Here is a 101,171-nt window from a genome sequence, read left to right as displayed (position 1 = left end):
GACGTTAGAAAGATGAGGAGAGACAAGAAGCGGTCTGACGAGAAGCCTCTCAAACAGTGTAATGCTGTATTCAGGCATATCATCTCAGATTTCCATCCCAAAATGGTTGTGTCCAGCAAACGCTATCCACTGCCATTTCTAAGGAGTAAAATGCATGTACCTTGAGCCCAAACATAAGCATAAAAATATATGGTCATGCCATTATGGCTTTGTAATAAAATGACCCCCTTACCTTGTTTGTTCATATTCATCTTCAGAAATATCTCTATACCTTTAGGACTGAACCACATGGCTCACGTTCTTCAGATCTGATGTGATGAGAGAAAGCGCAAGTGGCACGTTGGATGCGCCAAATACAATGTAAGTAATACAAACTGTGTGCATCTGTAATGACATGACTGTCGGATGCGAACGCTGCATGTATCAGATGCACGTAGTTTGTAGATGCGACATTTGTTTTACTTACATTGTATTCGAGGGTCACCTGCGCTTTGTCTCATCGCGTCGGATCTGAAGAACGCGCACCGTGTGGTTCAGCCCTAAGTCTACTAAAAGAGATTTTAAACGTTACCCAGTAGGATTGTTTTGCCTCCAATAAGGATTAATTATATCTTCATGTGGATCAAGTAAAGGTTCTGTTTTATTATTACAGAGAAAAAGGAAATCATTTTTAAAAACTGGAACTTTTTAATAAAACTTGAGTCAATGGAAGATGCCCTTTCCATAATTCAGAACTTTCTTGATAAAAGGTTTCCCAATATCGGTTCCCATACCCATGCCAACAAAAGCCAGTCATTATTGTAATAGATTAAAATAGATAGTAAATAAATCAAAGCTGTTTGGTTGTTATGGGCTTGCCAGTATAGGGACTAATTGTCCAAGGGGGTTATTTACTAAAAAACGAATTTATTAAACCCCGAGGATGGAAAAGTCCGAATCAGAAAATCGAGCATCTCAGACCTGTCGAGGTTGCATATAAGAAGTCCCAATAAGAAGTCCCAATGATTTTTTGATGTGCGCTGGATTTCGTGCAAAATCCTGGAGTTTGGGTAAAAAAAGCATAAGAAATCTGAGTTTTTGGGTCAAAAATCTGGAAAAAAACCCCCAGAAAAATCTGATTTTATTTTCCCGCAAAGCTAATTTTTGGGAAATTGTAATAATAAACATACGTAAAAAAACGTAGCAGAAAATGTAGAGATAAAATCAGACTTTGATAAATAAAGCGTTGGTAAATGAGCTCCACTGAGTTAAATATCCCAACACAGATAAAACCCATACCTATCCAAATAATCATTGTAGAGATGCTAAATAACCCCATGCCATTAGGATGAGAATGATCTCAATTTACGCGACTTTACTTCCTATTTTTCTTCATTGTTCTTCTTCCTATAATCAGCATAAAGGTGAGAATTTCATGCAGAAACCTTTATGCCAAATCCTTTCACAATACAACCTTCTGGGTCTGTATCGCTATTCATTTCTACTTTCTGTCTCTTTTCAGCACAACTTGAATTTTAGCTCTTTTCTTCCTCTCAATAATATTGACTTCACATGTAACAAATGCTCGCAGAGAGGTTCATATATAATTTGATTCCTTTATGTATTTCTAAAATTACCGTACAGTACCGTTGCGGCTTTCTGTTAATTCCCTCCGCCCCCCCCCCCCCCTTCGATCCTTTCCAGGCCTTTAGGAAAAGTCGTTGAAGAGCAGTGTTCTAAGCAAAGAATAATCACACACACGCTGGGATGCATTAATAGAGTCACTAGGTACAGCGGCACCCAATAGGCTGCTGCAACACAAGGACTCGCAGAAACAGAAAAGAATAAGAAGAAATCTAAAAGTGGGAGTTGAACGCTGAATAGAAAAATGCTGATTTTTTTTTTTTGGGCTGGAGCTACTGTAAGGCTTTCACAAGGATGTTTATTTCATGGATATATTTGTGATACCATTCCCATATGGAAGCATCAGAACTTTGCTACGGAGGATTAAAACCCATCATTCTGCCCTAAAAATACCTGCAGTCTCCAGCTGTAGTTCAACAAGGCATCCCAATCCATGGGAAATGAGAATAAGAGAATGTTCTTTACATTTTACAGAACTTAAAAGCTTTGGCTAATGTACAGTATTCATTATTCTAGGGGCTATAGGTTGTACTGCCAATGGATTCTGTATTTCTTAAAGGTCTATTACCGATTCAATAAGTACAAGTTTGGGTTATCACTATGGGGTAAATTTACTAAGCTGCTTTTGGCTTTGCAGCCATCGCAACACTTCGCCAGGTGGAAATTCGCTCAGACAACGATAATTTACTAAAATGCGAAGTTGTGTCCAGGGCGCCGAATGCTGGTGAATTTTCACTTGCATTATTTCAGCAATCAAATCGAAGATGCACTAGTGTTCAATTATACCTAGCGCAACTTCGTTAGCGATCTTCGCTCAGGCTAATTTGCATACGGCGGGAAATTATAAAGTTGAACGGATGTATATGTTGCAGCAAATATATCACATTAGTCCAGGGAACCTTAATAAATGAAATAAAGTTGTTATAATGCCCTACACATGAGCCCAGTGTATAGTTTATGTTCCATATGTTAGGAAATGTATGAGGGAAACCGGTTACCCAAAGACATTTTAAAAGGGATACTGTCATGGGAAAAAACATTTTTTCAAAATTAATCAGTTAATAGTGCTGCTCCAGCAGAATTCTGCACTGAAATCCATTTCTCAAAAGAGCAAACAGATTTTTTTTATATTCAATTTTGAAATCTGACATGGGGCTAGACATTTTGTCAATTTCCCAGCTGCCCCAAGTAATGTGACTTGTGCTCTGATAAACTTCAATCACTCTTTACTGCTGTACTGCAAGTTGGAGTGATATCACCCCCCTCCCTTTCCCCCCCCAGCAGCCAAACAAAAGAACAATGGGAATGTAACCAGATAGCAGCTCCCTAACACAAGATAACAGCTGCCTGGTAGATCTAAGAACAACACTCAATAGTAAAAACCCATGTCCCACTGAGACACATTCAGTTACATTGAGAAGGAAAAACAGCAGCCTGCCAGAAAGCATTTCTCTCCTAAAGTGCAGGCACAAGTCACATGACCAGGGGCAGCTGGGAAATTGACAAAATGTCTAGCCTCATGTCAGATTTCAAAATTGAATATAAAAAAATCTGTTTGCTCTTTTGAGAAATGGATTCCAGTGCAGAATTCTGCTGGAGTAGCACTATTAACTGATGCGTTTTGAAAAAAACCTGTTTTCCGATGACAGGATCCCTTTAAGGACTTCTGGAGCCTATCGCTCTGAAAAAACGAAGATGCCAGTGTTTTTTGGGACTTTCCACTAAAAATATAATGTAAGTAACAGAGGAATGAGGAAGATTTATGCACTCCAATGCACTTCGCTGGTCTGAGCTGGCGAAGACAAGTCTGGCGAAAGTGATAACATTCAGTAAAATCCGCATCTTAGGGAATTTGAGGAGTAACGTTCATTCGCCAGAGCGAAAATTTGCCTGGCAATAGAGTCGAATGACTGATAGCGTCTGTCTCTTTCGCTAGCGAAGTTACCCCTGCGCCCTTTAGTAAATCGGTGACATGCCTGAAAGCGGTAATGCTGGTAAATCATTGCCATCGTTACTCGCTTCGCCCTTTAGTAAATCTGCCCCTTTCAAATATTAAACATTAAATTAACCCAATAGGATTGGTACTGCTGATTTGGCAAGTATTTGGCTAAAAGGAATCGTACTGATTTTATAAGTATTCGGTTCAAAGGTGCATTAAACAAGAATTAGGGTCAAAGATGTGTGTGGTACTATTTTTGGGGATGGTTCACCTTTAAGTTAATTTTTAGTATAATATAGAATGGCCAATTCTAAGCAACTTGCCAAGTTTTTGAATTATTTGCCTTCTGAAAAGAAAATCTACAAATGTATTATTGCTACTTTTTATTATTCCTCTCCTATTCATAGTCCAGTGTCGTATTCAAATCAATGCATAGTTGCATTGAAATTGCAATCTGGAGAGCTGCTGAATAAAAGGTTAAATAACTCAAAAACTACAAATATTAAAAAATGAATGCGAATAGCAAATTGTTTCCGAATATCACTCTCTACAACATGGGGTCTGAGGTTCAGTTCCAGCCAGGATACAGGCAGATTTATTGGATCCTGATACAATTTCCCCTTTGAGAATGTGATAGTGACCTTAGATTGTAAGCTCTACTGGGTAGGGAATGATCTATAATCTCTGTAAATTTGCTTCAGAATATGTAGGGGCTATATAAATAATCAATGAGAAGAATAATATAGCAAAGGGCTGTCGGGTCAATCAGTTACATCCAATAACTCTCTGTAGTTGGTTGTTTGAAACCATTGAGAATAAAATCTGGTGAAAGGGGAAACTGTGTGATAAAGGATACCAGTAACAGTGGGGTATAATGCCTTAAACTGACACCGGGAGAATTCAGCAGGCTGTTGAGAAATGATGGGATTACAAAGTGCCAATAAAAAAGCTGTTTGTGAGTGCCACATTACAATATAAGAGACATAAGAATCTGCCGAGTGGAGCAGCAGACCTTGGCCATGTAAAACTCATACATATGGTCCAGTGATATAGGATGGCATAGATAAATATATATATATATGGATATATGGATATATTCTCATAGTATCTGCATTCTGCTCATAGCATGCATATCCATAGGAACCCTTCCTTTGCATTCTGTGTGCATTAATATCCTTTGGGTGTCTCTGCACACACTATACATTTATATTCTTTGCATTGCTGGCTGCATAATGTCTGCATGTTCTGACTGCATTGTGCTTTCCATGTCCTTTGCACACCGTGCACATTTATCCTTTGTTTCAGGAAATTTGCATTTGAACGAATAGAAACATCTGTCTGCCACATATATCTGGGTCTCATTAAGAGGGCTTGGTTGGTGTTAGTGGCCATGACTAGCCCATAGATTTCAATACATTTCAGAAAGTTTTCACCACTTCGAAGGGAAATGGGTCAAATTCGCCCATCACTATCCAGAACTATAGATGAGTCTGCCACCTGTATCATCAGAGACAGATTGCCCTATAGTATGGGTACCCTGAAGCTGCTTTTACTGCTGGTCTGTCCAGGTGCTAGGTAGCAAATTCTACAGCTTCCCTGTCATTGTCCCTCTTTTTAGACAGTGTCCCAATGCCAGTGCAGTTGGCCAGTAAGTTAAAGTCTTGTTTGTACTGTAAAGAGAGTCATACACCGGGCAGCTTTTTAGGTATCCAACCAGTAAGCTAGAGAGCCCAGTGGATAGATATTGGGCATCTTGACTATGCATGTGAACAGCCAAATAGCATTTTTTGGATATGACCAAAGGACTTTCACTTCCTCATCTGCCAATGCCCCAGCCCAGTTAAGAGTACAGGTATAGGACCTGTTATCCAGAATTCCCGGGACCTGGGGGGTTCCGGATAATGAGTCTTTGCTTAATTTGGATCTTCATACCTTAAGTCTACTAGAAAATCATTTAAACATCAAATAAGCACAATAGATTGGTTTTGCCTCCAACAAGGATTAATTATATCTTAGTCTGGTACAAGTACAAGGTAATGTTTTATTATTACAGCGAAAAAGGAAATCATTTTTTAAAATTTTTATTATTATTATTTGGATAAAAAGCAGGTGTGTATGTGAGATGGCCTTCCCATAATTCATGCTTTATGGATAACTGGTTTCCGGATAACGGATACCATACCTGTATCATGCATTTTTATATTGCCTCATCTTTTTAATATAATCCAGCACACAAACATGTGGGGCTCCTTTTACTATTAACAGGCACAGGTGTAGGCGCTGGCTCACTTGCACAAGTAACAAAAAAAAACAGAATGCAATTGTGATCCATTTAAAGCTATTTCAATGGTTGAGAAAAAATACATAAAATACAGGCCCTTTTTATGGTGTACTCAAAATTCAGCTCAATGGAAGCTTTAGTAGAGACATGACTGCCTCTGTGATGCAAATGCAACTTGTGCATCATTTACTAAAAGGTGCAAGTTTAGCCTCCGTGACACAGAATAGCACAACTTAGTGGGCATATTTATATCACAATTGTGAAGAAAAACATTCGGTAGTCTGGAAATACAATTTTTTTTGGCGGATTTTTCGCCAGCGAATTTTCGGCGTAGTTACATGAATGTATTAGTTGGCGGCAAAACGTGGAAATTCCCCGCAAATTTGTGTCTGGCGAATTTATTCGCCCATCACTATTGCTAGATCTGGACCCTAGCAACCAGGTTGCTGAAATTGCAAATTGTAAAACTGCTGAATTAAAAGCTAAGTAACTCAAAAACCACAATTAATAAATTTAAATCTGGGAAAACCAGTATCACATTGTCTCAGAATATCACTCTCTACATCAGGGGTCTCCAACCTTTTTCACCCGTGAACAACAATGAGATGTAAAAAGATTTGGGGAGCAACACAAGCATGAAAAAATGTTCCTGGGTGGTGGCAAATAAGGCTGTGATTGGCTATTAGTAGCCCCTGTGAAGACTGGATTTTTACACAACCAAAACTTGCCTCCAAGCCTGGAATTCAGAAATAAGCACCTTCTTTGAGGCCACTGAGAGCAACATCCAAGGGGTTGGGGAGCAACATGTTGCTCACAAGCTACTGGTTGGGGATCCCTGCTCTACATCATCCTAAATTTTAATTTAAAGGTGAACAACCCCTTTAATATTTCTACCGATGTCCCATCTTAGCATTGATGGTTGGTTTGACCGATACAGAAGCAAGAGGAGCCTCTCCTCATCTACTCATTTTTGGGTCATAAACACAAACAAATGGAACAATCCAATTGCTAAATCCCACAATTCCCACACGGTTATCCCAAGGGCAAAATCTTGCATAAAGCTCAAGATTGACATTGCCACTTTAATAGAATTCCACCACATGTGCTTGAAGCTTATTCCCTATACCTGTCACCCTCTTTGTACAGCAGTGCTTCATTTTATTGATGCAAATATTTATAGTCCTACTTCATACCACCCAGACTACATGGTACATACTGTAAATGTGTGATTACCAAAAACCCATGTTGCATATAGAACTGAACAAGGGGTCCCCTTTAATATCTGTTTAAGTTAAAGTATTGTCCCACTTTACATTTTTTACACAGGAGCAAATCCTTCTGACGCAGAACAAGTCATTTATTTAAAATGCATGTGGAAATGGGTAATCATTTCTAAAGCATGAGCTGAAATACCGGGCTTAATTATAACTTTTTTGCATGCGGCTGCGACGAGGGGGCTAAGTTTCTTTTTAATCCTGTGCTCCCTGCATCTAGTGTGGGGGCTGACAGATTGTGCAGCTCACTCCTTTCTCTTGTTCTCCTGTGCTGCGGATTTCATGCTGGCAGCATGCGTTTATGGATCGGTGCCAATACAGGGGTTTTTTTTTTGGGATGGGGGGAGGTTAAGTGCTTGCAGACAGTGGAGGTGGATTCAGAGGGGGATTTAGGGGGGAGTAAGTTTAATTCAGCATTAACCTATTTCTCTTTTTTTTTTTAATGAATCTCCCCTACACAGAGAGATGACTGTTCCTATATGACCTCTCTTTTCTTATCAACAATGTTTCACATTCTGTTTTCTAAAAATACAGTCAATAACCTCTATTGTAGCTTTTTTTATTCAAGTTATTATTAGCTTCCCCTCTTATTCATCCGTACCGTACCCATCTGTTTTATCAGCTTTTTTTCCTTAGTTGGTGTCGATAACTAATTCTGATACGCGTTCTTTGAGGCTGGACCCTTGTTACGGTATGGTTTGGAGGAGATTTTCTCAATTCAGAGGTAGACATGCCCCATGGGTGGGCTGCAAATGCCTACAGGTTAAGCCATGACAGGGGGTACTTTTTTATGGTATGTAATTCATGGTAAGATGTGCTACCCCCTTTGGACTACACTTATGGATGAGGATGGATGTTTCTGGGAGCCTTAGGCAAAGGAGGTGTCAGGTAAGCGAGGATGCTGTATTAATAGCCCATCTCTGGGGGAATCAGTGAGGAGAGGGACCCTGAAAAGGACTAGCTAGTGATAGCATAGATCTTTGACATATGTATCACCCTAGAAATAGTAGATAGAGAAGGATAGTTAGAAGAGCGGTCAGAAATACCACCAAGGATGGCAGAAGTGCAGGAACCCTAGGTGTAATCCTCCATTGTAGGTAGATAAGGGGGTAGGCTTGGGGTATAGAAGAATACCCTGGTGCACACTTGGAGGGATTTGTTAATTAAATCTTGAAAAACGTAAACCGCACATCCAATAAACACATGACATTTAGATCCAATCAAAAACAGCTTGGTCTCAAAAACCAAGCTGTTTTTGATTGGATCTAATGTCATGTGATTTTATCGTTTGTTGTGACACTATGAAGCCTATGATTAAGGACTAGTGTAGTCTGAAACGCGTCAGTGAAAGGTTGCGGTCTTTGATCTTAATAATTTGATATCCAAACAATAAAAGACACATTTTTATTGGATGTGCGGTTTACGTTTTTCAAGATTTGACCCATGCAACTTTATTTGTAATCAGCACTCCGACAAGGATGCATCAAATCCGACTGAAACGAAACGGCGCGGTTGGAGCAGTCTTTTTTTCGGCTGCAGGATTTGTGAATTAAGAATAAGAGTAAGTTAGACTTTTGGTTTTAACCTATGCCCTACCTGGCACTTGTCATCTTGAAGGAATTAACTGTGTACTATCTGTGTTATCAGCAGGCCCTGATTTGTGGAAAGGCCACCAAGGCCCGGGCCTAAGGCAGCAGGATTTTAGGGTAGCATGAAGTCCAACCACACCCTCTTTGGTTCAGAAGTTCTGGGGCTGATCATGAGATACAATAGTTTTTTTAAGTTTCCCATACACCAATCACAGTGCTCCGTACTTGAATGAATGAATGTGCACAGATGAAGGGGAGGAGACAGGAGTGATGAGCGGCAGTGGGCCTAGGGGTGCCCGCTATGTAAATATGGTTATCAGTGAGTATGTACAGTCATTTTCCAGCCAATAAATGATTAAATATTTGTTTTAAGACCACAAACATTTCTGCCTTATATTTGTTAGAAGTTCAGAGATGTAAGCGCTAGTTGAGCTGCAGTCGCTGTCACCCTCTAGCTGTAGGGTTCCACTCAGTCTTAAATATCTAACAGTCCTGTTCAGAAAACATTCAGGGATGTCCAACTTGGAGCTTCCCACCCACAGCTGGAGCTGGAGAGCCATGGAATGGATATCTGTGATATATAACTGGCAGATATTGTGGTGCAGTCATAAAAAATCTGTTTGACATCTACCACTGATGATGGCATCAGCCTGTCTTCAACCTTTAAGAGGTCACTGAATAATATCGGAGCACATTTTGTAATACTCTTCTCTAGCTCCAGCTTTGGGCAACTAACAGGGAGGGGCTGAGGCCCACTCAGGTACATCCCCATGTCCATCACTAGATATAACTACATTTGCTCTATGCATGTGTAATCATATTCATAATTCCAGTCCTAGTTTTGATGGATATTATTCTGATTATAAAATGCAAAGTATATTATTATGCTGACAGAGGAAGCTTTTTGCTGCTGTAAAGCTATGCTTCCCAGAATCCCTGTACCATCTAAGCTGGGAGACTATCTGCAACATCTGGATTGCCTAGGGTCTCCTATCCCTGGAGTAAATTAATTTAGTGCCAAAGAGAATACAGTTGTATTGGCATATCAAGATAAAGACACAAGTTATTCGTAATATAAAGTGACATGAAAAAGAAATATGTTGCCTTTATGCCCATTTCATCTGGAAATGTTATTTTAGTTTTGTTCCTTGAGTCTCATTTTCATCTTTAAGTCCTCCAAACACTGAAAGAAAGTAGTAAACCATAAAGTGATACAGGTATGGGATCTGTGATCTGGAAACCTGTTATCCAGAAAGCTCAGAATTACGGGAAGGCCATCTCTCATAGACTCATTATAATCAAATAATTTTAATTTCTAAAATGATTTTCTTTTTCTCTGTAATAATAAAACAGTACCTTGTACTTAATCCAAACTGAGATATAATTAATCCTTATTGGAGGCAAAACAATCCTATTGTTTTTTTTTTTTTTAATGTTTAAATAATTTTTTAGCAGACTTAAGGTATGGAGATTCAAAATATGGAAAGATCCCTTATCGGGAAAACCCAAGGTTCCGAGCATTCTTGATAACGGGTCCCATACCTGTAATGTATCATTTTTCAGCATCAACTATTGTGAACCATGATGTTATATATAGGGACAGGGGTGAACCACAAGGCTGAGGTCTTGCCATGGGGTTAAGGATTGGACTTGCATTTTTTCAGTTTGGATCATTGTCCTGTTGAAAAATAAACTTTGGCCCAAGATAGCATGTTTTTGTCCAGGATCCCAAACAAAATTAGCTACGATTTACCGCTACTGGTGAAAAGCATCCCGATAACATAATACTACATAAACTACACATTTTTATCTTGCGGTTGGTGTTAAAGGAGAAGCAAAGTCATCCTGCACTTGGGGGCGCCAAATGTTAGGCACCCCCAAGTGATTGTATTGACTTACATGAAATCCAGGGCCGGTGCTCCTATCGGCAGAAAACTGCAGCGGCCCGAGGTTATTATACTGGTTTCAGCTTTCTTTGCGCGGCTGCGCATGTGCGTTAGAATGAAAACTGAACTTTAACTAAAAAGTCTGCTATTTCGTTCAACTGCGCATGCATTTGCCCGGGGAAATTTGAAGAAGGAAGAAGATCTCTCTGTGTTGCTCTCTGGTATAACCCCGGGCTGGTGCAGTTTATGCTGATAGGAGCACTGGCCTGGGGTTTCAGGTAAGTCAATACAATCACTTGGGGGTGCCTAACATTTGGCACCCCCAAGTGCACCAAGCCTTTCCTTCTCCTTTAATGGGCTGATTTCTTCCTTACTGGAAATAAGTTGACCAGTGTGAATTGTTTGTACTCTATTGCAGTGAAAAACTTTTGTAGTTCCTCCAGCAGGGTCGGACTAGCCGAACAGAATACTAGGAGATCTACTCAAAGACAATTTCCTTCAGTGCCTTTATATTTCCACCATGGGTCTATATGACACCTTTTTCATTTAGCACTGTCTACATATAATTCTTGTGAGAGTTGACACTTGATGAGTCCTAGTAGGTCTAATCCTACACTGTCCTTCAGTGGAAGTGGTGGCCTGATCTAGACAATCTGACTGTTATTTATTAAGCCCCTCCAAACCTGCTTGGCACCTGACTTGCACTACACTGGTACATTTATCATCGCAAAATGCTTCTTGCCTCCCTGTAAGCTCCGGATCTTGTGCAATCGCCTGCACTCTGATTGGATCTTTTTACATGTGGCTTCTCCAATCAGAGTACAGCTCTCTAGACATACAGTAACATTATCCAATCAAGCCACAGATAGGCAGGGCTGGGGAGATATTACAACTACAAACTTAAAGGGCACCTGTTGGGTAAAAATGTTATCTCCAACCAAAGGTGCGGGCTAATAGAGCCTGCATTCCGGTTGGGGAAACAGTAGTTTTTTTTTTTTTTTAAAAAAGTGCCCCCGCCATCGCTAGGCTACTTGCACTGGGAGGGAGCTCCCGGGGCAAGCAGCCATGTCCAATCACTCTCATGTGCATAATGAAAAGCTGCTCCCAATTGCTCATTATCCGCATGCACGTGATTTCACATACGTGTTAACCTTTGGTTGGGGATAACATTTTTACCCAACAGGTGCCCTTTAAGGCAATCCAAAATGAGGACTGACCAAGAAACATCTGTAGCCTGTAACCTTTACCTAAGATCCTCACTCTGAGCATTTCCTGCAGATTTCATCCCACTCCCACAGGTAAAACTCCATATAACTTCCAACGGCTGACTCACTAGCTGGAATTAAATAGTTTTTGTCACCTGACTTCTATAATATACCTATCAACCTTGCTCCAGTCCTGAATTCTCTTTCACCTTGAGAATGCTAATTATCCTTTTTTTTGTATTTTTTTATTACTTTTGTTATTGTTTTGTTAATTTTTAGTTGTTTTTTCTTAGTTAAAATCCCACCACTCTTCTCTTTTAAATTGACGCGCTTGTGCACCTTTGCGAGCATGCGGTGGAGGAGGGGTGTGCCACCACCAAAACGGGAGAAATAATGCACATCTGGCCCCTCCAAATTGTTTCACCACTGACCCACTGCATCACACTGCTTAAAATGTGTTTTGCAAATATAGACTGCATTTAACTACATACAGTATAGGATGGCCACTAGTGATGTGTGAGCCGGCCTGAAACCCGCTGGACCAGCCCGGCTCATGCACAATATCTTCGTGTCGCAGGTGGGTGCCTCAATGGGAACCCACGGAGTGCATGTGTAAATACATTTTAGGGTAAAAAAGCACTCCCACCTGCACTTTTCGACAGTTTCCTGGAACTCAGTGGGAACCACTCCAGGTAGTTGGACGGGGTTCATTTTTATGCCAGCCATGAATCTGTTAAATCTCACATTAGATTTAGGTCAATCTATGCATGGCCCATCTTTAGCCTTCCCAAACAAAAAAATTCACCCTCCGCCTATGCTGGGGTGTTTTATACCTTTCATGATCTTCTACCTACCAGCCTTTATGAATTAAGTTCATCAAAGAAATGTAGTAACTTTTCAGATCACAAGGGCATAGCATCTCCAAGTATACAACTGTTGTTAATTTTTAAATCTTTTTCCGTTTTTCATTTAATGTAATAATGTCATGGTTTTTACAGATGGAGACTAATGACTTGCCCTGTCACACCACATCTCTTCATTTAAATAGATCATTATCACACCCCTTGCTATTGAAACGAATGCTATCCTATGCTGACCCATGAGGTGTGGCGAGTGCTGTATGATCTCGAAACAATGTTTGCTCCATCTGTGTTTCCATTGATTAGACATGATACCCAACACACTGTAGACATGTGCCAAAAATCCTGCTTCAGTTTATTTGCAAATTCAGAATTATTTAGAAAATCATAAAATGTTTTGATGACCCTGTAAATTAGACCCTGAAGATGGTGGAATTAATATTTACCTTGGAATATTCATCTTTGTTTGGCCATATAAATCATGTTTACTTTATATAATGTAAAAATGTTGCTCTGCTTGTAAACTGCATAATACTCCTGATTTTTTTATGGTCCTCAGATGGACTACTTATATCTGATAAACCCTGAGAAAAGCGTTTTTATGTTTAAAAGCTGGCCAAGGCACTCTCTTTCAAACTATATCCAAAACATAGGGTTGTCCTAAATGTCCTCTCTTCTTGCTGTGCTGCAGAAGTTGATAGTATCCAGCTTAATAAATAAGATTAGATCAGCCATGATATGCTGTGAGCACAGTGTGGTATCAACCTTTGTTTCGATATAATACTGAATACATGGTCAAAGTGTGCCAAAAATATTTTCTTTTAGTCTATTTAGAATATCTGTGATGTGCACCCTGAAGAAGAACACTGACTGAAGATGACCCCCATGGGGCCGTGAACTGATATTTTTCTTTTTTACCCTATACATCATATTTATTCTATGTAATGGAAAAATTACTTTCCCTGTAAGCAATGCTTTCTAAGGCTCATAAGCCAAGGTGACCCTCAAGCAATCTTCAAGCGCATAATACTGTTGGTTATTTGAGATCTTCAGAGGAACCACTCATGGTTTGATTTACCCCAAGGAAAATCTTGTGATCTGGGTACATGTTTCATTTAAAAAAAAAAAAAATGGTGGTCGGGGGCATCACCTTTCAAACTATACCCAAACCACAATATTGTCCCTAGATGGCCTCTCTCCTTGCTGTGCTGCAGAAGTAGATAGTATCAAGCGTAGCAAGCATTACATCATTGCAAAGCGTCCGTTGGATTCCGTAGCACTGAGACCCAATGATCTCATTTCAATAGCTGAAACAGAACACTGTGCCTTTACTCCTGACATTCCCAACTTGTCATTTTTTTATTTCAATGCTTTCAAACGTTAACTGCATTTCAACAGCTCAAAAACCAAAGTCAGGAAAAAAAACATATTGTAATTCTGCCCCATATATAGGTAAACGTCTTCTCCTAGGCTTGTCCTGATGTGGTTGTACCTACCACTAATATTGCTAGAGCATTATGTGTTTTTTTTAATGGTAATGGATTTTTTTTTTGCTAAAAAGAACTGTTTTTCAGATACAAGCACACATTTATACCAGCCATACAAATGCCAGTTAGAGTGGACGACAGGTAACTGCGTCTGTGCCTAAAGACTGCAGGTGCCAGTAATGGGCTGAGAAAGAGAGCAGCTTTTAATTACACTCTCCATTGCTCTTGCATGAAATCTATTGATGACAGTAATCCGTGGACCTGCTTTTCCTTACCCCGTAGAAGTAAAGGCGGTTTTTTAACCTTGTCAGTTCCAAATTAGCCCAGCAATACTTTGCATAGCAAGGTGTTACCATTTTCCTTTAGACAAGGCAAACACGATAAAACCAGACGATGTGTATCCAAATGAAACACACTTGGAGACAACCCATGATTTCAAATTCATCATTAAGTGCTGTCCGGAGTCCAATTAGATGGCTGAAGGGCTGGACACTGTATCACAGTGGCTTTCCTTGAGGAGTTACACTGGGTTATAAGAAAGAAAAGACTCTGGGAATAGCTGTCAGATTAAGTTAGACTGATAGACTACCTGGACTGTGCTAGTCATTTTCACTCAATTATACTGACAACAGATACAAAGAAATAGTAACTCTCACACATGCGGCTGCTTTATGCCACTGTCCCCGGCGTGTTTGCATTCGTGTTTCACTTCTCTTGCCTTATATTCATTTAGAATGTTTTTGGTGTGTCTCACAGATTAAATACTGGGTATGGTGTCTTCAGTAGCAGCTTCTCAAAGCAAATCAGCTTATGACTTTGCCATTACTATAGGATTGATGGCCATGCATACAGAGTCCAGGGAGTGGACCCTTTCTGGGTTCGATTCCAATATCAGCTGCTTGCAACCTTGAGCAAGTCACTTAATGTGTCTATGACTAATCGTCAAACCAAAGATGGTAAGTTTTATGGGTGACTTAAGAATTAAGATAATGGGTATGCTCAACCTGGCTCCATAAATGTATTCAGCTGTAACTGCTCACATTGCCTTACATCTTCTGCTACACTGAACCTCTCAGCGGTGCTCCAGTCAGCCATGGGGCGAATGCAATTCACTGGTCTTAATTTATATTAATTTTATAGCCGCAGCAACGAAAGAACGTTATAGTATATCTGATGACATTGCAAAATACAAACTGACATATTAGTATGCCAATTAATGTTCTTATGTTTGTCCATTCAAGTTTCAAATCAGTACATGTATAGTGGAAAAGGGTGTATGATAGTAGGTAGGCTAGGTAGATAGTAGTAGGCTTGGGCTGGGAACAGATCTTTAGAAAGGAAGTTGGGTGTGGCTGGAAGACTGCAGGGTATTAAGGAAAAGGGAAAGGAAGTAAAAGCCTCTTTCCATGTGAAGGCAGGGTACATTTAGCATCCCTCCATACCACCCCATATTTAAGGACATTTAAGGTAAGGAGATATGTTTGAGGCTAAGTAATATCAATCTGTCACTGCTGGGGAGGAATTCTAGCCAGGGGTGGTGGACTATCCCCCAGTTTTGAAGCATGAGTGTGCAAAGGTTGGTAGGTCTCCTCGGACTAGGGTTGCCACGTTTTTTGGAATAAAATACCTGTATATTTAGATTTTTCTCTATTAATAACTTTGGGGTCAAGCATCATTTGTACCGGGCAGGCCGGTAAAATGCTGGCCAGGTGGCAACCCTACGTCGGACAAAGGGTCCCACGGAAAGTAATTTGGTTGCCTGCTCGCATTTGCCTGTCAAGCAGGAGGTGACTAGTATGGCAGGTAGACCTCTCTTTGGTGGTTTTTCTGTGGCCAAGCATTCCATCATGTAACTATGTTATAGATATTGTTTAAATTAATCCTTGATACTTTTGTTTATTAATAGTTAATAATGTAGTGGCCTCTTACAGTATATACCAACCTGGATGCCCTTATTGTGTACAAGGTGTGTGAGTAAAAAGAGGGCGATGCTTGGGAAGTTTATAGGTCAGCCTGCTAGCTTGATGCTACACAGTCATGGCCAACCAATATTGCAGATATCTCTAAATCCAGAGTCCCCAACCTTTTTTACTCATGAGCCACATTTAAATGTAAAAAGAGTTGAAGAGCAACACAAGCATGAGAAAGTCCATGGAGATGTCAAATAAGGACTGTGATTGGCTGTTTGGTAGCCCCTATATGGACTGATAGTCTACATAGTCTACATGAGGCTCTGTTTGGCAGTACACCAGCTTTGAGGCCACTTAGAGCAACATCCAATGGATTGGTGAGCAGCATGTTGCTCACAAGCTACTGGTTGGGGACCACTGCTCTAAATGTTTAGTATGACTAGGGGGGTTGAGTTTATTGGGGGGGTTGCATCACTTTCTTTTGGCCTTGAAACATGTCTCCGAGCCTTCTGCTAATTATTTTATGAGATTAGAGTGACATTTTGATAAATGATCAGTTTCTTTGGGGTAGAGACCACATTCCAACTGTATATTGAAACCCCCACCGTTAATGAATTTATTCTCATTCTTTAATTTATAGTCACTGAAACTTTGCACCCTTAGGGTACTGTATAAATTAATAAATCCAATACATTACAACACAGTACAGTTTTATTCTCATCATTTTCATGATTGCCCCAAAAGGGCACTCTTACTCCCTGCTGACCCATGAGGAGCTACAGTGTAATAAAACCAAGGGGAAGACATGACCTGGCATAGTTTTAATGGTAGTTAATGGGTTGTTGTTGATAATGTGGAAAGCCTAAACTAAGCTTGTTTAGCTGGTTACTCTCCAATCAATATTAGACCAAAGACATTAGACCACAATGTTCATACAATACAATAGATTGGCTGTAAGATTGGGCCAACCTCTTGTGTTAGAGATAACTGATTCTAAATAAGGTCATAGTTCTTTAAAAATATCCTGGTAGAGCCACATGCTGTGTATACCTGAATGATATACTAACACCTCCCTATGGGTCCTCCACTATGACTGCAATGACAGGAACGCCTCTTTCTCTTTTTTTTTTTCTTGATAAATGTTCATGATTTATTGCATATATATGGTTGCTCCCACTCAATGTAAATATACAAGGTATCAAAGACGGTTGGTTCTTTGCACAAAAGGAATTATGGCAGATAGGTTTATGGTATATGTTTTAAAAGTGCAATTAAATGTATTCCTGGTGCATAGGGATGCTGTGAATTTACCCACAACTAGCAGCCCTATGCTGGTTGTAACCCCTGCTGTGAGCTGTGTGAGTTTCACTTCTTATTCAATCTAAAGCGCATGTCCAAGGTGACCCCTAAAGCTTTTAGGCCCCATGTCTCTGCACTATGGTCCACTTACCATGAAGGTTGCCCCAATGCAGCCTTAGTAACAAACAGGAGGTGTGAATGGGGCATGGAAGGTTTTGTGTCAGTTTATCTAAGGGTAATCCCAGGGCAAACACGGACACAGTATTTACTGTTAGCCCTATTGACCCCAGACAATATGATTATGGCACCTTTAAAGTATCAGTGGTCAGACTTTCAGGGATCATCATACATATCTTGTTTAGAGTACCCATTTATTATCGTAAGAGTTAACTTTTCGTTCTAATAAAACATATCTTGTTTATGGCCAGTCAAGGGCCAAGGCCTATAAACAACCCCCCTTACCACTAGGTATTAAAGGGATCTAAACTAGGGATGCACCGAATCCACTTTTTTGGATTCGGCCGAACCCCCGAATCCTTCGCGAAAGATTCGGACGAATACCGAACTGAATCCGAACCCTAATTTGCATATGCAAATTAGGGGAGGGAAGGGGAAAACATTTTCTACTTCCTTGTTTTTTGACAAAAAGTCACGCAATTTCCTTCCCCGCCCCTAATTTGCATATGCAAATTCGGATTTGGTTCGGCCAGGCAGAAGGATTCGGCCGAATCCAAATCCTGGCCGAATCCCGAACCGAATCCTGGATTCGGTGCATCCCTAATTAAAACACTAAGAATGAAAGAGTAATAAAAAAAGTAGGAAAATATTGTTAGTCATGTACAAAGACCTTGGATGGAAGAGCACTAAAAGGTTCAAGAGCACACCCCATGGAGCTAGGGTTGCTACCTGGCCGGTATTTTACCGACCTGGCCAGTAAAAATGATGGTTGATCCCAATGTTATTAATATGGAAAAAAGATAAATATATTTTTTTTTTCCAGAAAAGGTGGCAACGCTACATAGAGCGCATGCAAAGAGTCCCCTGAGTCTGGCTGCCCTCTGCTCCTTATGTCGGATTTCTATAAGAAATAAAGTAGATCTATAGCTAAGATAGGGGCTGCATTATGAATCCAATATTTAGTACCAGACGCCATTGTTGACGGTCAGAAATTGACTCCCATAGATTTACTGGCTGTGTTTTCTTATTATGAGAGTGAGAATGAGGCAGGGAGCACTGACCTTCAGGGGAAGAAAGGACAGCACAGTGTGATAAGGGCTCCTGGAGTTAAAAGCCTTATTCAAGGGCAGTCATGTGACATCCATGGGAGTCACTTTGAGGTCACTGGGGGGCTTCCCAGTCCGGCCCTAATTTAATCACTAGGGGTCTTAAGCATCAGCATGAATATGTGCTGAGATCACTAGATAATAATGTAGTAGGCGTCCTACTCACCTAAAGCTTTCTGTTGTAATAAATACAAATAAATAAAGGAGAGACAATTGTATGCATTTATTAAAGGGGGACCTAGAACCATAAATTATTTGCATAACTAAATAAAACACATATTACTCACATTTCCAGTGGTTTTAAAGTTACGTGTCAATAACATTGCTATTGAAAGCAGCAGCTTGTTTGTTTATCCCACTCTGTTCTCTTGATCTGACTCTTGAACCAGGGTAGCCGTGAAGTCAGTTCCCCTACTGTTCTGTTAATCAGCCCGGCTTCTGTTTCATTTGTTTCAGAGGTAATGACCAGCAGTGCAGAAAACAAAAAAAAAAGGGGGGGGCAGGGAGACATTGCTTTTCATGGCCATATGTTTACCATATAACAGGCAGTTGCTGAGAATGACACTTTGCACCCCAAGGGTACTGTATAAATTAATAAATCCAATACATTACAATACAGTACAGCTTAATTCTAGGGATGCACCGAATCCAGGATTCGGTTCGGGATTCAGCCAGGATTCGGATTCGGCCGAATCCTTCTGCCCAACCGAACCCTAATTTGCATATGCAAATTAGGGGCTGGGAGGAAAATCGCGTGACTTTTTGTCAGAAAACAAGGAAGTAAAAAATGTTTTCCCCTTCCCACCCCTAATTTCATATGAAAATTAGGGTTCAGATTCGGTTCGGCATTCGGCCGAATCTTTCACAAAGGATTCGGGAGTTTGGCCGAATCCAAAATAGTGGATTCGGTGCATCCCTACTTAATTCTCTTTTTCATTATTACCCCAAAACTGCACTCTTACTCTCTGCTTACCCACGAGGAGCTACAATGCCATAACACCAAGGGGTATTACCTAACCTGCCATAGTTTTAAGGGGTAGTTAATGAGTTCTGCAATGACCAGCATTGCAGGAAAAGAAAGGGGGCTTTCCATGGCCATATGTTTACCATATAATAGGCAGTTGCTGAGAATGACATTTTATTTCATTATGCAAAAAAAAAACAGTTATTGGGAGGAGATAACTTCTAAATGTCAATTCTTATGGGGGTATTGGCAAACGGTGCTATTGAGAGAGGGTCAATATCCTGCTGTAGAATTGTTCCGGAGCCTGGGAGGGTGTAGCTAATAAATAAAGCATGTTGTTGCTGTAGTGGGAGAAGAATAAGGGTTAAGAAGCTGGGGCTGTTCTATTAGTAAGAGGGAGCCTGCTGTGTTTCAGCACCACGATCAGCTCCCTTTACTTGCTGCCTTTCTAGTTTGCACAGTCTGCCAATGAGTACACTCTCAGGCACAGCAGCCACACGGAGGAAATGATGTGAGTATTGTACAGTGGGTCTTGGCTGGGCTCGGGTACAGACGGCTGTGCTGCTGCTATACCATCACAAGCGCACTGCCCCTCTCTCTCTCTCTCTTCCTCCTCTCTCTCTCTCTCTCTCTCTCCCTCTCTCTCTCTCTCTCTCTCTCTCTTCCTCCTCTCTCTCTGTCTTTCTATATCAGCGAGGTATTTTAGAATGAGGCTGAGCTCTGCTGTAATTCTGAGGTTGGGAGCAGAATCATGGCTTTGTCTGATGGCAGGATGCAATCCTCCCTCTCCTCTAGCTGGCCTGCCTTGGGGCCCCGAAGGAGAAGTGTCTGGTATATTTACAGGTAAAGGAGAGAGTCTCTCTCTGTTTCTAACTGGCACTGTCACCCTTCTTCTCTCCTCCTTTCACAGCACTGTTTTACATGCATTATTGGTGGGTGTGTGTGTGTGTGTGTGTGTAAGGGGGGCTTCAAACCCCCTCCCTTTCCCTAGACACACACTCTGACGATGCTGCCTCTTCCGCGGAGGGCCTAAAATTGGCTTTAACTGTCTTCCATTCATTTCTTATTCATTCACACAATTCATTCATCTTTCTTTCTCTGTGCTGCTGCTACACACATTCCGCCCCCTCGTCCCCACCCCCATTTACCCATGTGTGTGTGTGTGTATATATGTGTGTGTGTGTCTTGCTCCATTCGTCTGTTTATTGATGCTGCTATGGCTTTCGTCTCTCTCTCTATTCAGGAGGGAATGAGGTAGGGGGAGGGGGCTTGGTTAATATGCTGGTGCCTGCGTAATTAACCCCAATCTCACATTTACCCTTAACGGCACAGCAGGGAGGAGGTTGGCATAGAATGGGGGGGGGGTCCTTAAATTCATATATTTGTTGTGCAAGGCTTGTATGTGCTGTTGGTGTTGTCTCTGCTATGTGAATACGTGCCTGGGGCTTCTGTTAACTCTTCCTGTCCTGGAGAGTCGAGCACTCAATGGTTCTGCAGTATTGGGTTTTGTAGCAGCCCATGTGTTTGTGACAGGCATTCTCTCTGGGAGAAAATGGAGTAGGCATTGTTGCTTAAAGCAGAGGTGAAATCCTGGCCGAGCAGTCAGTGTTGTGTGTCCCACCATCATTACAGCCTGTACTATGCTTTACTTTACACACATCTGCACAGGATTTCCATGCCTGGTGCCGGCATAGGTCAAAGCTGCAGTGCTTAGCATTGTACAAAGCCTGATACTGTATATGCTGGTGAATCATAGCTGAGCTGTCTCTGGGGTGGGGTTCAAGCAGGAGCATGTTATACGCATGATGTGACCCCACAGAGTGGCACTTGTAGGCAGTGGGGTGAAAGAGAAATGATGCCTCTGGGAAGGGAGTGTGACTGTGGGATAGCAGGTATAGTAGGGAGAGATGGTGCCTATAGTAACAGTGGGATAATAGTCTCTGGGAAGGGAGTGTGACTGTGGGATAGCAGGTATAGTAGGGAGAGATGGTGCCTATAGTAGCAGTGGGATAATAGTCTCTGGGAAGGGACTGTGACTGTGGGATAGCAGGTATAGTAGGGAGAGATGGTGCCTATAGTAACAGTGGGATAATAGTCTCTGGGAAGGGAGTGTGACTGTGGGATAGCAGGTATAGTAGGGAGAGATGGTGTCTAAAGTAACAGTGGGATAATAGACTCTGGGAAGGGAGTGTGACTGTGGGATAGCAGGTATAGTAAGGAGAGATGGTGCCTATAGTAGCAGTGGGATAATAGTCTCTGGGAAGGGACTGTGACTGTGGGATAGCAGGTATAGTAGGGAGAGATGGTGCCTATAGTAACAGTGGATAATAATCTCTGGGAAGGGAGTGTGACTGTGGGATAGCAGGTATAGTAGGGAGAGATGGTGCCTATAGTAACAGTGGATAATAGTCTCTGGGAAGGGACTGTGACTGTGGGATAGCAGGTATAGTAGGGAGAGATGGTGTCTATAGTAACAGTGGGATAATAGTCTCTGGGAAGGGAGTGTGACTGTGACATAGCAGGTATATTAGGGGAAGGTGGTGCCTATAATAGAAACACTGCTACCTGAGTGTAGGAATTTTCTATGACTGTGTATAATAGGGCATGATGATGACAGTCACAATTTCCATCAGTGATGTCAAACCTGCTTCCCTTAATTTGTTGCTAAAGAAGAGCTCCTTGAGCCTGTGGTTGATTAGCGTTGTAGTTCTACTTTAGCTGACAGACCATACTATAGCTTTATTATATAAATGACAGGGCTTGCCAACTCATTTGTAAGGTTGATTAGGTAAAGTATACTATGATATTTTTCTTCCTGTATCTGTTGTATTATATAGACCAAAATATCTTCCCCATGTTAACTCTACCGTATTCAGTGGCAGAAGCCACTCTGGGGTTAATGTAGTATTTGTAATCTAGTCAACAACAACACATTTATTCTCTTTTATACCAATGAGTGTTATCAAAGCGTATTATCCTTTATCCTTGCGCATGTTTAGTACAGAACTGCATTTAAGACATGCTTAAATAGGCATGCTAGCTTTCTCGGTGAGATAAAAATATTATCATTCCGTTCATAGGAGAGTACAAAAATACTATTAAAAAAATACTACTGTACATACAATATGCTGTAAACAGGCATGCATCCATTCTGCGTCTTATTTGTGGATGTATATACTTACAGTAGTCAGTATCTGGTGTAATTATAGTTCCTATAGTATATACATTATGCAAATAATTTTGGTACCCATTATATTGCAATCCACATTACCCAGTATGATAAAGCCTGTATCCAGTACTGAGTGTGCTGCCATCCAAGTATGTTCTATGCAGGTGGTATTAAGAATGTTAGAAATCGGATGCGTTCCTGCAGCATTCCTTATGACTTGCACTTATAGTATCCGCTACCTGTACAGGGCCCGGCTATAGAAAACACAGTGTTGCACAGTTACAGTAATAAATATGCAGGAGACCTGGAGAGCTACATTAACTGCACGCTGGAGACCTATGGTGCCTATTATTTTACAGAGTTACAGTAACAGGGCTACCAATGTTCTGCCTGCAATCCAAATACAATAACAGAACAATACTGTATATTGTTTAAACAGCATCTTGTAAGTTAAACACTTTCAGTACCCAGGATGCCCAGTATACACTGTACTGTACGGTTCACTGCATCCGGCACACCTACAGTATTCTTTGCACCTGTGTTACCCAGTATTCTGTACACTTGCCTCGGCTCCATATGCCCCATATCTGCAGCATGTTTTTGTTTATGGTACAGGTATGGGACCCGTTAACCAGAAAGCTCCAAATTACAGGAATGTTGTCTCCCATAGGCTCCATTTTATTCAAATAATGCAATTTTTAAAAAATGATTTCCTTTTTCTCTGTAATAATAAAAAAGTACCTTGTACTTCATCCAAACTAAGATATAGTATGTCCTTACTGGAAGCAAAACCAAACTATTGGGTGTATTTAATGTTTAAATGACTTAAGGTGTGATGATCCAAATTACGAAAGGACACCTTATCCGGAAAACCCCAGGTCCCGAGCATTCTGGATACAGGTCCCATACCTGTACTTATCATGTTATATGGACCCTGCTGTTCTAGATACCCACTATGTATGCTGTGTAAAGCCCAGCCCATTGCAAGAAAACCATCTTATTGCATCCAGTAAGCAGCTGTACTCCAGTTGCACGTGGATATGATGTTTATATAACTGTGGTGCCCCGAGTACAGGGTGCTGTGCATACATATCATAACCAGTGCCAATATAATGCATGCTGGTAAATAGGGATGTACCAAATCCACTATTTTGGATTCAGCCGAACCCCTGATTCCTTCGGGAAAGATTCACCGAATACCGAACCAAATCCTAGTTTGCATATGCAAATTAGGAATGGGAAGTGGAAAACATTTTTTACTTCCTTGTTTTGTGACAAAAAGTCACGTGATTTACATTCCTGCCCCTAATTTGCATATGCAAATTCAGATTTGGTTCAGCGGGCAGAAGGATTCTGCCAAATCCGAATCCCGCTGAAAGAGGCTGAATCCCGAATCCTGGATTCGGTGCATCCCTACTGATAAACTATAGTAGAGTACTGCAGCGGGTCGGGTACCCGTGGGTATACCCACGGGTCGGCGGTTCTGCGGGGTTGCGGGTCGGGCCGCGGGTCTTCTCAATATCGATATTCACTCCTTTCTTCTGATCACGTCTACTTCCGATGACGTCACTTCTGGTTTACAATAACAGCACTTCCTGTTTTACTCCTTTTTTTCTCATCACGTCTACTTCCGATGATGTCACTTCCGGTTTACAATGACAATGGGTCCCAAAAAATGGACCCGCGCAGGACTCTAAACTGTAGTATCATACTGTATATGCTTATAATGGCCCATATATATTATACATTGCTGCTCCTAATGCTATTTAACTGAGCTATCCAATGTGCTGATAATACAAAAAAAACACACACCATTGAGCACTTACATACAGTAGTCAGGACTTGATCTCAATGACAGGGGAGCCCAGGACCCAACAGTTAATGATGGGCGCAATATTTAGAGCAGCCCTCCTATGCCCTTCAAATCATGGGAAACACATCTGATATTAGGTGGTAGGAGTTGCACTTTAAAGCCAGCTGAAGGGCTTCAAGGTTTGGCAACAATGATCTAGACCTGTTGTCCGGTCTATTCTTTCAGTATATTATCACTAAAATGTCTATTGTTTTAGGCCCCTTAAAGGAATAGTAACACCAAAAAAAAAACAAGTGTTCCAAAGTAATTCAAATAGAACGTACTGTACTGTTCTGTTTTCTTCAGAAGCACTACTATAGTTTATCTAAACTGCTGCATAGCGATTGAGCCAATTGAAATAGGTTTATATGGCTCTGTAGAGCAGCATTATATTCTACAGAGCTACATTTGCTATCTGCTATGTAACCTGAGCCTTTTTACCTTTTTGCCTTTAAATGGCAAATTTATATTGATTTATATGAACTATAGTAGGGTTTTTGCAGCAAGCACACCGATTTTAACAGTGCAGGGCAATGCTAAATGATATTTGAATTACTTTAGAACGCTTTTCATTTTTGGGTGTTACTGTTCCTTTAACAGCAGGAGAAGGACCTAGGAATTGCCTGCATGGATCTGTCACTTGAGATAACCTCATGGCTTCCGCACACTGTCAGAAGGTCAAAGCATGACTTTGGGATTGTCTTTCTAACCTTTCCACATCAGCATCTTATATATCGACTATTTACTATTTATATTCCTTTCCCTCACTTCATGATATCATGCTGAATACCTAGACTGTACATTACTTTATCACAGAGCTTGCGCCTTTTTTATTTCAACCATTTTATTTATAATCAAAAATTTGGCAAATTCAGATGGTGGTGGTGGTATTGTGAAACTGCTTGCAACTAGTATATATATATATATATATATATATATATATATATATATATATATATATATATATATATATATATATATATCTTATTAATATTTTGCAATGATTTATTTTTTTTTATACATTCAGTTTTTGGGATCTGCCGTTTGACACTGAAACTGATTTCTGGGTGCTGGAATCAATTTTGCACTGATACAACCACATATATATTTCAGATTGTATAAAGAGGAGAAAATTAGAAAGAAAGGATAAACAATAATACTGAATATACACTGTAGCCTTTTTTTCTGTCTACTTCTCGCTTAAATGTATACATGGAGAAATGATCAAATAGGTATTGGGTTTAAGTTTAAAGGGGTTCTTCAATTTTAAATTATTGTCTAGTATGAAGTAGAGAGTGATATTCTGAGACAATTGTGGATCTTGAGTATTTTATCTTTTTGTTCAGCAGCTCTCCAGTTTGCAATTTCTGGTTTCTAGTGTTCAAATAACCCTAACAACCATGCACTGATTTGAATAAGCGACTGGAATATGAAGAGGAGTGGCCTGAATAGAAAGATGTGTTATAGAAAGTAGCAATAATAATACAGGTGTAACCTTTTTTGTTTTTTAAATGGGGTCAGAGACCCCCATTTGAAAGCTGAAAAGAATCAGAAGAAAAGGCAAATAATTCAAAAACTATAAAAAAAAAATTTAAACGAAAAAGCTGCTTAGAATCATCCAGTCTATAATTTACTAAAGTTAACTTATAGACGAACCACCCCTATCAATAATAAGAATAATGATCAATGCTCATTATGCATTCTTGTATCATCGAGTTTTGTGAATGTTGAATTAATTCTAGAAAGAGTCATTTTTTATTTTTAAGGGCACTTGTGGAATTAGTGGAATGTGTAATAAAGCTTCTCCGGAAACATTGGCTTAGATACAGAGTAAATGGGAAGAAGGGGATGGTGGTTGTGTATGCAGAATGTTTGATTATATGTTGCATGTAGGGGTGCAACGAAACTATTTTAGGTTTGAGGACGAATCCAGAATCCTTTGTAAAATATTTTGCCGAATACTGGACTGAAATACAAATACAAATTAGGGAAGGAAGGATCAAAGAGAAACATTTTTTACTTCCTTGTTTGTATTACAAAAAGTCATGTGATTTTAAGGATTCAGAGTCAGTTCGGCCAGGCACTTGGATTCGGCCAAATCCGAATCCTGCTTATAAAGGCTGAATCCTGTCCGAATCCCCAAACAAATCCTGTATTCGGTGCATCCCTAGTTGCAAGCAAACAAATACAATTACATTTAGGGAAATGGGCACCAACAATAGTGGAAGGAGTAAGTGATAAGCCAATGCATACGAATTATTTTATTGTGGAACAGTTTCTGGGCAGTAAATAACAAGGGCCCGCTTGTTTTGCACTTGAGGTGTAACTCTTTGCAGTCTAAACACTTATTACTAGTGACGGGCAAATCTATTTGCCTGGCGCGAATTTGTGGTGAATCTCTGCGTTTCACAGGCGGCTAAAATTCACGAAATTGCAGCAAAAATGCGCCGACATCAAAGTTTTTTTGACGCCGACGACAGTTCCTTCACCGGGCGACATTCCCGATGCCGGTGACAAGTAAACAGATGTCCATTGACTAATGCGCATCAAATGTCGCTGATGTATGAATTATTGCCATCAATTTTGATACCTGCGAATTGACGCCGGCGTCAACATTCGCGTTTCTGCTAATTTTTTGCTTGTTTCAAAAATTTCACGTGGAATTCATGAATTTTGCGGCGAATCGAAACGGGACAAATTCACCCATCACTATTATGACTAGGGGGTTATTTATTAGACCTCAAATTTTTCTGGTCTGGCTTTTTGGGACAGAACTCAAATTTTTAGAGGGAAATTTTTTTTTAGATTTTTTATACCCTGATGCTGAAAAAAGCCCAATCTGAAAATCCACCATGAAAGACCTGTCGAGGTTCTGTATAAGTCAATGGGAGAGGCACATATCTCTAATTGAAGTTATTGTGGTCTTTGGTGCGTTTAGTCTGATAATCGGTGGGTTTAGCTCGATTTTTTCTAGTTTATCACCAATCTGATTAAAATCGAATCAATTTATTAATAAAAAAGACAAAATTTGGCATCGGAGTTTGGTCAAGCTTTTTTTATTGGGACAATGAGATAAATAACCCCCCTTATGTCTGCAGTGCCGCTGAATGCACATGGGGACAGATAGGTGGGCAGCACAACGGCATCCCATGAAATTGCTTATTATTGCATACTAGACATTAAGCCCGTTAAACTAACGGGCGCTAGAACATAGGCCGCCAGAGACGGTCCGTGGGGCATATGCGCAGTAGCGCAATCCCACAGACACAGGGACTGTACGCAGAGACACTTCAACTTTATTATATAGGATTATTTGGATGTACAGCTAGGGAGTACCAGTGGATGCAAAGAAGGGCTCTATATTTACTGATTCCTTATAGGAGACATTATGTATCTGTCTGCTCTGCTTTCTGCTGCAATAGACAATAATAGTCATAAAGGTGATATAAGCATGGCAAAATGAATTATAAACTAGTTCTTTACTTGGAAAGCTGACTCCCAGGACTCCATGATACAAAGGTTTAAACCTTGTCCCAGACAGTGGCTGGTTGAAGGTTGTGAAAGGTTGTATAACATTCCTGTGGTCACCTTTTTTCCTGACTCGTGATATCGATTTTTCCATCTTAGCAGTCACAAACCATGAATCAAATTTTACTGTACTTGAAGTTTATTACTGATGGAGTCATTGCTAGAAGGCTGCCTATAGGACTGAACTGGGTGAGGGCAGAACAACATATGCTCAAATGCTGTCAAGACTCCAAAGGCTTCTTTGTAGAATTCCATTGTTTTTATTGGGTGATCATCAGCTCACTTCAGAGAAGATGGGCAACTGTTATAGAGGTAGCCTCCTAGAAAAATGATTATATCCCCCTTTTAGCAGGGGCGTAACTACCAGGGGAGCAGGGGGTGCAAATGGACCAGGGCCCGCACCACCGCAGGGCCCCCCCGGAAGATCGTGCGCGCTGCAGCCGGCTGGAGTCGGCTGCAGGCGCAGAGATACATTGCGCACACGAGGGTGGGGGCGGGCCCGTCTGCACGGCCCGCACCAGGGCCCGCCCCCACCAAGTTACGTTACTGCCTTTTAGAGATACTTCTGTATGTTAGAGCCATTGAACAGTTATTGCTGCTGTTATGTAATGGAATGTTCTGCCATTTTCCTGCATATACCATTATTGGTTGAAATAAGTAAGTTTGCTGTCCAGGCTATAAGTAGGGTTGGCGGCTGCTGGTGGTGCTGACTGTACCATTGACATCAGTGGGAAGACATCCATGACAGATAGCAGGCATTGGACAAATAGAGGTCCCTGTCTAAACTGACTCTAAAGACTATAAGGGTAATTTAAGAAGACCCCAGGCAAAAGTTCTAGAGAACTAAGGGGTGAATAATAATGCTCATTCAAACCGCACTTGTTTCTAGGGTCCATTGAATGATGTGCAAGTTAGGGGATGAGAATGTGAGTTGGGAGACCTATGTCTTCTCTTCATGAATACAGTGGTGCAGAATGCAGGCAGCACTGTATTCATGGGGAAGCAAATGTCCATGCACACTTGCAGCTGCTGATGGTGGAACTGGTTGCAAAGTACTAAAAACACAGCAGCTTGGCTGCTTTTTCAACTTTAAACCCTGCCCCGCCATCAGTAAATGAGCTCTTATGTATGTTCCCAGACAGTGAGTGGGTGAAACAGGCTAAATTCTAAAGTGTAACTAGAAGTCTACGTGCTAAGTTGAAGTGCCCATTATTAGTCATATGCTTTCCTAGCAGTATGAAACACTTAAGAAGAAAATAACCTGGTATTTTATGGTTCAGTTTACTTTACCTAAAAAAGTTTAAAGGAGTTGTTGACCTTAAAACAACTAATTCTTTCCAGAAATAAGACTTTTTCCAATTACTTTCTATTTTCACCTTCTAAAGCAGCTCGGCGGGGGGGGGGGTCACCGACCCTGTAAACTGTTCTAAATGGATACATTTAGTTGATACATTTCATATCTTTGTCCCTGCTGAGCAGAATCTCTGGATTTCATTACAGGCAGCTGTTAGAATTGATACAATAGTTGCTAATACTCCAGAGATGCTGCTGAGACATGTATCAACTAAATGTATCAACTAAATATTGCAAATTTCAACAGTTCAGAATGTTCCTGGATCACTGAGCTGCCAGACTGAAACACCAGACACTAAGGGGCAGATGTATGAAGGGTCGAATATCGAGGGTTAATTAACCCTCGATATTCGACTAGGAACTAAAATCGTTCGACTTCGAATATCGAAGTCGAATGATTTAGCGCAAATCCTGCGATCGAACATTTAAATCCTTCGAATCGAAGGATTCGAAGGATTTTAATCCAACGATCGAAGGAATATCCTTCGATCAAAAAATCTCAGGCAAGCCTATGGGGACCTTCCCCATAGGCTAACATTGACTTCGGTAGCTTTTAGCTGCCGAAGTAGGGGGTCGAAGTTTTTCTTAAAGAGACAGTACTTCGACTATCGAATGGTCGAATAGTCGAACGATTTTTAGTTTGAATCGTTCGATTCGTAGTCGTAGTCGAAGGTCGAAGTAGCCCATTCGATGGTCGAAGTAGCCCAAAAAACACTTCGAAATTCGAAGTTTTTTTAATTCGAATCCTTCACTCGAGCTTCATGAATCGGCCCCTAACATTCAACTTTAAACTTAGATTTTGGAAAAACTGTAAAAATTAATAATAGAAAGCAATTGAAATAAAGCCTTTATTTCTTGGGAACAATCTGAACACAACTGAACTGAAAAAAGTGTTTGGAAGGTGAACATCCCCTTTAATACAACCCGTGGGCATAAGTTGTTTTGCACAGAGAGACGTATTTCTTTGCCTGTCTGTATTATCTTAAATACTGTACATTTTGAAAAACGATCATCTCAGTGGTCCTATTATTATGAATATGAATACTACTGTGTAGTGGCATTGTGTAGAATGGAACCACATAAAGGCACAAGACATCAGAAAACTTTAGGATAACTGTATATTTTGTAGGAATGGGACATAAGATTTCTGGTCTAGAGATGCACTGTGTGAGGATGCATGGGGAGCTTGGAGGATTAGGAGTGAGTGGGGGCCATGTATGAAATAAGCTCACTAGTCACTACCCTTGTAGTTGTATGCTCCATAGAAGCACATGTCATTAGCTGAACTGAAGATCTCTTACTGATGCATGGGAATGCAATGTGCTTTCTTCAGCACTGAGAAAGGTTTCTCCAACCGGGGGTGCACCGGGGGTGCAGGGGGTGCAACTGCACCAGGCACCATTGGCGGTTTGTGCGATTGCAATCTCTGCTTCTGGATGGGGGTTCTAGCTGCATAGCCTGCACACGGGCCCTGCAACTCCTAGTTCCATCTAGAACCTCTTTCAGATTGCAAGCTCTTTTGGGCAGGGCTCCCTTTACTTCTCATATTATTATTTTTTTTTGTATGTAAATCTGAATATTCAATGTACACACCCATTTATTGTACAGCGTTGTAAAATATGTTGGTGCTTTATAAATATGTAATAATAATTACAATAAAAAAGTAAAAATGTGCTCTGGGCAGTGTCAAACTGTGTGTATGTGGCCCACCAGGGCTGTTGCCCCAGGGGCCCCCACACCATCTCGGGGGCTCTCTCACCCCAATACCAGTCCCACAGCACCTAGACTTTGCCGCGATTTTGGGAGGGAAGGAAGCAGGAGAGAGACAAGGCCAGGGCCCCAGGACTCTGTTTGGTAACATTTGCAGGATAGACTCTTTCATCTGCAGATAAGAAGCATATGTGCTACATTATCAGTGGGAGAATTGACTTAAAGCTCCCCATAGACGCCACGATTCTTCTTGCTGAACGACCGATTTTAGGGAAGTCCGACCAATCCTTTGAAATTATTGTCTTACGATTTTTTGCCGACATCTGTCAGGAAATTGATCGGCCAGGTCAAAAAATCTTTGTCGGTCCCAGTGCAATCTATCTATGTTTGCAGGGCCAAGCAGGCAGCTCCCCTTTGTTTTCCTGGCAAATTGGTCTTTTTAGTTGATGGTCAATTCGTACGATCGTTCTGAGAAAATCAGGGTCTCACGATGATCGGATCTTTTAAAAATCTCAACATCTATGGCCAGCTTTAAAAGGGTGGTTCACCTTTAAATAAACTTCTAGTATGTTAGGAAATGGCTAATTCTAACCTACTTTTCAATTGGTCTTCATTAATTATTTTTTTTATTGTTTTTGAATTATTTGAATTCTTCTTCTGACTCTCTCGAACTTTTAAATGGGAGTCACTGGCTCCATCGATAAAATAACTCTGTAAGTCTACAAATGTATTGTTATTGCCGCTTTTTATTACTCCTCTTTTTATTTAGACCCTCTCCTATTCATAGTCCAATCTCTTATGCAAATCAGTGCATGGTTGCTAGGGTAATTTGGACCCTAGCAGCCAGATTGCTGAAACTGAAAACTGGAGAGCTGCTGTATAAAAAGGTAAATAACTCAAAAACCACAAATAAATAAAGAATGAAAACCAATTGCAGAATATCCCTCTCTACAACATATTACAAGTTAATTTAAAGGTGAACGACCCCTTTAAGGGGTATTTCTCCTAAAGGACAAGTAAAATAGTTTTAGTGTGGCTCTGGATTTCACACATTTAACATCCATTAATCTAAATGATCATGCATCTATTGAATTCTTTGATTGTATGGCAAATAGATATCTCCATCCCTCTGTCCATTGTATCATCTACTCCACTCACTGCTGAAAAAGCTGATTTAGGTCAAAGCTCCATTCCCGTAGCATCCAGCTCCCTACAGGAGACTTAATAACGCTCCTCATCCTCATCACTATCCGGCAAGTGCAATTCATGTTGGCGGCTTTACATGCCATCTGTTCTTCATAATGTGTCCTTATATCGGCACTGATCCCCAGACTGCATGCTTTTGTATACAATATATATATACATACAAATCAGCAGCCAGGGATTTATTGATATTTATTGCATCGCCAGTTTAGCTCCATGCTTGTAGCAAGCCTTAGAGATAACTGATTTTGTATGTACAGAAAAGACTATTAAGGGGAATAGAAACGTCGGTTATTGGGTATTTTTTTTGTGTGTGCAGGATCTGGTATCCAGCTTCATCCAGATTTTATAAATTTGGTGTATCCTGGATTCTCATTGATGATCTGGTGAATTATGTTGATATTTGACAGCCAGGTTTGCTACCTAAAACTTAAATATGCAGTCAAGGAATCTCATGGCATGGCATGCATGTACTTTCATAGTTCACTGCCCATACCTGCATTCACCGCTTTATTATTAAATAGAAAAGGAAGTTACCCTTTCATACAATACAGGTATGGGACCTGTTATCCAGAATGCTCGGGACCTGGGGGTTTCCGGATAATGGATATTTCTGTAATTTGGATCTTCATACCTTAAGTCTACTAGAAAATCATGTAAACATTAAATAAACCCAATAGGCTGCCTTTGCTTCCAATAAGGACTAATTATATCTTAGTTTGGATCAAGTACAAGCTACTGTTTTATTATTACACAGAAAAAGGAAATCATTAAAAAAAATGGGAGACAGCCTTTCCGTAATTTGGAGCTTTCCGAATAACTGGTTTCTGGATAACAGATCCCATAAGTGTATAATGTACACAGGGTTACTGTAAGGCAGCATTCCCAGTGGAAAGCAATGCAGCTTATTCATAGATGAATACAAGTAGCAGCTTGTGGGACATGCAGTAGAACATGTAGTCAAGAGATGCCGTACAGAGAAAATAAAGGGGCAGATGCTGCTTTAAATTAAATGTCATTATGCAAACATTTCTTTTCACATATTTCAGTGGAGTTTCCCTTTTAATATTCTATGCTGAACATGCTGTACTAGCAATAGAACTATTGTACTGCTGTTCCCTGGAGGCACCCAGAAGGTCTTTGGAGTAATCATGGGCGAATAAATTCACTTGGCACAAATTTGCCGCGAATTTCTGTGTTTCGACGCTGGCGAATAAATTTGTGTATCTCCTGCAGAAATTCGCCCGCGTCAAACGTTTTTGGATGCGCATCCGATAAGCCGATTGCGTCAAAATTGATGCGCATCAACACTACTCAGATGCCCATTGACTTTAACTCCAGCGTTAGCTTGGACGCAGGCGTCAATTTCCGATTTTCAAGATTTTTTGGAAAAATGACAGATTTTCTAAATTTTTACCTGAAAATGTCAGATTTTCACAATATATTCGTGAAAATGTCCGATTTCACGTATTTCCAGCAAATTTTTCGTCATTTAGCAAATTTTCCAGGAAATTCACGAATTTTTCTGTGAACCGAAATGGGAGAAATTCGCCTGCAACTACTTTGGAGCGATCTAGAGGGACATTTTTGGACACACAAAGTTTTGTGTGACACCAGATTAAATAACTTAAAGGGGATGTTTACCCTTTAAGTTAACTTTTAGTATGATGTGGAGAGTGATATTCTGAGGCAATTTGCAATTGGATTTAATTTTTGATTATTTGTGTTTTTTTTTAGTTATTTAGCTTTTTTATTCAGCAGCTCTCCAGTTCGCAATTTCAGAAATCTGATTGCTAGGGTCCAAATTACCCTAGCAACCATGCACTGATTTGAGACTGAATTATGAGTAATAAAATGTAGCAATAACAATACATTTGTAGCCTTAGAGAGTATTTATTTTTAGATGGGGCCATTTGAAAACTGGAGTGAGAAGAAGAAGGAACATCATTTAAAAACTACAAAAAAAATAAAAATGAAGGTCAATTGAAAATTTGCTTAGAATTAGCCATTCTATTACAGACTGAGGTTAAGGTAAAGGTGAACCACCCTTTAAATAACAGGCTGACTGTGACAATTCAAACAGGGAGGTTCAGCATCAGAAACAGAGCTTTCTACCTCTAGGTCAACTTATCAATATTCTGTTGCGCTTTTTTTAAGAGATGTAGAGCCATTTTGGCGTCACGTTGCTGCTCTAGAGCTTTTAGACTTTGGTCAAGGATGAGGACAAGGTTGTTGGTATAATTAGCCTCTTCCATAAATGCTGCATTCTGCAAAATGTGACAAAATGATATGTTACAAATTGTTTAGTCAGTTTGTTCCTTTCTGTTAATTAATTAGTGAAAGATATTTAGCATAAAACATATACAGGTATGGGACCTAAGATCCAGAATGCTTGGCACCTGGAATTTTTAAGGTATGGGGTCTTTCCATGATTTAGAAGTTCATACCGTCCGATAAAAATCAAAAAGGGGAACTCCACAAAAACATAACTTGAGCTTTTTGAAAAGTAAACATAATTTCAAGCAACTTTGCAATATACATCAAATAAAAAATATGCAGACTTTTCATTATTTTTAATGGTTTATGACAGTCCCCTAAGCCTAGCCCCCTGCTCTCCTGCTGATCGGTCTGATCACTTTGCTGAGCTGGCTGACTACTGTTATTTTGTATCAACAGCCATCGGTCCTCAGCCTTCATCCTCCAAACCCCACAATTCCCTGCACACGTGATTTCAATAAGGAAAGGAACATCCCAGTGCAATGCATTGTGGGTTATGTAGTTCCTGCATGCTGTCTGTAAGCTGTGGAGAAGTTCTTACAATTTGTAACATCAGTGTTTAGTCCCTCCTTCCCTGCCAGGATTTCAAATGATGCAGAAAGAGAAGAACTGTTAAACAGCTGGATTTCAGCATAGAAATGGCATTTATTTAGACTTTTTGAAAAAGCAGATAACTGTGATGGGTATATTAGGGATTTCTGTGTTATGTGGGCCTCTTTATCAAATTTTGGTTTAGAGTTCCCCTTTAAACATTAAATAGGATTGTATTCCCACCAATAAGAATTAATTATATATGAGTTGGGATCAAGTACAAGGTACTGTTTTATTATTTACAAAGAAAAAATAAATATGTTTTAAAATTTGGAATGAATTCATTAAAATGGGAGATGGCCTTCCAGTAATTCGGAGCTTTCTGGATAACGGGTTTCTGGATAACAGTTCCTATATCTGTATGTGTTATAAATACATTTATAGTATATTCGTCGAGAGAAACTTCATGCAGACCGTGGAATCATTTCTGGCGAGATGAATTGTGACATGACATAACTGGCATCCTCATTCAACATAAATTGCCATCTTCTTAAAAGCAACCTCGATGCTGATGATTTTATAGGATGGGCTAAGACTCGCCTCTCCTCTCCAGCTGAATGTATCCTGACTAACTTCCTTCTCATTTCAGTGCAATGTCATCAATCAGAACTTTAGGAAGGGAAATAGCATATCTTTTTTTTTTTTTTTTACTGCTCTGCAGGGATGTCTGCAGTAAATGCCTACTGTACATCACAAAAATATGATTCCTACCCTTATAGCTGATGATACTATAATTAAAACAGTAACACACATTTGGAGGAACTGAATAAAAATGTTAGTAAAATTAAAATTTGATGCTCTTGGAGCTTCTTAGAGAAGCAAATGGGCATCCAATGAGCTGCCTGTTGCCGACTAGAAACCGGCATTTTATTGTGTCTGCTAGTGGTGTCGGTCAATGATTCAGTGGCGTAACTATAGACGATGCAGTCGCCGGGGGGCTCAGGGAAGAGTGACCTGGTCTGCTTCAACTATAACTAATAAAAAAACTCCAGCTGCTCACTTCATGGCAGAAGCAAGTGGGGCGGGATTGGGTGGAGTGGTGGCGGGACAGAGGCGGGACAGGAAGTGGGCGGGAGGATGGGGATCAGAGTGCGCTGGGCCAGGTGCACTCCAGTTATGCCCCTGCAATGATTACTTAGAGGGTATAAAGGATACTAAGAGGCGTTGTCAGGGCCGGATTTATATAGCGGGCGCCCCTAGACCCTGTCCCCTCCCTTTTATTTGTGTAAATTTTCATCATCTGGACTGGAGCAATGGGTATTGGCTTACGGGAAATTAAAAAAAATGATTGTATCTCCTGCTCATCCCCAGTATTTCTGAACCAATGTGGTCGGACAGCATGCTGCCCCCCTAAAATCCTGCCGCCCTAGGCTTGGGCCTTGGTGGCCTTTCACAAATCCGGGCCTGGGCATTGTTATACTGAGTTACAATTAAGAAACTAATACTGTAAGTAAAATTTACGGAGTTTAGGTTTCTTTGGAGCACCACCATAATGGCAGAAATGTAAGACCAAGTGAATGTACAGGTATAGGATCTGTTATACAGATTAGGGATGCACCGAATCCACTTTTTTGGATTTGGCCGAACCCCCGAATCTTTCACGAGAGATTCGGGCGAATACCGAATCCGAACCCTAATTTGCATATGCAAAATAGGGGTGGGAAGGGTAAAACATTTTTTACTTCCTTGTTTTCTGACAAAAAGTCACTCAATTTCCCTCCTGCCCCTAATTTGCATATGCAAATTAGGATTCGGATTCATTTTCGGCCGGCAGAAGGATTCAGCCGAATCCAAATCCTACTGAAAAAGGCCGAATCCTGGGCGATTCCCGAACCGAATCCTGGATTCGGTGCATCCCTAATACAGATAGCTCCAAATTACAGAAAGGCCATATGCCATAGACTCCATTTTAATCAAGGGATGCACTGAACCCAGGATTCGGTTTGGAATTCGGCCAGCAATCGGCCTTTTTCAGCAGGATTCGGATTCAGTCAAATCCTTATGCCTGGCCGAACCAAATCCGAATTCTAATTTGCAAATTATGTGCAGGAAGGGAAGTCGCATGACGTTTTGGCACAAAACAAGGAAGTAAAAAATGTTTGTCCTACTTTTTCCTTTCCCGCTCCTCATTTGCAAATGCAAATTAGGATTCAGTTCAGTATTCAAATGAATCTTTCATAAAGGATTTGATCCCAAATCCCAAATAGTGGATTCAGTGCACCCCTAAATTAATCATATAATCCTTTTTGTCTATAATAATAAAACAGTACCTTGTACTTGATCCAAACTAATATATAGTTAATCCTATTGTAGAAAAAACAATCCTATTGGGTTTATTTAATGTTTAAATTATTTTTTAGTAGACACAAATAATGCTGATTATGAAAAGATCCGGAAAAACCCCCCAGGTCCCCGAGCATTCTGGATAACAGGTCCCCTACCTGTAGTAATATGGTTAATCTCTTCTAAGGCAGTGGTTGCCATGTTTTTTTGATGCAGGTTTGAAGGGAAAATAGCAGGTTAAACCAGTGTGTAGACAATTGGGAAATAAGTATATTCTCAGTTCTACTGGGGACAGCAGACTCTGCCTTTGCGTTTGTTTTTGCCCTTTGCACTCACATTCATAAATAAATGCAAGTCCAGTTTTACTTTGGGGAACTTTCCTGCACTTTGAAAGCTACTAGCCCGGGCAGTGAGGTTCATTTACAGTCATGGCGAGGCTCTTACTGGTTCTTACCTATTTAAAGGGTCTTTTTGCTCATCTAGTTGTGCATTTCTGTCATCAAATAGTATGTGGTTGTTCCATTAGTTAAGGCAATGGAAATATTTTCATTGTGATGATTCAAATGGGATCTTAAAATGGGTAGAGAAAACCTGGACAAAAAAAAATATAATAGACACCGAAACTGTAAGATATTCAGTATACACATACTCTTTAATTGTCTCTGTATTTGATTGCAATGGCAGTGTTGTGACTCCTTTTTTGCATCATGTAATAGTTGTGATGATATTTTTTAATATAAAAAAGTGCCCCATAAAAAAAAAAGATTCCATAAAAAATACCAGTTTTTTTCAACACTCCATATTAAAAATGTAATATACATACTTTTTTTTTTTTTATAATCCTCCTTATGTGTTTCATACCTTTTGGCTTTTTTCTTATGGCGACTTTTTTGTCCAAATGCATTAAAGTCAGTGGGCATGTTTTCTTATGGCTGGCCATGCTCTCTCCAAACAAGTGGATCTCTACCTGATCTGGTCACCCACTTGCTGGGCCAAATCTGGTTTATCCAGTGGTTCGATCTAGGCGACGTCAATGTGCTCTTTGGCTAATGGTATTTTATAACCAGGCCAATAGATATCTGGCAGCTTTTTAGATGAGCCTAACGCATGGCAAGAAGTTGCCAACTCAGCCTGTAGGGGCCAACTTGGCAGCTTTTATTGGTCTGAATTTGGCCTCTTACTTGTCTTCACCCACGTTCTAATCATATTACCCTAAGAAACCACAATATCATTATGCTCATGGGTCAAGCAAAACCAAGGCTGAGCTACACACACACCACCAAAGCTAAATTATATTACAGCTGCACAAAGTCTCTTTGCTATGTTGTTATAAAGTTATGAAGTTAAAGAAACAGAGGGGCAAATTCACTAAGGCGCGAAGTGCCGAATGCTAGCGTTAATTCGCTAGCGTTTGGCATTTTCGCTACTGCGCAAATTCACTAACCTACGCTGGCGTAGTTTCGCTAGTGTTACTTCGCAACCTTACGCCAGGCGAATCTTCGCTAGCAACGAAACTACGCAAATTCACTAACTTGCGCAGTGTACTGAACGCTACCTTTTACGCTAGACTTCCTTCGCCACCTCAGACCTGGCGAAGCGCAATAGAGTAGATAGGGATTGTTTAAAAAAAAGTCAATTTTTTTTCTAAGTCCCAAAAAACGCTGGCGTGTTTTCTACATGATGGCTGATAGGTTGAAAAAGATTGAAAATTTTTTGGGGCTCCCCTTCCTCCCCCCTACATTTCCTGACTCATGGCAACTTACCTAGACAGTGGGCACATGTGTAGGGCAAAATAAAATTTTTATTTGCTGATTTGAAGGTTTTCTAGGCATTTGTAGTGCAGATACGTGTTCCTCCATTGAAATTTGAATTTCGCGCCGTATGCAAATTAGCCTTCGCTAGCGCAACTTCGCTTTATATAGCGAATCAACGCTAGCGCAACTTCGCAACCTTACGCTACCCCTGTGCGCAACTTCGGATTTTAGTGAATTTGCGGAGCCCTGGCGAAACTACGCCTGGCGAAGTGTGGCGAAGTGCGGCGAAGTTGCTCCTGGCGCAACTTCGCATCTTAGTGAATTTGCCCCAGAATCTCTTAGGGGCTGATTCATCAATAGTCGAATATCGAGGGTTAATTAACCCTCGATATTCGACTGGGAACTAAAATCGTTCGACTTCGAATATCGAAGTCGAACGATTTTGCGCAAATCCTGCGATCGATCGATCGAACGATTAAATCCTTTGAATCGAACGATTCGAAGGATTTGAATCCAACGATCGAAGGAAAATCCTTCGATCAAAAAATCACAGGCAAGCCTATGGGGACCTTCCCCATAGGCTAACATTGACTTCGGTAGGTTTTATCTACCGAAGTAGGTGGTCGAAGTATTTTTTAAAGAGACAGTACTTCGATTATCGTATGGTCGAATAGTCGAACGATTTTTACTTCGAATCGTTCGAATCGTTCGAATTCGAACTAATTTAACCAATTCGATGGTCGAAGTACCCAAAAAATACTTCGAAATTCGAAGTTTTTTACATTCGAATTCTTCACTCGAATTTTGTAAATCTGCCCCTTAGTGTGCTAAAATGGGTAATTGCACTAATGAAGACTGAGGGGGTTATTTATCAAAGTCCGAATTTATCTCAATATTATCTCAATATGTTCTGCTAAATGTATTATTACATTTTCCTGAAAATTTGCTTTGTGGGGGAAAAAAAATCAAATTTTCATGATTTTTTCAGATTTTTCACCCGAAAGCTCCAAAACGAAACCCAGCACACATCAAAAAATCATTGGGACTTCTCCCATTGACTTATATGCAATCTCAAGGTCTGAGATGGCGGATTTTCTGATTTCGGCCTTATCCGTCCTCGGGGTTTAATAAATCCCAAAACATTTTGTGATTTTTTTAAAAGTCTGATTTTATAAAAAAAAAAATCAAGATTTTTGTTGTGATTTTTCCATTCGGAGTTTAATAAATAACCCCGTAAGAGAGGATTTATGTCCTATGACATGTGCTTTAGAGCACTTCAAGTTGATTAAAATCATGGGATTTATGTTCAGTTCTGCATCCAAATTTATGCTTTGCGCTTGCATTCATAAAAGATGTCCTGTGCGGTTTAAGTAGAGCTGGGGGGAGCTGTTGAGTGACAGGGATGATACTTGTGTGAGGGAGGTTAAGGTAGTACTTCTAAAGTACAGAGTTGGGACTGCAGCATCTTGCCTGTAGGGTTCCCAACTTCCCATATTTCAGTGATCCCCAACCAGTGGCTCACAAGTAACATGTTGCTCATCAATCCCTTGGATGCTGCTCCCAGTGGCCTCAGAGCAGGTGCTTATTTTTCATTTCCAGGCTTGGACCCAAGTTTTAGTGCATAAAAAACACATGTACTGCCAAACAGAGTCTCCTGTAGGCTGCCAGTCCACATAGGGGCTACCAATAGCCAATCACAACTCTTATTTGGCACCTCAGCACCTTGTGTTGCTCCCCAACTCTTTTTACATTGGCATGCAGCTCACGGGTATTAAAGGTTGAGGATCCCTGCTACAGTTGTTTTTTTGTGCCCTATCAACAACAGTGGGACCGAACATCATTTTACCAGGTTGCTAAAATACCTGCTAAGTGGCAATTCTATCTGCCATCTTGTCTATTGGTGTGAATGAATGAGCGGCCACAGTAGTTCTGCTGCGGGAGACAATGTATGTAATTAATAAATGGTTGTCAGTTTATTGCAAGCAGAAGCAGCATCTATGCTTTCCATACTTGCCCTGAAGAATATATGCATAAGTGCAGTTTATTCCGGTTATTCAGTTACTTACTAACTACAATTCTCCATTGCCTCTACCCATTGAAGTCTTTCTATTTATTGCTGTAGGTGCAACAGGTTCATACACAACAACTGTGTCACATCTCTTCTCTTCAGGGACACATTCTATACAGTCACGGTCTATATTCAGAGAATTACATTTGATACTGATACTGAGTCTAATTTTCTACCAACCTCCCTGCAGATTTAGGATTCTGTTATGGGCCATGAGAGTAATAATTTAACTACAGTGCACTGCCAGGAACTCTATGTTGTTTGGTCTAAATATACACTACTCAGTCCATAAGCCACAAGTAATAATGTAACTACACTGCACTGCCAGGAACTCTATGTTGTTTGGTCTAAATGTACACAACTCATTCTATAAGCTACGTTTAAAATGAAAAGCACTTGAGAGTATGATCTGATTGAGCGTGGCCAGTTCTTTGCTCTTTTGATCTACTGTTAAACAGTTTGTAATCTTTTTGTACAGTGATTGGCAACCAGAGGCTCGTGAGCAACATGTTACTCACTAACCCCTTGGATGTTGCTCCCAGTGGCCTCAAAGCAGGGGCTTATTTTTGAAATCTAGACTTGGAGGCAAGTTTTGGTTGTATATAAACCAGCTGTACTGTCAAACAGAGTCTCCTTTAGGCTGCCAGTCCTAGTAGTACCAAATATCCAATCACAGCCCTAATTTGGCACCCCAGGGACATTTTGCATGCTTGTGTTGCTTCCCAACTAACATCTGAATGTTGCTCAAGGGTATAAAGGGTTGTGGACCTCCATTCTTGTTCATGATCTTCCTTTTGGGCATATATATTACTATTTTTACCTCTACAACAATATTGGTATGTTGATTTGGCCTGTTTTTCAGGCCAATCTGCTAGTTATAATGAAGTACCGTTATGTCTCTTTCCCGTATCATCCTTATTTTTTCCTTCTCCCATTTAAACTTTTTAGCCAAATGGCTTTCCTCCAACTTGTGTCCTCCTCTTACATCTGTTATTGCCACTAAGCATGCACCAAATTATTTATTTTTTTTGAATTTGAATTAATTTTTTATGTCCTTGTATGGCTAAATCCAGAAAAATTGGTTCAATTCAACCAAAAAAAAATGTAAACGCAAATGTAAACGCATATTCAGATTTGAGAAAAATTTAAAAATTCCTTCATTCGTTTGACTGAACTTTTTTTTGCCAAATATTTTAAAAAAATGTTGAGATTGGGACAAAACCTGAAACGGATCTCAGATTTGGTGCCTTATTACATATGCCTACTTTTGTCAAGCTTTGAAACGTTTCACTGCTGGGTTGTTTTTAAATTTGAAATTTACCACATTCTGTAGGGGTCCAAAAAAAACAGACGCCGGCATCCATTTTTTTACGCTGGCGAATTTTCACTGCGGTTTAGCAAATTTAGGCGGAAATTCAGCGAATTCGCGCCTGCCAAAATAAATTCGCCCATCACTAGTGCAGACTCTAAACTGTTACAATTTTGCAACATTTAGTTGATCCATTTCTCAGCAGCATCTCTGGAGTATTAGTAACTATTGTATCAATTCTAACAGCTGCCTGTAATGAAACACAGTGATTCTGCTCAGCAGGGACAAAGATAAGAAATGTATCAATGAAAAGTATCCATTTAGAACAGTTTACAGGGTCGGCGACCCCCCCTTCCAGGGCTGCTTCAGAAGGTGAAAAAGGACCCTTTACACTTCAATATTAGAAAAACGGTCACACATAGAAAGTAGAAAGTCATTGGAAAAAGACGTTATTTCTGGTGATCTATCTGAAACCAACTAGTTGTTTGAAGGTGAACCAGGGTTTTACTTTCTATCCTTTTTTCTAGATTTATTCTGTAAAGCATATTGGCATAGCTGCTGGAGCTATAGGCATGTGCATATCATTTTTATTCATATCAGTCTAAGCTGCCATCCTGTTTCTCACACAATTACTTACTTAAATCTCAGCTATACAGTAGATAGCAGTCATCTTTCATTTTCAAGAAATGGAATGAAAACGGTATCATGCTTGCTTGAGTTCACAGGTATGGCATCTGTTATACAGAATGCTTAGCCTGTGGTTTTCTGAAAAAAGGATCTTTCTGTAATATGGAGTACCATCAAGTTTTAGGCTACTAAGAAAACATTCAGAAATATAGCAACAAAAAAAAAACGAATTGTTTTGCTGTTAACATGGATTTATGCAGCTTAGTTGATATCACAGACAAGATATTGTTTTATTATTAACAGTCCACAGTCAGCGTCGGACCAGGGGGAGGTGTCTGGGCCCATAGGGGCTGCCACATCGGGGGCCCGTTCTCCGGCCCCTGAACCTCCCTCTGCCACCCGCATGGGCCCCTGCCACAAATCCCCCGGAGCGATGAGCCCCCTGAGCGATGTCCTGCCTAGTCTGACCCTGTCCTCAGTGAATAACAGTTTATAAATAGAGCACATTGGGGATTGGCATTCCTGTATTTTGGTGTTTTCTGGATAATTGAATTTCATATAATGAATTTAATAACTGTCTAGCAAATCTATCTATCGTGATTAAAGTCCCCCCTACCCTGCTGTGATTTGTACAGATATTAATAGTCAAAGACGAGTTTTGTGACCCTATAAAAAGTACAAGGCGGCAGGTCGGGTGGGGTGTCAGGCAGTTTGGGGGGTTCAAGTGTACAGGGAAGGGTAGTGGCTGCAATGGTTTTGACAGATAGCAAAAAGAGGTGCAGGGGGAGGGTGGGAATGTGTTGAGAGACATACTTCAAATTACGGAAGGGCCATCTCCCATAGACTCCATTTTTAGTGATGGGCGAATAAATTCGGCAGGTTCGAATTCGCAGCGAATTTCTGCATTTCACCCCCGACAAATACATTCCCAAAACTGCTGCGGAAATTTGCCAGCGTCTAAAAACTTTGGACGTGTGTCGGAATAGACACTTGCGTCAAAACTATCATGCGGGCGTCAAAATCGCTGCTGGCGTCAAAATTTGCGTTTCGCTAATTTTTCGCCCATCACTGTCCATTTTATCCAAGTAATTGAAATGTTTAAAAATTATTTCCATTTATAATAAAACAGTGCCTTGTACTTGATCCCAACTAAGATCCTTATTGGAAGCAAACCCAGCCTATTGGGTTTATTTAATGTGTACATGATTTTCTTGTAGACTTGGGGGCCGATTCATGAAGCTCGAGTGAAGGATTCGAATGAAAAAAATTCGAATTTCGAAGTATTTTTTTGGTACTTCGACCATCGAATTGGTTAAATTCGTTCGAACGAAATCGAACGAATCGAACGAAAAATCGTTCGACTATTCGACCATTCGATAGTCGAAGTACTTCCCCTTTAAAAAAAACTTCGACCCTCTACTTCGGCAGGTAAAACCTACCGAAGTCAATGTTAGCCTATGGGGAAGGTCCCCATAGGCTTGCCTGTGATTTTTTGATCGAAGGATTTTCCTTCGATCGTTGGATTTAAAATCCTTCGAATCGAACGATTCGAAGGATTTAATCGTTCGATCGAACGAAAAATCCTTCGATCGATCGATCGCAGGATTAGCGCTAAATCCTTCGACTTCAATATTCGAAGTCGAAGGATTTCAATTCGAGGGTCGAATTTCGAAGTATTTTTAACTTCGAAATTCGACCCTTAATGAATCTGCCCCTATAGGTATGAAGATCCAAATTATGGAAAGATCTGTCATTTGGAAATCCCCAGGGCTCGAGCTTTCTGGATAATAGATCCCATACTTGCACAGTATTCATTATCTAGAAACCCATTATCCAGAAAGCTCCAATTTTGGAAAGATGGTCTCCCATACACTCCATTAAAATCAAATAATTCAAATTTTTAACAATGATTTCCTTTTTCCTTGTAGTAATGAAACAGTAGCTTGTACTTGATCCCAACTAAGATAAAATGAAACCTTATTGGATCCATACCTTAAGTCTACTCAAAAATCATTTCAACATTAGGGGGCACATTTACTATTGGTCGAATATCGAGGGTTTTGTAAAACGGATTTTAATCCATCGATTGAACAATTTTCCTTCGATCAAAAAAAGCAAGGAAAGCTTATGGGGACCTTCCCCACAGGCTAGCATTGGTGCTCGGTAAGTTTTAGGTGGCGAAGTAGGTGGTCGAAGTTTTTTTTAAAGAGACAGTACTTCGACTATCGAATGGTCGAATAGTCGAACGATTTTTAGTTCGAATTGTTCGATTCAAAGTCGTAGTCGAAGGTCGAAGTAGCCAATTCGATGGGCAAAGTAGCCAAAAAAAAACTTCAAAATTCAAAGTATTTTTTAACTAATCCTTCACTCGAGCTTAGTAAATGTGCCCCTAAATAAACCCAACAGGATTGTTTTGCTTCCAATGAAGATTAATTCTATGTTGGCCGGGATCAAGCTACTGTTTTATTATTACAGAGAAAAAGGAAATCATTTTTAGAAAGGATTTGATTAAAATGGAGTTTATGAGAGATAGTGTTTCTGTAATTCTGTAGTATAGACATATATGCTGTATATAATTCACACAACTTCAAATTTCATAATTGTTGGGGTGTTTCCTAAACTTTGATATAATTATTATTATTATTATCAACATTTAATCCCAAATATGAAAATTGATCAGGATCACTGTATGTAAGGTGAAATATATGTTTGTCACCTTGTCTCTTGTTTCTTTCCCGACCATTGCTGTACTTGGCTTCCCATCTTTATTCTTGTTTTATGTGACAATAACAAGCAGCTCAGCATTCATTTTGTCATAGATTTATGTTCCTCCACTCCTCTCTCTTAAGAAATTGGCATTATCAGCCAATTTCTTTCCTCTTTTATTAAAATACTGCCTCACAGGACAAGGCATTCTTTTATAGCATGTGTTATCATTATGAAATGACACACTGGAAGGAAGAATAAAGTATTCAGATTTTTGCCAAGGCTCAAAGGCAACATTACTGACTATTTTTCTCTGTTGTGTTTGACTTTTTTTCTTTAAAGCTGCAGTGAGAATGTTGGATATTCTTAGCTGCCCATTTACATTTATTATGTCCTCAATGACAAAGTCTCTTTCCCATAACAAATCATTTCTAGTGATGGGTGAATCTGTCCCGTTTCGCTTCGCCAAAAATTGAGCAAAACCCTGAAAAAAGTCAATGGGCGGCAAAATAATTTTGACGCACAACAATTTTGACACGAGCGATATGCGCGACTCTTTAGTCCAAATGCATTAAAGTCAATGGGTGTTCGAATAATTTTGAGGTGCGACAATTTTTATGTGCGAGACAATTTTTTTGTTGCAGTGAATTTTCCAGTGCAAATTTTTCGCCACAGTTTCGCAAAAACATTTGCTGGCGGCAAAATGTGGATATTTGCTGTGAATCCATGTCTGCCGAATAAATTCGTCCATCACTAATCATTTCATTTTAGCTTACTTGCTTCTATGTATTTAAAAAATTCTTTTAGACATATTTTTACATAGACAGGCACTATAATAAAAAATTTCCCTAAGCAGAATTTTAGCTAAAATTTAGACAAAAATGAAAAAAAAAATTCTTTAGAAAATTAAAAGAACTTACACTCATGTGAACAAAATCTGTTTCATACTTAAAAAAGATTTGTTTTGCAAAAGTAAAATATTTTTACAGGTATGGGACCTGTTATCCAGAATGCTCAAGACCTGGGGTTTTCCAGTAAATGGATCTTTTCAGAATTTGGATCTTTGTACCTTAAAGTGGACCTGTCACCTACACATAAAAAAACTGCATAATGAAAGTCCTTTCCAAATTAAATATGGAACCCCAAAAATGTTTTTCATTAAAACATCCATACCTGTTATAAAGGTGTTTAAATATCTAAACTGTCAATCAAATATTACCTGCCCCGCCTCTATGCCCGTGGCATAGAGGCGGGGCAGTCAATTACTTTCACTTTCCATTCAGCACTTCCTACATGTCACTGCTCTCCTCGCATCCCCCCTTCCCTCCTCAGGCTCTATAATTGTGTACGGCACTGCACATGGACATTAGGTCCCTCATTCTGGTTCATACACAAGATTTTGGGGTGATACACAATTTTCCTTAATAACCGTGTCCACAAAATGGCAGCTGCCTGCTTTCTGTGATTGTATAATTCCAAAACAGAAGGAAACAAAATTTAAATAATAAATACAGTGTAAGTAAAGTTTATTTTGCTCAACTAACATGATAGAAAAGAATTTGAAATTATTTCTTAGGGTGACAGGTCCCCTTTAAGTCTATTAGAAAATCATGTAAACATTAAATAAACCCAATAGGCTGGTTTTGCTTCCATTAAAGATTAATTATATCTTAGTTTGAATCAAGTACAAGCTACTGTTTTATTATTGAAGAGAGAAACTAAATCATTTTTAGAAATTTGGATTATTTGGATACGGGAGAGGGCCTTTCCGTTATTTAGAGCTTTTGTTGTATTTGAATGTTGAGGGTTTTGCTTTAATTCAAAAGCCTGTAGTCGGGAAGGCATTCCACTGGGAGGGGTGTTTGGATGTAGTGAACTCTTCAGAGCAATCAGGGTGACTTCCTCTCCTTCATAAAAATATGCAAATAGATGAGGCTCAGTCCATAGAATAACTTACACCAAGATATTCTTATTTATGCAATGAATTTCACTCTGTTTAGTAGAATTAGGGCACATTTAGATTCTGGTCACTGTAGATTTCTGGCACTTTGTAAAACTGGGGAATGTGTCATTTAATTCCTATACCATGGGTTACCTTTTAAGTAATGCTACTTTGCCGATAGAAACTGTTTCTTACCCTTGTCAACTGCTGACGTATGCCGAGGTCTTACTGATTTTTTTTGTTAAATAGTAAAAATCGTGTAGCAGTGTAAAGTTCCATATTCTGTGACCCTCAAGCTGTTGTCTAATGTCCAGTCCATATATAGGGATGTAGCGAACCGCCGATAATGTGTTCGCGAACGCCGTTCTCGAACACCGGCAAAAATTGCGAACAGTTCGCGAACAGTTCGCGAACTTCGAACATCCGAAAATCGTTCGATTCGAATGATCAAAGGATTTTAATCGTTCGATCGAACGATTTTCGTTCGAATCGAACGATCGAAGCCATTCGATCGAATGATTTCATTCAATCCAATGGCTTCGATCGTTCGATTCGAACGAAAATCCTTCGATTTTAGCGATCGAATGGTCGAATGGTCGAACGATTTTGACGCGAACGCCTATTGGCGAACGTCGCGCGACGTTCGCGAACTTGCGGCGGACGCGAACAGTCCGCGACATCCCTATCCATATATCCCTTGCTAGTTTTAGCTGTGATGCTGTAGATCAGTGATCCCCAACCAGTAGCTCGTGAGCGACATGTTGCTCCCCAAACCCTTGGATGTGGCTCTCAGTGGCCTCAAAGTAGGTGCTTATTTTTTAGTCCCTTTGGAGGCAAGTTTTGGTTGGATAAAAAACAGATGTACTGCCAAACAGAGTCTCCTATAGGCTGCCAGTCCACATAGGGGCTACCAATAGCCAATCACAACCCTTATTTGGCTCCATCCAGGAACATTTTTCATGCTTGTGTTGCTCCCCAACTCTTTCCACGTTAAACAAGCAGGAATTTCAACAAAAGATCAAAGCAGAACAATGAGGCACACCAATACAACTTGTAGCAAAAATGCCTAATAGGAAAATGAGAGTAAATATGATTGGTAAAGTCATCTAAGTTGTTCCACAGATTAAAATAAGTAAATTAAAATCTAATTATATAACCAAGCAACCAAACCACCAAACAACGCTCAGCCAATGTTACTAAATTTTAAAATTGTACCAGCATAAAGCCTCCCCAACTCATTTTACAACTGAATGTTGCTCACGGATGAAAAAGGTTGGGGATCCCTGCTTTAGATTAAAGGGGTGGTTCATCTTTAAATTATCTTTTAGTAGGTTATAGAATGGCTAATTCTAAACAACTATTCATTTGGCCTTCATTTTTTCTTTTTTAAAATTATTGAATTATTTGCCTCCTTCTTCTGACTCTCCCCACCTTTCAAATCAGGGGTCAATGACCCATCTAAAAAACAAATGCTCTGTAAGGCTACAAATGTATTGTTATTGCTACTTTTTATTACTCATCTTTCAGTTCAGGCCTCTCCTATTCATATTGCAGTCTCTTAATGAATGTGTGGTTGCTAGGATAATTTGAACCTTAGCAACCAGTTTGCTGAAATTGTAAACTGGAGAGCTGCTGAAAAAAAAGCGAAATAACTCGAAAAGCACTAATAATAGTTATAAAATTTAAACCAATTGCAAGTTGTCTCAGAATATCACTCTACATCATATGAAATATTAATTTAAAGGTGAACAACCCCTTTAGCATAATTGAAAGACTACAAGATGAGTAGCCCAAACAAAGTTATTTCCATTTTCCATTTCCACAAACCCTGTTTAGAAGTCTCCATATTTGTACTGGATGCATTAGTAAGTCTTCCTGCAGAAGACAAAGACAGTGATGTCCTCAACTCAATTCCCTCCTTTGTTGGGGATTAATATATCTACTACATACCCCCTGTTTGGTAGAGCAACTTAAAAACTCCATTGCAAGGTTACCACCCTTTCTGGATAAAACATACTGGACTTCCCTGTCCAGTGTAGAATTTAGACTGCAGCCAGCAATTTAGCATTTGTAGGAATTTCAAAATGAAGGAGGAATAGCAGAGGGCCCAGAATTCTATTCTCACAATCAGTTTATTGCTGGTCTGCAACTCTTCAAAAAGATATTTTGAGTTTCGTTTTGGAGAGACATTGAACATAAGGTAAACAATGCGTCTCCCCTTTATCAATCTGAATAAAAACCATCTAATAAGTCTAGACCTTTGTTGAAACCAACAGACTAGTGTTGGCATCATTTCTCGTGGAAAATTCATGAATTTCCAGTGAAATTCGTGAAACGGCGAAAAAATTGTGAAACTTGAACATTGATGCCCCGTTAAAGTCAATAGGAGTCCGCAGCGTTTTATGACGCAATCGAGTTTTCGGACGCACGTCCAAAATTTTTTGATGCGGGTGAATTTTTGGCGACAAATTTCCGTGGGATTTTTTCGATTTTAAAACGTGGAAATTCACCGCAAATTCACGCCAGGCGAATTTATTCGCCCATCACTAACAAAGACCAAATTGGGGCATTTCATTTTCATGTTAGTCCAGTAATCTCTGGCCTGCATTTCTAGCAATGGCTGCAAGTGAAACCAAACACATAAGATAAATAGTCAGTGTAAAGTTCCAGACTAAACACAGGGCCCCAGTGGGACGAACGTTTTTCTTTACACTTAACAAGCCAGCAGGGAGCCTCTGGATACTCTGAAGTCTCTGCTTATAATATAAACCACAGTGTGTGTGCTGACCCACTTACACACATTTAAAAAAGAAATATTACACAAGTTTCAAATGGATTTCACTGAACAGCATAAAGTTCAATGAGTAGGAAATTACATTTTTACCTTTTTTTTTTTTTGGATACAGTGACCTAAATGGATGCAATGACTTGCAGAAAAAATGCAAAAAGAAAGAAAAAAAAGCAAGGATACATGATCCCTGTATAAATAATAAGACCTGCTTCTTAACTGGGATTTTGAATATTTATGTATTTAGTTATTTTTTTAAATAATCATGACCATAACCCAACAACTGGACTGAGAAGAAATAATATTACAGCATCATAGGCCTGTACAAGCATGGTGATACAGTATCCCTCTTTGAAGGACCATGCCTACAAATACATCTCCAGATACTTATACTAGTAGTCTTTGGGGCAAATTCACTAAGCGCTGAAGCGCCGAACGCTAGCGTTACTTCGCTAGCGTTTGGCATTTTCGTTACTGCGCAAATTCACTAACGAACTAGTTTCGCTAGTGTTACTTCGCACCCTTACGCCTGGCGAAGTTTCGCTAGTGACGTAACTACGCAAACTCACTAATGCGCACAGTGTACTGAACGCTACCTTTTACGCTAGACTTCCTTCGCCACCTCAGACCAGGCGAAGCGCAATAGAGTAGATAGGGATTGCTTCAAAAAAAGGCAAAATTTTTTCTAAGTCCCAAAAAACGCTGGCGTGTTTTCTACATTATGGCTGATAGGCTGAAAAAGATCGAAAAATTTTTTGGGGCTCCTCTCCTTCCCCCCTACATTTCCTGACTCGTGGCAACTTACCTAGACAGTGGGCACATGTGTAGGGCAAAATAAAAATTTTATTTGATGTTTTCAAGCTTTTCTAGCCATTTGTAGTGCTGATACGTATTCCTCCATTGAAATTTGAATTTGGCGCCGTATGCAAATTAGCCTTCGCTAGCGTAACTTCGCTTTACTTAGTGAATCAACGCTAGCGCAACTTCGCAACCTTACGCTACCCCTGAGCGCAACTTCGGATTTTAGTGAATTTGCGAAGCGCTGGCGAAACTACGCCTGACGAAGTGTGGCGTAGTGCGGCGAAGTTACGCCTGGCGCAACTACGAATCTTAGTGAATTTGCCCCTTTGTCTCCTGAAGAATATTTCAACCAGGAATGCCACCACTTGAGGTTGCATGTTGTTAGAGGGCCAAGAACAGAGTATATAAAGCTGAGAGAGAAAACTGAATACCTTCCCTTTGCCCCTACTTAAGCAGCACAGTCTTGTTTCATAGCTGGCAAAATAAATGAGGGATCCAGGTATTGGAGCTGTTATCCAGAATACTTGGGACCTGGGGTATTTTGGATCTTACTGAAACTAAGAATGCCCTGCCAGGTGATGTTGTGAAGGCAGATCCTATTAATGTCTTTTAAGAGTGGCTTGGATAAGTGATGGGCGAATAAATTCGGCAGGCCCAAATTTGCGGCTAACTTCCACATTTCGCCGCCGGCGAATAAATTCACGAAACCGCTGAAAATTCGCGGCGAATCAAAAAATTTTGGACACGTGTTAGATCGCCGCTCGCTTGAAAACCATCACGCGTCAACATTATTCGGACGTCCATTGACTTTAATACCGGTGTCAAAATTGACGCGAGCAGCAGAATTGACATGGGCATCAAAAGTTGTTTGACCGTTTCAGAAAATTCGCTTATTTTTTGGCGAGACGGGACAAATTCGCCCATCACTATCTTGGATGCTTTCTTGAACAACCACAATATCGAGGCTACTGGGATCTACATCTAATTAGCATGTTTTATGGTTTATATGCGCATTGGAGTTTTTTTTTTGAAAGGATTGAACTTGATAGACTTTCAACTGCCTTTTTTTAACCCAACCTAAATATGTAACTACCTAACTCTCCGGTACATGTATGAGATCCGTTATCCTGAGACCCGTTAGCCAGAAAGCTCTGAATTACAGAAAGGCTGTCTCACATTAACTTAATTTCATCCAAATAATCAGTTTTCTCTATAATAATAAAACAGCTGCTTGTACTTGATCCCAACTAAGACATAATTAATCCTTACTGGGGGCAAAACCAGGCTATTGGGTTTATTTAAAGGGATACTGTCATGGGAAAACATGTTTTTTTCAAAACGCATCAGTTAATAGTGCTACTCCAGCAGAATTCTGCACTGAAATCCATTTCTCAAAAGAGCAAACAGAATTTTTTTATATTCAATTTTGAAATCTGACATGGGGCTAGACATTTTGACAATTTCCCAGCTGCCCCTGGTCATGTGACTTGTGCCTGCACTTTAGGAGAGAAATGCTTTCTGGCAGGCTGCTGTTTTTCCTTCTCAATGTAACTGAAGGAGTCTCAGTGGGACCTGGATTTTACTATTGAGTGCTGTTCTTAGATCTACCAGGCAGCTGTTATCTTGTGTTAGGGAGCTGCTATCTGGTTACCTTCCCATTGTTCTTTTGTTTGGCTGCTGGGGGGAAAAAGGGAGGGGGTGATATCACTCCAACTTGCAGTACAGCAGTAAAGAGTGATTGAAGTTTAGCAGAGCACAAGTCACATGCCTTGGGGCAGCTGGGAAATTGACAATATGTCTAGCCCCATGTCAGATTTCAAAATTGAATATAAAAAAAATCTGTTTGCTCTTTTGAGAAATGGATTTCATCACAGAATTCTGCTGAAGCAGCACTATTAACTGATGCATTTTGAAATTTAGATTTTTTTTTCCCATGACAGTATCCCTTTAATGTTTACATGATTTTCTAGTAGACTTAAGGTATGAAGATCCAAATTATGGAATGATCCATTATCTGGAAAACCCCAGGTCCTGAGCATTCTGGATAACAGATCCCACGTCTGCACTCTATCAGATGTTGGCTTATGTGAGTTGACATTGAATTTTGAAAATTACATTTTTTCTTAAAAGTCAATACTGTGGCATTTGTTATTTTCCCTATAGATGGGGGAAAAATCTGCTCTCGTCCTTTATAACTTCAGCTGTTCATTTACCATCCTGTGCAAGGTTAGGTTCGATCCCTCCAAGATCTCAGAAAAATACTGGCTTCGTCACTTATTCCAAATCACAGCGTTTCTGACATTAAACGCATCTACCTTGGAACTGTGCCTGCCCAAAGAGATCTGAAGCTGGCGGTCTAATTCCTGCTTGACAATTGGGCTCGATTTCTGTCGGAGAATACTGTATAGCATAAGCGTTGAATTACATCCGCTCAGGCAGACCTTGCAGATGGCATCTTTCATAGAATCCCATTTCTAAACTCAGCAGTTATGTAACATGCAAGGGCCCACATGAGTGACCTTTTGTGCACTATCTCTTGTTATAGAATTTCCTTGACTCCTTTGTTATCGTTGCTCGTTTTATGGTCTTGCGTAGTTAGTCATAAGTAATAGATTCATTTTTATTTTTATTCCGGTTCTCTGCTAAATTTGCAGCTCTTATTCCTGTATTCACTGATAGTAAAGGGTTTGGTATTTTTGGAGTTGGTGATCAATGACCCACTAGCAGAAATACATGCGCATTTGAAATATTACAGGGGTTTTGTAAATCCAGGGAAGCGGCCATTGCCCTGTCTCAGTCTGTGGAGTTTTAGGAACAGAAATCGGAAATAAATGCCTAGACCCCCTGCCCTAGACATAACATTTTTCAGACCCCTTCCAAATCCCAGTTGTCATCCCTTATAGTGGACCTGCCTTTGTGTCCCAAAACGGAAAATATGAATATTGATATTTACATTCATTTTGTGTTAAACATTGCAAGCATGGACACAACCTGTCAACAATGGTTGTCTAAACTAGAGCCCCAAACATATTCCTTCGGTGTGGCCTTGTTCTGCCCCTGGTTGCAGTAGACTCATCTCTTTACTGAAGGTGACTTTGTACAGTATTAGAGTATACAGAATTTATAATAAGGGTTTATCTTAAATGCAATACACAATAAAAAGATGATTGCATGATTGATGAGCTCTCCAGAGTGAAATTTGTTATTGATTTATAAAGTCTGGACAGCTTGATGAAGCCCCAACTGGAATAACATGGAGGACATCTCCATTTTTTTTATCTTAAATGGACATTTACAGTTGGGGCACAGAAAATAATATCTGGCCATATTTGCATTTATGCATACTTTATAAATGGAGGCTACTTAGGCTTGAACTCTGATTCTGAGTTCTCGGTTTGATTCCAGGCAAATACAAATGCTTGCCTTGATATAGGGGTACATTTATCAAAGAGTGAAGTTCCGCCACTAGAGTGAAATTCCGCAGCTCTCAATTAATTTCTATGGGATTTTGAAAGGCGTATTTATCAATGGGTGAAAGTGAAAGTTCACCCTTTGATAAATACGCCTATAAAAATCCCATAGAAATGAATGGAGAGTGGCGGACTTTCACTCTAGTGGCGGAACTTCAGTATTAACTTCACTCTTTGATAAATATACCCCATAGACTCTAAAATCCAGTTCAATGATGTGTGCTAGCCATTAGTTGCCATTAATCACACGATACAGTTTTTGGCGAACTCTAGGACCCTATAGAAATTGGCATTCCCTTATTTTGGAAAGTAAGTTCCCAGATAATAAATCCAATCCTTGTGATTCAAAGAATTAGAGCCTAGAAGTTAATATTAGCGATAGGCGAATTTCTCCCGTTTTGCTTTGTGGAAAAATTTGCGAAACGGTGAAAAATTAGCAAAGTTCGAAAATTGACACCCACGTTGAATTCTCGAAAAGTGGAAATTCGCCACAAATTCACGCAAGGTGAATTTATTTGCCCATCACTAGTGAATATGCCAAAAAGGTATTACAGTTATGGGATCCGTCATCCAGAAACATATTTCCAGGAAGCTCTGAATTACAGGAATGCCATCTCCCATCGACTTAATTTTATCCATATAATCCAAATTTTTAAAAAAAAGTATTTCCTTTTTCTCTGCAATAATAAAATAGTACCATGGCTTGATCCAAACTAAGCTATAATTAATCCTTAGTGGAAGCAAACCCATGTTAAATGATGCTTAAATCATTTTCTAGCAGACTTAAAGGGGTTAATCACCCTTGAGTTAACTTTTAGTATGACGTAGAGAGTTATATTGTGAGACAATTTGCAATTGGTTTTCAATTTTTAATATTTGTGGTTTTTGAGTTATTTAGCTTTTTATTCATCAGCTCTCCACTTTGCAATTTCAGCAATCTGGTTACTAGGGTCCATACCCTAGCAACCATGTATTGATTTGAATGAGAGACTGGAACATGAATAGGAGAGGCCTGAATAAAAAGATGAGTAATAAAATGTAGCAATAACAATAATTAGGGGCCGATTCATGAAGCTCGAGTGAAGGATTCGAATTAAAAAAACTTTGAATTTCTAAGTGTTTTTTGGGCTACTTCGACCATCGAATGGGCTACTTCGACCTTCGACTACGACTACGAATCGAACGATTCGAACTAAAAATCGTTCGACTATTCGACCATTCGATAGTCGAAGTACTGCCTCTTTAAAAAAAACTTCGACCCCCTACTTCGGCAGCTAAAAGCTACCGAAGTCAATGTTAGCCTATGGGGAAGGTCCCCATAGGCTTGCCTATGTTTTTTTGATCGAAGGATATTCCTTCGATCGTTGGATTAAAATCCTTCGAATCGTTCGATTCGAAGGATTTAATCGTTCGATCGAAGGAATAATCCTTCGATCGTTCAATCGTAGGATTTGCGCTAAATCCTTCAACTTCGATATTCGAAGTCGAAGGATTTTAGTTCCTAGTCGAATATCGAGGGTTAATTAACCCTCGATATTCGACCCTTCATACATCTGCCCCTAAATGTGTAGTCTTACAGAAAATTAGATTTTTAGATGGGGTCGATGACTCCTATGTGAAAGCTGGCAAGAGTCAGTAGAAGAAGGCAAATAATTAAAAAAAAAAACTATATAAAATAAATAATGAAGACCAATTGAAAAGTTGCTTAGAATTGGCTATTCTATAAAATATGAAAAGTTAACTTTAACGTAAACCACCCCCTTTAAGGTATGGAGATCCAGGTTACGGAAAGATCCATTATCTGGAAAACCCCAGGTCCCGAGCATTCTGGATAACTAGCGATGGGCGAATTTCTCCCTTTTCGTCGAAAAATTTGCGAATTTCCAGCAAAACTTGCAAAACGTTTAAAGCCAGTGGCGGTCCGAATAGTGTTGTCGAAATACGGTTTTGACGCGAGCGACTTTTCCGACGCATGTTCAAAAAATTTTTGCGGTGCCGAAAAGTGAAAATTCGCCCATCACTATGGGTAACAGGTCCCAGACCTGTACTTGGCTTATAAGCAAATAATTTAGGAAGAACGTTACTGTGCACTCGTTTTTTCATTGGATTTGCCAGAAACTGATACGAGGCACAAATTCAACATTGATTTTTTTTCTTATGTGTTTCAGTGACTACATCATCAAAGAAAAGACTGTGCTGTTGCAGAAGAAAGACAGTGAAGGATTTGGCTTTGTGTTGAGAGGAGCAAAGGGTGAGGACTCTCTTATAATTATGATGGGTAACAAATGTCTCTATGCACTGATGGGCCTACACTGAGTACTGGTGCTTCCCACCATGCAACGGGAAGGCACTCTCTGCTCTAACAAGTACAAATGACCAAGATTAAGCCGATTTAATAGAAGATGTGAAAGATCACATCTGTATTGCACCTCGGAGGATGGGAGCCATACGTAGACCTGCAAACTGCCTAGATTGTGATTGAGGAGGCCTCGTCTTTAAATCAATCATATAGCAGTATGTGCAGCCATGTGGGATGACGATAGTGATTCTTCACCTGGCAGTGATTAGAGGGAGGCAGCCTTCTTTCCCCTTCCCCACAGTCACTTCATTGAGCCCAAGAACTGCAGAAGACTTCATCAATGACGAGTGACAAAACTGAAGACATACTACAAAGTCAAAATGTAGTTGTTGTATTGTGTTTTGTTAAGGTTTAGGTAATAAACTTAGATAAGATGAATTAAAAAAACATTGTGAATAATATTTTTCCTCACACTTGCTCTTAAATTCATCTACAACGGGTGAGTGTCCTAGTCTAGCCCGTAGCTTCAATAAAAACCTCATTGTCCTTCTCCAAGTATGTTGCTCCGTGAACGGTCTATCCCACCAACCCCAATATTGTCTAGCTTCATTGGACCTTATGTACACTGCAACCTAAATGAGATTAACGTGTGTGCCCATGCCCATGTTCCCTAGTCCAGTGGTAGCCCACTGATGGGCCCTGCTCAAGGAGCCTGGAGAACTGGATAGTTTGTAGACCAGTTGGGGTAAGATTTTTTGTCCTGGAAGCATAGAATAAAAGTCAAATAGAGGTTTGGGAGTGAACACTTTTTTGTTGTGCTATGCATTATTAACCTGAAAGTTCTAACGAGCAGGGCCTTTTTACAAACAGATCCCTCAACTAAAGTCCAAGGATCATTGAGATAAGGGATTTAATTTACTATTAGAAGGTAGGCCAAACACATGCACAAATCGTGACCGCCAAAGTGCAACCTTAGTACATAAACAATTTGCAACCTTAGCACAAGGCATTGTGTTCACAAAAGCCACACAATTGAACAGCATGCAATTCAACACCCATGCCCATAATGATGAACATGTAACTTGCCCTCCATTTAGGAAAGAGACCACTGAGGAGCTTAATAGATATAATTGATTGTTCCTTCCTCTGCTGCTTAAGGTTACGAAATTGCTACCTAACTGTGAGATATATATATATATACCTACTTTCCCATCTACAATGTCTTACCCTACAACTCCCTCTATTGGTCAGGTGGGAAAATGACATGAACATTCCATAATTCTTACATAGACAAGTTATACCTGAAGGGCCCCTTACGTTGCATGCACAGTTTAAACATATTAATGTTCATTGTAAAGATGTTTTATCACATGGTCCAAGTCAACAATCACGACTTCTCTCGTATTTCCAGGCAGGGTTGCTAAAACTGATTTGTGCGGTTTTTTTTAACTAAAGGAAAAATATACCCTTTTGCAATGCTTATACTGTTTCTTTATTTACCTACACTATTCTTGGGGTGCAGAGAAATAGCATAATTGTATATATATATTAGGGATGCACCGAATCCGGGATTCGTCCAGGATTCTTCTGCCAGGCTGAACTAAATCTAAATCTCAAGGGGCAGGAGAGAAATCGGATGACTTTTTTTCACGAAACAAGGAAGTTAAAAATAACGTTCCCCTTCCCACCCCTAATTTGCATATGCAAATTAGGATTCCGATTTGGTTCGGTATTTGGCTGAATCTTTTGCAAGAATTCGGGGGTTCGGCAAGTGGATTTGGTGCATCCCTAATATATATATATATATATATATATATATATATCTATCCCAATGGGGGGCATGCAGTATAATGAGGTGAAACGTAACAGCTCCCATAGGCAGTTTGCAGTGAGGACCAAGTATAGTATGTTATCATCCATTTCGAAAAATAATGTTTTTGATTCTTTTACAGCGCAAACCCCCATTGAAGAGTTCACTCCGACACCGGCGTTTCCAGCCCTGCAGTACTTGGAAAGTGTGGATGAAGGAGGCGTGGCCTGGAGGGCAGGTCTTAGAATGGGAGACTTTTTAATCGAGGTAACACAGACTGATTAGGTTACAGTCATGGTTCCAATATATATAGATAGATAGATAGATAGATAGATAGATGATAGATAGATAGATAGATAGATAGATAGATAGATAGATAGATAGACCAGGAGGAGGCTCGCACTCACAGGTCTTCTATTATTTATTAGTCGAAAATAAGAACTAACGTTTCAGCTAGCACTCTAGCCTTTCTCAAAGCTAGCTGAAACATTAGTTCTTATTTTTGACTAACAAACACCGTTATTTCTTTGTAAGATCTGTGAGTGCGAGCCTCATTCTGGTATATACTTATCTTTTTGGGCTTTATTTGCACCCAGGCAACTTACACCTATACACGAGTTGTTCCGGCATCCAGACAGCTATATATATATATATATATATATATATATATATATATATATATATATATATATATATATATATATATATAGCGAATTAATGGCATGTATGCAGGATCCCTTGCAAAAAAAAATTAATTGTTTGATACAAAGTAAGGAAAACACAGTCTCCTAAAAGGCAACATATAGAAATACTTTTAAGAAAACTGCTCATCGGTTTGGGCTTCTCTTGGCCGTCCAGGTCTCTTATTGTTACATCCCCGGTTATAAGATATTGTCCATTTGTTTAGATTTAAAATCTATGGATAGTGATAGGCGGATCTCTCCAGTTTTCCGAAAAATTTGAGAATTTCCTGTAAAATTTGCGAAACGGTGAAAAATTTGCGAAAAATCTTGAAAAATTTCTGTAATTCGAAGTTTTCACAAATTTTTTTGAAATTTGAACGTTTTCACGGAAAAATAGAGCAATTTGAATATTTTCACAAAAAAATTGAGAAATTCAAACGTTTTCATGGAAAATGGAGCAATTCGAACCTTTTCACGAAAAAAATCGAGCATTCCGAACGTTTTCACGGAAAAAACGCCGGCGAATTTTCACAAATTTATTCACCTGTGGCATAACGCGGGAATCCGCCGCTAATTCGTGCCAGGCGAATTTATTCGGCCATCACTATCTATGGATTATATTTCCAGAGAATAAAAACGGCAAGCTTTGCCTAGAGATAAAGGAAATTTTGCAACTATGTACTGCTTATAAATAAAATAATCTTCCCTGATAAGCGCATTTAGAAATGTACCACCACCGAGACAATACATCACAAAAAGAAGCCTAATGTTTTAATCCATGCCGGGATCTGTGTCATGATGTTTGCAGGGATCGAACTTCTTTTGGCGATACAGTTATGGGATCCATAATCAGGAAACTCATAAACCAGAAAGCTCTGAATTACGGAAAGGTCATCTCCCATTGACTCCATTTTATCCAAATAATCCTAAAAATTTTAAAAATGATTTCCTTTTTCTCAGAGGAACATAGGCCAGTTAAGACCAGGTACTACATACCCTAAATGTTGCCCTCTTTTTATTGAATTCTCCCAACAAATCCAACATCTACTTACCATACCCCTACTACAATAAATGTTAGATTTTATCAGAGTTGGCATCTGACTTTTAAACCTCATCTTTTGACTGTGACACTGTGTGACTTCCCCAATCCAAAGTGGTCATCCACCACCTTCTCACTCATACTACATCTCTGTTGGCAGGGGATACTGCAATATTTAATGGCAGTAGTATTGGCTGGTTTATAGGGGTTTCTCCAGATAACTTAAAAGTAGTGTGATCATTCTTACTTATCATAAATATATAATCCTTAATTTCTTTCAGCATTAGCGTCTGTATGTGTACCATGAATCCTGTGTAAATGTTGCATTTTCTCTTCTTAGGTGAATGGTCAGAATGTGGTGAAAGTGGGGCATCGTCAGGTTGTTAACATGATTAGGCAAGGAGGAAACAATCTAATGGTCAAAGTGGTCATGGTAACCAGGAACCCTGAAATGGAAGATGCTATGAGAAAGAAAGGTAAGAGGAAAATTAAAAATGTCATAATACATTTTTGGGCAGGATATAAATGGCCTTTGGCCAGAGAATGACCTTAATGTCACAGGGGCTGTTAAAGGGGAAGTAAAGTGTAAAATAGAATAAGGCTAGAAATGCTGTATTTTGTATACTAAACATAAACATGAACTTACTGCACCACAAGCCTAATCAAACAAATGATTTATGCTTTCAAAGTTGGCTACAGGGGGTCACCACCTTGTAACTTTGCAAGACTAAGACTGTGCACATGCTCAGTGTGATCTGGGCTGCTTAGGGATCGTCATAAATTATCAAAACAGCACAAGTCAAATAATATCTGCCAGAAGCCGATACAGCAAGACTGATTAATAATCAGAATATACAGACTGCACTAGGTCCTCTGTTGTCATGTATTCTAATGTGGATTTTATAGTTTTTGTATTGTTTAATACAAACTTTCTCCAACTCTGCAGAACCAGTGGCTGCAGCAAAATAATCCTCCAAATAGAATCCCAGTTTATCTGTTTAAATCTGGCTCCATGATCTTTGTCCCTGCAGCTGGAGTTGGAAACAGTAAAGGGGATGTAAAGGCAAAAATAAAATACAAATCTCTACAGTAAGGCAGAGGCTCCCCCTGCTGTTCATAAGTATGAAAGTATTTTTTCCCTGCAGAGCAGTTAGGGACCATCTGACAATTCCTATCCACAGCAGTAAATGAAGGGAGAATTTCACTGCATACAGTTGGGTTTCTTATAAAAATGGTACACATTTTTTGCCTTTACATGCCCTTTAATTGTAGTAGATATATATATATATATATATATATATATATATATATATATATATATATATATATTATATATAAATATATATACGTATATAATATATATAATCTTGTAAGCAAGGTTAAAAAGAAAGAATAACAAACTGATGTGAAGTGGAAGTCAAAGAAATATTTTATCTGGGAATTTTATCTCAAAGACACACAAAAAAAATCCTCCTGACCATACAATAGCAATTAGGATGCAGTTTAAAACTATAAACAGCTTGTTTTTGTTCTTAGATCTCAAATGAATTATTACTACTTTCCATAAACCAACCTGATAGTTCTGAAAACTTTTTCAAGCTAATTGAGAAACCTCCCTTCTTCCAGTCTCAATGGCTATCCTCTTGCCACCTGCACCAGCCTATTAAATCATTCATTGCTTAAAGCAGTGATCCCCAACCAGTGGCTCATGAGCACCATGTGGCTCACACACCCCTTGGATGTTGCCCTCAGAGGCCTCAAAGCAAGTGCTTATTTTTGAATTCCTGGCTTGGAGGCAAGTTTTGGTTGCATAATAAACAGTTGTACTGCGGAACAGAACCTCCTAAAGGCTACTAGCCCTGTAGGGGCTATCAAACAGCTAATATAGCCCTTATTTGGAATCTACAGAAACTTTTTTCATGCTTCTGTTGCTCTCTAAAAGGTTGAGGACCCCTAAAACTTTTGCAGGTATCCTATACCATTTTTCACATGTAAGTTCAAAGCTGTACCCCCTATAGCCAGGTTCCCAAATTAAGGGAGTCCTGATCAGGGGCTTTGCTGGTTAAAGACTAATTAAGGGGGTATTTGAGGAGAATGCCTATTTGCTGTGCTAGATCCTTAAAGAAGTGTTACCCTGGGCAAATGACCCTAACGTTTTACTTACCCCTCAGTGCAGATTCAGGCATCAGAGTTCACAGGCACCATCTTCTTCTCTTCAGAAAACTTCATAATGAGACCGGCGTGGCGGCGCATGCTCAGTTGAAGCAATTTTCTGTTTCGCGACAACTGCACATGTGCCGAAACTCACAAAAATTGCCAAAGCGCCGGTCTCATTTAGAAGATTACCGAATCAGCTGAATATGGCGCCCGTGAACTCCGATGCCTGAATCTGCACCAAGGGGCAGGTAAAAAGTTAGTGGCATTTGCCCGGGGTAACACTTAGGCTGGGGGGAGGATGTAGGGTAGGGTTTTTTAACGTTAGGGTTGAATTCTACTTTAAAAGCTAATTGGGGTGATATATGGAGTGAATATCTGTTGTTTATTTTTCTATTTGGGGCCTGCTATTTCATAAATATCTAACTGCTGCCTGGTTTCTATTCTAGTTAAGCTTTACCAACCAGATGGTAATTAAGATTTCAAGCCTGGGACCTGTCAGGAAAAAAAACGTAAAAAAAGAAACTCTGAGGGCCAATGCCAAATTTCCTTAAAATATTGTTGCCTACATCCTACTAAAAGTTCACTCCTATTTGAACTATCCTTTTACCCCGTAATATATGCAGTGGCTTCATCCCTAGAATTAACTGCTCATGTTTAGCAGGTCATTCTTCTAATATGTTTCTAACACATATGGCTGAAGATCAAACATTTTATGCAATAGGCTTTAAACGTGTCCAAGTTGCTCTACACTAAGTAATTGTCCACAGCTCATCATAACTTTATATACACCTCAGTGAAACACCAGGGAGATCCCTTATCATGCCTTTGGAATCAAAGCATAGACATCCCTTCTGGACAGCAATAGGTCTGATGAAATGTAGGCTAAGCAGTCTCTATGTATGAATCCTTACAGTGCCGCAGCAGACAAAAAGAGTTACACCACCTGCGATTTCACTTCGGTCAAAATCCATGACTTCAGAGCTAGAAGAAATGGGTAAGTGTTCCAAGGATTTAAGCAATGCGTCATTGACTCTGCACAGAATGCCGTGGCATGAATGCTTACCATAACAGCCACATTTCCTACCAATTCATCCCTCTTTGCCTGGCCCATAGTCTTGCCATGCACTCTATACATTAACATTGCTGTAGGGTTTATGCCAGTTGCAGAAGAATACAGAAATGTCTTTGTCCTTTTTTTAAAACCAGTAGATGCTAACCCTTTAAAGCAAAATTCAGCCTGTAGACGGGATCTGTAATATTGCTTGAGCTTTATTATTCTCTTGGTGGTGGTCTTAAAGCAAAAGTCATTATTAGTTTCCCCTTTGTATTTAATCAATAAAGTATTGATACAGATATACTTGAAGATATATCTTCAATTGTTTCTGCGCTAATGTTACTGGCTCAGCATACAGTTTCAGCCTTGCCTAAAATGCAATTGTTTTGTGCTGACTGTACTTAACCTCCTGGAGCCCTCCTATTTTGTTACAACCCCTATACAAGAAACTGCCAGGGTATATAGACATTGCAGAGAGGAGAGCCAAAGCACTATGTCATCTAACAACGGTATATTGAATAACTGAATAACAGCAGGAGCAGTATAGCAGGAATAATTCCATGAATTTATTTTACAAAGAGACACCATAAATATATGCAAATATTATATCATACTGAGCACAGTTCAACAGGCAACATTAAGGGTTACTTATTCATGTCACACAATATGGACTTCCCACTCATATGCATAACTAGCGTGATCTAGACATGCCCTAATTTTTAATGTAGGAGAAAAGTCTTCTAGATATCCTTGTATCGTTCAGTTCAGTGCAGTGGCACATTCAATTAATAGTAGGAGTCCTACTTAGGGTGATTAGGAATTGCTTGTCTTAGTTTAAAAAAAAATATATTGATTTCTGTTCCATGGCTGTTGTGTACTACATTTGCTAACACTGTTATATGATTTTTCCGTGTGCTATAACTATGTACTAGTACAATGACATTATTGGCTGTGCATGTATGATAGAATGTCCCAGAGTCGCCATTTTGGCTTGAATTTGCATTTACTTCCATTGCTCTAGACCAGGGCTAAAGCATGGGAAAAGTGGAAGACAAAGGACATAGTTGGCCCAGGTCTGGTAACTCAGTACAGGTATGGGCTTTGTTAACCAGAAAACCTGATTCAGAAAGACTTACGGGAGGACCATCTCCCATAGAGACCATTTGAATCAAATAATTCACATTTTTAAACATAATTTACCTTTTCTCTGTAATAATAATAATAAAATAGATCCTTGTACTCAATCCCAGCTAAGATATAATTAATCTTTATTGGAGCAAAAATAATTCCACTGGGTTCATTTAATATTTAAATCATTTTTTAGCAGGCTTTAGGAACTGGGATCCAAATTATGGAAATCCCCAGGTCCCAAACATTTTTGATAACGGGTCCCATACCTGTATTATGTAATCAGATGCTTGCTTTGAGTATTCTGACAACCATAGACCAGGAACACTAGATGTTGATTGGTTTCCCTGGGCTACTAGACCTGAAGAATTGTTGCCTCTGTCATTCACACTGATGTTATTAAATCATGCTTGGCCCAGTTACCAGCTCATAATAATGTCTATTATTGGCTTGCCAAAAAAAGATAATGTGTTAGAGAGCTGATGTGTTAATGACCAGCTACTTTCTTCTCCTTCTCTTTCCTTCCATAACCTATATATACTTCGCACCTCCCAATGCTCATCTCCATGTATTCTTTCTTCATTTCCTATATTATATTTAATTATTTTACCATTTGCTCTTTTATTACATAAATATTAAGTCGAAAAAGGTAAATTTTTAACATGCACAAAAAATACAAGTTCATGGATCTTTGCATTGGGTTTTTACAAGCCTTATCTAATACATGTATTTCCCAAAGAACATACAGTATTGGCAGCTTTTATTGACATTTTATTCATCTGGCAAAGTACATAGATTACATAGCCTTGCTATTTCAGCCAATGATATTATGTTTAATTCACGGATAGATTATAGTACTGGTTCTTCAACTTTGTAATTACACCGGTTACTGAATAAGCCAAGTTTTCAAAAATGGATCAGTTCAGACCCAAGAAATTAAATCAATACAAAGAGTAACAAGTTGTCTAATGTATATCTCAGATGTCCCCATGACTTTTGAATAGACTCTAGACCAAACTTATAGACTCAATGTATACATAGTTCAGCAGTCATAGGACAGCCTTTCCAGCTTTCAGTACAAATCCGTAACAGCCACAAGCACAGATGGCTCCATGTTCTACACAATTACACATCCACAAGTCTCAACTGTTGCTGCTTATAACAGTTATAGTACATGCAATGAACAGTCATCTGCTCAAGTGAACAGAGCCTTCTTTGTTCAATGCATACTTTCTACACTCCCTTATCCTCATTCTGCCCAATGTTCCACACTCTTACTTATTACCTATGCAATCACAGACTTCCATTATCTATGTAATTTCAATGACTTTTTCCTGTAACCTTCAAACTTACACAGCCAATTGTTGCACACCTACTCCCCCTATTACCCAAGCATGGATGCCTCCCCTCTCTTTGCACTTGCACTGACTTTCCCCTATAGCCTATGAACTCACACACTTTTATTATCTGACCACTCTATTAGATTGTTTTCTGTTCCAGCACACACTCACACAATCCCATTATTCCCACAATGGCACAGATTCTTTTTCTTACCTATACACTCACATTGCAACTGCTCCTGCTGCAAATGCACCCCTTAACCTTACAGTACTTGCAGCAGAGGTCATTGTTAATGACCCCTTAAGATTCTAAACAGTGGATTTCAGACAGGCTTTGAACTACTATTATATGGTTGGTTGCTATGTGTAACTGCACCGGTTGCAGCAAATACAAACCTTATTATTATTTTTGTTTTTTTTACTAATGTTCCATTAATCTGTTGGTGAGGACTTAAAAATGGGTACTGTTTAGGTTGGGTTACCCAGAGGCATAACAAAATGTAAAGCAAAACTACTGCCATCTGAAAGACCTTACTCCCTAAAAATATCTTTCTGTGTGGCAGCCAGCAGCCTCATGGTAACCCCTCTTGGATTCCCTTTAAAAACTGTAAAATTTGACCTTTAACATTTGCATCTGTTAAATTTATAGACAACAGTAATCTGGGTCAGGTCATTAAAGATTACGAAATTCTGCCCTAAATATCCACACAGCCATGGACACAAGCCCATGTCTGCACAGTTACCCAACAATGATAATGAGTTCTTCTTCTTATTACCAAACAGCTTGACATTTTTATAGGACTCAGACATGGATAAATCTATTTGTGCATAACACACAAAAAAGATCATGAGTCCTTTTAAATCAGCTCTTCAAAGGGCTAAAATATGACAGAATTTATGGTCAAAAGTCCATATATGATATAAATCTGCATTTTCAAATTTGCCATAAAATTTACAGCTGAACATAAGTCACACAAACTGCTCCTTCCTGGAAATAAAAGATTGCAACAGTCATTTGTGCAGCAGTATAGAATTCTACTATTCGTGCACTTAGTTCACGCTTAATTTCCTTTATCTCCGGTATGTTGTTATGCAGAATTCATACTTTATATGCTGATTGCAAGACCCAGTACCCTGTACCCATTTTAGGTGATTAGGTAAATCCAGAGGCCATACATTACTCTACCCAAACCACCAGCCACATCCACCCCCACATTTTGATGGTAAGGTAGTTCTCAGCAGCAAGGATCCATTACTGAGGAAATGGAGACTGGCATGCGGTGGAGCCTCAAGTGTAAGTTAATGTTCACTATAATTTTGCTGCTGAGGGTGGGAGGGATGAATACGATTGCTCAAGGGCTTATTCAAAATGTTAAAAATGTGCTTAACTGACTGACTCTTTGCTGCTTTTCCTAGTTTCACCCTGGAAAAAGAAAAATGGTGAGTATATTCGATGTTGGCGGCCAAGATGTATGTGTGCGTCTCATATAAATTCCAGGGTTTTGCGTCAATGGTACATTGATGTATAATTTACTTATATATTTTATAATATATAATTTACAGATATATTCAAAAAATTTTGCAGTTGCAATGTGCTTTCAAGGTCTGGTATAGTCAGACTTTACTTGTGTTTAACTCTACATGGAGCTTTTAACTCATGGGATGGGAACCATAAATAGGTAAAAATAAACGTTTGGTGCGGTTCATCAAGTTTTTGACAAGCCACATTCCAAAAAGTTCTCTAGTTGCTGTATGTGTTTATGTGTAACCAATGTTGGGAGGGATGAGACCAAAACATAGTTTACTTGAGAATAATTGGGGTAATGCAATAAAAGCAGTAAAGTTTTTCCTGGTCCAGTAACCCATAGCAGCTAATAGCTGACCGATAAATGATTCCTGCTGATTGGTTGCTTGTTTTTAATTTCGTGCTTCAAAAAGTTGATTAGCTGTTTCATGCTCTGATCCACTTAAACTTGTCAAGTGCCTGTTATGGTTAATCCATTGTTTTAATGAGTCTGTTGAATCCTGTATAAGGTTCCTTCTCATCTCTGACGCCTAGAGCCTCAATCAAAGACATTTTGCAGGTGGGCCCTGCAACATAATATAATTACAATTAATGACATTTCTCAGTTTAATTGTACTCTCTATAACCCCATGATGGCAGCTTTGTGCAGCTTGCACATTGCTATATCTTTCGGTTTTATGAAGCAAATTTCATTTGTTATTCATTAAAAAGGTTTTTTATACCCCCTACCTTAATGACATAGGGGTATCAACCCACCTGGATTCTCCAAGTGCCTCCTGGATTTACAAACTATACTGGAAAGAGCTGGGTCATGGCTGGGATGTAAAGAGCATGATTGAGATGTTCCAGGGTGTGGCCATATCTGTCTACAGCAGGTACCAGTTACTAGCTATGGGTTATTACACCATCAAAACCCATAACAATGTCATAACAATATTCATATTAATTAGAAAATCTTACAGTTAATTAAGATATTAACTGCTGAGTTGTCTAACTAACCAAAGACATTGGTTGTTCCCAAAATCTAGAAATGTAGACGTTAACAGATCCATGTATCTAGCTACAAATAGAAAACATGTTACTGCGTTACCTTTTGCTCACAGTGCATAAGGCCCACCATGTGGTCATGCATGCTTGTTGCTTTAATCAATCCTACACCATCTTTTGGTCAATTATATAGGCCATCCAACCACCTACATAATGCAGCCTTCCTACAGTGAACTCCTCAGACTCTCCTCAATGGCCCAAGGTGAGGGTGGTGTTGTTTCTTGAAGAAACATGGGATTGGTTCAAATATAAGTAAATAAGTAGCTTTATATGGTATAAAGAAACTGGGTTCCTGAAAAGTGCACATAAGTTATATTGATATATAATATCTACTGTCACCTCCAGTGGTGTTTCTGGAGGTAAGGAGCTCACGTTGCCTAATGAATGATATCACCCCCCTTAAATAAGTTTTGGATAAATTATTGATTGGCCTCACTGGTAGCTTCCCTTGGTAAATGCATCAAAATGTCCCCAGTACCCAGGTAGAGAACTTTGACTTTCTATATTACCTACGCCTGGGCTGTCCATACTTTCTCGGCCAGAAGATGGGAATTGGCTTAACTGAGAGTTGGCTTTCATACTGAACAAATTTCTTTGGGTTGTATAAAGTAAATTGAAGGATCTTCAGCCAATTTGGGATTTTTTTGCTCCATGAATGTAGTTTTCAGTTCCGCTAAGATTAATGCAGCCTTCTGCTCTTTCAGTTGACTCTAACCCTCATCTCCAGTCTTGTACTGGAAAAGTATGTAGTTCATTAGCATGTAATATAGAGATTCACATCTCTGTACCTGTTAGTATTGGCTGCATATTGGATTCACAAAGGCGATAAGGTAAAGCAAATGACACCATGATTTATCCGAAGTTGCCTTACATTGTAGAGTCCTGCAAAAATGGAATGGAGTCTACAATTAGTAGAAATTAGTGGTTTAGCAGTCTTTAGTTTTTAGTGGAAGACTCAGATGACATCGATCTCCTGGAAAAAACTGTCCCGGACAGTTCACACCCAGGATAGAACACCCCAACCATGACTCATTCTCATGTTTCCGGCCTGGGGTACCAATATGGGACTATAATGAAGAGAAGAAGCCACCAGTATTAGATTGTCAGGCTGATTTATCTTCAGATGTTTATCTTGATTATCATGTGCCATGAAAAATTATAAACCATGAAAATATTAGTTTGCTGTTTGGAATTAAAGAAAGAAAGCTATTAGAAGTGTTATTAATATAACTGAGAAAGAGTTAATGCTTTTGAATAATTGGGTTCCAAGAGATTCTGTGTCATACAATGAACTCTGCCAGTACTCACTCCCACAGCCACTGGGAATGTTTCATGTTAGGTCCATATTGTCCCTTTTAATGATTTTTTTTTTTTTTTTTGCAGTGTTCAAGCTAATTTGCTCAGCTTTTTCCCCAGAAAAATAGACTTATGCAACGGAATGCATTGCTTTCATTCTGCTGTTCAATCCAACACATTTTGAATATCAAAAACAATTCCAAGGTTCCACTTCAAAAATAGAATATAACAGAACTGGGAAAAATATAACACAAAAAATAATAATCAAAAAAATTAATGGTGGATAAGAAGAGTTGAGCTTCTTTGAGCAAGGGGTAAAGAGGGTCGGTCATGTGAATATTTAATGCTAAAGCCATTTGTATACAAGTCATGACAGGAACTTTCATAGGATACATTTAAGTGTGGTGCATAAAATTATAGGGTGAGATAAACTTGGATTTATTTGCAAGCTTGCATCCATCAAAATGCTCTCCAAATCCATCCATTCAAATGCTCTAAAATGCCAGTTAGTGTATTAGGTGCAAAATACAAGGCACGAGGATTCTAGGGAGCCCTGAAATTAATGACTGCCTTTAGGAGGAGGGATTTCCATGGTTCCATTTACAGAGGCACCCAATGAATGTCATGCTAACATTCCTTAGAACCTCATTGTCCCAATAATATGTAGCTCTCAAGTTGCGGCTCACGTGGCTTGATGGTGCCTGGAATTCTAGGAAATAATGTGCATTTTGGGAGGGAGAACAATTGTTTGAGGGACAACAAACTTTTATATATGTCACCTAAAACCCCTTTGAAGTGATGTCTTTAACTGGGCAGTTTTAATTAACTAAAAATGTGTATTTTTTTTGCTCCTGCAGCGGGTTGCAATGTAACTTGCTCTGATGCACCAATTTCTCCCCAACCTGTTTAATATTGACATGTTCTTTCTTTCAGATTATGAACCAGCCCAGAATACAGAGAAGAAAAGAACGGTGTACCAAATGGCCCTAAGTAAGAAAACAAAAAGATTTCACTTTACAGTCTGTTGGATTGTTTCAGCAGTAACATTCTAATGAAACTGGTCTCACATCGTCAACTGATTTCTCCATTCACAGATAAACTGGATGAAATCTTGGCTGCAGCCCAGCAGACAATTAGTGTCAATGAGAGCTCTAGTCCAGGAACTTCAATGGGAGTGTCCAGGGCTCCTGGAAAGGGATATTTCTCCTCAGAGGTATCATGTCATTTGAGATGAAGCTCTTGGTCTTTTCCAGTGTTAACCAATTGAAACTGAACAGGATGAGAGATCCTTATTTTACTTAAAGTACATTCATGCCCAAATTGCAAAACGTAATGTTGGTCTCATAAAATGCTGTCTCCAAATTAGAGTCCTTCAGATCCCATTAGTCTCAAGTGTTACGGTTTTAGATGTTGGACTGTCCCACTGATCCCTACATACGGTCCTCCAGTTAGTATTTACCACCAATGACCAAGTTTTAGTTTAACTCTCTGCTTAAGGATTCTAAAATTTTTTTGCTTCGTACATAAACTAACATGAACCATACACAGATGCTTATTGAACACCAGGATATACTGTACTTCCATATTGTCTTGTACAACTGACCTGCTCATCAGACGTAGAACACAACTAGATTATAACCACTAAATTGGCAACTGACAAGACATTCTTTATCTCTGTTTTAGTGTATAGAATAAGTATTAGAACTGTTTCTGATCTATGCACTTTGTTATCACTGACCTGTTTTTGTTTTCAGTCAAATTTTGGGCAGCACAGAGTACCAAGCGCCCAGTCTATGTACGAGAGGCCATCTTTCCTCGCCTCTTCTCCCTCACAGGCCATGATGCTACGACAAAAGTCCATTGGTAAGAACAGCTGGGGTACAATTGTTGGTTTGTCTGTTGTGGCTCTACTTTTTTAACCATGCGTTAAACTTTTTGAAAAACTTTTTTTTTAATGGGTGGATTTGAAAAGATCTTCCTTCCAGATTAGTGACAGATATTTTAGCAGCAAGACCTTTTAATATAAATACATGTTGTATGAAACCATGGCAGCAATTAGTTTAAAGGGGGTTTTACAGCCATGGCTTTGTCCAAGAGACACATCTAGAATTATCCCCAGGAAAAGACTATGGCAAATTCGCTGGCAAATTACAAAGTATTCTTTGACAAATTCTTAAACTTTTACCAAGAAAGTTCTTTGTTTGAAAGATAAATTCTTAAGATTAATTTTTAAGAAATTAATTTGTTTGCAAAGAAAAAAGTCTTTTAATAGGAGGAAATTTAGATTTCCCAGACTTGACTGAAGAAAAGGACTATCTCTAATATCTATGTATATTATTATGATGGGGGTTTCTTTGCCTGTTATGGCTTAGTGATGTTGCCATCACAGCAATTGTCATCCAGCAATTAACTGGATCCATTAATTTTTTTATGAGTTTTTATTTTTGCCAGCTCAAATTATTTAGTAGAAATTTGTGCTTCAGGCTTACTCTTACTTTATTCTTCTTGAAAAAAAATATATATAAAGTACGACAAACTTGACATAGACGGCACTTCTGGACAGGATTTATTGTAGCAGGTTGCTGGACAGAAGAGGCCTAATGCTTTCGGTATAAGATCCCTTAATCATAGGCTCATAATGAATAAAGTACCCCCTTTTGTAAAATATAAGGCCGAGTGTTTTTATACAGGTCATGGAACTCAGAGGTGACTTCTAATATCCTCATATTTTGCAACTGGGGGTATTTTATTTATTATAATACACAGGTTTCAGTGAGTCATGTGACAGAAATGACATCAGAACTCACCATTTATAACTGATGACATCAGAACTCACCGTTTATATGTAATTTACAAGATATTCATGGCTTTTGTGTACTAGACAATGTATTTTCTTACTAATGTTATATGGTGTGGATTTAAAAGAAGAAAAAAACATCCAGTCTTTAGATAAAATTTTCTGATGTAAACAGGCCATGTAATACATATGAAAATTATGCATATACAGTAGATAAACCTGAAGAACAAGAACAACTTATTTTTTGACACAACCACAGATTCTAAAAAACGTATATTAATGTAAATGGTTGTAGGAGACAAATGATTCACTATGTACAAAATCAGGTGGCCTAGTCTTAGTTTACTAATGCTTCCGGTTTGAAATGATCATTTATGGTGTTTGTCAATCATAGATGCAAAAGTGCAAATTTGACATATTTTGACCATACTATTCAACCATCTGGGCAAGCGTGGTCATTCGAAGGGGGCTAGGGGGGGCATTTGAACAGTCCAACCAGAAATTCAGATCAGCAGATGAGGTTTTAATTAATTGCCTTCCTATTTCCAGCCCCAGGTCACTGACCTTAGCAACCATAAAACATAGATAGTGATACTTCAGTTTTATTGTTATTTATTCTACATTTTATTGTTAATAATCTATTAATAGAATTACATAAGCCTTAGCAACCGGAAAAAAATGTTGAGAAACCTGAGAGCTGCAGATGTGCAAAAATGTAAATATTTGAGACACCATAAACTAAAGTGGCTAAAAATTCTAAATTGTCTTAGAATACTTCTGACTATGTCATATTAAAAGATAATGTAAGGTGAGCCACCCCTTTAAATTAAAGGATTATAGTGAAGAAAAAGAATCGTTGGTTTGACAGATGGTGCCATATATAATTAATTTGTGAGTATGGATTGCCACTAAACTAAACCAAACAAAAGTGAACCTATGGTTTAAATCACTCCTAAATGATATGTTTGTAATAAAATAAAAATTATTTAAATTTGCCAGTGTATGCACACAGAACTAAAAGCAATATGTTTTGTATAGGAGCTGCCGAAGACGATAAGCCATTCTTATCTACACCATCAATGAAGTTCAACCGCAGTCTCTCTGTTCCTAGTTCTGAAGACATTCCTCCACCTCCTACAACTTCTGCCCCTGATCCTCCATATAACACAGCCCCCTCACCTTCGCCAAGAGTAAGCCCAGTAATAAGATCAAACTTTAATCAGAGCGGAGATGTAAGAGATATAAAGATGTACTCCCCATCTATGCGCCAGGATAGTCTGTTTGACCAGCAAATGATGGAGGCATCACAGAGACGAGAGAAAATGCAGCTTTACCACCAAGACTCTGACCAAGGAAATGAAGAACAGATTCGCATGGGCATGGCCTCACCAGCAAATATGAGAAGCTGGAGGTCACAGGCACAAGAAATCCGTTACTTTAATCTTCCTGCCAGAGCAGCCAGTACAGCAATGTATGTTCCAGCAAAAGCAATGCGTCAGAAAGGACAACTAGTGAAACAGGTTAAAGTGGAAAATGAGCAATTGGAACAGCAGCAGCAACAAATGCAACAGAAATTGCAACAGCAGCAATACCAGTCACATCACCAGCAGCAGCAGCAGGCCACAAAGTCCCATGAAAAAAGCTCTATTCCTATCCCCACCATTATTATTAAAGCTCCCTCAACTAGTAGCAGTGGGCGGAGCAGTCAAGGTAGTAGCATGGAGGCAGAAAACCAACCAGATCCAGTCCCTATCCCAACTCTACCCCCAAGTGATAATATGGATTTTACTAGTCGCTTTGGAGCAGCAATTGTTGGTGCAGCACGGCGGGACCGTGAATGGTTTAATGAAGCACGACGAAAGTCAGCTCTTTTTCTTTCCACAGATGAAGATACAGAACCCACACCTGCTCCACGGCTAAAGCATTCCAAATCTATTGATGAGGGCATGTTTTCTAGTGAACCATATATGAACTTAAACATCTCTGCAAATTTTGGACATCCTGTTAACAGAGACATTAATAGTGGATACTCGTACCAGCCTAAAACGGGCAAGTCATATGGTTCTAGCACAACCAGCGCTTTTAGCACAGTATGTTCTACTTTTATACCACAGCTGCAGTCTAGTTCCAGTCCACTAACAATGTCAAGTGTGAATCCAGCAGGGGGAGTAGTAACCCCACTAATTCATCCCTTAACTGGAAAAATTCTAGATCCTAGCTCTCCACTTGGTCTTGCTTTGGCAGCAAGAGAAAGAGCTTTGAAAGAGTCTCAGCAGCACAGTAGAAATGAAGTAGAAGAGAGAAAGTCTCGTCCATGCTCGCCTAGGTTTGTGGAGCAGCAGAAGTCACCAATTGACTCTCATAACAGCCCCACACACCGACATTGGGATTCAGGATCTGTTCGAAAAAAGGAGATTGATTACAAGTCTTGCATGATGAATCCTGGAGGGGAGAGAAAGTCAGATGAGAGCTCTGGACACCGGTCTCCTGCTCTTTTGTTACTGCAAGGTGTTGAGCAAGGTAAAGCTTGGGAGAAAAGGACTGACGGGCAAGAAAAGATAGAGCTTCATGTGCGTTTCATGGAGAACTCCACTCACAAAGATGAAGAACAACATAAGATAGCCATGGTCAAAGAAGTAAAAAGCCCCACAGTTAACCACCCTGCAGTATCCAGCACAAACTGTGTGACAAATGAATCCAATTCCAAAGAAAATGGCCTTCCCTTGTTAGTTTTGCCGCCACCAGCTCCATCTATTGATGTCGATGATGATTTTCTGTTTACAGAACCCCTCCCGCCACCCTTAGAATTTTCAAACAGCTTTGACAAACCTGACTCCCCTCCAGGACCATCTAGTGGAGTGAACACACTCCCACCACCTCTGCCTCCACCCCCACCTGAGTCCGGCAATACTCCTGCATTAGACTCTACAACTTCTAGCCTCACTTCTTATGATAGCGAAGTAGCGAACTTAACCCAGGGGACACCAGAACTCAAAGAACCTCATGTTAATTTTTCATCCGTTGTTTCATCCATTCAAATACCAGCTTCAGACACCATGGAAACTGTGACTGACTCTGGCATTGAAGAGATTGACAGTCGAAGTAGCAGTGACCACCATCTTGAAACTATTAGTAGTGTATCTACATTGTCAAGCATGTCAGGTCTGTCAACAGAAGGAACTGAACTTTTGGACACATACATAACTTATCTAGATGGGCAAGCATTTGGTGCTGAAAAAGCTGTCCTTCAAAACAAGATCCGGTCCCGGACATTCCCAAGCAGAACCCCTGGGCTACTCAGGGATCCCATTACTGCCACAAGTACCACCATATCAATTGCCCCCTGCACAGAGAATGTCTTTACTCTTACTCCCTCACATGGGCCATCACTCATTGCCCCTTCAGACTCCACCAAGGACACCCAACGTAAATCTCCCACTCTTCCATGGGAGGACTTCTCTCAGGAGAAAACATCTCCTGTCTCAACTGGTAAACCTACCATGATCACAGAACTAAGCTCAAAACTCCAGCATATGAGTGGGGTTTCATGGTCCAGGTCTCCAGAATCTGCCGTGGCTTTTACACCAGAGAGACCATCTTCTTTGCAAAGGCACAGGTACTTCTATTTATACAATCTTGTTTTAACTTTTATTATCTTATTGTTTATAATCTTATACAGTATGTTTGGTCAGTGGGTTTAATTTTATGAAATAACCATTTTTGTACTGACTTGGCTTAGAACCAAACTGGCCATATAAATAAACCAGGTTTCCCAATATGTTTATCTAAATTACGTGTACTGGTTGCCACTAATTAAATTAGCATATTCCAAGCAACCAAGTGGGGGGGGGGGTTACAGGGGATGCAAAATAATATGCACAAATAATCTATGTATCCTTCGAGTAATGAGATATGGATCAATTAATGAAATATGCATTGTGGATCAATATTCCTTTGCATGCCCTAATGCAAGCAAAGTGTTTAAACCACTAACCTGAATTATTGACCCTTTATATTTACTTTCCTGTGTAATAAGATCTGGAACTGCATATCAGGCAACTAAGTTTTTGTGACTTTCCTACAACAAATGTTCTTGGTGCAATAACAGTATGTTTGTAGTAAGACATAGAAACATAGATTTATGGTTGTTTATTTTACAATGAGCTAAAGCTGTACAGCCCAGTGCCAAGCCAATTGTTGAACTTGTTAGCTAATGTGGGATCTTGCATTCTGGGGGGTAATCTAATTAAAATCGTTAAGAGTAACCAGTTTTTCCATTATGAGTTTTTAATATAGCTTTTGAACCTATAATAAACCCATAATAATAATAATAATTACAAAATATATTTGGAAAAATTTATTATTTTTACACCTTTTATATATGCCATTTTCCAGGTCCTAAAAAAAGGTTCAAGTGAATGTCCAGTGAAGAATACTGCATTACAATATTTCTATCATTTTAACCATAAACTACTGTATATACAGGTATGGGATCTGTTCTGTCCGGAAACCCGTTGCCCAAAAAGCTTTCAAATTACAGAAAGGCTGTCTCCCATAGACTCCATTTTATCAATATAATCCAATTTTTTTAAAAATGATTTTCTTTTTCTCTGTAATAATAAAACAGTACCTTGTACTTAATCTCAACTAAAACATTATTAAAAACCAAAAAAGGACGGCACTCCGGAAAAAGCAGGTTTATTGCAGTGTCCTGCAGATATCCATCACCTTACGCTTTTCGGGAGTCAATCCCTTAATCATTACAGAAAGGCTGTCTCCCATAGTCTCCATTTTATCCAAATAATCCAATTTTTTAAAAATGATTTCCTTTTTCTCTGTAATAATAAAGCAGTACCTTGTACTTAATCCCAGCTAAAATATTATTAATCCTTATTAACAGCAAAACCAGCCTATTGGGTTTAGTTAATGTTTACATGATTTTCTCATAGACTTAAGGTATGAAGATACAAATTACAGAAAGATCCCTTATCAGGAAAAACCCAGGTCCCAACATTCTGGATAACAGGTCTCATACTTGTATATATATTTGCCATTTAAAAACTGCGTATATTATGAAAATAATGGAAAAATTATGTAGACTGTGAAAGTGTTCACCAGAGTACTCTGAACAATTTTACATTAAAGGTTTAAAGGTTTAAATTTCCTTTATGAAGCAAATGATCTGGTCAGCCTGATGTCTCTAGAAGATTTCATATGAACAATAAAAAAGTGCATATGAAACAACGAATAGCACAAGAATTCCAATCTTTCCAATGTTTCATATTTCACCAGGTTGGCCATGAAAGCCAACTCAATCACTTGTAAAAAGTATAGACAGAATAGACTGTTATACGTGGCAGGACCTGCTTAGTTATAAGCTATAATAATTATTTGGCCTTCAAATTTTATACCTGATATCTACGTCTTGATTTATATGTCTAAAAACTGGAAGGACCACATTAAACATTATTTCTATGTTGTCATTTTTCAATAGGATAGTTGATGATTCTTCGGTGTCCTTGATTTCTTCGAAACCAGTAAGCAGTATGTATCACAACTGGCCCAAGTCTCCCCAACCGCCTTCAAAGCATCCCAAAAGTGTGGACTTTGACATTCGCCCTTCACTGAGACGAGCACCAAGCCCTTCAGCTTTACCCTCGGAACACAAAATAAACCCAGCACCCCGCCCATCTTCTCTCCCAATTCTGCCTTCAGCCCCTGTTTATACAGGGGTTTTTGACCTGAGAAGCTCCCCAACAGCTGGAGGTGAGTCCTTTCCCAGCTTCCAAACAGGCAGTCGGTCTCTCTCCCCCACACATTTTATTCTTCCCCCTACAGAGAAGCCCTTTGCTTCCAAGCCTGTTCACTTCTGGACAAAATTTGATGTAGCCGATTGGTTGGACTATTTAAACCTTGGTGAACACCGAGAACATTTCCTAGACAATGAAATTGATGGTAGCCACTTACCTTCTTTAACCAAGGAGGACTACATTGACCTGGGGGTGACCAGGGTTGGTCATCGAATGAACATTGAACGTGCTCTAAAATTCTTCATAGAGAGGTGATCTGAAAAAAGAATCTTTTGATTCATAGTGCTTACATTTCCGCATTCATCTATTTTCCCTATCCTAAAGCGATTCAACATGGTGTCCAAAGGGAAGCATATCTGAATGTAATATGAGAGTAAATGAAAAGCAAAAACTAACAAAAAAAAATCAAAGACTATATAAATTATTATTATATATACATATATATATTATATATACTTTAACAATGATGCACAGAATTTTCATGAAATGATTGATTCACCAGCTGCTTCTTTTACACTATGGGGCAGAGAGCCTTCATTGTGATCTGTGACATATTCTTGGTTTTTGGGGGCACTGATGAGAATAGAATAGTAATGCTCTCATTTCATCTGCCGTGGCATTTCTGTTTCTGAACAACGTAGAAGGGACAACATGAAATATAGCAGACAGGGAGAAAAAGAAAAATCATGGAACATATGAGTGGATTGAGAATCATACGCCAAGTCTTCCCCCGAAATGTATTCCTATATTGAGCAAGTGGAAAAAATCATAGCACGGTATTACAACATGCAACATCAGGTTGCATTTGAGAATTAATCAGTATTATATATTTCCTTGGCTGGAGTGAATCCCATCCTACTATTGAAGTAAAAAATGAAACGTACAGTATATTTATTTTACTTTTACTTGGGGGTCATCTTGCACTGGGAGATCATGGTGATCCATAAATGGGCCTTCTTATTGTCACTGGGGTCACTCATTTGCATATTCAGCGCCACTTTCCCAAAATGAGCCACTAAGATTGAAGAAACCTCTGTAATTTAGAAAGGAGAACATAATATAATTAATATTAAAGCAAAAAAAAACCCCCCTCTCTCTCTCTCTAGATACAAAATATGTATATGAATTGCAGCCAAGTGATTGCTTGTGTCAAAACAATTTCAAAATAGCGAACGTAGCTCAGGATGTTATTACTTTTTTTTTCTATAAGAATGGACAAGAGCCAAGGGGTTCTGTCTATGTGAAAGTGGATATAAAGGTCTCAAGCTGGAAGGCCAATGACACATTGCCAATAATGAGTGAGGATTTTCTGTTTTTGTAGATAACAGGGATGATTAACCTTCTTCCTCTTTCAAAGACAGCATTGATGGTTGTCTCATTACATGTTCTATGGACTGAGTTCTCTCTTTCTCTTTAGCCAAAGCCGAATGACCACTGTGCTGTTGTGCCTGAGATCTCGCATTCCTTTTAAACTCAGACACAGCATTGTCATTGTTTTATTTCTCTCCCCCCACCTACATTGATTTATTTCTAGGACTGTAGTTAGGCACCACGTGCACACGTAGGACCTTCTGCTGTTCCATGGGGAATATCTGTGAGGTATTCCATTGTTGGGTTGATGTTAGAGATATATAGCCTTACTTTTGTTGTTGTTTTATCAATTGCTTATGTATTTTAATAACCGTGGACATGTTTGACTATGATGATACTGCAAAGCTGAAAACTTCTTGAGCGACAAGAGAAAAGTGCAAAAATGAGATCTAGCACCTGGGTATATTAGATGTAAATTTCCATAGAATAGGGGTTTGCACCTTGTGATTCTATAGATCTACAACATCTGTAAGACTGCATGTTTGCCAGCCCTGTCATAGACACTATAGCACCTAGGAAGGTCCAACCTGGGGCTTTCTTGCTTTTAATTTACAGCTCCTGTCTTGGACATCCCTAGATTCAGTGTCGGACTGGCCCACAGGGATACCAGGAAAACTCCTGGTGGGCCCAGGTGTCAGTGGGCCCTCCTGCTTTAAAACATTTGGCCTATTTCATGGCCATTACCTATTTCTATGAGAACAAAGAGACTAAATAGATTGAATAATAGATTATAGCATGTAAAGAAAAGAGCTTGTGGAAGGAGAGGAATTATAATAGTACTGAGAGTGGGCCCCTGATCTAAGGACCTTTGGTGGGCCCCTGGTCTAAGGTTTTCGGATGGGCCCCTTGTGTTCCAGTCCGACACTGCCTAGATTATATTACATTCAATAGCATGCCCTCATATTCAACTATGGTTACAGCATTAATGGAAGTTAAACTTACTTTTGGATATGTTGTTTCTTCTCTTTAATTGGAGTGAACGGTGGCATAACTACCAGGGGTGTGGGGGATGTGATTGCACCAGCACCCACACCCCTGCCAGAGCCGTAAAAAAGGTAAAAAGGGATGGCAGGGACCTTTTTAAGTGTGTGTCTTCACAGTGTAATCGGCACAAATCTGGTGCACAGGGCGATGTACGTGGGTGCAAATCCTGCACCTGGCCCTGGCTACATTAGTTATGTCCCTGGAAGTGAAGCAATAAAGCCCAATATGATACAGACAGACTTGTGCATAATTATGAGCCATGGTGGTAACCCATAGGAATCAATACATAGTTAGCATTTATTGGTAACATTACCAGCAAAAATCTGATAGGTTGTGATGAGTTGAATGGCTTGGGTACAATTCCCAAATTGACCATAACCATAATAGTGGTATCTAAATGTTTATATATTGGCTATAGATAGAGCAGAGTATCTTAGTTGGACCAAGAAGTAGCACATGTGTTTGTGCCAGATAGTGCAGGGTCCTTCTCAGTGGCATTGTCTACCAGCATAGTCTTTCATCAAAAACATCACAGTTGGGGATTTTATATATTTTATAACCCAAAGCCTTTCTGGGGTCATGCTTTTGTTTTTCTTGTGGTTCAGGCACTCATTAGCAACATGTAGACTTATATAGAAATATAACTGTGAATCCAAAACTACATATAACCATTCATGTCGTTTAACTTGACTTCCCCATTCACTGACTTTGGAACCCTTGGACAGCGGTTAACTGAAACTACAAGTCTGGCAAACTGTTCTGAAGCTCAAATAACTTACATTTACATACTGACTAGTCCTATGATCTGGGCATTCTTTTTTGGGAGTATTAAGAAAGGAGTTATTTGGCTGTTATATTAGAAGAAATTTAGCTGTGTTGGGTTTTTTTCTTGAAAACTTTTAATGAGACATTGTTGCAATATCTTATACCATGGATGGACTTCAAAGGAAAAACATGTTTAATTGGTTAAAATACCTAATGATTAAGGCCAAAATGCTGCATTAAAATGGCCAAAGCAACCCCCTATAGACTTCCATTGTGGTCACCACTAAGAAGCTGCAATGACCTTCTGTGGTGAGCTGTTTCAAGTGCTTTAACACCTTAATTTTAGGCTACTTAAAGGGCAATAAAGGTTATTTTGCCCTTTGAGTTTAATTGCTACATTGTTTACTCCGCTTCTTTTGGGAAAATAAGGCACCAACCCCAGGATCTTTCTCTAGAAGCACTGTGCCACCATCTTACTTGTATTTCCCAAGGATACCCTGTGTAAACTTATTCTTGAGCACAGGCAGTATACTAAAATAATAAGCCAGGCCCTAAATCGACTTATATCCCACGTACTTCAATTGTCAAACTGAATTAACTTCACCCCACCTACAATTTATAACTATATCTAGCTGTGATCCTAAACTCATAGCCTCGTAGAATCAGCCTTTATATATTTAGGGGAAAAATAGTACCCAACAAATAATAATCTAGTTATTAGATTATTCTAGTTAAAAAAAGAATACAAAATGAAAAAATAAAGTGTAAAAAAAAAACTGTCTTCCAAATGATAAAAGGTATAGAAACTATTGTTTGTATGTTTGTTAGGTGGTTTGACAGAGGTGGAAGAACCTACATAGCTACCTACTTTGTGTCCAAGTGCTCAGGGCTAGAATAAACTAAAACCAATCAGAACATTTCAATATCCACATGGCTAGAGCAAGTAGCCTATCAGAACATTACAATATTCCAGATGTTTAGGTTAGCTGAGACAAATACCAGTTATCATGTCCAATGTTTTTGTGAATTTACAAGCCCATTAATATCAGGTCTTCTCAATTTCATGTCCACAATATTTTTATTTATATTTGTATATAAAAACCCAAATCCTCCACCAGCTATGAATAAGGTTAGAAATTGTTGGGATATAGTTGAACATAAACAGTTGGCACTGGCTGTGCCAGATTTATTATGTATATATAGATAGATTTATTTATTTTTAACAAAGAGGTTTACCTACTTATTATTTAACTATTTTATTTTTTATTTCGGTGGTTTGGTGGTAGGACATTTATTTGGAATGGCAATGAATAATGACTGAGACTTGAATGATACATAAATGTATTTATTAAGTGTTATTAAGTATTTATAAAGTGTTTTAATATCTGTTCAAAAGAAGGACTGAGGAGTGGGGGTGAAATTAGTCTCTATATTATCTTATATGACAATAAGTAAGATCTGAAGTTATGGAATAATAATGTAGGATTAGACATGTTGTCTCTCTACTGAACCAATGATCCATCCCTGTATTGTTAGAGACCTTTGTTTAGAATGAATGGAGGAATGTAATGAATAGTGGGAAAGGTAAAAAAAATATGTGCAATAGGAATTTTTCATTTGCACACTTAGGGGCACATTTACTAAGCTCGAGTGAAGGATTCAAATGAAAAAAACTTCGAAGTATTTTTTTGGGTACTTCGACCATCGAATAGGCTACTACGACCTTCGACTTCGATTCGAACGTTTTGAACTAAAAACCGCTCGACTATTCGACCATTCGATAGTCGAAGTACTGTCTCTTTAAAAAATCCTTCGACTACATACTTCAGCAGTTTAAACCTACCGAGGTTCCCCAGCACTTTTCTAACCTTTTTTTGATCAAAGAAAAATCCTTCGAGCGATCACTTAAAATCATTCGATTTTTACTTCGATCGATCGATGGATTTGCGCTAAATCCTTCGAATATGAAGGATTTAAATTAGAGGGTCGTATTCGAGGTTTATTAACCCTCGATATTCAACCCTTGATAAATGTGCCCCATAGTGACTCAACCACCAATGTAAAAGATGTTTGCAGTAGTAAAAAGATTTCAATTCAATCAAGTCTAAATTAAATATCAAAACCAAAAGTCAAAATGAAATAAACTGTCAACAGCATTTCATTGAAAAATGTCATTTTGGTTAATATTTTTTGCAAATATGTATTCCATTGATGCCTTTTATTATCACACCATCCTATGAATGGAATCAACATACTAAGGACCAGAAAGCAGAGTTTCAGGGGCAAATTTATTAATATCTGAATTTGAGTTTTCCCTAATTCGAATTTTTTAGTTCTGCCAATTGAAGAAATGTCTTTAAAACTTTAAGGGGCAGATTTATCAAGGGTCGAATTTTGATGGTTAAAAAACCCTCAAAGTAAAATCCTTCGAATTCAAACATCGAATTCGAAGGATTTTAGTGCAAAAGCTTTGAATAAAGATCCTTCGAATCGAACGATTTTAAGTGATCAAACAAATGGTTTTTATTCGATCAAAAAAAAGATGTAGAAAAGTGTTCTGGAAGGTCCCCATAGGCTAACACTTCGGTAGGTTTAAAGTGGCGAAGTATGAAGTCGAAGGTTTTTTTAAAGAGACAGTACTTTGATTATCGAATGGTCGAACGATTTTTACTTCTACTTACTTCGATTCGATCAAATTCAATCTAATTTGAACAATTCGATGGTCGAAGTAACCAAAAAATTACTTCAAAATTCGGATATTTTTTTATTCAAATTATTCACTCGAGCTTAGTAAATCTGCCCCTAAATGTATCAAAATTTGTCTACTAAACCTTGGTAAACTTATATTGAAATCTATGGGAAGTGCACATAGCACTGTATTCATAAACGACCCTTCTCATTTGCTTGCATGGAGCTTGCTCAACCTTTGCTGAGGATTAACAAGTTGCATTGGCTACAACTCGACATATAGAGGAATATTAACCAATAATTCAAGTGTTTCCAAATTTAAAAAAAAAACTCAAAAATAAACAAAAAAACGATAAAATCTAAAATTTATTTAAAAACTTTAAAAACTTCTCGAAAACTTGATCATACAGAAGCATTAAAAAACAACATGAACACTGTGATATCACATTCTACCCTTCATTTTCAATGAGTCTAATTAGAAAATGAATGAATTAATTGCAGTAATCTCTCTGACGGGTCAGATTTATTAGCAGTTGTAAAATAACAATATATATAGCTAATGAATCTGAGATTGATGATGATGAAAATAATACATCATTTTTGTTTTACTAAAATTCTGTGCCTCACTTGAGTGGGTGTTGCTCTCTTTAACATACTATTATTACTCTTTTCAAGAGTGAAAAATAGCTTGAATTTTGAAATTATAACTCTAGTTGACTTTTACATGAGCTCATCAATTGTTATTTGAGTTTTCAAGTTTTTTTGAGCTTGAAAATTTGAGTTTCAGGAACTCAATTTTGAATTTGCAGTTTTTGCCTAAAAAAACATTTAATTGCAGTAAAAATTAAATTCGGATGTTTGATAAATTTGCTCCGTATACCGTCACACTATCCAGAGAAATAATTTTTAAGCTGTTGGTCAAAAACACAATGAGGCTCATTTACTACAAGATACCCAAAATCATTAACCCATAGAAACCAATTACCTGTCTACTGCAGGAAGAATAATGAAAGCAAACCTTCAGTTGGTTGATACAGGTTACTGCCCTGGGGTCAATATGCCCAATGCTAGTAAATGAGAACTACAATAATTCTCTGTCCTGAGTTATGCCAATATGTGAATACTTTCACTTCGACCATCGAATTGGCTACTTCGACCTTCGACTACGACTTAGAATCGAACGATTCAAACTAAAAATCATTGGACTATTCGACCATTCGATAGTCGAAGTACTGTCTCTTTAAAATAAACTTCGACCACCTACTTCGCCACCTAAAACCTACTGAACCTCAATGTTAGGAAGGTCCCCATAGGCTTTCTAACCAATTTGTGATTGAAGGAAAATCGTTCGATCGATGGATTAAAATCCTTCGAATCGTTCAATTCGAAGGATTTAATCGTTCAATTGAACGATTATTCCTTCGATCGTTCGATCAAACGAATAACTCTAAATCCTTCGACTTTGATATTCGAAGTCGAAGGATTTAACTTTGACGGTCGAATATCGAGGGCAGAAGGATTCCTGGATTCCTGCTGAAAAAGGCCGAATCCCGAACCGAATCCTGGATTCGGTGCATCCCTACTCTACAATATAAAATTGAATTCCTGAACCAGCAAGTGTATATTTTTTTAGTTGTAATATTGATGTGTAGGTGCATCTCAGGTCATTTTGCCTGGTGCTTTCAGAATGAGCCAGCACTTTAGGATAGAACTGCTTACTGTCAGGCTGTTGTTTCTCCTACTCAATGTAACTAAATGTGTTGCAGTGGGACCTGGATTTTACTATTGAGTTCTGTTCTTAGATCTACCAGGCAACTGTTATCTTGTGTTAGAGAACTGCTATCTTGTTACCTTCCATTTGTTCTGTTGTTAGCCTGCTTGGGAAAAGTAAGAAAAGGAAGGGGATGATTTCATGCCAACTTACAGTACAGCAGTAAAGAGTAACTGAAATTTATCAGAGCACAACATGACTTGGGGAAGCTGGGAAACTGACAATACTGTATGTCTATCCCCATGTCAGATTATTATATATAAAAAAATCTGTTTGCTCTTTTGAGAAAAGGATTTGAAAAAAAAAAACATTTTTCCCATGACAGTATCCCTTTAAACTATACCTTAAACTATATATGTTTTCAAATTTAAACAAAGGTTTAAAGAGTGTTTTCCTGTTGATCCTGCCAGCGGACATGAAGGCATAACTTGACATTATAAGAAAGGAAAGTCCATTTGAAGGTGCCGTTAAGTTGGTACATTTGATTCATAAAGAGGTAGTGCTTGCTTGGCTGATATATTCGCTAGGTGCATATTTAATAAATCATGAATCATTCATTGCAATTTACAATGGGGACGAGTAATTAAGAGGGTTGTTAGAGCTCAGTGACGATGTTGGGCAATGCATGGTAATACTGGCAGATAAGGGGGTTATGAGGAACCACAGCTCCTCTACTCTTCCTGCTTTTCTGATGTCTGTTGTCCAGAGCAATAGAAAGGTAAAGACCTTACTTCTGGTATCCATCTATTTGGCAGTATCAACCTGTTTAGGGTTGGAGGGAACTGTACCTCCCACGCAACTGATAATTACCCATTGCTTAGCATAAGAGGAATCAGATCTCAGGTGAGCAAATAGTTGGGATTGAGTAAATGATAAATCTTAAAATTGGGGATGCACCGAATCCAGGATTCGGTTCGGGATTCGGCCTTTTCAGCAGGATTCGGCCGAATCCTTCTGCCTGGCCAATCCGAATCCTAATTTGCATATGCAAATTAGGGGTGGGGAGGGAAATCACGTGACTTTTTGTCACAAAACAAGGAAGTAAAAAATGTTTTCCCCTTCCAACCCCTAATTTGCATATGCAAATTAGGATTCGGTTCGGTATTCGGCCGAATCTTTCACAAAGGATTCGGGGGTTCGGCCGAATCAAAAATAGTGGATTCGGTGCATCCCTACTTAAAATATCAAGTGTTTTTAGGTATTTTGCATTTATGGTTTCTGCTGCAGTACTCGCAGTATGAATGTTAGTTGCACTGGAGATTTGTAGCCTAAGAACACTAGCAAAAGTGATTCATTTATTTCGCTGAACTGAGAATATTTCCAGGAAAAAGAGCTTTTCTGCACTCACCAAAACAATAGAGGGAGTAAGGTACGTTCAGTTTGCATTGTATAAGGACGTTGCCTAGATACAGTGTATGCTATCCTTTGTCCTTCTAATTAGAGGCTGCTTTTTTATATCTTACACAGAAAAACATAGGCATCATTAAGGCAACAACAGGCTACAAATCAATCGTATCATAACAAGGCAACACTGAGCTGAATATAGAAATGAAAACAGAACAATCATGGGAATTCTGGGGCTACTGGAAATCAACGTTTGTACCAATTCCAGTAACCCATAGCCACCAGCTAACTTCACAAAGGTTGCTAAACGCTTCCTGCTGATTGGTTGCCGTAGGTTACTAGATCTAGTTTAAACTTTACATTACACAGGTCGTTGCTGGCTTTAAAGGAGAACTAAACAATACAAATGAATATGGCTAAAAATGCCAATATTTTATATAGTGAACTTATTGCACCAGCCTAAAGTTTCAGCTTGTCAATAGCAGCAATGATCCAGGACTTCAAACTTGTCACAGGGGGTCACCATCTTGGAAAGTGTCTGTGACACTCACATGCTCAGTGGGCTCTGAGCAGCTGTTGAGAAGCTAAGCTTAGGGCTCGTCACTAATTATCCAGCAGAAAATGAGGTTGGTCTGTAATATAAGCTGATGCTACAGGACTGATTATTAAATTCTGATGCTAATTGCACTGGTTTCTGTGCTGCCATGTAGTAATTATCTGTATTAATTACTAATCAGCCTTATATTGTGACATTTCTATTCTATGTGTACTGTATATTGTGAGTGGGTCCCTAAGCTCAGTAAGTGACAGCAGCACAGAGCATGTGCAGTGAATCAGCAGAAAAGAAGATGGGGAGCTACTGGGGCATCTTTGGAGACACAGAACTTTACTGCTAAAGGGCTGTGGTTGCCTTGGGCTGGTACAGAAGCTCAAAACATGATGTACAACATTTCATTACCTACTTCTTTAGTTAAGCTTTAGTTCTCCTTTAATTCAGTGTAAAAATGAAAACTGGGTAAATAGATAGACTGTGCAAAATAAAAATTGTTTCTAATATAATTAGTTAGCCAAAAATGTAATCTATAAAGTCTGGATGTCTAACATAATAGCCAGAACACTGCTTTTCAGCTCTCTAACTCTGAGTTAGTCAGCGACTTTAATGTAAGACCGTCTGATCATAGTCTGAACAATGTTTATGGTGTGGGAATTTAATTTGTTCCCAAAAATAATAGAGACTGTAGTGTAATATGGAAGTGCATCTGTGATTCCACATGGTTTGCTGGCCGGCAAGTTTGGAAATCAGCCTCCGCATTGCTGTACCTTAAGGCGGCCTTTCAAAGTTCAGTGTTTGCACTTCTACAAGATGACTATTTGGAAAGATCTAGTCCTTGAGCTAGCTTACAATTACAATGTGTCCTATTGATTATATACCGTCTTTTTTGGCAGATCTATGTCAGCTGTGCAATAGAAGGTTAAATATTATTTTAATACTAAGAATATAAGAGATTATAATATGAAGAAATATTGATATCATTATAATACTTTAGGATACCTTAACTGGGTACTTAAAGGGTGGTTCACTTTTAAGTTCATTTTTAGTATGTTATAAAATGGCCACTTCTAAGCTAAACTTTTCAATTGATTGCCATTAGCTATTTTTTATAGTTTTTAAATTATTTGCCTATATTTTCTTCCGACTCTTCCAGCTTTCAAAATGGAGGTCACTGACCCCATCTAAAAACAAATGCTCTTCAAGGCTACACATTTATAGGTACTGCTACTTTCTATTACTCGTCATCCAATTCAGGCCCTCTCCTAGTCTCTTATTCAAATCAATGCATGGTTGCTAGGATCATTTAGACCCTAGCAACCAGATTGTTCAAATGGGAGAGCTGCTGAATAAAAAGCTAAATGACTCAAAAACCACAAATAATAAAAAATGTAAACTAATTGCAAAATGTCTTAGGATATCACTACATCATACTAAAAGTTAACTCATGGGTGAAAAACCCTATGGTCCATTGTTCTGCTTAATTGTCAACAGAAGGTGGCCACTGAACAGAACAATGCTTGAAGGAGAACCAAACCCTTCCTAATAGACACCCCTACCCTACATATACCCCACTCCCTCCCCCCCAGCCTAGGTGGCACCGTTGGTAAATGCCCCTAACTCTTTAATTACCCCTTGGTGCAGATTCAGGGCATCGGAGTTCACAGGCACCATCTTCTTCTCTTCAGTAATCTTTGGGTCTTCTTCTGGCACTTTGCCAATTTCTGTGACTTTCAGCGCATTCCACTCTCTTCCTGAAGATTAGCGAAGAGAAGAAGATAGCGTCCGTGAACTCCGATGCCCTGAATCTGTAACGAGGAGTAAGTAAATAAATAAGGGGATTATACAAAGGTACCACCTAGGCTGGGGGGGAGCAGGAAGGGAGGTCTATGTAGGGTAGGGGAGTAGGAGTTTTTATTAGCAAGGGTTTGGTTCTCCTTTAATGGCCTCCAATTAACCAGTGTTCAGTTCCATGGATAGGCAACTTCTCGCATGCAGCTGTTCTAGGGCTACATGTTCAAACATAAGTTGAGTATTTCAGTTCTACAACAGCTCAGTTGTCTATCCCTACCCTATAGGCCTGGGTAGTGATCTTTATTACATTACAAGTACTGTTTATTTATGATGCAGCAACACTTTCTGTAAAGCTATACAAAAATGATCTCTCTCTCTCTCTCTCTCTCTCTTTCTGAAAGTGCCTCTGTCTGCTTCTGACATCATTTATTTCAAGCAAAAATAAAATAGAATGCGGTATTTCAGTTATGTTTCTACAGCAACCAGGATTGTAGCTTGAAGCAAAGCAATGTTTAGCATCGCAGCAGTGTAACTCACTGTCTAATTGTTCTTTCACTGTGCCTGGATGCACTGCTACAGTACAGAGGAGAGGTTTGCTGCCTGCTTAATTATCTAAGTGTTCTTCAGGCTGTTCCACTTATTCCAAAAACTTAAACCTGACTAAGGCAGAGGCATTTCACCAGTAGCCAAAGGTGCATTTTGTTATGTTAAGGGAGCTAATGAGAATGACCATTGATATTATTTCTTTGATGTTGACCCTTCAAAAAAGACTTTTATCTGGTCAAATCTGTCACATAGGGGGTTATTTATCAAAGTCCGAATTTATCTCAATATTTTCTGAAATAAACTCTGCACAGGTTTTTTCGGCTTATTTATCAATACACTTTTCCAAAAACTTTGCGGGAATAAATTGTGAAAAATGTGAATTTGACAAGTTTTTGGGAATTTCCAGCCAAAAAAATTTTTTTGGCGGAAAATATTGGATCATTGCACGCAACCCAGTGCAGATTAAAAAATCTTCGGGACTTCTCCCATTGATTTATATGCAACCTCAGCAGGTCTGAGATGCCGGATTTTCAGATTAGGACTTTTTCCATCCTCGAGGTATAATAAATTCTGAAAAGTTTTTTACTACTTAAAATTCAGATCTTATACAAAAAAACACAATTTTTTTTGGGTTTTTGGCATTCAGAGTTTAGTAAATAACCCCCATAGTGATGTGCGACTGTATCCTGTTTCTCTTTGATGAAAAATTTGAAAAAAAAGGGATAATTAGTAAACCCCTAAAATTCACACAGCCCATTGAAGTCAACAGGTTTTTTTCCACTGAGTATTTTCAGTGTAAAATGCATTGAAGTCAATGGTCATTGTATGCAGTGACTTTTTTTGTGCAAAATACATTGGAGTCAATGAGCCCGATTCAATTCAGGGAGAAAAAGTTGTCTCGTGGTTTATCATGTGAAAACTCATGGATGGACGAGATTCAATTTGAAGAGAAAAAACTTTTCTCCTACTTCAGTTCCAGTTTTTTCATTGTAGACTTCAATAGAGTTGTCACATGATAAACTGTGAGTTAAGGTTTTCTAAATTCAATTGAAATTGTCTCAAATTGAATCTCATCCATCAGTTTTCATGGGGTGAACCTTCTTCTCACTGAATTGTATTAGGCCCAATGGGTGATTTTTTTTCCACTAAAAAAATGGAGTTAATGGGTGCCATTTTTTTTTTTAGCAAAATACATTGAAGAAAGCACACTTTGCTTTCACTTACCACTAAAAAGAACACTTATGGGGTTATTTATTAAAGTCCAAATAAACTATAAAATCTGAAAATGAGAAAATTTGGCATCTTAGACCTACCAAGGTTGTATATAAGTCAATGGGAAAGGTCCCTATCCTATTTGGAAGATTATTTTGTCTGCATTGGAATTACCCCAAAAATCTGACTCTTTTGGACAAAAATCTGAGAAATTTTAGCTTTTCGATCCCCGGTCCAATTAAATCGTACTTTTCGTGTTATTCCTCCATGTTCATGCAATAAGATGCTAATCTTCCTTTGGCCTAGATGTTTCAATGGCACCACCACTGAGCAGCTCTTCTTCCCTTCATTTTCTGTCCCACCGTGTGGCCCAAGATATTACATATGAACCATAACGTTTTTCCAAAAAAAGACTCATACGCGAAACCAGGCCTATGTCATAAGTATCTTTTCATCATTCTCACTACCTCTGTATGAAACTGATTTCAGCCTAATACCTGCCGCCATGACCGTTTTATGACATCCTTAAATCCAAAAAAAATCTTTTAACTGTAATGCTATTTTAAAGTTTCACAGACCCAGCTTATACTATAATATTAAAATGTGAATACCAATTTCCAGAGCTAAAAGGTTGCTGCTGACTTTTTGAAAACCTCCTTATTATCCCACCATTTTTACAGCAAAGGGAAGAGATAATGTGATAAGTAGAAATAGGTTGGATTATTCTTGTAATATTTTTTATTATTTAAGAAAGAACATCACTGCTTTCCTGTGAATATAAAATATGGAGACCCCTTAAAATCCCCATGGTAATGCTGAAACCTTTATTGTCAATCAGGAAGTCTCCCTAACTTCTTAGGCTAATGGCAGGCAAGGTATTTTCTTTGCCCACTTATTATCTTGCCAGTGGTGACCACATTAGATTTAATGAAGAGCAGCATGGACAACTTTGGGTGTTTCAGTGATGTTTCACTGATTTTAGGTAATTTATTGCATGCCTCTGGAAAACAATATGAATATTATACCTCAAATTCAGTTAGCTTATAAATTCTTTATCGTTAAGGTCACCAACTTTAGAGTGACCCCTAGAGGGGAAAATTGTAAAATGTAATGTTTTGGAAATGCCCCACTCCAACTACAGATCCCCCTGATTTACCATGACCTTTCTTCAACTTGTATATATGACCAAAGGACATCATCTTGTATCTTTAGACGAAACACCCCTCTGCCACCCATATAATGAATTCTATTCGGTGAGCATTTGCTGAATAGCCAGGGTGCAAAACCTTGTCAGAAGAAAACCATGACAGCTTGGATCCCCTGTGATCTATTTTTTGTCCCAAAGCCCAAGGGAGCAAATCCCCCTGGCATAGACCCCAAGATATTTGGCCCAATCAAGTACAGATCTGCTTGTTGGTTGGGCATAAAAAGTAAATTTAGGTGTGGGGCCATCTTCAGTCATAGTAATGACATTCAATGGGAATTTTACTGGGACACACTTATATACTTTAATCTATACTACACTTGAATGCAATGGAAATATTTATTTTATCTATCTATCTGCCAATCAATCAATTAATCTATCATCTATCTATCTATATATCTATCTATCATCTCTTCTAGATCTCTTTTTTACACATGAGGAATTTTGAAGAGCAACAAAAGAGAAAATGTATGTTCTCAGTAGGTTTGAGTACTCAAGGATTCTCACGGGTAACCTTCCAGACTGATGTTTACTGTATGTCAAAGGCACGAGGCACCTTACTATTCTTGGTTAAAAAGAAAGATGTACCCTATAGCTGTGTTCCTTTTATGTTATTTTAGAGAGAAAGCAATGTTGGAGGACATAACTTATTGTGTGCCAGAACTTTTCCTCTTTATGTATTTGTAGTTATAAATGAGAAATTATATATAAAAGCTGCCATAGTGCTTGCCTCAGATTAAGGAGTCTTCTTAGATTGCGTCAGAACCATGCCATCAACTGGTCATGTCAGTCTTTAGAAGTGGCCAGCCTGGGATAATATAGGCTTTCCAGGGCCCAATTATTTATTAAATTATTTATTTATTTATTTTCAAGTTATGCTGCGTCGGCTATTTTTGATGTGTTAGGAGTTATATTTAAACAATAACTAAAAGTCAGCATGTTGTGCAACATCGATCTTAAAGGGATTCTGTCATGATCTTAATGGTATATTTTTTATTACTAAATTACACTGTGTACATTGCATGTAATTCATTCTACCATTTAAAATGTTATTTCTTTGTAGTTGTAATATTGGTGTGTAGGCAGCCATCTCAGGTAATTCTCCTGGTCATGTGCCAGAACTTCACAAAGGAACTGTTGAAGATAGGCTTTTGTTTCTCTCAAGTCAAGACTTAGCCAGACTTGGATTTTTATTATTGAGTGCTGTTTTTATATCTACCTTGGGATAATTTTTAGCAATGCAGGTGTCAGAGAGTTGTTATCTGTTTACCTTCCCATTGTTCTGCTGATGGGCTGCTGTAATATCACTCCAACTTGCAGTAAAGAGTGACTGAAGTTTATTAGAGCACAAGTCACATGGCTAAGTTCACCTGGGAAACGAATAATATGTTCAACTTTAAAATTAAATATAAAGAAATCTGTTTGCTTTATTGAAAAATGGATTTCAACGCAGAAGTCTGCTGGAGGAGCATTATTAATTAGTGACGGGCGAATTTGGGGCGTTTTGCTGAAAAATGTGCGTATTACCCGCGAAATTCGGGAAACTGCGAAAAATTTGCAAAACAGCGCCGTTTTTTGAACGCCAGCGAAATTTTTTTTTTTGACGCTGACAAATTTTCGCAGCGGTTTCGCAAATTTTATCGCCAGCAGTGAATCGCAGGAATTCACTGCGAATACGCACCTGGTGAATAAATTTGCCCATCACTATTATTAACGAATGCATTTTGTAAAAAAAACATGTTTTCCCTTGACAGAATCCCTTTAAGTTTCATTTCACCCCCCATTGCCCTAATGTCATTAATAATAAATAATATTGCTCTGCTCTATATGCTATCACCAAGTTTTCGCCCTGATGCGACAGCTTTGCCCATAAGGAGGTGTTGCTATTGGTTTAAGTTGAGAAAGACTACTCTGAATTAGGCAATAAGGCAGCTGTATAACATTAACATAAAGGCACATATCCATAATGGAAATATTTAGTTCATACAATAAACTGCAAATTCAGTGTCGCTCTAATGAACCCTACTTTGGGTGTATTTCTCTTTTATGTAAGTGAGGATGTGCTGCTCTGGGCTGGAAAGATTATCATGTGACAAAATTGTTTAACACGTATGTAACCTATTTCCATGAAGAATTGCATTAATATCATATAGCCTTTACCTGTGACCTCCAGATGGACCTTTATGTTTGCCAAACCATTGTTTTTAGAATAGTGCCAAACATTTTAAAATGTACATATAAAATATATATATAGATATAGATATAGAAACAAAAAAAGTGTGCCAAGACTTAACTGTCATTTTTTTTTTTTATAAAATAGAATTATTTATTAACACTGTGTACAAAGAGAAATGCTCTAACAAAAAATATTTATTATATAAACAGGTTGAAAACTCAAATATGTATGATGTACCTATACAGAGTTCAAAGGCTTAATTGCCCTTATGTTTATGGTCAGTGAATAAATAGAATAAGCTGCTTTTGATTTTTGTTACAGGTATTGGAGCTATTATTTGGATTCCGTGATACCTGAGCCTTGCTAGAAAAGGGTTTCTTTAAAAGCTAAATTAAAGCCTATTTGGTGTCGTGTTGACAGATTGGTAGACGTTTTAGAGATGCAGCTCTTGCCTCCTCTCCCTGCATTGAAATCTGGGTTGGAGAGGAAGAGATTAAATGATTGCTGGCCTTTTCCATATTGGGAATGGATTATTGAGCTTGTTTTTATAGTGTTCTGGATACCTGAACTCAGGATAAAGAACCCCCTACTTGTACATCTCACCATCAAAGAGGACTAGGCAGACCTTGGTCCTCCATTTTTTCTAAGAGTTTGAGTTCCTATTCGTTATTCCTGCTCAGAGTCACATGAAAGGGCTTATAAATACCAGGAACATATATTATCATTTTTTATTGCTTCAGTTCTATCACTTGATTGTCCAAATACCATATAAATACATGTACTGTAGCTCTTAATAGCCTTCATTTTCCACTGATCTCTTCAAGTGACCCGAAGATTAGGACATTATGTTGTTAAGAACCAACCCATCAATGTCAACCCAGCAAAGAATTAAAAGGGGTTCCAGCCAAAAGTTTGCTCAGTACATTGAATACAGAAAATGAATGGTCTTTGCACCAAATATTACTGCTAGTTTAATTGGAATATAAAAAAAGGCCAGCATTGCCTTTACTAATCTGTCTTTTAAAACACAAACATCTTTATAGAACATGCACGGGTACCTTCAGGCTACTGTATTCCATTTCATTCTTCTTTTGCACAATTTTATTTGGAAATTAGAATTCTCTCTTGGGATGGAATCCTAGCAAGTAACACTAACAATACTCTTTGATCATTTAAATGGCCGACACACTACAGTGTGCTGCAGAATACCTGATTGAGGTCACCTACACATACAGCTTTAGTTGAAATGATCTTCACTCAGTGTCTGACTATTATGGGGCTTTAGTAGTTCAATGATAATTAAAGGACCTTAGGGTAGTTTGTTTAAAGGCTAGACTAGCTTTTAATTACAAATAGATGTGTATTTTTGAAGATCTTCTGATCATGATGATTGAGGAGGACTACATTTTTGGTGGTGTGGGAATGTCTCTTCAAACGATTTTGTATGTAACGTGCATACTGTATTAATGACCCTTTCGGATGGTTTTTCTGTTTTATAACAAACTAATCAGGAGCCATGCCTGACCGCTCTTCAGTTCCCATTGCAGGATGCATGATTTTGTAACTCCTTTATGACCTTACAGGCCTGCAAAGCATTACAAGGCAAGCCCAGAGCATAAAAGAGTTAGGTTTGGACCACAAAGATGGGCAGCAGAAAAACTAGATAGGGCTCTCAAATGCTTGTGAGATATTCAGCTTCAAAAGCAGCTTAAATGATGCCAGAGCTGGAATGGATTCAATTGCCGTTCATGGGACAAATGGTCAACCTCCACGTCAGATCCAAAAGTTAGCATTGCCCTTCTCTGCTACAGAATTGATTAAGACTGGTCCATATTGGTTTTCTTCCTTGATTTTGTAAAGCTTTTGAGAAATGTACAGTCACAAAGGAGATGAATGTCAGTGCTCAATATTCTAGACTTTACCTCATGTTATAAAGTGGCATATTTACCGGCGTGTACAGAGAGTTTTTGAGCCTCCATTGGCAAATGTTATGAAACTGGGTTTTAGTGTAGATCATTTTGTAAATCATCTTTGGGTCATTAAAGTAAGAAAAAGGAAAAGAAGACATCAGAGCATGGTGTAAATTTAAACTTTTTTTATATAAATGAAATTCAAAGTTATCACTTAGGCTATCTTCTGGGAGATTTTATAATCTTTATTGTATGTAACGGGTATCAACAGATGGTCCTTCTGTGATTTATATGGGTTTAGCTCCATAAAGTGGCATGCTCTCCGTATAGACCAATATAAAGAAATATCTAATGCTCATTATATATTGATACTGTATGCATTTCCTACATGATGCTGTGGTGAAGGCTCCTTATTGAGAAGCATATGAACTGCAGCTTTCCTGTGCTTAAGTTGGTAGTTTTTTTGTCTTCAAAATATGACCCTTCCATTAAAATGCCTGAGAAAAGCTACAGCTGTGAATCCATACGAACATGGGTTCCAAATCTTCAGACCTGTCTACAAGGGTAATTATTTAAAGCCATATCTGCCAAGAGTTGACTTCTAGTTTTTTAAAGAAAGTTGGAGCTTGAGGATACAGGCATAAACATGTTTAACTGAATGGAGTGTTCTCTCTTTTCATCGACAAGCCCCATCTTCAGTTTCCTCGTCATCCTCAGCAGAGCTTGTTGGGACAGATGGTGGATGAATTTGGTGCAGCTGTGGAAGGGTTTCTGCAGTGCAGGAGCATGTGGTATTCTTTAGATTTTATCAAGAAGATGCGTGGGGAGTGACCCTGTGCGTCTGCAAATGAATGTCAGTTATAAATGCAGTTTTTCATGGTGAGGGTTGTTGGATGAATGTAAGTCCTTCAGAAATTGTGAGGAGGACATTTCTGCTGCTGGGAAGGGCTACTGAGTATAACTCACATATTCCCAGGGAAGGTTGGTAAGTAGAGCTTGTCTGCTCTTTGATAGGGCCACACTGGGTGCCTGTGTTCTCTGATTGTAATAATAAAAAGAAAAAATATGTGCCAATTATTGCTTTTGTGTCGTTTGTGCAACTGTCACTTTGGCATATGCCCCATATGGCTTACTCCAGCAGAATACGGCCTACATTTCTGACCTCTCACATTCAACGCAGAGATGTCATATGTACTTGCAGTGTAGGACTGGCCCACAGGGATACTAGGAAAACTCCCGGTGGCCCCAGGTGTCAGTGGCCCCTCGTGCTGCTAAACATTTGGCCTATTTCATGGCCATTCCCTATTTCTATGAGAACAAAAATTGATGGAATAATCAATTATAGGATTATAGTATGTAAAGAAAAGAGACTATAGAGGCTGAGTGAGGACTGAGGAGAGTAAGAATATTAGTACTGAGTGGGCCTCTGGTGTAAAGTTTTTTTGGTGGGCCCCTGGTGTCCCAGTCCGACACTGTGTACTTGGATGATTGTGTAAGTGTAGTGCTGATTCAAATGGACACGGGTGATGCTTATATTTCTTTTAAAGGGTATGTAAAGTCTAAAATATAATAAGGTTAGAAATGCTGTATTTTGTATACTAAATATAAACATGAACTTACTGCACCACAAGCCTAATCAAACAAATAATTTATGCTTTCAAATTTGGCTACAGGTGGTCACCATTCTTTGCAAGACTAAGACTGTGCACATGCTCAGTGTGGTCTGGGCTGCTTAGGGATCGTCATAAACAAAGCTGCTTGAGTTCTGCATGGCTGGGAAGTAAGGCAGGGGCTCCCCCTACTGTTCATAAGTATGATTGTTTCCCTGCTCAGCAGTTAGGGACCATCTGACAATTCCTATCCACAGCAGTAAATGAAGGGAGAATTTCAGTGCATACAGTCAGGTTTCTTATAAAAGCGGTACACATTTTTTAATTAAAGTATATTGGAGATAGGTTTATTTTTCATTAAAGAAAGTAAAAATGGGATTTTATTTTTTGCATTTACATGCCCTTTACATAGCAAAAAGCCTTATATAGGTACTGCAGTTGATAAAGTTAATCACTATAGCTAGGTTTACTGCTCAGGATTTTACTCTTACTATAGGCTCTAGACTACATTGTTTCTCCTTCACATGTGCAGGCCCAGATTTACATACCTGACACCCCTAGGCCAGCTCTGCTCATTGCCCCACCCCCTTCTCCATCTCTGTCCCCTGTCTCCTTTCCTGTGTGTCTTACATGGCACCCGAGACTGGCATTATGGGGCACGTCATAACATATGTACTCCTAACTAGGTTGCTGTGGCTGGGTGAAATGCTGCCCCTGAATTTCTGCTGCCCTAAGACCAGGGCCTTTGTGGCCTTGCCACAAATCCAGGCCTGAACATATGGCCATTCATGAAGAAGAATTTTATAAACCAAACCAGGGCCATGTATCATATAAACCAGTATGTGTCATAGTATCCATTTGGACTAATGGGACACATACTGTACTACCTAAGGATGTACCCGTCATCCCAGTCTTCTGCCAGTGAAACTATGAACTATGCTTGGCTAATCTAATTTAAATAGATGGCTAAAGCGTTCGTTGATATCCCACGTTCCATATGGGGGCATGGGCATGGCACAACATATTGTAGCATCTATCTAAATGGACATTTATCTTAGATACAGCAGCTCACTGTGTCCCAACTGCTGTAGCTGAGACAGATGTCTGGCTAAAGTTGTTTTTATGAGAAGGAAGAAATCACCGGCACAACAGGTTATTTCCAGCAGGGAAACCCTTGCTCGTTTATTTTGCGGATGCAACGTTTCGGGGCGTAACCCCTTTGTCAAGCATACCGCGAATCAGTGCTCAAAGTATTTAAAAGCATATCAATTAGACATAATTGGTAAAAGTGATTACCTAATTAAGTGATTACATGATGTAGTGAGGAATAAATACATGGTGAGTGTAAAAGACCATAAATACATAAGAATAAATGCATAAGAAAAAATACATAAGGGAGAATGTAAAAAATGTCCCAGATCTCCATCAGAATAAAAAATCCATCAGAATAAAAAAGTTAAAACACCATAACGTGTCCTGTGCGGTGTTAATAGAAAAAATTATGCTGTTCCTCCTTCATCGAGCACCAGGTGTCACGGAACTTGGACGGCCAGGGTGTGCGAGGTGACTCCCTTCTTCTTCCTAAAGTTGTTTTTATATCTGTAGCAGTTAAATAATAGCCATGCCCCTTAAACTCAAGATGATCCAGAGGAAGACATTGCGTAAATTGCATAAGTTTGGCTTACAAGGGAAACTCTTTCTTCTTCTTCTGGCCTCAGGTGATGACCTCAAGTAATGCCCTTTAGCCTTCAGGAATGATCCATTAATCAAAAATGACCTTTTAATTATCCCCTTATTTATACATAGTCATCATATGTCCCCTTCTCCTCAATATGGCCACACCACACAGAGACATTTTACTGCCAAAACAAAGATGATTGTATTAGCAATATTAAGCACTGCCCCATGCTCTGCTTCTTGCTCTGGGCAAAACCATATAAACCCTAAGGTTATACAAATGTGGGATCAAGGTGCAAATTTGTATTTTTAGTCAAATTAAACCCAACCCCCCCCCATTTTTTTTTGAAGGGCAGCAAAAATTTTAGCTATAAGTTCAGGAAATTCGCTTCTGCTGTTCTATGGAAACACAAAATCCAACATTTAAAGGTAAGTATAACATTATCCAATGTTATGCACAAGACTTTGCAGTGCTGCTGTTGAAGTTATACTCTTTCAGGATATTCAATTGGTCACCTATGGCCTTAAAAAAAAGTCCAAGCAGCTTAATCAG

General features: G+C 39.0%; 1 protein-coding gene across 2 annotated transcripts; it reads left to right on the top strand.

Annotated features, from left to right (window-relative positions):
- Positions 1–20,277: 20,277 nt before the first annotated feature.
- On the top strand, positions 20,278–81,036 carry LOC121395622 (SH3 and multiple ankyrin repeat domains protein 1-like). Of its 2 annotated transcripts, XM_041569601.1 has the most exons (12): positions 20,278–20,443; positions 57,200–57,282; positions 59,283–59,407; positions 61,203–61,338; positions 63,933–64,013; positions 65,842–65,850; positions 67,958–67,981; positions 71,343–71,399; positions 71,504–71,622; positions 72,164–72,272; positions 74,245–76,822; positions 78,701–81,036. In XM_041569601.1, the coding sequence occupies exons 1-12, from the start codon at positions 20,352–20,354 to the stop codon at positions 79,269–79,271; spliced, it is 3,984 nt and encodes a 1,327-aa protein (XP_041425535.1). In that variant the 5' UTR covers positions 20,278–20,351; the 3' UTR covers positions 79,272–81,036. The 2 variants fall into 2 exon arrangements, with proteins under 2 accessions (XP_041425535.1, XP_041425536.1); XM_041569602.1 differs by lacking the exon at positions 65,842–65,850.
- Positions 81,037–101,171: the final 20,135 nt, after the last annotated feature.

This window comes from Xenopus laevis, chromosome 7L (genome assembly GCF_017654675.1).
Source record: "Xenopus laevis strain J_2021 chromosome 7L, Xenopus_laevis_v10.1, whole genome shotgun sequence".
NCBI lineage: Eukaryota > Metazoa > Chordata > Amphibia > Anura > Pipidae > Xenopus > Xenopus laevis.
Note: the sequence above shows the minus strand (reverse complement) of the source record. Positions and strands in the feature narration are given on the sequence as shown.

What these genes read in the sequence shown, in the direction of transcription:
- LOC121395622 (XM_041569601.1), top strand. Translation starts at nt 20,352, where the DNA reads ATGGCTTTGTCTGATGGCAGGATGCAATCCTCCCTCTCCTCTAGCTGG. An exon ending in ACCCTGGAAAAAGAAAAATG is followed by an intron (nt 67,982 to 71,342) that starts GTGAGTATATTC and finishes TCTTTCTTTCAG; the next exon opens with ATTATGAACCAGCCCAGAAT. An exon ending in GGTGTACCAAATGGCCCTAA is followed by an intron (nt 71,400 to 71,503) that starts GTAAGAAAACAA and finishes CTCCATTCACAG; the next exon opens with ATAAACTGGATGAAATCTTG.